Here is a 126252-nt window from a genome sequence, read left to right as displayed (position 1 = left end):
TTTCTAGACCCTTATCCAGCCTAGCCAGAAACATCACCTAGACTGGCACATCACGCTCTGAGGATTTTCTTCCCATTCATAAAAACAGCACAGTTCCTAGCTGGGAAGAGAGTCAAAAGTAGCAGTTTTTTCAGACTACTTAGGTTTGTCTGTCAGCTTGTGCCAAGAAAAATCTCACTTCGGCATAAACAGCCACAGCGCCCCAGGAAGAGAGAGGAAACAGCGGAATGCCAAGTAGTCCAGACAGAGTTTGGTACAGACAAATCACGCCACGTTCCCCTGAGAACTGAGCGTTAAGGATCCAGTCTAGTTTTAAAGTGTCATACCCAAGGACACTACACCTCTGCAAGAGAAAGGCTGCCCAGCCCCACACAAGACCCTGAGCACAAAGTAAAGACCAATTCTGTAAGGGCAAAGTATAGCCAGGAACCAACATACGCAAACATTCCCTTCCAAACTTCCCAGTTCTGTGCGGCGGACGGCTTAGCTATGCCAAAATACTTCTGAAGTACAAGACGAGTTCATTCATGGAAGCTCTTGCTACTTGATTCCCCCATTTATCCTCTAGGACCAGGCTGGTGTGGCAGCCCTCTGCCGACACGCCACTTCTCCTCAGAAGAAAAATTATCGGACTGAAGTGGAAGAGTTGACATCATACCTGATGGCTCCAAACTACACAGGGATTAGCAGCCTTGGCTTATCCCCCAAAAAGCTTACACAGGAAAACAGGCAGGATGTAAAGAACCAAGGTTAATTTCAAGAAAAATTAGTAGTCGCTTCTTATGGAGATAGATGTGCTGCTCTTGTTGGCCAATGCCATAAACTTGCCCTGATAGCTTTGCACCAAATATAAGATGCCTATGAATTGAGATCAAACCAATCAAGGTTAAAACACTGGCAGGACAGCGATACAGGGAGAAACTGGCAGAACAAGAGAGAAAAGGATCTCCTGGAAACTACATCTGCTACTGGGGTATGGTACGAATTATCTTTTAATTTTTTTTTTTCCCCTATGACTGATGGAAAAACCTTGGATTAAAACACCATTCTGCCTGTAATACAGCTCCATTGAATATAATAAACATTAAAAAAACCCTAATCCTTACTTGTATGTTGGCAACACCTCCTTCAAAACAATATCATTCTTGCATCAAGCAAAAAAAAAAACCCAAACCAACCAAACCACACACAACAGGTCATGATTATTACTATGGATTCATCAAGAAACTGGCAAGTACAATTTATGTTGCTTTGATTATCAGAAAGTCAGAAGAGAAAAGTGAAAAGGAAACTTTCCTTTCAGGAGAGAAAAATAATCTAGTCTGTGTACTTTAATTATTTGTACTATGTGCAAGTAGTTTTAGCGGTAACATGTTGAAGGATGCATTCATTTGAGTGCACACACTGATGAATTTGTTTTTCCTAATGCCTTGAAATCACCAAGTCTTTGGGACACGATGGCAAAAGCTATGGTGCAGCAAATTCAGAGGACTGAGAAGGAAGGAGAAATGCATGAGCTCTGCTTAACAGGGAAAAAAGTTTTCACATACGTTTAGGTTTATTCTTTGGGTGGTCCAAAACTTTCTTCCTTAAAACCAAAATCCTAGTAGATTCTCGTCAGTGTACACGGCCATAAAACCAGAAATATTTTAATATAAATTTCTAACACGATAGCTGCAAAATAATTTTAGAGAACCAGATGATCCTCTAATCCCACACAGTTCACATCTGCACCAGTAGAAGTTCAAATACTAGTATTAGATCATCTAGACATTTCCAAATATCTTGACATATGGTTTCTATACACACAAAGAGCTGTTATGGTTATTTTGGCTCAGTTTAAAAACAAACTACTGAACCACTGCAACATACTGAAAAAAAGCTTTGAAGTTGGTTTATGTGTAAGAACATATTATAATGTAGAATTATATACATAGGGTTCCCCAGTGACTGTTTGCTTTACACAGGAAAGGTTAAACTGCTTAGAGAAATTGTTTTGTAAGATGCTAGAAAATGAACCACATCCCGTTTTTTATTGTTAGCCATTGCCATTCAGACATCATACTACCCTGCTAAGATAAACATGAACTTGTTTGCACATACCCAGGTGAAATTTTGCACTGAGTAATAATAAACTACAAAGAAATTTCAAAAAAATGCTAATTAGCTTCCACATCCAGCATTCCAGAGCACAGTAAAACACTTCTAAGAAATAGCTGCATTCCCGTTCTTTCAGCATTCTGCAGCATATGGATGAACAGCCAGGCTGAAGGCAGACTTTGACAGATTTAGAGATTTATATACAAGGGGGGGAAAAATGCCGGTTGCCATTGGAAAAGTTCACATAAAACACCAAACTGACAGATTGAACTGGTTGCTGATAATGAACTGATAAAACAGAATGCATCATCTTACAAAGTTGAAACAAAACTTTTTCTTAACTCTTTGCTTATCCTATTTATCAACAACAATTTAATAACAATGTTTTTGCAACATCTACTTTTTCAGTGGCATCTTGAGAGTGTGACAAAGAGTCACTGGCAATAAAAACAATTCTCTCAACACATTTATTAAGGTGGACATGTCAACAAATTCTTAACAGCAAAAAAGAGGGCATTCATGGCTTTTATGCCACCCCTCATACTTCCTATCTTCCATCTTTTGGTTATTAGCAGAAAAACTAATTTCATTTTAGCTTGGCAATAACCTCAGTAATTACAGTTTTCAAAAAACCGCTGTGTCCCTCTCTACTGTTTAATAACCAACCTTAATATAATACTTATCTTACCATAGTTCTAAGCAAGCTTCATCATGATGTGGTTATGCTGCAGTGTTCCCAAATCATCCTGAGAAACCACCTCTAGCCTCAAGGCTTCAACTTCCCAGCAAGCTTTAAAGAAAAAACCAGAAGGAAGAACCCCAACAAACAGAAGGCAAGCAACAGACTGCTCGGTAGACCTGTACGGGGCATTAGCTCCATGCTGCTTTTCCTCCCTTGCCTTTCTGTTACTCTGGTTGAAGTCCTTGTCTACTTGCTCAGCTGTTCAGTTTTGCCCCTACTCACCTCCTCTTCAGAAATACCTTTTTTCCCCTGTATGACATATAAATGTAAGGTGCAAGAGCATATTTTGAGACCTAATAAGGGGTTTTGTTTTCAGAAGCTGGCTTCTGCTTGTGTGCGTAGTCTTCACAACCATTTGTTGCAGAGCAACAAGTAATTACTTGGATTTGACTTTTATGTCAAGTGGCCACAGGCACGTTATTCTTTCAACATTCAACAGCAAAGCAGAAGAAGCCAAAAAAGACAACCTAGAGTTCAACACCTGTTTTTACTCAAACTTCTCCAGAAAACAAACCAAACCAAGCCAAAAACCAAAATATATAACATTGTATTCCTGTTGCATTTAGCACATGCTTGATGTCAGGTTCATAGGTTCAATGACAATAAGTTACAGAATATAAGACGACAGCGTAAGTTGCTCCCTATCTTCTTTTAATCAGAAACTGCCTAGCATTGTGCAAATTTAAGAAGTAGTGCATAGCACTACTGTAACACTTATACAGAAGTGTTATAATAGCAAACCTGAAGATTATTTTTTAAATCTGACGATATTAATATTTAGATATAACTGTGCCAGCAAACTAGCCATACTTTTTTCAGAGGCACACTAAACACAGCATCCAAGCACGCCCATTAACCATGTAATTCAGCTCACACAGCAAGCGGAGAAAACATTCACTGCTAACAGGCTCTCTCCACACTATCACTGTCTACCCATGATGTATAGCATCAATTGCAACAAACAGCTGAGAATTATTACAGGAAGAACTCTGCAAACAAATTCAGTATCTTCTTACAGGTTCACTCAAACTTGTAAGTTGACAGAATTTTTAAAGCACTGACAGAATTTTTAAAGCACTGTAAATGAGAACCCAAGTGTGTTGCCATTCCAAATGCAATGGACAAGCCTTGGTCCCATAAGAAACAGTGACACAAGGATGGAGCGAGTGTCTATCTAGCCCAGGGTCCCATTTTCAGCTGTGGATTGCAAATACCCAAAGACTACATGGATAGCTGGAATCTGGCAAGCATTACCTGTAGGCTAAGCAGCTTTCTGAACCAGAGCAGCATCTAGCATTTTACTTACTCCATTTGTTCAGTTGCTTCCTGAAAATACTGGGCATCTGCAGCATCCTAGGGCAAGGTGCTCCACAGCTCAGTCATGTGCTGAAGAAAAACGGTGAACCTTTTGCTTGTTCGACCCTGCTTCATACTGCGAGAAGAAATGTGAATCTCTTCCCTGCTCACCACAGTACTCTCACTCACATAAGCATCTACCACATCACTGCTTTCTGTGTGTTGTCTCAAATCTTAAGAGCTAGTAATGAGCTAAACAGATTAGCTTCATCTAGGTGTTTGCATTGAGTTTGCCTGTTAGCGTACAGGATCTACAGGAAGGGACACTTCAAACTGAAACAGAGACAACGAGCACCAGAGGGGATGGGAAAAAGGTATAAGAAGCAATACTTGCTGAGGAAGACGCATCTTCCAGTGACTGATGATAGCCAAGAAGGCTCTCTGGCATGCTCAGGATATCAATGAGCATCCTTGAGCCTCAAGGTTTCCTCCAGAAATTTGTCACATTTCACATACTGAAATACTGGGGGGGGGACGACGACAGCAGCAGTTGGCCCTCTCCAGCAAACAATGAATAAAATTAAGAAAAACTAGAGTGTCTGTTTCAGTAACCAACATCCTGTGCTAAGAGGACACTGAAAGGATGCTGGTACATACTGTTTACATCAGAGGCAGATGTAAATAGAAATATCTTTAAACACGCACTGACACTTAAGACAGGTTTTTACTTGCAAATGAAAAATTGGAAAATAACCCAAGAAATCAAGACAACAGACTGTAGTATACACATATAAGAAAAACTTCATGACTCAAAGGACCATCACATACATCAACTCTGAGTAAGTCAAAGGCATGCCATGCACAAACCTTGTTTAAGCAGGGACAGGTCTAATGAGAGCCTTCGCAGAGAAACGATGCCCATTCAGCTTAACTTCACCGGAGCCTTCAGAGCAGTCACAGCTGGACTGTGACCCCACAGAGAGACCCGGGTGAGGCCCCCATGAACCAGCGGAAAGCACCACTGTGAACCTAACACCTTGGTTATTTTACCCCTGGAGCTGAGTAGCACTTACACAATTTATTAGCAATCATACTGAGTGTTTTGCAGTAGTATTTGTTATATGCTTCAAAGCACAAGGAACCCATGACTCAGGAAAATGAGGTAAGAAGTGGACTTTCACAGTTAATATGTGGTAATTTAATGCACAATAATCTTGGTTCATGATCACATATTTTAATTGAACTGAACCTTCAAGACAACTACTATTCCAAGAAATGTGCGTTTTCAGCACAGAAACCAATGGAACTGAGAATTGCCACCAAACTGCAGAATTGGAAAATCCCATTTTCCTCACTGTAGGCGAAAACAGAAAAAAAACTCCAAAACTTGGACTTGTTTTGAGGAATGTGACTATAAAGGAAGAACTAAGAAAAAGAAAAGACTTCAGGCAAAAAGGGTAAGACAAGTCTGCATACCCATTTGGAAAATAAGCTTTAAAGGCAGAAGAGGAGCCAAACCCCCAGACCTGGAAACAGAATTTATAATCCAAACTGGGTTTTGCTAATTTTTTTTATGAAGTTGCTTTTTGTGATGTTATAGAACTTATTTTCAGACTCATCTAGAGGTGTCACTATCCAGCCAAAGTGGAAGTGTGGAACCAATCAAATACACAATCCATCTTTACAACATGCTATATACAAGTTTCCTCAATTATTTACTCAAAAGTAAAAAAAAAAAAAAGAATAATGGACAAATTCAAGTTGCATGAGTAACTTTTTCCTCATTGTGAAGTGAAAACAATCCAGGCTACCTAAGACCACAGAGAACCTCCATCAGATCCTCACAGAAAAATTTTTGATGTTTTGCAGCATTTGGCATGTCTTTCTCCTTTCCTGAATTCTTTACTAGAGTCAACTTTATAGAGTTTCACAGATATACAACTGTTGATGCAGCACGAAGACTAAAGAAAACACTACCAACACAACAAACAAGATATCCAAACAAGAAGCCTTCATATTTGTTTTGGCTTTCCCTATTTGTATAGAAGTGTTCACACACATCTAAGGAAATGCAGAACCTTTCAGCCAAGAATATCTGATGGGAAGCTTTCTTATTCTTTACCTCTTTCATAAAAGCTTGCTTATAAGTTACTGCATTTCACAGTTTTCAGCTTTACTAAAATACTAAAATCATGTCTCCAAGAAACTTAATCATCCGTTCTTATTTAAATAAAATTGTTTTTCCACCAAAGCTTGCCCAGTTGGGGGGGGGGGGGGGGGTATCATTAAAACATAGTACATGTTTCCATATCAAGTTCTCTGCTTTTTACAAATCCATTATTAAATGGTCATGTTGGGGAGGTATGAGCAGAAACAAGTAACTACAGCCACAGTTTTAGGCTGCTGATGTGATACAGATTATAACCTGAAGCATTGCTAGGCTGGTGACATTTTGCTAAGGAACAATGATATGAAGAAGCGCTAAGCTGAAAACTGTATTGATTAAATAAGACAAGGAAAAAAAAAAAGAGAAACAAGGAGGCCCGCAAGGAAACAGCAGAACTTGCATCTTCTTAACTCCTGCAGCTGAGATTTTTAGCCTCATTCAATTACTGTGTTTTCTCTTACCGTGTTTCTTTCCATTTTCTAATTTCTGCTCAAATGATTAAACACTGTAGCTCTTAAAAAGTCATTTTACAACCATTTTCATTACTCTGAAGCAGTGCAAAATTGTATTAAAAAATCAAAACAAGACGAAAAAGCAGAATTAGCCAACAAATGGATTAAGTAAGGAATGCACCTCCCTGATCTTAATTTTATTTTAACTTTAATATCTTGCAAATGATGAGAAAACTATCAGCTTTGGACTTGGCAACGCTGCTGACTGCTGTATTAATATCTGTTACCAACATTAGCACTAAATCCCTCTGTGACCGTGGAACATTTCTAGGCCTGTAACAATATGGTTACAGACTTTAATTTTAGCCTGCAAACGTATGATTAAGTTTAATAAAACTGTGGTCTACCCTGTGACTCGCATCAAAAGTCATCATGAACATTTGTTGCACTAGACCCATAACATGCCCATCTCGCACATGGAAAATTAAGGTAACATTTCACTCTCACAGCACTCCCTTATTGCAAAGCATTGCAATATGGAAGAACATTGTGAGAACGAAGCCATGAGTGTTTATAAAGCACTTGGAGATTCTTGGATAAAAGATATTATAATTAAAAATTAAATTACTTTGAACTAGTGGGAGGCATTTTGCATCTTTCCGTAACAGAGGTCATACCCCGATGCACAGCACCACCACTACAACACTCCCCACTTCCACGGAGCCTGCAGGGACAGAATCCAAGTTAATTCCAAAGTTCCACCCTGCCTGAAGTTACAAAGCTGAAACCATTGCAGCTGAGGAAATTCAGTTTTCTTATTTAACGAAGGCTGAGACACACTAAATCTGAACCTTTCAGCCTTGCTTAGGTTAGGAATCAATACGGTAACCCTTAGTGAGCTTAAAAGTATTGCTACCATAACTTTTTATAATTTCAAACAATGAATACTTGCAGAAAAAAAAAAATATAATGACTAAGCAGTAAGAAAGGTTACCGAGACATTCGAATAAAAAAAACCTGTTAACACCTGTTCACCAGATTTTTATTATCATCTGGCTTTTTTATTGCATGTGAACCAAGCTAAAAAAGCCCAGCAAGCTTTGCTGAAATAATTTTTCATGTATACAGCAGTCATTTCATACAACAGAAGAGCTATATTTCACATTTTAAAGCCCACTACGTTTGAAACTCTACAAACACACTGTAGTGGTCTCCATACTGAAAGAAAAATGGGTATAGGAAAGTACTGACATCAAGAATTTATTGTGCAACAATCCATCCATATATTATCTTCTGTCCTGAAAAGACTACAACTCTGTTTAAAATGAGACTCTTGGTATTGTTGAATATGGGGAGGACAGTGATAACCACAAAAATAAGTTACACACATCAGCTAGTGCGTAATTTGGTAGCATGAAAAGTTATCCCTAACTCGCCTTTATCATTAAAAGAGGCATCTGAAAGATAGTAGCTTCAGTGATCAGTTCAGTGAAGATTACGGGCAACTATGGAAATGAATGTGGAAGTACACTTGTAGAAGCTTGAAGCCAGAGCAACAAGCTGGCAAAACTACAACACCATACCCAGGGAGCGATGGCTACGTATGCCACGCCACATCTAGTTAACTGCATTGCATACCTGGTTATGAAGCATCCTTCAACAGTGGCTGGCTGGTTCAAGCAGTAAGTGTTCTGAAATGTGTTTGACATGGGCAAGCTAGATGCTAAAAATCGGAAAATCCACCCAAGATAGAGGATACTGATTTACCTTAGTCACTGGTAAGACTTGACCATATAAAACTGTGGCAATTCTAACCAGCCTTACACTGGTTACTTTTTTCCCCCACCTCAACTGAACATGCAAGACTTGCAGAACCACCTTCAGCTTTTACACAGCCAAGTTCTGGGCAGCCAGTCTCCTTCCCTGCTTTTTTGGTTAGCTGAAACAAGAAAACTGCCTATCTTTATAATCTCTGTTGACAAGAGAAACCTACCCTGACAAAAGCTAAAGCATTCCTTCCCAACAGCCTTCTAAAGGTTGCATACAACAGGGAAAGCTGGCATGCTGAATAGAGAGCTAAAAAAACCAACCAAAGAAATCGAAACAATGTAAGTTTATTACAATTACATAACATTACATTCAAAGTCTAAAAAAAAAACCCAACAAACAAACAAGGTAAAGAACCAGGTAAGATCTACCAGGTAAAAACCTGGTAGATCTTACAAATAAGATCTTCCTCCTTTTGCCATCTAAATAGGAAAGGCAAGTAGCAAAGGTGTAGCAATTGTTTTATAAATAGGTAAAAGCTCGAACATATTGCCATTTCACAGAATCATAGATAAGTTGGGTTGGAAGGGACCTTGAAAGGACATCATGTCCAACCCCCCTACCATAGGCAGGGGCATCTTTCACTAGGTCAGGTTGCTCAAAAAATTTCGCAGTTTAAACCATTAAATTCTATCCTGGCCTTGACTGGGCCACTCATGCTTTTTCAGAGCATATTATTGCTGCCAGTGGTTGCATAAGAGAATTACTGAGATTTTCAGAAATGCCACCAGAAGTAAAAAAATGTATCCCTCGGAACAAAATGGAAATTCAATTATCCGCAACTTTTCCCAGATACGGTATTTTTCACAAGCAATAACCTGGAATTGTTTAATTTTAAGATGCTCCCTCTAAAACAAAAATTCATGTTTAAAAATTATTATGCATTTGTACAAATTAAATTATCTGTAAATATACAACTCACTTTCTACAATGTCTGGCAGATAAAAACCAGACAAGTAATATAAGGGGCCTGGTGCATTTGGAAAGTTCCTTCAATATTCAGCTAAAAAAATTAAAGAAAAGCTCAGGCTCCAAATAGAGAGTTCTGCTGCGAGTCTAATGCAGGCCCTGTAGCAGCAAGATTATGTGATTATTTCTGGATGCCGCAGTCATGTGGTTGCACAGCAAAGCTTTTGTCGGAAACATGACACAATCCCATTGCACTCAAACTGCCGGCAGCAACTTGCAGTTTTGCATTTTCCTAAAACACACCCACAGTGACAGTATAGAAATACCAGCTTTTCAGTGCTATGGTCTCAACTAGTCAGAGAGTTTATATTCCTCATTGCAGTAAACCTAAAGGCTCATTTCTCTCTTGTTTTTTCTACTGTGTATCACTTCAGATGCACGTCCCCTGGGTCCCACTAAATCACAGAGCGTTAACCTCCACCTCCCCCAAACCACCCCTGCTTGAGGAAGCCTGGCTAAAGTCTGCAGAATAAGGAATTTTAAAAGTTTTGGTTGGTATTTACTCCTACAATATCTTTCCCTCCGGTACAAACAGAATTTACAATAGCCAAACTACATAATACCATAGCAAAGGATGCACAGGAGGTCATTACCTACCCCATATGGTATCTGTTTGGATACCATATTACTCAACCCCTTCAGACAGATATGTTTTTCAGACATTATCATATAGTCTCTCATTGTACCTTCCAGAAAAACACCAGACTTGCAAAAAATACTTCACTCTATTACACCTTAAAGACCAACTCACTTGTTTAGCTTTATTTAAGTACTTCTGCCTCTCAAACTGCCTTAAACTCAGAATATTTACACATTCAGAAACAAGGAAATAGTTAAAGCATGTACAGAATACCAACCGCTAGGTATAAAATTGACAGCTTCTATAAAAACTGACTATAAAATTAAGTATGTTAGATGCTAAACAACAGAATATACATATAATAGAACAGGCTATGGAAATACACATATTTGGCTCCTATCACATGACTCATCACTTGTTTTCCTTTACCTATAAATACTACATACTCACTGCCGGGCACATGGAGTACTAGAAAATACTTGATCTGATTCCCCAATTTCAGGATAATTGGCATTTGGCCATAAAAATCAAATCTTGTAATTCAGTACTTGCATGGTGTATGTTTGCAGCACTTACTTTTCTTTCTGAAAGCTCATAGAAGAAATGCTCAGCAAATAAAACCAATTCCCATCTAACAAAGTTTAGCAAAATGCTATTACATACATATTAAAAGTCACAGAAACCTACAGCCACCACAGGAGTACTCCAGAATACCTGGGAAAGGATTCTGTAATGAAGAAACTCTTATTCCCAGATTCAAATCAACTCATTTAACGACCTTAGGAGTGGGCTTTCTTGTGTCTATGAACACACCTTACTCATTTGCTGGGGCACTTAAAGCAATCAAAGAGCATAGCTGAACCACCAGTCTCTGCAGCCCTCCTAGAAGAAAGCTCCTGTTATTGTGGCTGTAAGTAGCATCCTAACACCCACCAGTAAGGCTCTTGGCTGGAAGTGGAGGCAGAAGCGATTTACAAACCCTAATTCTAACACAGAGTTGATACTCCAGCCTTTGCTAATTCCTGTAACAAACGTGCAAGTTATATTGGCAAAAAACGTCCTTTGCCCTGTTTCTGTTAGCCAGACTGAAGGCCATGGGGCTGTACCAGCACCAGTCTTCCCCTGAAACCCTCCCCAAACTCTAAGTTTCTTTTGCTGATGTTTATTATCACAGCAAGGTGTATGGTTTCCTCACAGCCAACATCCCCAGGACATGAAGGCTTTGCCGGTATACCTGGCTCAACTCTGCACATGCCTGCACGCAGAAGCTCAGAATAGCACACCAGGGGTGAGGCAGAGTTTAATGCACTCAACTACAGCTGAACACATGAGCAGCAATTTGCTTTTTTTCCTTGGGAACACACTAAATGAGCCAAGCTATAACAAGCTCTGCTGTAATTGGTTAATGACTTTAAAGTTCTAAAAAAAAAAACCCAAACCCCACCAACTCAGAAAATAAAAAGCATCTGCATAACAAAAGCTTGAAAAAATACTGTTTTGCACTTTTGGTGTCTACAGGTCTCAGTTTAAAGAAAAAGTGGAGCTATCAAATTCAGACAAGTAACAGCACACAATTGTTAAGCATCCTGCTTGCGGTCAAACAGAACAATTACTAGCTACAACAGGGAATGCTGAGAGCTCACAAGTTATCTGAAGCTTCTGGGAGTTGTGTTAAACAAGGGTGGATATAAGATAAAATGCAGCTCCAAGTCTCAAATTGGACAGCCAAGACCAGTGCCTTGTTGCATCTTTGTACAGCAGCTATAAAACCATTCCATAATTAGAAATTAGAAGCCATTATATAATTAGAAATGCAGCCGTATGGCACAGACATGCACCACCTTTTAAAACCTTCAAAGTTACTAATAAGATGCCTTTTGTGGCATATTTATTTGACCTGTTTACAATAAACAGCAAGAACTAATAAAAATATTTTTAAGACAAAGGCATGAAATTTACAGAAATGTTTTTCCAATAAGCTGAAACAATACTTCTGAGAGAAGAAGAAACAGGTAGGAGAGAGAGCAAACTGCTACATTTTGAGAATGGCCATGTGCATAGACTCATCATTAAATGTAAAGGTTCCTTTACCACTTTTTAGGATGGATTCTTTTCTTAAGCCTATAAAGTTTCAGATACTTTGCAACTGATTCCCACATTATCTTAATTCTTATACCTCCTAGGATTTTTCTCCCACTTTAATTACATAACCAAACTAAACCTTCTTTATATCCAGTTCCTGACTGTTGCTGTTAGTACCTTCCTAAGGTGTCAAATAGGGCTTAGATGTTTACTGTGCAATTCAAAGGCTTTCCACTTAAGAGTAACACATCCAAACCCATTGATACAGCATTCTCAAAACTAGTTTAGAACCAAAATATACATCTGAAGATAGTGTCTCAAGCAGGTCACCATGCAGTCTCAAGTGGAACCCTTCAAGAGAGGGAAAACTAATGCTGACTGATGGCATAAATACCATTTTGAAAGAAAAAGACCAAAAGCAGGTGGGACAATCTTCCTAATTCACAATAAACATTTAAACTGTGTGCTATTAGGATGGGCAAAACAGTCCCCAGTCTGAATAAAAGTGTCACAAGACTCATTTGGGACTATGCTGAAGTATTACCTGTGACTGCAGTACCTAATAAGAGTTTTTTCTTATGAGTTAGTTGTCACTAAAAAAATTCCAGGTCATCATTCACATCCATAAAACAAATGTTGTATTTTGAACACTGCCCTTGACAGTGGATATTTTGTCATGGCTGGCTATTAACATTCCACCCAGCGTCCTAAGGTGCTCTCATTACACACACCTTTAAAAAAAAAATAAATTACAGCATTAATAAACCTGTCAGATATTACAGGTTGCAAAGTGACTTTTCATCAGTATGTAAAAGGTTTTGACAGTAAACAGCAGAAACACAAGAAAAATGTTTACGGTCCAGTTTTGGGCCCCTCAATACAAGAAAGACATTGAGGTGCTGGAGCGTGTTCAGAGAAGGGCAACAAAGCTGGTGAAGGGTCTGGAGCACAGGCCTTATGAGGAGCGGCTGAGGGAACTGGGGTTGTTTAGCCTGGAGAAGAGGAGGCTGAGGGGAGACCTTATCGCTCTCTACAACTACCTGAAAGGAGGCTGTAGTGAGGTGGGTGTTGGTCTCTTCTCCCAAGTAGTTAGCGATAGGACAAGAGGAAATGGGCTCAAGCTGCGTCAGGGAAGGTTTAGATTGGATATTAGGAAAAATTTCTTCATGGAAAGGGTAGTCAAGTATTGGAACCAGAGAGGTGGTGGAGTCACCATCCCTGGAGATGTTCAAAAAACAGGCAGACATGGCACTTTGTGACATGGTTTAGTGGGCATGGTGGTGTTGGGTTGATGGTTGGAATGATGATCTTAGAGGTCCCTTCCAATCTTAATGATTCCTAGTTTTTACTTTCATTATAAATAATCTAGCCACCAAGCCAGGAAACATGAAATTAATTATTCCTCTAGCCTTAATTGGTTTAGTGGTGGACTTGGTAATGTTAGGTTAATGGTTGGACTGGATGATCTTAAAGGTCTTTTCCAACCTAAACGATTCTATGATTCTATTCTATGACTCAATTGATGAGCAGATTTGTTCACTATACTCTCAGCTCTTCCCATGGCTAATCAGAGCCTTTGTAACTGCCCTGTTTGCCAATCAGTAACAGACTGTATAAAACTAAAGCAATAAAGAAAATGTACTGCAGCCTTCCATTTCTGGCTTTCAACAATTTCTCTTGACTCTGCTTCTGCCAGAGTAAATCAGCTATTTAATTCCTGGACTTCACAACTATAGAATTGTATTTACATCTTGTAAATATGCAATTTTAACTTCACTAAGCGTACATCGCTAATTATGCTGATATGTAGCAATATAGCACCATAATTCCCTCAAGTAAAAACTGATGAAGCTGCATCTGGTTCATTTTAAAGGGAACTTGAACAGAGCACTAAAATGCATTGAGCATCCTATTTATCTCAGGAGGTGTTAAGATACTGAGTGATGAAGATGATCTGCATTCTGCATTAAACATTTATCTGACTGTCTAGTAATTTTATTTAGTGTTGAACCTGCTCACCAACTCTAACTTTTAATTTTTCCTGTGTTAAGGCAGAATCCCTGATACATCTCTGTTTGTAGTTTAATGCATCTGCTTACCCATGCAGAAAACAGTTCCACAGTCAGATTACATCAATTTACTCACGACAGTCTAATTAATATCATCCTCCACTGGCAAATTAATACAAAATTCTTTCATTCTGTAAGTCTCACTCTGTAAATACAGATTACACAGACACAATATTCCAAAGACACAAATTTCCAAATTCTCAAACATAGTCTCTCTGATAGTTCATCCATTCAGCTGGGCACAAGAACAGTCTGATAGTGAGTGGCATTAGCTCATTACACAAACCCTTTCTAAAAAACAACAGCAGATACCGCTAGCATCAGCAGCCCATTTTCATAGCTGCTCTGAAAAAACCCCACAGCCACATTTTGGTTTTTTTTCCAAAGAGGTCCTGAACTTAGTTTAAAAGCCCATCTTGCACTTTCAACACGACCCGCCTGATCAGGACTAGGGATGGAGAGCACAGAACAAGCTATCACACATACTGGTTTCTATCACCAGCATCCTAACCAGCTACACGAACCCCTTAAAGATGCTTGAGCATCCTTTACTTTGCAAGTCTCCTGGTAAACCCCTCCTTCAGAGCAGCAGACTAGGTTCTCTTACTTCATAAAACACATCTGGCCTCGCCTTCATCCTCTATCTGCAGTGGCTTTTTGATCTACCCAGTACCAGCTGTCCCATGAAAGAGTTTATGGTGGGTTGACCCCAATCAGCAGCCAAACACCCACCCTGCCTTTTGCCTACTCCCCTTTCCCAGGGGATGGGGTGAAAATAGAAGGAAGGCAAAAAGAGTCATGGATCAAGATAATGACAGTTTAATAAGAAAAGCACAAAGGAATTAATTCACCGCTCCCCATCAGCAGGCAGACGCCCAGTCGCTTCCTGGGAAGTGGGGCCTCAGCACATGTAATGCTCGCTTGTGAAGACAAATGCCGTAACCGCAAACATCCCTCCGCACGCTGCTCCTTTCCCTGCTGAGCAGTGTCATACAGCATGGAATATCCCTTTGGTCAGCTGGGGTCAGTTGTCCCAGCTGTGTCCCCTCCCAACCTCTTGCCAACCTCCAGCCTACTCACAGTTTTTGCTGTGTTACCAGCGCTGTTTTACACCAACGCAAAGCACAGCGCCATATGGGGGGCTATGCAGAAAGTTAGCTTCATCACTCCATCCCCACCAGAGCCAGTACAGAGTTATTACAAGATGTCTCTGAGGTTCCAAGTACCCGTCTAAGACTTGATTCTTCAGTCCCAGGATCCTGACTACAAAATAACTTGCAATCACTTTCCTGAAAAATAGGAGGGGGGATGAGGACCTTTAAAAGGGTCTCCTCATGTTTAAACATGAATTTTCAGAAATTTTTTAACACATTAAATGTGCCTAACTTCCTTCGCTAACAGCCCATGACAGTTTCTTGAAGTCACTTCATGTCCGGCCTACCACAGACCAGAGGACCACAAATAGCAGAGGCAGGCTTGATAGAAAAAGCAGGCTCCGCAACAGTGACATGTGTTTTGTAACGTGTGCATTTTGTTTTGTTGGAGGAGCTGTTGATTGGTTACTTTAAAAAAACCAAAAAGACTATAAAGCAAATTCATCAAAAGATACTTACACATTAGTAGGCAGAAAGCAAAAGAGGAATGCAAGATATTCCTTCGAAAAGTTTTCATTATTCATTCCTTCCAGTCCTATCACTTTTGTGCAAGTCAGTTCAGACAAGTTTGGGATTATATATTGAGTTTTATGCTATTGTCTCCTTGCTTTCTGAAGTCATGAAGCTGGAGACACTTTTTTTTTTTTAATGTTAATGCTCCTCCTCTGGGGAGCAAGGGTACCCCAGATGTGTATTAATCTGGTTGCCAATTTAGGCGCTTCTTGTGCTGCACTCAAAATGCTGAAAAAAGTTTGTATGGGCATTTCTTGCCTGGAGGAAGTATATATTTGACAGAGTCTGGGAGACACATTCAGTCTTACTTGGCTAAGCACAGGTTCCTCTCAAAACATTTTGTTACTCAGATTTAATAACCCTGTGTGCAGTTACTGTCTTGAAGGACTTGTTCAGTAGAAGATATTCACAACTTGTATTCAATACTGAAGCCACGTATTAATGCTTGCTTTGTGAGGGGAGGAATGCAGAGACTCAACCATCTGTAACAGATTCAGAGTTTTGCATATATTTTAAAGAGTCACTTTATTGTGACTGTTTTCATAAGTTAATACAAAAAATTAAACACGAAACTTGGAGGACTTCATGCACCATCTGACATCAGAACTAATGAACATGTTACTACGAATCTGGGAGAGATTCAAATTTAAAGTGAACCAAACTGTTTACTGCCAATATTCAAGTTAAACCACAACAATTACATTAACAATTTTGCAATCAGTTGGCATATAGTTAATTCCCAGGATTTTTAATTAAAGTGGATTGGAAGAGAATTCTTTAATCAAAACTATCAATTATCTGCTACAAAAAACTAACCAACTTCAGGCAGGTTCATTATAATGGACATTAAAGATGAAGTACAAGGTGGGGCTTTTACTTTTTTAGAATGCATCTTTGTACCTTTTGTTTTCTTCCACAGAATTGTGAAACCCTAAGGATGACAAACTATAAGATTATGGGACATCCTTCTAAATAAACTTTGTCAGGATGCTTTTTCATTGTTAAATTCTGCTTAGCTAATGACAACCTATTCTCCACAATTTCTTCCTTGAGCCATTACCATAATAAAACTTGGTGACATTTAGAGCCAAGGAAACCCATCTGCTAACACATGGACAGCTAGCATCTTTGACAGCCTAATTTTCATCAAGGACAGGAGAAGAAATGATCTCTTGCTAACACCACATATATCACAAATGAGATCTGCCTGTGCTTTTCATTATTCTACATGGATTACATTTGGAAAGGAAAACGTACCGCTGCATTAATACATCTCATTGTGCGTCAACATCATTTGTAATTGTACAAGTTTGAAGGCAGAAAGAAGTACATAAGGGAAAGGGATTTCTTCAGGGAAATCAGGAAATGAGTGGAGGATGACTCAAACTGATGAACTCAGATTTGTAACTTTCTTCTGATGTGTAAATTAAAAGAGACAATTCAAATTTAATTCATGTGTCTAAAAATTTGGAAGAGATGAAGCTATACATTTTAGTCCATAACAACAGGTCCCCATTCCTAGCAGGGCCTACTTACAAACTCCAGAAGTACTATACAGCTTATAGGTTGTATAGAAGAGACAAATCTTCACATAACCAATAGCATAGCCCCAGACCTGAGTTTGTATATTGAAAGACAAAAGCTCTGTAAATTCCATAAAGTACTGTAGAGAAAACAGAAACATAAAGAAGTGAAAAAAGGTAGATGTAATGAACGTTTTGTCATACTGTCACCATCAGAGGCTGAGTCCCGTCCCCCCCATCCTGTTTCACCCAGCTCTGGGGTAGGAGCAGCATCAAACTCCCCTTCACATACCCCACATTATCCTGCAACCCCCACAAGCACATCACATGCACTGAAAAAAAAAGATTAAAAATATCACATCTCCCTCCTCAGCTCCCTGTATAGATCATGGGTCTACAAGAACACATGCTCCAAGGAACATGTTAACTGAAAAAATTTATTCTATGTTATCATAGAAATTAGAAAACCACAGTTATGACATAGGAAGCAGGATTTTCTCCCACTTCAGGCATCAACAGCATTGTTACCAGATTTCAATTACAAAAGTATCTGCATCTCATCTCTAAGCCATCAAGTATTCCGTATTTGAGAATACTGACCTAAGTCTTAGGTATAAGAAACAAACACAAATGAAATAAATCATGATCATACAGAAAGAAGCTGATTCAGTGCAAATATGTGATTAACAATTTATTTTGTTTGCAGGCTCCTGTTTTGTTTGTAGTCTCTGCCTAAGTTGTTGCAGAACTTCTGGATCACCCCTTGGTAACCACACTAAGCTTAACCTTGCAATTCAATGCACTGTGCCAAAACTTGCTAGAGGCAAGCTAAAATATTGTGCTGCTTTATAAATCAGTTCTTCATGGGCAACAGTGGCAATAAAAGCCCACTAACAAAACTGCTGTGAGGATAAATGCATTTAAAAAAAACACCCCACCTTTAAATCCCCCTAAGGGATCACACACAATACAAATTCATATTACTCAGTTTAGTTCAACTTGAAGATCATCCTTCATGTCTATTCACACATAAAAAGCTGAATAAAGGATGGCTGGGATCACTTCTGTCTTCTTTTCCTGCAGCCTGCAGTGGACACTAAAGAACACACAGCACATTTACACAAAATCCCTATACTTCCTATCATGGAAAAATATACAAGAGAAAGGGACAACTACAGAAAATAAGATGTATCCAAGCAGCATACTGAGGGAAGAAAAACAAAAACAAGCTGTAACTTCTAATGAAAGCATTTGCTGTTCTCTTGGAGCCCCTGCACTTACATTAGCTTAAATGGTCTGGTCCTTTCAATCTACAGCTTGACAAGAACCTTGCTTTAGTGGCTGACACGCAGCTACAAACCATCCCCAGAATAAAACAAACGTTTCAGAATGGTATATGCCATTAAAGTAAAATAGAAGGATGAGAGATGGAACAGGAAAATATTTCTAAACAATTTAGCACCAAAATTGGCTAAGGGAAATTTTCCGTTCTTTAAGCCACCAACTTTCGAATTGTTATCCCTCCTCTCACATAGCAATTTCTCTAGATGAGCAGAATACAAAAGGTTAAGAAAAAGCTGAATATCAAGCACACCTGTGTTCAACTTACTATCTTGAGAAAGTTTTGGACAGAAAATTAAAAAAAAAAAACACACACTTGGTCCTATTTGGAATTTCTTTTAGCCCAGTAATAACCAGAGTTCTTACTCCTGATTTGAAATTACCCTTATGCCAGTATGGTATAGAACAGTAGACTCAAGCAATTTTTAAACAAATATACTCTAGTCCTGCATTTCCAAAGTTGTAATTACATGAAACACTGACAGCTTTTACAACTGACATGACAGTCAGACTTGATTTATATTGCAAATTTCTTCTAGTAGTTATGGACATGCAAATAATTTTACTTTTTCAATTACATTCATGAATCTGGAATTATGTGAACTAGGCATAGTGAATCTGACAATCGCTTGCACGTTCAAAATGTGAATATTCAACGTTATATCTTACAGACATATTGCAAAGAGCAGCAACATGCTCCTCTCACTGAGTTATGTATTTTCCTGTTTCATAACCTTACATAATTACCAGTTTACTAGAATTTCTATTTATATTTTTCTAAGTGTATTTTTAAACCAGCAAAGGCTGACACTGATTTTTTTGTGCGTGTGTGCTCTCACTGAATAGCATGTCAAATATGCCATTTGAGATTTTAGCTTTTTAGCCTTACAGTTTAAATTATTAGCTTTCAAAAGCCTGCATGTGGATTTATAAGTGCTGTCTGAAGAATTCACTTGAGCAGCTTTAAAATACTCAGGAGACAGCACATCTGTCCATGACAAGCTGCTGAAAACCAGGCAGCAAGCCAAGCACTCCCCAAAGTTCCAGCCCAGCAAAACCACACACTCTTGAACAGCTGGAAACAGTAGAGCAAGAACTGCTTTTAATGTTAAATCAAAGAAATATAAAAGCTTGCAATAAGCATATAGCAGTTGCTCCTTGAAGTTTACCAAAGGAAGGAGACACAGACTAGTTACCATGTCAAAGTACCTCAGCTTATTACTACATTACTGATGAAGATACATTTGTGTCTTTTAAAATTAGGTTTGATTTAAAATATGGGGAGGGCCTCATCGCTTTGCAAAACTACACTGATCCTCCTCTGAGGAGCTCACTATACAAACTCACCAGAGAAGAACAAGACAGAGCAAACCCGTAGAAGAAAAAAGGGCAACACAAGTTAGACTTTAGGACGCTTTTGTCCATTAGGTTCACATCCTGAGCCTTCCCAGAGATTTTAGCTGTCTTTTGGGGGTTTGTTTCGCTCTTAAGGAAACAAGAATAAAAATGATACTACAATGAAAACTACAGAATAGATAGAGTGAAAAAGGCTTATAAGGTCAAATGAAGATAAGCAGAGGGGCAGGGACATGAAACAAAGGAAGGTATAGGAAATTCTGAAAGTGGAATTCTAAAAGGAAATTCTCCTGGTGAAAGCAGAAGAAAAATGAACAAACAACAAAAATAGCCTGCTTTGATTACTTAAAAGAAAGTCTGAGTGTTTCAAGAGAGAATGAAAGTATCACCTCTTTCAATATCAAGAAGAAAACTCAAAAGGCTTTTTCTAGCCATAACAAGTAAAATGTTTTTGAATATGTTGCATTCAAAAATATCTCAAAACATGAATTCTTGAGCTACAAAATAAACCTTGAATAAAATTTTACTGAAACTTACAGTCCCATATTTTCTGTACCTCAAAACAGTGTTCGTCTATCACTTTTTCTTCTATATAATAGTTTTAACTACATTTTTCTTTTCCTGCCCTCTGCCGGAATGCTGCCAAATCATGCAAGATTGAAGTGAAGGAAGAAAAACCAAAACCCAAAAAACCCCCCAAAAGCCCTGCACAATCTTCAATTGCCTTCTCTTTTAACGTGTGATATGATATGTTAGGCTGCACAACAGTCGAGGGATGATACAAGGGAAAGATTTGAGCAAGCTTTCAGGCTACCTGGGGGGGTAGCACAGCACAGTTGGCTCTTCCCTGCACGGCAGCCCCGCGTGCCAGCTGCGCTGGTTGGCATCGCACAAGGTTTGAGAGCGGAACAGGTATCGCAGGCCAGCCAGAGGGGAGTGCAATGCAGAAGCCATCTGCGTGAACCTTATATTCAAATTGTGTGGCGCGGGAAGCCTGCAAAAGATACAAACCCGACTCTGTGGAAGCAGCTCAGTGCCATGAGATCTGGGAAGAGCTGATGATGGGACTGAAGGAGACCCCTGCAAGGCTGGGCTGTGGACAAGTGCAGCTGAACACGTCTGGCAACACTAATTGCAAGAACCACGTAATAAGGTATTTCTCAAATACACGCCCTGACTTCCCATTTATTTCCTGGTGCTTTCAAAGCACTGACAGAGCCCTGTACCGTTACTGCAGGAGGCTGCTACTGCTCTCGCACCATGCTGCAGTAATAGTGTGAAGTGAGGTGTTCAAACTGGAGCTTCCAAAATACAAATGCCTACTGACAGGCAACATGCTCAGGAGGAACCTGCACACAGTAATTACCTTCCCTGTCAGTCTAAAACAAGTCAAGCATAATCTTTCAAAAATTGTACAAGCCTACCAACTTTGTTTGTTCTTTTTTGTTATTGTTACCTTTTATTTTTTAAGATCAGGTGGTATTTAAGAGGTTGCTCCACTGTTGTTCTAATATCCTTCCTTGGTTTTATTTTGGTCATGAAAGGAACGGTTTGATATTGAAAACTTTATATACTCTTGTATTTGTATTTCAGTAAATGGTATAAATAAAATCTAACTAGTTTTCTTTTAAAATATAAAAGGAAAGACTTATCCAAGCTGATTGACAGCTTGGAGGAAAGCAGAACTGCTAGTTTATCACACAGCAGTGATGGGAGGGAATTAAAATGGTGATTTCACATTAAAAATAAGGATCATCTAATTTAACTTGTGGCTGCCATGCAATGAACTACTGGAGAATACTCTTCTGAGTATCATTCACCTTCACAATAAATTATTTTAGTTGGAGTGCCATGGGAAACAATACAGCCTTGAAGTGCCACAGTAAAAATAAAAATAGCATCCATAGCTTCCCCCCTAATATAGCAGATATTGACAGGCTAATTTTTTTTTTCATTAATCTTCACAGGTTTGCACTGAATCTATTTTGTATTTTCTATCGACCTAAGAGAACCAGGCCTATACCGACACTGAGAAACATCATTTAAATCACAACGGGCAGTGTTCAATCCTGCTCAGAGAAAACACAAGTTATCATCATCTTAAAGACTTAATGAAAAGAAACCAGAATTCATACCACAAGCTCCTTTGGCAAGTTAAGATTTAAATGGCACACTTTCCCCTCATGGCAGCTACATGCAATGCTGTGGTGGGTTGACCCTGGCTGATGCCAGGCACCCACCAAAGCCACTCTGTCACTCCCCTCCTCGGCTGGACAGGGGAGAGAAAATGTAACGAAAGGCTCCTGGGTCGAGATAAGGACAGGGAGATCACTCAGCAGTTACTGTCACAGGCAAAACAGTCTCGACTTGGGGAAAATTAGTTTAGTTTATTGTCAAAAGTCAGAGTAGGGTAATTGGAAATAAAACCAAATCTTAAAACACCTTCCTCTCACCCCTCCCTTCTTCCCAGGCTCAACTTCACTCCTGATTTCCCTACCTCCTCCCCAGAAGCGGTGCAGGGGATGGGAATGGGAGTTGCAGTCAGTCCATCACACGCTGTCTCTGCCGCTCCTTCCCCCTCAGGGGAGGACTCCTCACACTCTTCCCCTGCTCCAGCGTGGGGTCCCTCCCACAGCAGACAGTCCTCCATGGACTTCTCCAACGTGGGTCCTTCCCACAGGATACAGTTCTTCATGAACTGCTCCAGCGTGGGTCCCTCCCATGGGGTGCAGCCCTTCAGGAGCAGACTGCTCCAGCGTGGGTCCCACACGGGGTCCCAAGCCCTGCCAGCAAACCTGCTCCAGCCTGGGCTCCTCTCTCCATGGGTCCACAGGTCCTGCCAGGAGCCTGCTCCAGCGTGGGCTTCCCATGGGGTCACAGCCTCCTTCGGGCACATCCCCCTGCTCCGGCGTGGGGCCCTCCCCGGGCGCAGGTGGATCTCTGCTCCCCCTCCATGGGTGCAGGGCACAGCTGCCTCACCATGGGCTTCACCGCGGGCTGCAGGGGAATCTCTGCTGCGGTGCCTGGAGCACCTCCTGCCCTCCTTCTGCACTGACCTTGGGGTCTGCAGGGCTGTTCCTCTCGCATATTCTCACTCCTCTCTCCAGCTGCAGTTGCACAGGTTCCCCCCCATACACACTCTTCTTAAACACATTATCAGAGAGGCCCTACCGCCATCGCTGATGGGCTCAGCCTTGGCCAGCAGCGGGTCCATCTCAGAGCCGGCTGGCATTGGCTCTATCGGACACAGGGGAAGCTTCCAGCAGCTTCTCACAGAAGTCACTCCTATAGCCCCCCTGCTACCAAAACCTTGCCACGCAATACAGATGTGATACTTCAATTGTATCTGTAACGTACAAGTTATGGTTTTCTTCTTTCTTCTACATCTAACTAAAATTACATCAAACATATCTTTATAAGTTGCTTTAGAGGGTTAAAATTAAATTATTCAAACACCATCCCAAAGCCACATGAAATAATTGAAATATTAAACTCCACAAAACCAGTAATTATCACAAATAGTAACTCATTCAAGATCAGAAAAAGGGATTTTTTTTTTTAGAGGAGTCTGCAGTAGGAAGAAGTAAGCAGGTATACAAAATACCTGAAGTCGAATGTTTTTTTCAGGATTGATGGTAGACCCATTTCTACAGGGAAATGTAGGGGACCCATTTCCTACAAAAGGGACCCATTTCCTACAAACCATCATGCTGCTAGTTTTAGAAATTATGTATTAGGTTACAGGGACTGGAGTCAGGAGCAGCTGAAAGAGCAAGCAGAAACCACCAAAAAATATTTGGAAGACAAATTTCTCAGTTAAACACACACAGGTGTACCGCACAGAATAACTAGGGATAAGGATACTCAGAATAAACAGTCTGCAATGTAGACAAAGAGCTAATGCTCAGCTGCCTTGATTTGCTATCTTTCTGTACATTTAGACTTTGAGCAAAATACTGATGGGAGCTTATGACTTGTGTATTTACCCATTACAAGACCTAAATTTTTGTCTTTACATGATGATTAACAACTATCACCTTCTATCATCGTCTCCCAGCCTCCAAAACTTGGTACAAATCAAGATATATTGGTAATACTGCAAAGCAGTTTGCTTTTTCGAAATGGCATTAAACAAAGTGACTCAGACATTGTGTGTGGCTTCTAGGAACTACCATGATGGTAGTATCTTAATACCAGTATTATTCGTATGCTACAAGATGCTACAGAATCTTAGTGTTTCAAAGAAAAAAAGACAAAACAAAATGCAAAACTTCCTAAGTATTTGTAGCTAGACTGGGGGATATGAGACAGGCTAAGATGAAGTTCCTACTCAGTCAGACACCTGAGTTTCACAAGGGTTTTGTGTTTATTTAACAAAAAGGAAATACACAAAAACAACTAAGGTCTCTTACTCAAAAGATCAGCCAGCAACTGCAGCATCCCCTTTGCCCTGGACATCACTCAGGTGATGTTTGATAACTCAGGTTATGAAAAAATGGAATAAATCCCCTCTCCGAGCTAACAGTACTTGTCTCATCTCAGTGCTTGTGCTCATCTCTCACCTCTCCAGGATGCCCTTTTCTCCTGCGACCTATTGTCCACAGGGCTGTTGTACATTGCTCTGAACTTCCTGAATATTTGGAGAGAGGAAGAGCTTTAGGATTTTCACTCATAAGAGGAACAAGATATGCCTAGCATGCTAATTAAGCCCATGAGCAGGTTAGCTACAGCCACGTTTTTCGATTACATAGCAGGAGGGGGAAAAAAAAACCCCAAACCCAAACCAAAACAACCAGGAGTTCCCATCAGGGAGCCACAGGGAGGAAAGCAAACACCACAAGCTGGGTATTACTGTCTGACTGCAGAGAGCTGACCTTTCAATATTAAACAAAACCTCCTACATATGCTGGAGTTAGGTGGGGTATGTGGCTTGGGAAAACAAAGAAAATGAAGGAAATAGCTTATGTGTCTGTTATAGGGAAGAGGGAGGCAGTGGAAAACAGTGCCATGTAATTATACATGGTCACAGTAACCAATTAGGGTATTACTTTGAATGACCATATGAATCTAAACGCAAAGGGAAAAATATTTATTTGGTACAGTCAACTAAAGTACTGAAGCAAGAGAAAAATATGGCAGTAGTCTGCTCAAAGTGTTTTATAACTACGGATGTACAGGAAGGCGGCATCATACCGATGCTCTGCCAAAAGCATTTGCAAAGAGAGAAACACAGATTAGAGGCGAAGTCTGCTCAGAGTCTGAAATGGCACAGCAGAGAGAACTGAGGGAAAAATCAGGATAGTGGGACTATCCAAAGAAAGATGAAGAAACGAGGCAAGCAAGAGCTAACACAGAAAAACACTGCGAGACACTGGACATGTGTTGAACTTGAACTGAAATGCTCAAGATTTTTTCAATAGTGTGAGTTTGTTCACTCATCCTCTTCCCAGGACAGAGAAAGCTCCAGGCAGCAGACAGCTAGAGCAAGGACAGCCGCTTCCTTTCTAGGTCCCAGAGCTCGGGGCAGGCGTGCCAGCACCCAGTCCTCCTGCAGAGCAGGATCTCTCCAGCATTTCGCCTACAATCAAGTATGAAGCAATTTAACTGCATCTTTTCAGCGAATTGAGCTGTTAAATAAATATAAGAGTAAAAAGAAAAAAGCTTTAAGACAAGAGAGGTTTTTTTTTTTTAATACAGTGAAATTTCCTCCTTATAGCTGGGTGTAGTGCAACAACTTTATTTTTAAAATGCCTTCAGGGCTAAACCTCAGAAAAGAGAGATTTGCAGATGAGAATACCACTAGTTCCTTTAAAGGTACATACAAGAAGCTATATAGTATTGGGAGCCACGAACGAAAAAATCACCAAAAGATAAAATTATTTTATATTGGTAGAGAAATTGGACTGTTCAAAAAGACTAACTCTGCCTTACACTACAGATTACCTACCACACTATCTGCTAGCGTTAAGGGAATTTCAGGAATATTTCTGTTATAATACTGATGTTTTCAATTTATCACAACTCTCCAGAGCAAGCTTGCAAATCAATATTTTTTCAGACAGCATCTCTCACAGTAAGCAATCTTGCCTCACCCTCCCAGAAATAAAAGGTTTAAACAGAAGGGGTTCAGTTATGTTAAAGCAAGCGAGGAAAAAAATAACCTTTTCTCACAAAGAAAAATAATTCTTAAAATGTAAAACAATTACAAGCAGTTCTAGCAGTAATAATTCTGAACTCTGAGATGAAGTCTGGCACATTAATATCCACCTCTGGGAAAGCCAAGAGACAAGCAAATTGCTCCACAAACATCTCTAGCTTATTGCTAGCTATGATGATTTTATGACAACTTATTGTAACTGTATGCTTTTAAAAAGCACAGAGCAGAAGCTACTGTGAAGCTGAGCTTTATTTTTACAGTAATATTTACAATATTTTGTAGCTTTCATAGTCACATTGCACCTGCGAAGGAAAACCTGCCCAGCATTTGGACTTTACCAAAACTACCACATTTCAAGGTTCACTTTCAGGGTACTGTTTGTGTTAAAGATTCCAGTTGCCTTACAGATATATTTCTATGAAGTTCAAGCCCTTTAAACAATAACTAGCAGAGGTTATTTTGTCACAATACAAAAATCAAATTATATCAGAATGAGAATGAACTCCTGAATACTTTAAGAGAACTACCTTTAATTGGTAAAGGAATGAAGAAAAGTGGAAGCCTCAACACACTGAGCAAAGGTTTTCAGAAGAGGTGACCTCTATTTTTGAAAGGACTTTATTTCAAATCAAGATGAACACTTACATGTAGATAATAGGATCATTAAGAGAAAGTCAGACATAATATGTTAATATACCTGAATTTTCACAATCCTTTGTAATCTTGCCTATTCACTGGACCAAATGTTTCTTTTCCAGACCCTCTCACAGCTAGTTATAAACAAATGCAAACATAAAAGCAAGTATTCAGAAATCTTCTCATTTCCTGATAAAAGTGACCATTGCCAGTATTCAGAAAGACAAGGACAAGGGAGGAAAAAAGAAAAAAAAAAAAAAAGACTTTCAAGCCATTCAGTATACTGTCTTAGAATTATTCTGAATACTGTTTTATTAAATACTTGCAATGGAGCCATAATTCTATCTTTCTTTTTTCCTAAGGTAATAGTAATATCAGGGACTTCAAAAAGTACTTTGAGTCTGCCAGCTTTAACCAGAGCTGCTTCCTAAAATGAGGATCAATTTTTGTACTTGCCTCTTATTCAAAACACTGCACACATTAAAAAGATAACCATAAAAGCGGTCTCAGTTGTAATGAAAAAGATCATATGGTTCAACACTGTTGTAAAGAGATTGCTATAACTAATTTCAATGTGTATGTTTCACAAAAAGTTCATAGAATTCATCGTAAGATACGAACATGAAATTCCAAGGTCTTTACCTTTTCTTATCAAAGAGCTTTTTCCTATCGAGCAACACACACGATTTTAGCCAGACAAAGTTCTTCCATCAGTCAACCCACAGAGGAGGAGGTTAGATTGCCAGTCTGCTTAGAAGAGTAACTACTGAGCAAGACTGGGTTAAGAGAAGCAGGTTACAGTCTCCGCTCAGCTTTTAGCAAGTCCTTTATCCTTCATTTCAATTTTCCACTGGAGATTAGGTTTATCTTCACCTGTAGATATGAAAGCTCTTGAGAGGAGACATACTGCATAAGTTTTAATCAATAAGATGCAATTTAAAACTTAATTCCTCCAAAGTACATTAAGAAAGCACAAGAAAGGGGATTCAGTTCTTCAAATCTAATTGCATGCATTTGTACTCCAAACTCAAGTCTCAATACACAAAATAGAATTTTATAAAAAGACTGCTGACTTCTCTTACCTAACAAGCAGAGCCTACAAAATCAGACCGCTAAGGAAAGAGAAGAATGAAGAACTACTTCATTCTTCCTTGAAGCACGCACAAAAACAATTAAGCCAGCAGTCTACCATCAATCCTGAAAAAAACATTCGACTTCAGGTATTTTGTATACCTGCTTACTTCTTCCTACTGCAGACTCCTCTAAAAAATGAGGGGTTTTACATATTCATTTCCCTTGAAAAAGAGAAGTTTTCCTTTAAAAAATTAACATTATGAACAGTTTATATCAATAATTTTTTAATCCTCTGACTGCTTAATGCAAAGGCAGAACAAGGCTTCAGTGGTGACATGGAAGCCAAAACCAGAACAAGACACAGAGGAAGGTATAACTGGCACTGAAGCACACCTGACTTTCCTGAGACCTAAAATGCCAAGAAAAGCATGAGATAATACCTGCATGATCTTCTCCCAAGCATCAGAGTTTAAATGTTCGTAAGAGTAATGGTAGAAGGTCAGAAAAATCCTCAGACAAGCTACAGGAAATACAACGTATGTGATTTCTGATCAATCAGATCAAAGTTTAAATACTGTTACAACTATAATGCAAGTCATTTTTATTTTAGAAGTCGTTCCTGGGTGTCCTTATTAACAATTACATTAACTGCAGATGAATGAAAGACAGGAAAAGTACAGGTGTAATCATTATATCACAGCATGTGGATTCCCTTTCAGGCCATACAACTCCTGCATTACCCTCCTATGTCTGCTTGAGATTGAACAAGTTTCTTTATGAACTTGCTGAATACATCCAACAGACAGCTTTAGGATTCTAAAAATGTTATTTTTATTCAATCTGTTGTGTTGTACTTTTTTTGCAGCATTGAAGTATTAGCCAACTTCACAAATTTTTCCAGGGTGGTAGGGGTTTTTTTGGTCACAGCTATGTTGTTTCTTAATATTAAAAAAAACAAAAAAGCATAGGAAGAGCTCAAGTGAGAGAGAAAAAAACCTTTCTGATGATCCAGTGTACTGATGATATCCAAATTTGCAGTATACTAGGGGCTATGTCAGAGTTTCAGTGGAGGTACCTTCATGATTAAAACATTTTTGTCTTCTGTGTCTCAGTCTTACAGAGCACATTTTTCCCCAAACAGCTCCAGCTGATGAAGCTTTATGCTATTCACACTATACAGAAAGCTAAGCAAAAGGTGGACACTGTAACAGTCATGATAAATCCAACACAGAATCTGACAACAAATAATTTTATAGACCATTGTTTTGTACTTAAACCATTCCAAAATTACAATAATCAAAGTACAAATTGCTTATAACAGTCAAAGCTGGACTAAATATATGAAATCCCTGTTCCTCTTGATGCAAAGCTACTTAAAGAAGTTACTTGTAATGTGCATCATTCAAACTTCCAACTTGGTGTTTCTTCAAACATCACATTCCCTGTTCCTAAATGTAGTCTGCTTGTCTGAAATTTTTAACCAAGATACAAAAAAAAAAAAATCAATGTTACATAAAGCACTCTTTCCTGATACTGATGATGCATAATATGAGTCACCACTTCAAAGCCTCCAACACACCACACAAGCCACATTCTTTTAAGTCGCAAATAAACCCTAAAGTGGTTTCTCCTGTCTTGCTTCTAAGGAAGCATCCTCCGTTCCCAACAGCAAATTGTAACTTTGTCAGTCAGGAGAAAATAAGCTCTACAAGTAGAAATGAAAGCTTCTAAACAGTATATACATCTCCTTTAACTCAACATGCAAATATTTCCCAGACCTGTTATTTTTTAAGCTTTTTTAAAAACAGCTAGGAAAAAAAACAAGTCACCAGTGAAATGTCAATATTGTATCTTTGTTAATTTCTTTCTCAGGATTTTTACAGTGCATTTGTGGTGTGGTTCCATGATCTGTAACAGAAATGGGGGGGAAGAAAACCCAAGAAAGTCAGAACATCTGAAAGGTTAGGCACACAAACAAGTTACTGCCCGTGCTCTGGCTTATGGTGACTGCTGGGCACGCTCTTTGCCAGCAGCAAATGCCAGGCAGTCAGAGGTAAGGATTCACTTGACCGAAGACAGTTAATCTAAATAAAATAATTTCACATGATCAGATGTCTAGTAATTTTGGCAACACTGCAATAATCTGTTGGTATTACTTGGCTCTGAAAAGTCTGAAGAGGGGAAACCCTCTTATTTGAATGGGGAAAAAAAAAAAAAAGGAAATGATCATTCCTTCTTGGCCGGTGACAACTTCATCAACAGGAAATTCTCTCTCAAGTTTCAAGCACTCCCAGCCCCTGTCCACATGAGCTGTACACACACCCCGACACCTGATGTTTGCGACTGTCCAGCCAGGCATCTGCTTCAGCTCAGCCAACAAATGCTGCCGGCGTGGGCCGTGAAGAGCCCGGCACTAAGAGGCCACCGCTGCACCAGTCCAGCTAGGAGCCCATCCAGATTCATGTGACTTCTTCAGTGACAACAATTCCTTCCCCTAAACAAAAAATGCTTCCTGGAAATCATGCTGCCTACCTTTCAAAAAACCACTGAACAGTTAATGTGCCAAGATTTTTCATCTTCTCTTTAACTTATCTGCTTAAGCTTCCCCAAAAATATGGATGCCAAAAACATACTGGGAAGAATGCAAGTACTGTAGCATGATGACGTCTGATGGTAGTTGCTCCAAAACTGCTCTAAGTTGAGGAGAAATAAAAAAATTCAACAACTGTATTATATGTACAGCTACAAAAGGTTCGGAAAGGTTTGGAAAAAGTCTTCCAAGTAGACAGTCCCCCTCAAGTATACCTCACAATTTCCAAGTACTACATTGTTATTACAAAACTGCAACAATGTAGTCAAGATATGGGTATAGATAAATGTGTACATCTATATACACACACGTCTATAACCAAATGCACCTGAGGAAGTCACTTTGGATGGCATTTCCAAACAAGAAAATGAAAGGATGCCCAGACCAACTGAAGCAGCACTGCGGATGGAAGAGCAGACAGATGCCATGGATCATCCCAAACCCACAGAACTGAGTGATACAGCACAAACGAGAGATGATGCTCCTCTAGAAGTAAATCTCAACAGAAAACAATGGAACTGCCTTTCCTAGGAAACTATTTCTGTCATCTGTCGCCATGAGAGGGACCAGTGCACACGAAGCGCATCTCTACGTGTAAGGACTCAGAACAGAGAAGCAGCACTAAGCAGCAGAAGGTGCTTACAACTGCCTGAATTTATTCTCCTCCAAGGATCATTTTAGAAGAAAAAGTATATAGTAGCAGTAAAAACATTCAGTCAAATAGATGTTCTAACACATCTTCATCTTTTTTCCTTCTTTAAGAAGAATACTTCCAAATGGAGCAAGGTCACTATTCTTTTGATTTCCAGTGTCACAGTCTATAAAGGTCTTGCCTTTTATCACTGAAGCAAAAGCTAAAAATGCTACCTATGTATTTTGGATCATCTCTGATAAATATTGATAGTGCTATACACTGTAGAAGTAGCTTTATTCTTGTTTCTACTTAGGCTATTTTGAAAATTTCGCAATTGTGTTTCTCAGCTGTGTTCACATGGTTTCTGGTAAGGCCACCCTGAAAGCCATGTGAAATTCTAGGCTATAAAAAAACCATTTCTTCAAGAAAGTACTGTTTTGTGATGAAATACACTGTTAACTAGTGTTAATAGTTTAATTTGTAATTTACAAGTATAAAATTGAAGCATGGCTTCTTGGTCAAATATTGTAATTTTTCACATCCAAGCTTCTATTGCAATTGAGCCAAAACAGTGAAAAACCAGCAAGAGGTGGTATGTGTCAGTAACAGCAGTACTCAAGTACTCACCTTCAGAATGTTGACTGCACTGAATTTTACAGGGAGATCCCCACATTTCTAGCCTTTTGGGTTTCTTTAAACTAAGACTTAAGCAGACATTATATCACCAGAGCACAGGTGGAAACCTAACTGAGATGCCTAACACACCTCTTTGCATTCTAATGTGAATTTATAATTTCAAAATTAGTGAGTAGGAATGTTCCTTAATCTGTTCCTATTTACTTGCTTGGTTTCTTCCTCAACCCCCAAGCCCTTTTTGCTCTGCAACTTCAGTTCCAGCACAGTTCAACTGCAACATCACTAGAGATGTGTGAGGTGCAGGGAAGATAAAAACACAAGGAGGTTAAATAGTCACGATTAACAGGAGACCCTGATACTGCCTTAGGAACAGAAATTCTGAATATGTCTGAAGATATACTAATATCTGAACAAAAAAAACCCCAGAGTTTGTAACTCTCCAACACTTTTCTACATAGCAGAAAGACCAAGTTGTTTGTCTGTCCTGAACAACCACATGAACATTAGCCAATATAGCATCCTAAACTCAAACTTGCCAATGTAAGAGTTCAGCTTCCTTCCACTAGGAAGCAGTGCTAAACCAATGAATAAATGGTTGGGAAGAAGTGACGTAGCTCTAGACTACACTCAATGAAATGGGCAGTACTCATTTCTGTATAGCAATCCAGCAAAATTCATGTCACTTCTCGTTGTGTAAAATGACCAGTGTCGTACAAAGCATTGAACTCAAGTTCCTTGGTATACAAGAAGAAATCTGAGAGATTGCGAACTAATGGTCCTGTACTAATATTCGCTGAAGAATGGGAGACAAGCTCTAGAAGGGGCGGACCTCAGTCTATAGTCCATCAGCATGTAGAATTTGGTACTTCAGATCAAACTGAGAAAGCCATATGTAGATTTAAATAAACTACATACAGCTAGCATATTATGGATTCAAAATTCCAAATTACAGAATTTACCATTATCACACTTTTTAAAAAGTTACACTGTATCAGAAAACCTACTCCAGAACTACACTGTACTACTAATTTACCTTATTCTTAGGCAAAAGAAAGAGGACAACGCAATCAACTCCTATGAACATTACCTACTGGTTTTATTACCTTAGTTCCTGGATGGATCACTTTCTAGAATAAGTGACTAGTTTAGCATTGGCACTAAATTCAGCCTAAATTATTACTGCTCCTAAAACTAGAATAAACTATGGTGAAAACTGACCACTCAGAACAAGTCAATACAACCTTGGTAAAATAAGTAAAAAATTCAGTACATGTTAAAATGAAAATGATACTACATTAACCTCAAGGAGTATCTGCAACCACAGTTAAAATTTACATACCCCATACCACTAACCTTCTCCAGGTTCAGTTCTTTCCTTCTCTCTCTCAAAGATAACGATTTCCCCACACAACTATTTCCCTTTGCCTTCCCTACTTAAAGCCATAATTATTCACAGTGATAAGATGGCCATGAGAAAACAAAGAACATACAATGTTTGGTTGCAGCATACCATTCAATAACTGTCTCAATCCTGCTTTGTCTTGAAATACTAAGTAGGTGTTCTATTTTGCCTTTTGATAAAGTATGAAAAACAGGGTTTTGACTCTAACATGTTAATAAATAATTACAACTAAGTCCTTTGAAAGCCATCACTTTTTTAAAAACAACAGAATACAATACTGAATGTGTCACATCATAACCTAAGACTAAAACACAGTAACACAGGAATAGCAGGGCACACCACACACCACCTCTGCTCTCCACTGTGGTACCAGGGGCTGACAGGAACACATTCTCCAAAGTTGCCGTTTCAAACCTGTATCCATGGAGGGAACAGACCACAAAGTTCAGCAGCTCTCAACTCCTCAAACCATGCAGGTCAACACTGTTTTGGTCTGACTTTGCCAAACACACTCTCCAGCAGACAGTGACATAGCAGCACGAGGAGTGTGGCTGTGGCTGTGACCCGACTCACCGTCTCCCTTCCTGGCTGTAGCTACAAGCATGCAACATGGTGCTCAAGGCACATGACAAACTATCATTTATCATTTTCTTTTTTTGTCATAGGTCTGTAGTTTGCATGTGTTTCTTTTTACAAGTTTCCTTTTTTCTTTTAAAAATTTAAGAAAAGAATGCAAAAAGAGCGGTGTTTTTGGATTACATAGTTTATGGGCACAGATATTCTGCCATTTCTAATCCCACTTAACACAAGAAATCTGCTGAGCAGAACACAGGGCTTGAAGCCAAGGTATCTATATCCTTTTCCTAGTGCTGTCAGTCACTTGCTGAGGAAGCTTCAGCAATTACCTCCATGCCTCTGAATGAAATTCTCGTTCCTTTAATTTTTTTTTTTTACTCCCCCTGGCAATGATTAACATGTTGTCAACAGCTAAATTCAAGAGACTTACAATATTTAGCTAAGCCCATCAGCAAATTCTTCCATAGAACACATCCCATCCAAGCTCTCTCACTCCAGAATGGACCTCTGGTGAGAGTTACAAAGTGTGCTACAGAGTCAGAGCGCACCAGCAATCAGAGGTTTCAACTAGCTGGTGAGACATGATACCTCCTTCTCCTCCACCAACAGAGGAGAGCCAAATCACATCTCAAGTATCCCTGCCAGCACACGCAGAGAGTTTCCCAAAGGCAGGGTCCCTCCCTGGAAAGCACAGCCTTCAGGAGAAGGAACCCTGCGAAGGAACCACAGCCCAGCTGCAACCAAAGGAAGCGGGTCCAGGGAGAAGTTGCACGTCTTGGGCTCATAGGGTTTTGCAGAATGCAGCGAGCACTTCGAACCACACAGTCACACCCACAAAGAGCTTCCTGTATCAAATGACAGCCTTGGTTTGGAGAACAGTTTTTCCACCACATCACTTCTTGCCATGAAGACCAACTTGTACAAATGTGAGAAGAAGAAAAAAAAAAAAGAAATGAGATTATAGTATAAATGGCCAACATAAGGAAGTATGACATCTTTCCCCACACTCCCTTCACATTGAACAAATCTGGAAGTGAGCAGAGTAGTGTAGAAACCCATAAGCATAAATGAAAAGCAGATCTCAAAAACAGCACAACTGAAATACAAGAAATATCTGATAACCAAGCAGTTATTTTCCGAAGTTTGGCCTTCAGAGGACATGTCTAACAGATCACCTAAGCAGGGAGAGTCAAGAGAAAGAAGACAAGTTAGCCAAAGGCATTACATCAGCACATATAAATTAAAGCACATTAAACTCTTGTAAGGATATTCCCTCCAGGAAGATCAACCTGAAAATGAAACGAAGGCCATCTTCTCCTCTGCAAATGGGCATAATGCACTTTCTCTTACGGGCATTAATTTCTCATCTTTAGTTAATTGTATCAACTCCCCTGAATGTGACTGGATAGGCAATCCCTTAGACATACTAAATGGCACAAGAAAAAAGTGAGCTCTAACATCTCATTAAAAACTACCTAATAATTGGCAAAACTGTAGAAGATGTAACAATACAAGATTTGAGGGAGTAGAAGCTTCAGCATTTTTTTCTTCCAGAAAGAACAGCATTAAAATCCTCTGTAAGGGGTAACGCAGCATCCTCCACAAACGCCTGCGAGCAGGACACTGCCTGCTGATAGCTACGCGCAGGCTCTTCCTCCGCTGGCTTTTGTTACACATTATTCAAGAACCGTAACTTCCCTTCCCCCAGAAGCTCCCACCCCACGCCCTTTGCAGCAGTGCACAAATGCAAATGAACAACTGATACAAGCCTTTAGTGCACCATATGGTGCATATTTTTAACAAAAACAGATTTTAAACCAAGTTTAACCGTAGCCTCTTGGAGTATTCACAGGCTTAAGTTTTATAAAACTTACTTGGACTCATTTATTTCCCTTGGGGCAGCAGAATTATGATGATATTTTTCTTTAACTAGTACAGAAGGTTTACCATCTCCTAGACTACTTGATTCAGTATTAACATATCAAAACTACAGCTTGCCTAAGGATAACACAGTTTCCTTGGCACACTCAGCCTTAATAAGCCAACTCGCATTGGTTTCAAAATCAATTTATCCCTGACAGTTCTACACCACCTTTAAATAAAGATAATACAATTTCAGTGAGGTGTCATGCCCTCCCCTTCATATATTTGAAACATATCACACATTTTTAAGAAGTTAAATTCCAATACAGATGACCCAAAACAATCAAATGAAGGCCACGCAGAGGTGCGGATTATCCTGACATTTGAAGTACAGAGCTGAATAAACACACACCCCTAAAAACTTCAAATAATAGATTCCATTAATTGCAGGCAGAACTATAGTTATTTTGTTTTATGCTTTGGTGTACTTCAGAAATCAAACAAAAATTTCACATAGTCTCAGCTGGTGCATTATCCACATGCTTTGATAAACAAGAAAAAATTTACCCAAGTTAGTTCAGTGATGACATTTAAGGGTAAAAACTAAAGTATTTATTAGTTACCTAGTCTATCTGTAAAGAAAAAAATATACCGATCTCACACTACTCCTTGCTCCGTGTAACTCTTGTTACATACGTTACCTTCCAACAGGCACGTAACGGGTCTATTTCTATTCTGCCAATTCCAAGGTTTCTCTTGCAGAGCAAGTCTGTCAAATTTGTCAAACACTGAAAACACAAAACATGCAATAGCAGAAACGTTTGGAAGGTTCAAAACCTTTGCAAGAAAACAATAACATAGTGTCAAAACTTATTTCAGAACTAAAAAATTATTTAAAGCCTTTAAGCTACTGCTGAACAAAGCAAAATATTCTCTTCACAACGTGAAAACAGTAGGTAATAGTTATTGCAAATGAATGATTGTATCTTCCTCCAAAGCTTGATTTTAATTGTTCAGCTGCATTATGTGCTGGTTTGCAGTGCATTACTAATGACAGCAGAAAGTTAGTACTAGTGCTGCCCATAAAGAATGCAGGTTCTCTACAGTTATTTCAAGTATCTTTTGCAAATAGCATTCCTTTGAAGAACCACTCACCGATTCAGTTTTGTGAACCGACTCGCCCCGCGCACGGCCAACCCTCCCAGAGAGGGCTGTGCAGCGCCAGCGCACCTTGCCGTGTGAACGCCACTTCTGCTGCTCACAGTTAAATGAAGCTTGGTTTCCCGACTTATTTTCAGGACACGATTCTCCACAGTCAAATGAGACAAACTCCACACTGAAGCTTTCTTTGCAACTATGAACGGACTTTAAACAGTTACCAACTATATTCTGCCACAGCCAGTGAGAAAAGCTCTAACTCCTCACAGTAGCCACACCATGTATTTTTTTTAATCATGGCTACACTGTAAATACAACAAATTACACATGAGCAACATTAAAAAAGAGCAAGGTAATACTAAAATGATTTGCACAAAAGTACCTATATTAGTTATAATGACAATTTTCCTATTGAGTCCATTTTAAAAGCTTCATCTAAAACAGATTTTACAAAAACACACCTTTGAGCCACCAAACCAAGCATGACAGCAGTCAGGTTTATATTTGAACATTTTATTTGTTTTTTTAAATAAAGAGAACTATTTCCCTCATCATCACTTGAAATCTTATCCTTTCCAGTTTTGACACACTGCCCAGTTTCTCCTCCTCCATAAACAGCCTGAAAGGCATATTTAAGATTTAAAGGCAAAAAGCAGACCCTGTTACAGACCAGTATCCCCTTACACCACCTGAGGACTTGGTCTTTTCCTGATCAAAGACAGTATTTGTTCTTCCATCACTTCCATACTGGAAGGATGACTGCAAGGCAACTGCAGTACAATTAAGGTTTCATTTAGTACGCCAGAAGAGCCTAAGATGGGCAAGAACAGTTAAGTTAGAATTTTCATACTGAATTCCTATCTACAGCTTCAGACACTACATTGAACGGTGTTATTTCAAATAGTAGGATTCAAACTTAAATTTCTTGTCAGTGAATTATCACACTTAACATTTACAAAAAATTTCATCCCTTCTGAAAAACTAAATATGGTTATACAAAGTCAAATTATACTGTGTAGGTAACTAAAGCCATTTGCCTATTTCTAGACAGAAAGACACACCAATACACTGAAACAGTTGTCACGTAAGACACTACAAATTCTTTAGTGAAATTATGTTAGAGCCCATATTTAATATAATATTTGAAATTATTCATAAAAATTTAAGATCCAAAATAGCCCATGGTTTGTTTTGTGAAGCACTTTGCACTCTGGTCCCTTATAACTTTTTACCACATAGTCAATGATTTAACCACAGTCGTCTCATCACAGAGTTACTAACTAAAACAGTAAAGAATACATTGCATCAAAAATCTCTGGCATTTTCCCTTAATTAAAAAAATATTCCATGTTCAAAAAAAATTAATATAACAAGAGACATAACTAGTCAAAATAATCTTCAAACCAGACATATTTACCATAGGTTTCTTGGCAGCCAAGCTACCACAATAAATCCCTCATGAAATTCTGTTTTGTTCATGTATTCCTCAGACTACCAAATGCAAAAAAACCCCACACCTTCAGGATTTAAGAAAATTGTTCAGAACACTGGAAAAAAGTAAATCTCATAGCCACTTCCTTCCACTTCCCAGATTGCCACAGTATTTTGAATTTGATTGATTGCTTTATTTCCCTCCTCCCTCTCTCCTCCCCACATTTTCACTGGGATAATCCCTCCTTTGAAAGCATACAATAACTTAATATAAATAAATTTGAACTTTAACATTTCTCATTCTTTTGCTAATATCATTTCTAAATCTATCATCATCTTATCAACTTTCCTTTATTAACGTAAAAATCAACTTTCCAGATTAAAGTCAAGAAAGAAAATGCACATTTTAAGTAAAATAGTAATTTAGACATTTCCCAAATAAAGATCTGGTAAGTCTTAAAAAGATCTAAAACTATTCTAGAAGTTGGTCAATCACACATGAATCAGTTCTGCTAAGCACAGGCTAAACAGGAGCTCCATTAGGTGCTTTGAAATACAAATTCCCACAAGCTGTTTCATGTGGCATACACAGCTCCTGTATACTGTGCCAAAAATACAGCCCATTACTAAATGGCAACTAATTATAGTCATCTGAATGTGCTCCACAAAGCCCAGAAAGATCATCTGACCTTAAATCCAGAAGAAAATGGAACAGTGAATGAGAATATTGTAATAATTTTCTTTGCCATCAGAAGTAAAATACACATGCCTTTGAATAGCTAGCATATGGGTTTGTTCCCCCCAAAACAAATGCCTAAGCTGAAATTCAAACTATCTGAAGAATAGCAGCTTTAATTATGCTGTGAAAGTTTTCAGTGGTTCTAATTTAATAATATCAAGATTTCTTTTTTTTTGTGCAACATCAACCATCAACAGGGAGAAGCTTTAATTACTAATTAAGCAAGGACAGAGAATACGAAAAAGAACAAAGTCAGAAAGCATCAAGAAAATAAAATTGTGCCCACATATCTCAAACTGATTCTTTTTTTTCTATTGAAAGCTATTCTATGAAAAATTTTCTTATCAGTTTTACTCAGAGGCAGGATTCCCCCCGTTCACTAGTATGTATTTTCGAAAGGCAGGTCTTACTTCTGGGGTTATGTCGCTCAACAGAGACTTTTAGAACACATCAAGGAGAAAAGTCCAAACAACTCACTTGGCCTGGGTTTTTAGTAAACTATCTTGCCAAAAGTGCTTGATCATCATCCCTATACACAAGTTAGTGATTTTGTGTGACTCACCTACAAGTAGCGAAATCTGTTATGAGACCCAGTCTCATAGAAACCAGAATTTCTGGTTTCTAGTCCCACGGACAAATTCACTAGTGTTTAAAACTAGCTTTTAAACTAGCTTTAGCTCTTTGCTAGAGAAAGCAAAAGAGCATAAAAGACTCATGTTGAAGAATGCACTGTGCCTTTTAAAAAAGCTACAAATCCTTTCAACCCCTAAACCCATTACTCTCAACTTATGTGACAACTCTACAGAGAAGCTGTTGATGCCATACCCTCTTGTAGCATTTTCAGCTAGTTTTCAGATCGATGACCACCTGTAGGTGCCAACAGCAACAAAAACCGATTCAGGAATTAGGACAAAACAGTGCATATTTCAATAATAGATGCTTTTGCTTATTACATGTACTCCACATGATACACCTCACTGACCAAGTCACTTCTACTGTATGGCAAGATTGATGCAACCATCATCTATCATCACATTTGCTACAAGTTACACAGTGTCCACATGCTTGGAAATTCCAGGCATACTGTGGTCCCTCAAACATCAGAAAATACGGTGTAATTTTAGTCATTTGTGATCTTGTGTATCTATCTGTAGTGGCAGCAGGTTTTTTTGTTTGGGGGCCCAGTCAGGCCTATAATGAAGCTTTGTAGAGCTTGGTTGTAAGACTCAGGAGCTACCAAACTTCAAATTTATTTCTCCAAAGGAAAACAATGAGGGAGAAAAGAGATTGCAACTGAAGGATTTGGGGCAGTGGAGTGTTGCTGTTTTGGTTTCTTTAATTTCACTATTAAAAACATCATGCAGGATGAGAAAGTAACACACAAACATACATTCTACATAGACTGACCTTGTCAACAGCTGGCCTTTAATGCTGCACATGCATCAGGTCCTTGATACTAACCAGCTATAAAAATATATGCTGCTTATTTAAACAGACAGAAAAAAAACTAGAAAAAAGACATAATTTATGCTTATGAGTACTCTTTATCTCCATCTGCTGCTCAGCTAAACATTTCAGAGAAAAAGAATTCCAGGAAAGATTAGTAGAAATCAGTTTCATCGTAAATTTAGACATTTACAAACCTCAATTTACCCAATTATTTTGTGCACTGTGTGAGCAATGCAGTATACAGATTATCTGTATACTGAAAAAATCCGTATCTAATTCCCTACAGTCTGTGCTACCTGTACAGCACACATAGGTATTCAAGTTTGGCATTAATACTCTATAAACAGACTAATTCAGATCTAAGAGGCAAGCTTTTGCATTTTTCATATGACAAAATGAGGGCTCTACCTTACTATATTGTTAATTCAAGCTGTAAGTCAAGTTTTGTGCTCCATTCTCATAAGACTTGTTGCTTTAGTTCACCAATTCTTTAGAAAAAGCTGCTAGAAATATCAGTTGAAACTCAAACGTTGCTTATGTTCAGAAGAGTGACACAGTGGGGGTACAACGGGCTAATCCAGCCACTTGGCATAATCTGAATTATGCCCAGGGTGGTTACTTTACCCTAAAGGTTTACAAGTTAAATACAAGATTATTGTAAAATATTGGAATCAAGACAATTTCAGGTCATTGTTTTTAGGAAAAGGCCTAAATTGTGCAGGAGGCTTGAGCTGGCCATTTCTAAAAGTGCCTTTTATGTGACATTCATCTACACAGACAAAGATCAAAAAGGTAAGTGCAACAGATTGATAGACCCTTGCTAGCTTTAGCCAAACTGGCACAGGCAATGGACATGAAGATCCTGAGGACTAGAAACCCCAGGAGAAGCCAAGCAAAATCCTGGTAAGTACTTTTAATGCACATCAATTAAACATCCATGCTATAATGTGAGCCATGCTTTCCTTTACGGAAAGGGTGGTCAAGCATTGGAACAGGCTACCCAGAGAGGTGGTGGAGTCACCATCCCTGGAAGTGTTCAAAAAATGGGTAGACGTGGCACTTCAGGACATGGTTTAGTCTAGTCTACCCTTGATTGGTTTAGTGTGGGCTTGGTAGTGTAGGTTAATGGTTGGACTGGACGATCTTAAAGGTCTTTTCCAACCTAGACGATTCTATGATTCTATAATGATCCCTTTCCTCTGCTGAGAATTCAGAGATCCCAATCGAGACCATGCTGAATGGGGCCCGACAACCCTAACTATCTTTCTCAAAGAATTTATTTTGGCTAGTTCCTCGTATTAAGAAGAATCTGTCAAACCTTCTTAATTTAATGATGGAGCAGCTAACCCTGGAAACCATTTCCAGGCATATCAACACCAAGAAAATCACCAGTAGTCACCATCGATTCACCAAGGGGAAGTCATGCTTGACCAACTTGATGAACTCCTACAATGAAGTGACTGGCCTGATCAGCAAGGGGAGAGCAGTGGATATTGTCTGCCTGGACTTCAGTAAGGCCTTTGACACTGTCTCCCATAAGACCCTCATAAACAAGCTGTCAATGTATGGCCTGGATGAGCAGACAGTGAGGTAGCCTGAAAACTGGCTGAGCAACCAGGCCCAGAGGGTGATGATCAGTGGCACAGTCTAGTTGGAGGTCAGTAACTAGCAGTGTACTCCAGGGGTCAATACTGGGTCCAGTGCTGTTTAACGTCTTCATTAATGATCTGGATAATGGGGCAGAGCGTACCCTCAGCAAGTTTGTTAATGACACAAAACTGCGAGGAGTGGCTGATATACTAGGGGGTCATGCTGCCATCCACAGAAAAGGACCTCGGGGTCCTGGTGGACAACAAGTTGAACATAAGCCAACAACGTGTTCTTGCAGCAAAGGCGGCAAATGGTAACCTGGCCTGCATTAGAAAGCATTGCCAGCAGGTCAAGGGAGGTCATACCTCCCCTCTACTCAGCACTGGTGAGGCCACACCTGCAGTTCTGCATCCAGTTCTGGGCTTCTCAGTACAAGAGACACATGGACAAAGTGGAAAGAGTCCAGCAAATGGCCACAAAGATGGTGAAAGAACTGGGGCATCTCTCCTATGAGAGAAGGCTGAGAGAGCTGGGACTCTTCAGTCTGGACTCATCCATGTATACAACTACCTGAAGGGAGGGTGCAAAAAGGACGGAGGAGCCGGGCTCTTTCCAGTGGTGCCTCTGGTCCCGTCACTGGCCAACAGGCACAAACTGAAACACAGGAGGTTCCCTCTGAACATCAGGAAACACTTTTTTTACTGTGAGTGAGCACTGGCACAGGTTGCGCAGAGAGGTTGTGGAGTCTCCATCCTTGGAGATACTCAAAAGCTGTCTGTACGCAGTCCTGGGCAACCAGCTCTAGATGGCTCTGCTTAAGCAGCAGGGTTGGACCAGATGACTTCCGGAGGTCCCTTCCAACCTCAACCATTCTGTGATTCTGTAGTTCAGGTGAGAAACAATACATAGGATCATTACCTTTGTTTTCTGTCTCAAACTTTCTCTGCAGACAAAATTACCAACAGAATTATACTTACCAATACCTGCAAAATTAAATGCCAAAATATATTCTAAGTGTTATGTTTAAAATACAGTTTTCCAATCCTGGAAAGTTATTTTCTTCCAACCATCCAACTAAACCAACAAGTTACCTTAAAACAGATGCAATATTTTCCAGTCCTCAAAAAATAAGCCATAAAAAGTGTGAATTTTCTGAGACAGTAATTGGGTTTCAGCTTGAGGCAGTTGCTACCATTAGCAGCATTCTGGCACCAACAAAAATTCCATTTACAAAAGCTGTATGAAAGCACTCAAACAGAAACCAGTTGCAGCAAATCTTACTAAAAAAGCTCTTCTAACAAATCTTTTCTTTTTATTCTTGGAAGCCACAATACCTTTAAAACAAAGATTCAGGATAGCTGATGCTGTTCTCATGAGATAAGAGGATAAAGTCAGAAGAATAAAACCAGACTAAAATAACATGATCAGTATTGTGAATGTCCTCTAGTGTCTTTCAGGCTTATTTGAATTTTTCTTACAGGAGCGCATGACTTCAGGAAAGGTCAGAAACTGAAGGAATCCTATATAACATATACAAAGTCTTAACTGATTGCTATGATTCATTTCCATTCTCCAACATCTCTAAAATTTAAAATAAAATAATTATTTTATGGGCAAACCCCAAAGGTACCTCTTATGGAGAAAATAATACTACTTCAAATGCTGAGAGCAGATTCCTCAGCTCACTTTCGGAATTCCGAGAGGAGTATTCACAGAAGCTAGGCTTGCAGGAACGTGACTTGCCCTGCTTAGGAGTCAGCAGAGAGAACAGGAGAGAAGAGCTCTTCTAGGTGGCAAGTCACACTATAAACTAACTACAGATGCTACAGACTGTCTCCCACAGAAGTGTCTTTCACTTCCTTGATGTGGGAAGCAGACTAGCTTCACTGGGCTAAAGTTAGCCTTTGAATAGCTTTGCAACACCTCTTCCCTTAGGAAAAGGAGGCAATATCCCTCCCTCCCTGCAAATCTTGTAAAGCCTACATAATTGCAAATACTCTCAGACTGTTTGCAAATAGAAAAGACAGAAAAAGTCAATATAGTTTTGTTCTAAAGCTTTCTAGTTTTATATAATAAGGCTGTTCAAGGTGTGCTCCCTGGCAGCAGCACACAGACATTAAACACGGGACTGGCAGAAGCAGCAGCAACCCTGCCCCAGGCTCTCCTCGCACGTAAACATCTCTAAAGGAACAACTTACAAAAAGTCTGAGTTCTTGTATTCCTTCATCAACTTATGGGTACCTTCTGGAAATCTCTACTGCAATAATTCATAAGAATAAGTACTGCCACTCTGGACTTTGGCTACTTTCATTACAGAAAGCAAGCCATAACTTTCTCTTCAGGGAAAACTTTCTCTTCAGAAACTTTCCTAAAAATAGCCTAAAGCCTATGCAACTTCTCATGAAAAGAAAACCGTTCAGGATGCTGCAAATAGATATTTTAGAAGCCAAAGGAGACCACAAACTAAATCAGCAAAGGCAGCTATATTCAAAGTATCCAGAGTCAAAGCTTCCGAGTAAAAAAGCTATTTTCCCAGAAGAATTTTCCCCACCAAAGCTGATGATTCCTCATGTTCATCATAAAAAAACCACCACACAAATACACCCCACGCACCCACACATAAACCTGGCAAGAAGACTTAGAATGAAACAGAATCAACACTTTTGCAAGGTGTAGGGTCCGATAATCAAGTATCAGTCACTGCATATGGAAAGTTATCTGTCAAAACCTGTCCTTCCTCAATAAAGGATCTGAAAAAAACAATTGGCCTTTTTCTTTTCTGACATTTCTGAAGAGAAAAATATTACTTTTACTGCCTCATTCAATATCTTTGGTTACTTCAGGTGTATTTAGGGTATCTCTCAGATCTTCGTTCATCATCTGCTTTTGGCCTGAGGCAATCTCATTCAATATGGAAGAATGCAAAGGTTTTAATTGTGCTTTTTAAGAAGTTCATGAATCCATAGGCTTGGGAATGTTCATTTATCCAGTATTACAATGGAAGAGTACTAACAAGTTACCTCTACTGAGAAACTTGAAGTCCTGGAAAAGCTGCATTTCTGGTACTGAAATAAACACCTGTCAAATAAAATGTTAAAAACTAAGTATTATTCATATCAGTAGTACCAAACAAAATTTTGCTTAGAATACTTAAGGAACAAGCGAAAGACCACCTCATGGAAGAACAGAGAACACTAGGAGAACCAAGAACAGAAGGAAAAAAAAAAACCTGTTTTACTGAGATGAGGAAGCAAGAAGGATTCAGAGAAGTTTCAAGAGATACAGGGGGAGATACACATAAAGCATAAATTTGTAAGCTTGGAAAGGACAATAAATTAATAAGCTACTGATATTATTTTTTTCCATTAAGGACAGAAGTCAGTTCAGTTCTCTTCTATCACAAGACTGGTCTAATGAAGACAGAAGAACAACCTCTTTACCTCACTAAAACTCTTCACACTGACCCACGTGACTTCCTTATTAACAAACTAAAGGAACACAACCTGGATAAAGTTGCTCTGAGATAAAGACTGTCTAACTTCTTCTGTAACCTTAAAAGTATATGCTATATTGCTGTTAAAATCTGAGCATGTTTCAAGTTCTGCCATAGGCCCAGTTCTATACAACTTTGAAAAATGAAGTGTGGATATAGTCCACTTATATGTGAATTGCATTAAGGCATGAAAAATGCTTTGGAAAGCAGGAAAAGAATTTACATTTAGATAAACTGATTCAATTTCACTGATGAACTTTAATGACTTGCAATCCCATTTCACTGAATCCTCCTCCCCCACTCCTGCATAGCTGGCTGGCTACTATTCACTTCTTGCACAAAACTACAGCTCATCTGGCCTTTCATTGTCAAACTGATTCAATCAGCAAATCTGGAGGGGAAAACAACCAACCCACCCCACGACAAAAAAACCAAACTGCTTTCCAAGAGGCCAGAAGGAATGTGGAAAAGAGGTCAGTTCAGGTCTCCTTACACATCGCTTAACTGTTTTCTTCTAGCGTAAGTCAGCTCAGCAAGGGCTCCAACAAATGCCAAAGTCAAAGCTGGGGAAACAGTGGTCACAGCGCACTGTAAGATTGGGTCAACTGCATCATCACATCAAGTTCACTGTCTTAACAGACACAATCCAAAAAACAAAGATACTCTACAAAATTACTAAGTGGAAAATACTCATGAAGAACAGGTTCTAATGAATGAGGAATGCGAAGAAGGATCAGCTAATTACAACATATCATCAACCAAATGTAAGTCAATGTCATAACACCAACAAAAACAAGATCACATGTAAGCTAACACAGATGTGCATTCTAGTCCATACCACACTCTTGCGGTCTTAGCTGAAGGCCTACCTAGCCAGCTTTATAGAAGATCTGCATCTCACACTAGAGAAGCAGAAAAGAGGTAAGAATAGGAGGTTTCAAAAAAATACAGCCTATAAAAGTATTTAAAAAAACCCAACTCATTTAGAGCAGGGAGGGATAAAAACCCCAAAAGCACACAAAGCAAAACACACAGACACCACCATTCAGCCATGGAAAAAGTTCAGAAATAGATTTCTTTTCTCTGTCTCTTTGGGATTAAGAGAGGAAAAAACTAGATTAATTTCCAGGGAAAAATGTGATTGGTGTTGAGAGTTGGAAATGAACTAATTATGAAGGATGGACAATCTTTAAGAGATGGTGAAAGCCATTTTTGCCAAATTTGAAGACTAGGCCAGCAATGAGCCCTTGTACCAAAGAAGGCCAACAGCATCCTGGGCTGCATTAGGTAGAGAGTTGCCAGTGGGATGTGGGAGGTGATCCTTCCTTTCTAGTCAGCGCTGGTGAGACATCTGGAGTGCTGAGTCCAGTTCTGGACTTCCCAGTACAAGACAGGCATGAACATACTGGAAAGAGTCCATCAAAGGGTCACAAAGAGTCACGCCTTGGAACATTTGCCATACTAGGACAGAGCTGGGACTGTTCAGCCTGTAGAAGAGAAGGCTCAGAATGGACCTTATCAATGCGTATAAATATCTGATGGGAGGGTGGAAAGAAGACTGAGACAGACTTGTCTTAGTGGTACCCAGTGAGAGCAAAAGAGGTAGTGGATACAAACTGAAATATAGAAGGTTCCCTCTGAACATCAGGAAGCACTTTTTGACTGTAAGGGTGACTGAGCACTGACACAGGCTGCCCAGAGAGGTTCTGGAGCCTCCATCCTTGGAGGCATTCAAAACCTGACTAGACATGGTCCTGAGAAACCAGGATGGACTAGACAGTCTCCACATGTCCCTTCCAACCTCATCCTTTCTACAATTTTGTGATTTTTTGCAGAGCTGCAAATCCATCTACGATATACAAAAAGCTACAATATAATAGCATCACCCGAAGCCAGGCAATTCTACACAGACACAGCAGAGAAAATTCCCATGTGCTTCATTAGTTGTCATTAGTTATCAGTACAATATTCTGAACTAATCATTTAAAGATACTGAAGAAACACAAAGAAAGCTTGACATGATCCTGGTATGTACGCAGTGTCATTGATTTAATAAGACATTATAGGAAAAAAAAGATTACTCTTACGTTAAGAACAGCATTCACCTATGAAAACAAATCACAAGTTGTTCATGGCTCAGTTGTGCAGCCTTGAATGCCTTACAACACATTATTCTGCAACCTAGTGTGGCTCCTAAGTTAATGAAGGTCAGGCTGTTCAATAGCAGATTAGAAGAAACCCAGATGTCTGCAAAAAGCCCACAGCATTAGGAATACTCCTGGCCACACGTTTTCCCAACCTGACCTGAACCAAGGGCCCAGCATGACACCAGTGATTAGTCTGTTGCTGAACGTGGAGCTCTCGGATGACTCACAGGTTACCAAATCTCGGAAACTTGTGATCATAAGGCAGTAAACTGGCAGTTCAATAGGGGAATACTTCTTAAGCTTTTCTCCCCAATTTATAAATAGTATTATAATTTGCCTATCATACAGAGCTAGTTCTCACGCAATTCCCATTGGACATGCTATTCTTTACTTTTCAGCCTGAACTACAGTGAACGCACAGCAACTGCTGAGAGTTATTCTTTTCAGGAGGGGTACTATAGCATAATAGACACAAAAGGTCTACAACACGCTAATTAATTATTTTCCCTAAGGATCTACCATTGTACTTTGATGGGCCTGTAGAGCAGTATAAAGCACCTGGATACTTAATTTTCCTTTTTGGATATTCACACCACTAATCTATCACCAGAATTGTACAAAGCTCATTTAAATATTATTATGAGGCTGCAGAGGGTGCTCCAACACTGCTTATAGACAGTTTCTATTCAATCCCCACATTCCTCAGCAAATCACTCATTGATTTTTCAGAAGTAATTAGAATTTGGAAAAAATTCTGAAGGCAGGTTAAGATTAGACTTCCCTGAACACTTTGTTTTACCCAGAGAGAAAGGTGATATGAAGCAATATGATATGGTATCTTTTGCCCCACCAACAGAAGGTGTTTTGAGTGGGGATAACATCTAGGAAAGCAGCACTTCTCCATAACATTGTCTTTTTCCTGCACCCAAGATATGAAATACTTAGTTACTCCACATGGATCTAATGGACTGCGGAATGGGGAAAGCAGGCACATAGATATGGAAACACATACTGCAATATAATCATCCATATTGCTCTGAAGTTGCTTAAGCACATAACCTCCCTAGAAGACACTTCTGCTGCTTTAATAGTAGCTCCTCAAAAATAGCAAAGTTTTTAGCTCTTTTTGTGACCACTCACCACCACTATAAAGCGTTCTCAGCATAGAATACAGTGCCCTGTGCAGGTAGTGCTTTACTCTTGGGAGAGGGCAGGAATCCACAAAATAAAAGAGTACCTCTACTTGTGTACTTGTGTATCCCAGATCTTACTTTTGTATTTAGCACTGCAGAAGTTTTATTTGCAGGCTTTCAAGTAAGCCAAGTGCAGATAAAAAAACCCTTATTTCGGCTAAAGTTAAATTTAACAAGCATTTGTACTTCTCCCCTTTCTTACAGTTTTTTCAGTCTCATTCCAGTAAGCACACAGTGAAGAATGTTACATTATCTGACAATACTACCATTTAAATATATTAATTCTGAGCCAGCTGATGAAAATTAAATAGTGGAAAGGCTTTTAAAGGCTTTGAATTTTTTTTTTTAAATGTTGAAATAGTGTAATTAGCTGATCCTTCACTTCACTGGCTCCAAGCCCCAAATTAGCAAGTTCTAGGTTTGACAATTCATATATTGAACTCAAAACAGAGAACAGATATGCCAAACACACAATAAAGCGTTAACCAAATACCTTCACAATTCTTTTTGAAAAGAACAGCTAGGTCAAAGCATCCAGTAGTTCAAGAATGAAAACCCTGCCCTTTACAAAGCTCACTGTCTTGCCTCAGTATTCCTGCAAGTTTTGCTTCCAGCAAATGCTATCTGTGCCTTTGTCACTACAAGATTACTTGCCTTAACATTTTACACAAGGTCTGCACCTTAACATCATCTAAAAATAACTTTGGGTAAGCCTGCTTTACAGTAAAGAATTGACCCAGAGGTCCAACTCTTAGTCCCATGCGACTTCACCTGTGTTTCAGACCGCTCTCTGCATTACAGGAATTAACATCTTTCATACAAGAGAAAGAGCAATAGAGTAGGTACAATTTGGATTAGGGTTTCATCTTACTAGTATTTATATTATGAATACAACATAAGACACAAGCACTAAAGACACTGCAGATGCAATTCCACAGCTGGTACAAGGCAATATAAAGACCATGCTGCCACCAAAAGAGGAGTTCGTGCTGCCCCCCTCCCTGAGTAAGCTGGCAACTATGGCAACTAACTCTGCAAAATTATATAAAGCAAATAAGTTTCCACCTGTCTTAGAAAGCTGATCCAATGCAAAACACAGCCACATGATCTCCAATACTAACAGCAGGGAGTTAAGACAGGAGCACAGGGCCATAAATTGAAGCACCAGCCGTGCGTTAGCAGCATTCCTGCACTTTCTGTACTGTCTTGGTTGACGTAAAATTCACAAGGGGAAGGCGCAAAGATTCTTGATAGGACTCATATTATGAACACTGGAGAAAAGTGAATGTATCTCCCTTTGCTCCGAAGGGATCACTACTGCGCTAATACATATGACCACATCTTACAGTACTTTGGAGAAGATTTAGGTCATTAGAATAGAGAAGTTGCCTAATAAGCAGTAAAAGAAGGGAGTCAAACAGTATACAGGAACAGAGTTAAGCAACCAGAGTTGAGATATGGCGTAACTATAAAACACTCATATTCTGTCAGAAGAGTTTGCAGTGAACAGGCTCAAAGGTTAAGTTAAAAGTTTTATCAGTAATGATTAATCCGACACTGTAAAACCTATATATAATCACAGATGCCAGCATTTAAGAGACACTTCTAATTCCTATTTTATTATGCAGCATTTATCACGTCATCAACTTTATTTTACACAAACCAAACAAAACGTAACATCTGTAAGCAAAACAGCCCACCTCAACAAAATGGATTTTCTGTACTTTGCACTTAGGACTCATGGACAGCTACTGACTTGGAAGACACGCCCCACCCTCCAAATTACAGAAGCATTTCAGTAGAACAAAACCTTTTTTTCCCCCCCCTCGGAAGCTCTGCATGTCAACATACACCAGTGATTTTACCACAAGGGGGAGATGAGAAAGATAGACAGAACTGACTGGAGGCATGGTTAGTAAGGCATTGGTTTAAACATGACTAATTAACAGCTGAAAATCACCATTACCTATCTCCCATATGTTCTCATTTGTAAGCAAGAGTTGGACAGTGAATCTTAACATATGGCAACAGTAAGTCGCACTCCAATCTTTCAATAGCAAAGTACATACAATCTGGCCCGCTGCCTCAGCTGTAAAATGTTATTGCAGCGTAACCTACAAGAAAAAATAATCTTCTATAAAGCAGTGGACAGGGAGAAATGGCAAGCGAGGAATAAAATGGTTAAGAAACCCCCAAATTAAGCCTTTTGGCTAGTTTGGCTATTGGCTTACATTTAAGGGCACTGAATAACTTCATCTCGCCTTCGTGCCTCAGTCCCCCATCTGAAAGCTAGGAAGAACGACTATTTGTATTCGAAAGATGCACAGATGATACACAAGTTTTGGACCACACACAACACACAGGCACACAGATATATATAGACACAGAGAGAGAGAGAGTGCGAGAGAAATAACTATTAAAAGAGCTGGAACCAACCTCACAGCATTTCATTGGTTGACCTGACTGATAACAAGTGGCTCTGGGCTTAAACAAAAATTGTGCTTAGCTTTCTTACATTAAAACTAATGTTTCCAGGAGAAAGGTTGTCACCTATTAACTCTTCAGGAGCGCTCATAAAGTATTATTTATGACAGTCTTACATGGTTTATCTTTTTTCAAAAAGCATGAATTAGTATCTATCAGGTACACATTTTTTCTAAACTAATCAAAAAGCTTATTAAGCACCAATCAAGTCAGCTGAATTTAAACAATGGACTACTACTGTTTCGTGTAGGGAACAAAAGCAACTAGGCACCTTCAATTCACCTACATTTATTTGTTACTATCAGAACAGTAGATTATATAGATGTGTGTATATATGCATATATAGACACATAGTACATCAAGAAATTAATAGAACATTTCCGATGTAGAATAAAAAAATTATTTTAATTTTTTATACTGAAGAGTATGTCATGGCTTTTTAAAGACGCATTCATTTTTGAAAAAGTTACATTCCAGTTCCATATCTAAAAATACTTTACAATTCAGAGGTATGAGTTATTTTAACATTAACTTATTGGTTTCTTGCTATCAACTATACACAGAGCTGTCTACTAAGAAAGTGCCAAACAAACTCTCAAAGTTCAATAGGAAAAGAAGAAATCAACTGAAAAATAGATACAACCTAAGGCTAACGCTTTCTTAAAGAAACTAGTTGTCAAAGGAAATACTGTGGCCAATTGAGAAAATATACCTTTAAAAATAACTGGACAAAAAAATTAAAGTGTCAAGGAAATATATCCTTTGAAATAAGGACAAATGCCCGATAACAAGCCTCACTTCCTTGCCCCTTCTAGTGAGAGAAGTGGAGGAAAAACGCCTACTGCCTTTCTACTTTAGTACCTGTCTTCCTACTGTCACCATTACTACCAGGTACAATATTTGTCAAGTATCCTGACTGAAATCAATAGGGCAAAAAAATTTGTAGCAAGTCTGCAATTACATACAACCCCCCCAAAAAAATTCTAGAAATGTCTTTGTTAGGGAAACAGAACCCATCACAAACAGAGAATAAAACTTTGGGACACAGAGAGGTATGATATAGCCTAAGCAAAAAAAATGAAAAAACCAAAACTGAACAACATTAAAAAACCCACAAACAAGAACACAAAAAATCAAAAATCAGTCTTACTGAAACTTGAGGACATTTGCTCTGGATATAATTTACCTTCCTCAAATATACTCAATCAACTGTTTAGAAAAAATAATTAGCAAAAGAATTATCAAAATACAGTAAAACTACAATCAACACCCTTCCATAAAATACCTCCAAAACACCCCCATGGTATCTGAAACCAGAGTCTCCAACACAAACACATCAGTTCTGAAGATGATGTTCAATAATCACTTCAATATAAAGAAAATATTAGCCAAATCAACAATTACACCAGCAAACACCTGTCAGTAAACAATATGCACTTTTTAATCATAAGGCACATCAAATAACCTGCCCTCTTCAACTATTTGCTGCTGATCATGACATAACATTCTCATGCTCCATTTCATACAAAAATTGTAAGACAGCTATGAGGTGCACAGGAAGCTCATTCCTTGAAAGAACCCACTGCTACCTGTAGTCTTCAAAACAGACCTCCATACCTGGCCAAACTCACCACCAGAAGCATACATACCAAATAGAAACAGACCTACCAAAAAAAATCAATGCAAAACTTTCTAACACCTCTTTACAACCATCCAATGGAACCCATGCGTACACTTACAAGAACGCAATACATTTCACCCACAGCACCACATGTCCTTACAGGATCTACACTCACATAACCACACCACCACCGTGTTCAAGGATGAACGTGCACCAGTCATCACCAAGGGACACAGAAAAACCTAGTTACCATTTCCAATTCATCTCTTACATCTCAATGAGGACCTGCAAGATTACTTAAAACACAAAGCAAAATAAATCATGCATTCAAGATGAGATTTGTTTGACAGCCCTTTAAATTTTTTCCTACTCCTTACATCATATTAACTCCTCCTTATTCTACAGGGGCTTCCATCCATCTTGCACCATAAAATGGCATCATTTCAAGTGCGTCAAGATATTTTTGTAAGGCTGTCAACTAGATCAGGTATACTGGTCCAGCTTTATAAAAAAACTTCTAAAAACCATTAAATAATACGTTCAGCAGTGCAGGCACTGTACATATACAAATATTGAAAATGAAGTAAAAGCAGGAACTGCTTTGAGAGGATTTGGAGGGTTTTATAGGAAGCATGCTGATATGTTCTCATTTCTATGGTAAGAGCACACAAACTCCAGCAACTGGACTAAGAAAGCAAGGTGAAGTTTCTGCCAGGAGACTGATGCTTACGGAAGGAGAACTGGAGAAGGAGGCACTGATATGAGAGCCCATAGCACTCCTAAAAAAGATTCCTAGATGACAAACACCCAAAAGCCACTTTTAGACAAACATGCAAGACGCCTTTCATGCTCAGCTCCCTTAATGGGAGGAAACAATAACCTCAATAAACTGGGTTTTTGAACATCCGATGAACTTCAGAATGTCAGGAAACATTTCCTACAGTAAAAGGTTTACCAAGGAAGGTGAGAATTAGAAGAATGCAAAGCAAAAATGCAGAACACCCTGAGCATCCGGTTAGTTTAGCTTCAACCACCTATAATTCTCAGAGATCAAAGTGCCAGTCGATGGCAGGAACTAACACATTCCAGCATAAACATCACCTAATTTAAATTAACCTGTGTCCCATTCGAAAATAAAGAGCAGGCATTTTGGAAGACTAGGAGAGTAATCCTCCCTTCTTCCTCCCTCAAACTATTTTTCTTACATTTTTATGTGAAGCATTTTCTTCTACCCTGTTTTCTTCATCTGTCTCCCCTTCAGTGTCCTTTTCCCCATTTGTTCTCCTTTCATTCATTCATTCACCCAGCATGGTGTACATGGAACTGACATGATGCTCACTCATGTTATTCATTCTGAACTGCTATCAAGTATGGATAAAGGCCCTGTGAGAGTAAAGAAAATAAGCTTATGGCCTACAAAGCAGAGCAAGGTAGAGGCAGTCCCTACATGATGCTCTGAGGTCAATTCTCCTTGCCATAGATTGTTACGCACTTCCATAGCCTCACTGCAGAATCCTATTTCCTTTCATAACTCAGTTTCTGTCGATCAGCTTTTCAGGGCATCTTATTCCTAAACAGGATCAAAAGCATTAATACTAGAGGGAGGAGAAGGTGGTGAATTTAGAGGAATTGGAGTAAGAACCACCATCAATGGGATCAGAAAGACCAAGAAGAGTTGCCAGGCTAGAGGCCTGAGGAAGGAATACAAAAAAGTCATTGATCACTGGGGAGAGAAGGGAAATCCTACAGCCTGCAGGGCAGAACACAAATACACAGACAGAATGTGATAAGTCAGACCCACATCATCAAAATAAATAAATAAGAGCAAGACCTTCCAGTTACAGCAGCAAGCTATACTGAGACAGCAAAACTGTATCTTTAAGCTGTCCAAACATTCTATCTCCCTCAAAACTCACTCTTTCCTATATCCTAAACCTAGACCTCTATAAAACGCATTACAACTTTTGTCACTCACCTGTTTTCAAACAGAAGGCAGCTGACTGCCTCAAAGGAAAACCGTGTTCTATTACACTGAGCTATCCATCAGGCCTCGGTTAAGTGCTTTGCTTTAGCTGACTTTTAAGGGTAGCTTGAGTTTACAGGATTGAACAGCTTCAGCTAGCTGGGAATGCAGCAGTTCACTCCCTGAATGCAAGCAGGGAGCATACGGTCACTACACATATATCCCCAGCTTGTAATTTTAGATACAATAAGGAGTTGGAATATTTGGTATTTTCAAGATGAAAACAAAGACTCAGCTGAGAACACACAAGACAGACTCCAATTCAGCAGCACCCTCCAGTAAAATGACCAAGTTCAAGAAACTTGCTCTTTCACGTGCACTATGAAGGTCGGTCAGTCTTCAAACATGAGCCAAACAAACATACTCAGCCTTCAATTTATTTATTTTTAACATTATTATTTAAAAATAGGTTTACTGAATGAATTTAAATGAATACTGCTAGCACAACTGCCATGAAAGTAGATCATCATAACTATTAAAGCAGTTAAATGAAGCATGTCAAAAGTATTTGCACTGTTTATTTTTCAGTTAGTTCAATAAGAAAATATTCTTCTGTGGTCCAACACAGATGGTGTTTTTGGCAGGTTTTTAGAGTTTGTGATTTGGTTTTGGGGTTCTTTTGTTTCGTCATTCTTCTAGATAACCTGGGAAGAATGCACTGTGATCTGCAAAAAGCAATTTTTTCTAAATTCTGGTAAGTACCACCACATGGAAGGAACAAGGGGAACAGAAACTACACATCCAAATCAAGGTTCCAGGAGAAAGAGCCGAAGATAGTCTGCAGGACAAGGGACACATTAGGTCACACCAATGGCTGCTTGAGAAAGTTTATAAAGAAAATGCTTACCTCACTAGAATGAAACTCAGCTTTAAGAACTGAGAAGTCAGTAGTCATTATGGAGACCAGAAGTATAAATGAATTGAAAACTGATTAGATATTTTAAGGAGAAACATTCAAGAGTTATTGAATTATAAGGGTACAATCTGCAGCTCAAACTCCTATGCTGCAGACTACCATAAGTTTAAAAGAAAGCCCAGGGGAAATATTCGGTTTCTGTTCATCTCATCTTTTTCCCCTAGGCATCTGTTACAGGACACTGAGAAAGAGATAACCAACCAGACATCACACCAGACTAGATGGACCTTTGATCTGATATACTATGACTCTGCTCACAGTAATCCACATCAAAAATAATTTTGCCAGGTGTATGTATTTCTCTCTCAGAGTAACTAAGAACAGTGAAGCAATTCTCTTAATAGACAACTGCAGTAGTTACCTACTTCCCTTCTTCAGATACAGGTAAAAATCAAGGCTAAGAAACAATACGACTGCAGGTAATTATCTTCAGTCAGCTGCAAAGCTAGAATAAAACAGCAAAGAATTATTAGTTTCCACACTTGTGTTCAAACCACTAGATGGTGCTTCTAAAATGAAGCAATTCAGTATGCAAAACTAAAACTGAATAATGTATGCTGATTTGTAAGTTGCCTTCCTCAGGATTGTTATCAATAACACTGATAAATGTGGTTCGATAACTGCAGCCTCTGATCAGACAACTAAGCAGATAATTGAGATCAAAGAGCTGATCATGAAAACAGTGAAGATTTCCAAAAACCCAGTAATTGCTGTTTCCCCAAGTAAGAAAAACTCCTCATTCTTCTGTCTTTGAAGGTCATTAGATGTTAATATAAATATGGCATTAAATAACAAGGTTAGTTCACAAACTGCTGTATGGCACTACTGTATGGCACCAGTAAAAAGAAGCTTTATGCTACAAGTTATTCGTAGCATAAAATATTTACCTCTTCTTTCAAGTAGTTTTCTTGAAGACATTTTTCCCTAACTGCTTTCTACCTATCACTCTGTAAAAATCATCCTTCCTTTTTCATTCACTCCCCCAAAGCTAGTCGCAATAGTTGCTTGGCTACTCCAGCAGCTTCATCCTTTTTCATTTCTGACCATTTCCATCCATCAAAACATCGCTTAAAATAATCCTCCCTCTTCCTGCGCCTCATTCTGCTGACCCAACTTTAAAAATGCTCTTTGCAGTATGTTAAGCACATAGTCAACTGTGTAATTTTTACTATCTTCCATTCTTCTAAAGTTCAAACTTCTATTAATCTTTAAAGACCCCTTCCACTTTTTCTACTTACAACCAATTTTCTCCTACAAAAATTCCTACTGACATGTTTCCTCTTCCTTAAAAAAAAAATGTTTTGACTATTTCCTGTTGTATTTCCCATCTTTTACTTCTCTGAGCCAGCTCTGCCACTAAGCAACCCTGACAATAGTGCTGAGAAAGATTACTTTACATGCAGCTTTTAATGTTCAACATTCACCTAGGACGTCTTAAACACTTCTCCTTGTGCAAAGTAATGTAGAAACTCCTAAAGGTCATTTGACTTTTTTTTTTTTTTGCGATTGGCTCTCACTTTTCTACTTTGGGGGTTGCTACTGATCCCCTAGGAACACGCTCTCTTCCTCTTACTTGCATAGGATTTTCTTCCAAGATAGCCATTTACTATCTCTTGTCTTAAAGCCTTTTTTTAAATGAGCATACCTATCTTTTGTTCAAAGTCCTTTAAACAACTACTGTTACCAACTATTATTACTAGCTATGGCTTACTTCCATAAAGTGTAGCTTAGAAAGAAGACCCTTAAAAAAGTTAAGAGAAAGGCACTATGCACAAACACAGAAACAAGCCTTCTCCAAGCAGCAGCCATTCCGCTTATCCCTAAATGTTATTTCTTATCAGAGAGCACCATTGCAGAAACTTGTTAACAGGAAGCAAGAACGTCTTGTCTTGAAGATGGATCTGCTAATCCAGCTGCAGAAAGTAACGATCAGATTAAAAAAAGAAACCAATGGGAAGTATTTCAACACAGACACCCAGGAAGACAGCAAGTACAATCCTCAGCACCTCCAAGTGCTCCAAGGGGAGAAGATGCATAACCTCTGAAGCATGTGAAAGAGGTTGCTGAGTACCTACTTGTCAGTAAGTGTTCACTCCTAGCTAGCTCCTCGGGGCCATTTCCGTAAACCTACCTTCACATCTCCCTGGGGGTTACGCAGCCTTTTATGTAAAACAGACACTTAAGAGCACAGCTGTACCTTGGTCAATCTTAGATGAGAGGGGTGTTAACAAAAAAATCATACAAAACCTCCAGGCTTACGCAAGCCTCGTGAGCATCATTTCCTCATGAGCATCATCTAACCGGCACAAAGCATTCACAAAGCACTATCTTTACTACCAATGACTATGAATTTTGTGTGAATTACAGAATGTAAGAAATTCTTCAACATTTACCACAAGAAGTTTGCATTCTTTTACTCTGTAAAAGAAACTAGAGGCAAAAAATTAGGTTAGTAAACACACAACTGAAATAAATACCAAAAAAAGAAGGTAAGGTCTCACGGAAAAACATATTCCTTGGCTTTTGTTCCCCAGGTAAAAACTGATTCAGATTCACAGATGTAAACACAAGCAGTACTTTTTTTTTTTAAAATAAAATATGAAAAATAAACATACACTGAAGATGTTTCAGTCTGTTATGCTAAGCAGATTAAAAACATCTTGAAGTTGTGGTTAGACACACACTTTTTTCCTTCCCCTGTCAAACACTAGATAGTTCTTACAAAATATCAATAAACTTGAGCTCAATTAAAAAGAGCTACCCCGGTGAGCTAGTTACCCATGCTTTTTTTCAAGCTAGCCTCGAGATTTCAGCAGCAACATTCACAGAAATTACCCTGAAAATTACCTATCAAAAGCATTTCAAAACTCTGCAAAACCAAGTCCAGCTCCATATTTTTGCTGGATGCTCAGATCCGCCTGGGAACAGGTTCTGACCTGACACCTGTGGAATGCTCCAGCAGCAGAAGGTACAAGATAAGAAATTCCCTGAAGTGACAGGAAATATTTCTATTGTATCTGTGCACACAAATACTTTGATTTAGAAGGAATCATCCTTTGTCTCAGAAAGGTGGCAGCGCCTGGAAAGCCTGCAGTGTCCTGAGGAGGTCAGAGTAACTATTGTTCCACCAGCGTGCTGCAATTCAAGAACACTACTGCTTCAAATCGCTCCTCTGCGTTTTCTCCTGGTTCAAAAGCAAACACCAACCCCGCTCCAAAAACTTAACGCATTGAATCTGCGGTCCCCAAAAGGAAAACACATCTTACAGAAAACATCTCAAAAATTAAGTAACAATGGTTGGTGGCACAGGAGGCCAGAAACAAAATCTCATCTCTGCTCCGTCTCTAATACACCAGTTAAGTCTGCCTCCTACCAGCTCTGCAGATCAAGTCACTGCTATTTATTTCATTCTCTGGTTACCTCTACCATCGGCATTTGATCCAGGTTATTAAAGTCTGGTATATCAGCATACCTGAAGAGTAGGGCTGGGCAGGAAGAGCACTGACTGTACAAGGATCCAGAAAAGCGGTGCTGTTCTGGTGACATGCTCACGACATTAGTCAAGAATTTCCACTTCCTACACCCACATTTTCTCTCCCATCCTTGGTACGTTCAGAGATGCGGCAGTTACGGAGTAAATATCTCTGCCTGGATGCAGGTCCCTGCATCTTACAGTAACTTGATGATTATCCTGACAGTTCTGTAATTCCATCTTGTTAAGCAATATCTGTTCTACTCCATTTGCTCGCCTCCCCCATTTACAAAGACTAAGCTGAATTAATTTACATATTTTGGGGTTGGGTTTTTTAGGAAGAATTATGAAATAGTTCCCCTGGGATTAAGCTAAGCCATATATTCAGGTTTCTGAACAAGCTGTACTGCGAGTTTGCTGCACTCTGATGTCATCCCCACTGCCTTCAAAAGTATCTCTGAGCAGCAATCGAAGCCGTAGGCCAAATGCCCAGTACCATCAAAATCTGCTCCATGCAGAAGTCCTATTATATGATAACAGGATCTGGAATACTTCAGAAGAAGCATGCCCCATCACTGGTAGGAGCAAAATCTAACTGATAAAATGTACCTGGCATCCATAGTACCTAACAGAGGATTATAACTAAGCAACCAAAGTCACTAGTGGTGCTAGCCCCCACCAGAATAAATATTAAAAAAAGTAATCTTCAAAATACATGATATTCAAAACAATTTCAAAATAGACTGTGGAACCCACTAACCTTACGGGAAGGAATCCTAAGGATTCCCGGACAAAATAGGAAAGCAAGTAGTATAACCAGGAAAGTTAAAGTCTCTAAACACAAGCTCCTCCATCTTACTTTCTACCAAAAAAGTGCTATTCAAACATCCATGTTTTTAATTATATTATCCACACCAATTCAATAGGCACATCAGAAGAAATGCTCGTTTCTGAAGGAACACACGCTACTACAGTTAGCCAGTAGCCCATACTGAATACAAGTACAAAAATGATGTAGTAAGCTACTAAAACTAACAAGAACTACTCGCAAAGAAAGTATAAATATACAACAAAAAGGACATGGTGCTGGTTTTAAACTAACAGCAATAGATGTTACTGATTTATGAGGCCCAGTGTCGTGCGACAGGCTTGGAAAGTTCCTTTACCACAGAACAATCTCACAGAAATATAAGCACTCACTGTTTGATACAGACCTTGGATGCTGAACATGCAGTATACAACAAAGGAACAGTATGTTAATAAGTAAGTTTTATCATAAAAGGTTGAAATCTCCATTAAAAAGAAAATTAACACAAAATGTAATTAGTTTTAATAAAAAAATAGTGACAAACGCTGGATTTGCAACAATTTCTTCTGCATTCAGGATTACCAATATTTCCTTTTGTTCATTAACTGTTTCTCTGTTAGTTGTTCCTTGGCATAAAACATAAATAACAAGTTCATTAAAAGCTACCTGTAATCTGTTACTGTATTTTCAGTTACTTAATCTCTAAATTATTTTCCTTTCAGTTATTAGCAGCAATGTGAGTCAAGTACGTATACTTCAACAGTAGTCACCAGGGTTATGACTATAAAGTCCATAAAGTCAGCACAATCTGAACTTTTATTTCGCAGTATCACCTCAACTCTTTTTTTTTTTTTTTTTTTTTTAAAACCCCAGCATATTGGCTGTAATTCGGGCAAAAGGACGGTGTGCACGGAAGGTTTAGAAAAACGAGGCTTAACGCTATTACTGAAATGAAAATGTAAGGGAAAAAAATGGGTGAAAAATTAAATCAACTGCTTCATAGAGTGAGTGAGTACACTGCCTGCTGCGACGCCTGGACAGAGGAGGATGCTGCGGACGTTCAGAAGGAGCGATGCCCTTCATACGCGGTCTGAACACCACCAGCGAGGCACGGCCGCTCTCCAGACGGTTCCTATTTAACTCGTGCCAGAAGATGATAATTTCATTACAAAGCAAGCTACGATTCTTTGGATTCCTTCCAGGAATTTCAAAGCGAGAAGGGCAGAAAATACACACCTACCGAGCGCCATTCAGCACATTTTTTTTTTTTCTTTTTTCTTTTTTTAAGTTAAAAAGTTCTCAGGCGGCCGCAGCGAGCCCTAAGAGCGGACGCGGAGCCCCCGAGCCGCCCGCCGCGGGCTCCAGGCCCCAGGCAAGCCGCGGAGCCCGGCCGAGGGGCACTGCCCGCGGCGGGGGCTGGGGCTGGGGCTGAGCCGCCTCCGCGCCGCGGGGCCCGCCGGCCGCTCCCCGGCCCCTGGGGCGGCCCCGGCTGCCGGCGGGCCCGGGGAGAGCCCGGGGAGAGCCCGCTGCCCCGGCCGCGCTCCCGCCGCACCCGCTCTGCTTTGTCATCTCCCCCGCGGGCCGCCCGCCCCGCACAGCCCCGCACCACGGCCCCGCCGCTCCCGCCCGCCGAACCGCGGCCAGCGGGACCCCGCCGCCGGCGAGCGGACCCAGCCCCGCTCCGCGCCGCCACCGCCGCCGCGGCGGCTGCCGGCTGAGGCACCGGCGCCAAGCGACCCACGGCCGCCGGCGCCGCGTCCCCCCGCCGCGCCTCAGCTTCCCGACCGCGGGCTGAGGGTGACCGGGGGCGGAGCGAGGCCAGGTGCCGCCGGGCCGCCCGGCGGCTCCTCACAACTTGCCTTGGGTTTGTAGAGCCACTTTCTGAACCTGTTCATCATAACCGCGGCCGCTGCCACCCCGCCGCCGCTCTGCCGCTGCCACCGGGGCTGCCGGCTCCCCGCCCGCGCCGCTCGGGGGACCGGGGCGAGCCCTGCCCCTCGCCGGGAGGCTCCGCCGGGTCGCCGCCGCCGCCGCCGCTCCTCCTCCTCCTCCTGCGGGCGGAGGCCGCCAGCCGCTGCGGAGCGCGGGCGCTGCCCTCAGCGCAGGGACCGCCCGGCGGCACGGAGCGCTCCGCGCCTGGCTGACAGCCCCCAAAACATTGCGCGGCCGGCAGCGGCGCCCCGCGGCGCATGCGCGGGGGCAGGCCCACGCGCTCCCTCCCCGCCGCCTCCCGCGCCCGCCACCAATGGGGAGGCGGCCTGGCACGGCTCCCCGCCCCCGCGCCGCCGGCTGGCCCCGCCCACCCCGTGGCTCGCTTGCGTAACACGCGGAGGGGGCCCGGAGACTACGCGCCCCAGCATGCCACGCCCCGCAGCCGCCGGCGCGGCGCGGCGCGCCCTGGCCCGGGGCATGCCGGGACTTGTAGTCTTCTCCGCGGACTACGCTGAGCGCGCCCGCTGCAGGACAGCAAAGCCCCTACCCGCGGCAGTCGGCCCTACCCGACTGCGCGGCAATCGGCGGGCTGGTTTCTAGCCGCCCGCGAACACAAAAATCGAGGCGGAGCGGAACGAGTTGCTTGGCAACGGCGGCAAACAATCGCCGCCATCTTTCCCCCCGGCCGGGTAGTTCTTTGCCCGCCATCGGGCCGTTCCGCAACACGAGGGCGGGCGCGCGGGAGAACTACAGCTCCCAGCAGCCCCTGCGCCCCGCGGCAACGGCGCCGGGCCGGGCCGGGCCGAGCTCGCCGGCGGCCGCAGCGGGGTCCCTGCGGCTGGAGGGTCCCGCCGCGCCGAGGGAGGGGCGCCGGGCTCGGCGGGGACACGGCCGGCCGGCCGGGCTGGCGGGGCAGCCAGGTACGGGACCGGGCAGCGCCGGGCCGAGGGGCGCCCGTGGGGGCAGGCGCCGCTGCGCGCTCGCGCATCTTCCTCAGGCGGCGGCGGCCGCCCGGGGCCCGGGGCCGGGGGTGTCGCACCCCCGCGGCCGCAGGGGCGCCGCTCGGCAGCGAGGGAGCTGTAGCCCGATGCCGCCCCTTCGAAAACAAAACCGGGTAAAAAGGTTGGTGTGTGCGGCACGCAGAAAGCGGCTGCTGCCCTGGGCAGCATTCCAGCTGCGGCGCTCGTCTGTTGGCGCCCGCAACGGTAGAAAAGCTCGGTGGGGCCTATGCTGTCCTGGAGACAGGACTGTTGGGCTTTCATTAACTGAGTTTTCATTAACTGTTGTGATTTTGGGCAAGTAGCCAGCCTTGGTGTCCTTTGGCTTCCCTGTCTGGTGAGTACAGTCCAACTTCCTTGCAGAAGGTTTTGTACGCTGAATATTTCATTGTAAAGCTCCACGAGGTATTTCCACCAAAAAAAAAAAAAAAAAAAACAAACCCCAACTGTGTCAAAGAAAATAATTGTAGTAGGTATGCAAAACATTGAAATGCATGCAAACTAAAAATGAACATAAGATCCAGGCTGTAGCTGCTCAGGGTGAACGTTTGCCATCGGATGTGTTGCTGCCTTCAGGGAGGACTCTGCTGAAAGAGGACCTGTGCCCAGAACTGCCCTCTGCTACGCTCAGGTGACGGACAGCGATGCAGAAAAGTCCAGAGTAAATGAGAATGGCAGGATGTAACCATTGGGACAATTGTACCCTGTATTCAGTGGCTCTTTTTCTAGCACACAGCTGAGAGAAACACCTATTCCATTTTGAGCAGCAGCTGCTTGATCTGACCGAATTTTGCAGGGGGGCTTAGTTCAGCCTTCTCTTTGAGAAGGACAGGTTTCATCAGGGGAAATGGAACTGCAGCCTTTCTAGGCCAGGAACATAGGAGCAAATATAAAACCCGAAAGAATCTTTCAGGTCATTGAAACCAGTCCCTACGATTGTGGCCAGTCTTATCCTATGAAATTGCTTTCAAAATATCTCCAAGCTCCATTGTAAAATAAGGCTAAGTCAGGTTCTTACCTGCTTTAACTGAAATTCTACATCTGGTAATGGAAGAAAATTTCTACCATTTTGTATACAGTATAAATTTACATCATTTTTATATATAGCCGTTAGAATATTCTCCTAAATGGCTGTGTGGAATTAAAGGTGCATGTCGTAACACAAAGTGTTTTATTCCTCGTGTGTGTGTTTTAAAACGTTGATGTTAATAATAGCAGTTTGTTTAAATACAATCACAAGTGAAGTTCTTTGTATTAAGAACCTCTATATGTCCAAAGTTCTCAAGTCGTTACTATGTCTTAGTTTTCATATTCCAGTTTTTCGGTTTTAATGATTGTTATTTGGAGGGGAGGGGTGAATATCAGCATGTACAGAGCATGAGAGCTCAAACTCATTTCTACTATGCCAGAAGAAAAGACGTTTGTCACTGGGAGAGCTGTTGGAGCCTGAATTATGATTCAGCCTGAATGAGTACAGAGGTATTTCTCTCTCCCTTATCCAAAATCCCTTGTGAGTGTGAGAACCTTGGCAGGTACAGAGAAACAAATAGTGTTTCTCAGAGGATTGGAGAAACAGTGATTCCTCCTGTGACAAAGAGACACAGTAACACCTCTTTTTTTTTATTTGCAATCCCTAGTCATGGTCCAGCCCTGTCTTGCTGGACTGTTTCTTTTTTTTAATTGGCCATTTTGTCTTGATCGTACCAGGTAACTAAATGCCTATATTGAACATAATCACAGACAAACTCTTTTTTTCAGCGGTTTGAGATTAGTAATTAAAAGTGCTGTTTAGGCAATTGTTCTTGAGTATGATAGTGCTGAAAGGCAGGGTACAAAAACACTGTATCTGGAAATGTTATGATATCCTTTTAAAGCAAGAAATGAATTATCTTTACCACAGCGGGAATGAATCATCTTGATCAAGCATTCTTTTCTAACATAAGAATATGATGATATGTGAAATACAAGAACAATTTTCAAAAATGTATTTTTATTCTCACCAGGGAAAATTACTTCTGTGCTCGTATTTTCCCATTGCTAAACCAGATTAACGACTTTCAGCCCTGATCGTTACTATCATTGGTCTTTCATACACAACAACATGTGCATGTGTATAAGCAAATGAATTATAGTTCTTGTCATGTGAACATTAAAGTCTAGTTCTGCGAACTCTCATGCATATGAGTAAGACATCATTCGAGACAGATGTAATCCAGTAATTTCACAAACAAAGCATCAAGCATGAAAAGTACCCAACTGCTGTGCCTTCAGAAACCTTGACAGTGGCCTAGACTACTGATGTGTTGTCATCACTGCCCAGCTTGCTGACCAACACTGTCTCATTGCTTCCTGGTAATTCCTCTCTGTTCCTGTTCTTTTGTTGTTTTGGAAAAATAGACTGTTAGTAGCAACACGTGATAAGACTAAAGGCTAAAATTTTGCTTCCATTTGCATCTCACTGGGAAGAGCAATGTATTAAATAGGACCCGGATAGCACACATGCAAAAATTCGTGCTTTTCTCTAGTATTACCTTTAATTATATTTCGTCAAATAACCTGATACAGAAACCATTTCGGGTATCATCGTAAGGATCTTTTGAGACATTTGCAGAATAAGAAATATATAATTATGGCTTGTATTTTATTAACGTTTGTACTGTATTCGCATTTCTCCTGTTAGCTGCTCTGAGTAACTGTGATTTTGAAAGCTTGACCTAAATGTTCTCTTCTACATTACTGCAGTATATCTTCTCTATGAGCCTATCAACATACATTATGCTACAACTGAAGGAGGCATGAAAAATTAATGATTTACTATATTTATAGGATTCTCCATGGTGAAGATGGTCAGCAATGGAAAACATATTGCAATAATAGTCCAACAGCTTAACAAATTTAACCCTGAAAATCAGAGCGTGGAGGATTTCTTCAATGAATCAGCTAAGATGTTGCAGGTATATAAAGTTCCAGTTCATCTTACATAGCTTACTGTGTTTTACTAGCTGATTTTTAACATAAAGATAATCTGTTTTCTAACATGTTGTTGTAACTTCCATAGATTTTTCTTACAGTGACATTTTTCATTTATGAATAAAGTCCAAATTTCTTATGGTTATCACCAGAAAACAAGGAAGTAAAGATCAGAGACATTGAATAACTGCTTGGGTAGCCACAAAAGACAGGGAAAGCAACAGCTTCCTAATATGGATCTGACAATGATAGGAAAAGCTTCTCTTCCACTCCTGACTAGGCTGTTTTGTAGTTTCCTATCTCTTTTCCTCCTTCCAAATGGAAGTTTCTGTCAGCAGCACCCATTTTGCATACACGAATACAGTTCAGAAGCTGACTCACAGGATCAGGTGTTCTTGCTCTGAGGACATAAGTGAACATCAGAACGGTGAGATAAAGGGCAAGTGACAGTTAATCAACTACCTGATTTTTATCTAATACTGCAAGTAGCCAGTCCAAGAATTGCCAATATGCAGCTATACTGGCTGAAGCAGTCCTCATCCTTTCCTGACTATAGTCTGTCACCTCTTCCCATCTCTTTGTCCTCGGTGCCACCCTGACTTGTGCTGATGCAGCTACTGGATTGAATCAGCTTTAGAATATCACTAAGGGAAGACACTTCGGTGCATGCCATGTGTTAGCAAACTACATTGTCAGAGCCCTGATTCCACACTGCCATGTAGCTCAAGTGCTCATTTCCACTTCTGACAATAAGGTCTAAAATGCTGCTATTCCAGTTAGATAGTCTTGTACATTGATTTTGCATAAACACAAATGACTGCAAGAATATAAAACTATGGAGGTGTGATATGAAAATCAGAGGCTGAGGCAGTGGATCCATACACATCTCTTGGGTGTTTGCTTTCTTAAACAGTTTCCAGTCAGGCTCCTAGTTTCTGCCACTGCCCTCCTGCCTTGTAGTAGTGGCATAACTCTTTGTGCATTCGTATGCTGAATTATACCAGGGAACTGATCCACTTTCAAAATAATCATTTTTCACTGGGCAGAGAGCACGTAAATTCAGCTGCCACTGCTGCCAAAATAAATGCTTGTAAAAATTAATATTCAGATCATTGTTCGTCTCAGCCCAGGAAAGGTGATACAAAGGCAAAAGAAGCAGTAACTCCATTAGAGAAACATGAATCTTAAGTTTCATAATAAACCCTTTCAAAAGGGGAAGAACAGGAAGGATAGCTGATGCCAAAGATAAGGCAGAAATCTTTCTCTGGGATAGTTTCAGTTCATTTACTACATAATATTTTTGCTGTGAATTTATCCATAAAAGTAAAAAGTAAGATCTATGTTTATATAAAATTTGGCTCTGTTTCAGCACCAAGTGAGTGATTTATAATTCATCATGGAAAATTCACTTCTTTCTTTTGTATTTCATAATAGGCATATGATCCTAAAATACTGTAGCTTTTTTGTATACATGATTTCCAGGCTTGGCCACTTACCAATTAGCCTATATTAACTGACCCATGCAGAAACTTCCTTCAGTTTGCATCCTGATTAATGCCATCACTTTAAATCACAGACTAAATTCAAGCCTGTATGTCTCATGCTAGCAGCATGACAAATAGCAAACCTAGCGTTGTGTACTACTGACCAGACAAAAATCAGGAGGGTCAGATTCCAAGAGCACAAATCTAAATAATTGCAAGACACAGCTCTCTTTATTTATTTACTTAGGTATGCAATGTATCAGACTTGACTTTTCTACAAGTTACTATCTTCTACTCCATGAGACTTTTCTAATTGGTTAATTAGTTTTTCATCCCTTAAAAGTACAATCAGGTTCCAGTCATTATCAGCACTGTACGGTTCATTCATATTATGTATCTTTATTGTATTTGGATGTTTTATAGCCTTTATAATGGCTATAATTATAGCCTTCTAATATGATTCCTGAGGTGTCTTGTTTAGTTCTTTGATAAGCTGTTGATAACCTACATAACATATGCCTGTTAGCCTATTGTCCAGCTGTTTGTGGTTGTTCCTGGTGAAACCAACAATTTGGGGCTAGATTATTTCTCTCAAAATAAAAAGACAGCACGCACAGGTCATTCCAGAATATGTTTGAGGGAGTTCAGCACCCCAGTAGTGTCTCTGCCAGGCTGCGGGAGCCATTACAGATGCCAGTCAAGTGCAAGATTCTGGAGATAAGTAACTCTGACAGCCACACATTCTCACCTGAACTGCAAGGAGCAGATAGCAAAGCACATTTTGCAGAGCAAAGCCTCTGTCAGAATGAAGTAGGTTTCAAACAGCAATATAAATGCTTGTAGGAGCTGATCGCAAGTAAATAAAATTACTTGTTTGGAAGTCTAATAAATGAAACAAGGAGATGGGCACCCTTGGCTGATCAGAAATGGGGGATGACATCAGTAAAGAATAAGAGGTAACAGGTGGAATGGAATTGAGTTGTGAAGCATCTTGATAGCAAAGACAGGCAGCTTTCATTTTATGTGCTAGAATCAACCGTGAGATGCTAAGTGGAGTAAGTGGGTCAAAACAATGGAATAGAATCATAGAATCATCAAATCGTTTAGGTTGGAAAAGACCTTTAAGATCATCCAGTCCAACCATTAACCTAACACTACCAAGTCCACCACTAAACCAATTAAGGCTAGAGGAATAATTAATTTCATGTTTCCTGGCTTGGTGGCTGGATCATTTTTTAATGAAAGTAAAACTAGGAATCATTAACGTTGAAAAGGACCTCTAAGATCATCAGTCCAACCACCAACCCAACACCACCATGCCCACTAAACTATGTCCCAAAATTTCTTGAACATCTCCAGGGATGGTGACTCCACCACCTCTCTGGGCAGCCTGTTCCAATGCTTGACCACTCTTTCAGTAAAGAAATTTTTCCTAATATCCAACCTAAACCTCCCCTGGCACAGCTTGAGCCCATTTCCTCTCATCCCATCGCTTGTTACTTGGGAGAAGAGACCAACCCCCACCTCGCTACAACCTCCTTTCAGGTAGTTGTAGAGAGCGATAAGGTCTCCCCTCAGCCTCCTCTTCTCCAGGCTAAACAGCCCCAGTTCCCTCAGCCGCTCCTCATAAGGCCTGTGCTCCAGACCCTTCACCAGCCTTGTTGCCCTTCTCTGAACACGCTCCAGCACGTCAATGCCTTTCTTGTACTGAGGGGCCCAAAACTGGACACAGTATTCCAGGTGCGGCCTCACCAGCGCCGAGTACAGGGGGACAATCACCTCCCTGCTCCTGCTGGCCACACTATTCCTGATACAAGCCAGGATGCCGTTGGCCTTCTTGGCCACCTGGGCACACTGCTGGCTCATGTTCAGCCGGCTGCCTACCAACACCCCCAGGTCCTTTTCAGCCAGGCAGCTTTCCAGCCACTCTTCCCCAAGCCTGTAGTGTTGCAAGGGGTTGTTGTGACCCAAGTGCAGGACCCAGCACTTGGCCTTGTTGAACCTCGTTGAACCTCATACATACAATTGGCCTCGGGCCATCAATCCAGCCTGTCCAGACTCCTCTGCAGAGCCTTCCTCCCCTTGAACAGATTGACACTCCCACCCAGTCTGGTGGTCATCTGCAAACTTACTGAGGGTACAACTCAATCCCCTCATCCAGATCATTGATAAAGATATTAAACAAGACTTGTCCCAAAACTGAGCCCTGGAGAACACTGCCTGTGACCAGTCACCAACTGGATTTAACTCCATTCACCACAACTCTCTGGGCTCGGCCACCCAGCCAGTTTTTTACCCAGCGAAGAGTACGCCTGCCTAGGCCATGAGCCGCCAGCTTCCCTAGGAGAATGCTGTGGGAGACGGTGTCAAAGGCTTTACTGAAGTCCAGGTAGATGGACTAGCAGAACAATCTTAATGATTTGCTAGAGAAAGATTGGATTAGTTAAACCCAGGAAAGAGATATTTATTACAATAAAATAGAATATGTTGAGACACTACCTTAGATTTTTAGCCATGAAGTGATAGGTAAATACTGCTTGAAACCTGCTGTTCGAAAAGAGTGAAGAAGACGTGCACATAGAGTAGCTGTGATATCCTGGAAAGTAGTCTATGTGAAAAACAACCTCTGAAGTTATGGGCTTGACTGACAGGCAGGGCGGCAAATAGTACGACTCACTGAGGAAAGAAGTAGCATGAGAGCACTGAAGTTTTGTTTTAGCATTGTTGAAATTAAGCTGACAGCAACAAGGAAATGTCACAGAGAGAGGCCAGCATTTTAGACTGTAGTTTAGGGTTCTTATTTGTGTACACGATAAATGTGAATATGTTATGAAAGGAAGTCGGATTTAGTTCTAAGGGAGTGAGTCTGGAAGGCACAATCTGTCTTGATCAAAATATCCCTGTCAACCATCTACCAGGGGCATAAGACCATTCTTGTTGGAACCCTTACAAATTAAAGCAGTAAAAGTGTCTGGTGAAGGGAGGCACAGGAAAAGAAGTGAAAGTGGGCAAGCAAATATATGTTAAAATTAAGGACTTTACAATATCAAAATCTAAAAAAAGAAAGATGTATAAAATCCAAAAGGTCGAAGCTGTAGGGTGAAAATATACCAGCCACTGTGAATAACTTGCTTTGTAAATGAGAGCAAAAAGTAACTGGTAGATTTCAGTATTAGATCTCTTACTAAGTATAGAATCGGTCTTTGTTGAATATTCTGCTCAAAATCCAACACAACATTTCCATTGGTTTCACTGTGCTGCTGCGAGGGTGACACAGTCCAGAGGTTTGTGTAATAACTCTTCAGCAAGATTTTGTTCTTAATCTCTAGATGCTCTAACCTTACTTACACGTAAGGTTAGATAAATAATTAAAACAAAAGCCAAAATATGTGATTGTGTGAAATAATAATAGTATATTTTGCTCTTTCATAAAGACTGTGTAGAAATTTTTATATTTTGGCAGTTCACAATGGTTGGAAAATGGCTGTACTGTAGAGGTTTGGAATACTCTGCTAGCCAAATATTGGGCAGATGGAAGAGAAAGATAAACTGGGTTCTGTTCTAAGCTCCATCATCTTTCTATCCCTGTCCTTTCTCTTACTCACCCTCAAACTTACTTGCCCAGGTCTCTTCATTTAACCTGTCCCAGTTCCATCTCTTCAAGTTGTTGATTCCAGTGCTATTGTCACTGTCCAGCAAGTCCTGCTCGCCTCTTTGGTTTTGTTCTGCTCACTTCCAAGTTCTTGCACATTCAGTTCCAGTCTCTACCGTACCTAAATTGAATCAGCAATGTCTCTCTCTTCAAACGGAAGCCCATGAGAGGCAGATGTCACAGAGAAGATAGGCGAGACAGACCCTCTTCTATCAGTTTGAGCTCCCAGACTGACCCAGCATGGCTTGTCGCAGTCTCATCCTGCACTGTAGTGAAAGCTGTGCTTGCCCTGGGCTGGGGATGGTAAGGGCACACAGAATCTTCAGGGAAGCTTACTGCTACAGTATAAATTCACAGAAAACACATGCAAATGGGTATTTTTTGCTTGGCAAAATGTGTGGGGATTTTTGTAAGAAAACCAAAAGGCCAAATTTGTAAAGCACTGCTTGACCCCTGTGTGCCTCTTTGAAAATACATCCCTAGGTGTTTCCCTGCATTTGATTTGGAACTATTTACTATTTCCAAATAGCTAGTTAAAAACCTGAATATTTGACAACATGCTATCAAATATCAGTTCCTTGTATCAGACCATGTGAGCTGCTCTCCTCTTGTTCCTTTTGAATAGCATGGGAGGGTATCCATTAACTTCAACAGGAGCAGAAGCAACCTCTTGATTATTATTATTATTATTTTTATTTCTTAATGCATCTTTATAATTTTATTTAAATATCAGTGTTCCCATCTGAACATATTATTTCATTGTAGGAAATCTTGTCTCAAGCTTTGAAATAGAAATCTGTTTGGAAAACATTTGGGTGTACAGTCTGCTTCCAAGTATATTCCAGAGCGACTGCCCAAAGTCAGAATCATTACTCTGTATGTATATTGGTGGAAATGAGATAAGTAGTTGGCCATCGTTATTTATAGAGAAATGATGGCAGTAGATACTGCTATCAAGAGTTGCGTTTTTCTAGCTGTATGTGGGATTTAGCTTTACACAGTCCATTTACAGTAACAGTGGCCACACATCTAATCTCTGTGCACTGCTTTGAAAAAGCACCCATCTTTCCCTGGATTTTTGCAATTGAGGTAGATCAAGCAGATAACTTATCCAATAGCCATTGGGATACATTTTTTCTTTTTCACTTATTGCACTTTGCAACCACTCAGTATTTCAAGGTAAAAATAGGGAATCAGAAAATTAGTACTAAAGGAATAGAAAGTGAATTTTAAAGAGCAGAGGTAAACCATTACTTGGACAGTAGTTCAGGTCTGTGAACCACTGTATGTATAAAGATGGAATCTTCTTTTGATGTGATGGAAATGTATAAATAAATTGCCGAGTGTCAGGTAGTTAATAGCATTCAAAACCAAGGTGTCAAGAGAGAACATAATCTCTACAAGGCCACTGAGGAAGCAAGAGAGAAAGACATGTTCCAGTCTCAGTTCCTATCTTCCAACTCCTAGTTCTTCTTCCAACTTCTATATACAAGTGGAGTTAGGGAAACTCACTGATTATTAGCCTCCTGTTTTTAGAGAAATGCAAATGAAATATCGTAAGGATTTTTAATTCTTGAATAGTGGGAGATAAATAACATGGTTTCCTCTAATTAGAATGTTATGATCAAAATTAGCCTAGACGAGATTCTGTGTTAAACTCAGAAATGTTGTACATTTTATTTCTGCAACATGTGAATTTGACATCATAAAAAGAATTTCTATTTGTTGTTCTCAGTGAATGATCAGACTTGGTTTTCTTCCAAGAAGAAAATTACACTTTGACTTGTAATTCAGTTATTTACAATCTTCATGTTTATTGTATTGTAAGTTATGATGTTTATAACATAATATTGGACTTGTTTTTCACTAAAATATTTTCAATAAGAACATAGGTTCATTAGTAATATGATGGGTGATTCCTAGTTGCAACAAACAAGCCTTCACCTTCAATCATGAAGAATCATATTATGTCTCTCAAACCTCTTAAAAACAAATAATAAGTGCAAATAAAGGCTTTTGCTTCAATGTTGTGACTTGGTTGCTATTAAAACAGAATTAAATTTGAATTATCCTAACACATTAACTTAAAATAATTCTTTAAGTCTATCTCAGTTGTTTAAATTATTAGTATTCAAATTCAAATTTACATCTCTATTTCTATTGTTCTTCATTTGAATGCCAGACTTCTCCTTGTTTATCTTCCTAAATGCTTTTTACTACTCCTTTCATCAGACTGATGCCCTCCAGATAATATCTTTGTTCTTGTGTACTAAACCCCCTTCTTTTTATTAAGTATTATTCAATTAGATCTATCAAAAATGATCCATATCCAGAGTGATCCTTCATCCAGTGTATATTGTACATAAGGATATCATTTCATCAGACCATTTATAGAACTGAACTGTTCTATACTGGACTGTACAAAACTATAGTTTTGTACCTAACTGAAGCATCCCAGGCATTTTTTCTTCCTTGTGACTGTTAGAATAAAGCTTTTGCTATGATAACAAGAGACAGATTTCAACACAGAAGTTACCATGCAATGTTTGTGCCTTTCTCTGTGCAAATAACTCAGTTTATTTTCAGTGGAATTATTTGCTTCAGTTAGAGTTGCAGGATCAGACCGTCATATTGACCTTTATAAATCCCATCTACTGAAAAGCTTGCTTCTGTAAAATCAGAAGTGCCACCCCAAATTCACTGTTATACTCCTTCATCCCTCTCATGTTGATGGCAAGATGAACCTGTTTATGAGCTTTCCATTTCGCAAGAACATGGTGTAATTTGGCATAATTCTTCATAGTTCTCATTTTTGTTGGTTCAGCTGTGTGTCTCGCACATGCCCACTCAACTGTGAGTAAAATCCCCAAATGTCAAAAGTCATAGATTTAATTTTAAATATGAAAATAATGTAATACAAGATTATTTTTATATATGTGGTGAAAAAGAAATCCTACTACATTATACAAATCTAATTTGTGTTATTAGTTACTGACATAAATGCAGATTAGGATCTTTCTAAGGTAAAGATGGAATCTGATTTTTCTGCAATGTCCTGCTCATGTGATTTAGTATTAAGTACAAGGGAAAATAACATTAACCTCTTCAAGATGGTCAGCATTATCACATGAAGACGAAAATGCTAACTTCTGACTGCAACATAGACTGTAAGTAGTAGAAGCAGGACGTTCTCCTGCTTATATTCTAAGATCCCAGGGTTTTCTTCTCCCATTGAAATTACTGGAAGCATTTTCACTGACTTCAGAGGGAAAGAGGATTGGGTTCTGGTGACTGATTCAAAACCCAGTGAAGTCAACAGGAATATTTTCTTTGATTTCCACAGTGTTTTGATTAGACCCTTGCAGAAGACTAGCACTGATATCTGAAGCACTATAAATTAATCGGACTGCATCTGCAAAATGTGCATATTCTGCCTAGAAGTAGACAAGTTCAGTACATAGTATTATTCAGTTCTCTCAGGAGGTGAAAGCTATTTCATCTTTTAATCAAATATTATCTTCTTTCTAAAATGCTTGTTTCACCTTAAACTAAATCCTTGTCCTGAGAAAGGGGGTTGGGCTAGATGACCTCTAAAGGTCCCTTCCAACCCAAAGCATTCTAAGCATTCTATGAAGTCTCAAACAGGTCATGGCTGGTGTTCCTTTCATTCCTTCTCTCCAGAAACAAGAGCTTTTCTTTCACTCCTTACCCATCCTTTTCTGATCTCTCTGGCCCTTAAACAGGTCTTATTGTAACCATCTTTATTACCCTACACCTACAGTGGCAAAGTTTGCTTTTTGCAGCTACTTCTCCATTTAATTCTTGTACTAACACATGTTGAAAGTTGTTTCTGTACAAAGTCCTATAATTAAGCTTTCTTACACAGTCTGTTCTCTCCTTGAAGGAACTTGACTTGTTCCCAGCTACAGCTAAGTATCAGGGAGCAAGGAAAATATGTCCATGGAAGCAGGCTAAGGGCATTAGGGATTTCTCAAAAGGGGGTGATAACGCCAATCAGCACATATTCAGACAAGTGGCATCTTTTTCATAGGATCATTCAGGATAATTTCAGACAGGATAATTCTTTTACAACTTGAACACTTGGGAATCAGAAAAAGCTGAAATTCAATGCCATAGAGAGAACACTTTCAGATATTTGTGTTGGAATGACATTGTGAACACATATACCTGTATTTTACTTATATCCAGTGCAGCCATTGGTCAACACAGTAATATATAGGCTTCCAAGCATTAAAAATATAGGACCATCCAGTATTCATCTACCATAAACTTACATTTTACACAACAATACAAAAAATTTAATAAGAGAGAGAGGTTGTTTCCTGAGTGTAGAATAGGCATATTGTTCAAGATCTGTTTTGTCTTCTGATAAATTTCGATATTCGGTGCAACAGAAGATGATAGCTGAATGTGTTACTTTCACCGGTAAATTATCTGGCCTTCCTCATGCTGAAGGACTCACCCAGCATACTTGAAAACATAGCTAACTGCTAGTTGTTTCAGAGAAATACATGAAGTAAAGTATACTTGAAAAGGTAGGAAGATGGTCTGATGGACAGAACAAAGGCTCACAAATTAGCATTTATTAATTCTTTTCTTGTTGCCTCCAATGACTTAGTGTGTCGCCTGGGGCAAATCTCTTATCTGCTCCATACTGTAGTTCCTGCATTTGCAAAATAGCATTAGCCAAAAGGAATCTCATTAACTGCAATTAATGTTAGTAAAGTGTTTTGAGAACCTCATACAAAAGGTTCTATAAATGTACAGTCTGTCATCATATTGTACTCTTTCAGGATCATTTGATCCACTTCTGAAATACATCCCACTGACATAAAATACAACACAAAGCCACACAGAAAGAATGCACTTAGGAATTAGTGCCAGAGGTGACACCTACCTGACATACTACTTTCCCAAAGCAATTATGATTTCAGATATACAGATAAACTGTAAATAGCCTTGATGAAATTTGTTGAGGACACAATGCACCTTCTATGCAGAGAGTATCCTAACTGTTTTAAAACATTGGCTCAGGTTTTGTTTCACTAGATTATCAGCAAGGCTTAACCGACAACTGGCTCACCTTTGAGATTTCTTATCCAAGTACTGATCCTGCCCAGTCTTGTTTAGTTTATTAGGAGTTCTGATGAGATCACTTCCTTAGATGACACAGCTGCAGGCTGCTTAACTATTCTCAATTTTTATATGTAGAAGCGGAACACTTAGTACCATTTGTAACTAAAAGCAGATTCAATTGGTAATACTTCATGACAAGAATTTTTGGCCTGTGGTCCACAGAATTACCAATCAGTACTGATGTTCTGGGACACAGTTGTCCCCAGGCTGCACCTCCTGTCACCTTGTTGCTTAGCTTGAGGCCATGTAGTGGTTAGGTACTTTCTTGCTCAAGGAGTAAGCAAGAGTAAGCACGTATTTCTGCGTTTGTCCTAACAACTAACTTCTGACTTGTTAACTCAGAACAGTAAAAGAAGTAGAGTAAATGTAAATAATACGATTGCATTTTTGTGCTGTAGTCTGAACTGTATAGGAGATATGATTTGGGCACTGGTGTCATCTTGTTATCTGTTTATCTACTTCTGGTCATCTCTCCAAAGTACATTTGAAAAGCACTGGTTTGTTTTAGCACTTTATACATGTATGATATAGCAAAGTACTCAGAAGGTGAACGCAAAGATTCTAATCAAATAAAGATCTTGGAAACAATTTATATTCTAGCTTTCTAGCAGAGACAGTTGTGAGCGTTTTTGTTGGGCTTGCTTCCAAAGGGCTTGTCCAGTTTTACTATGGACTTTCTGTTCATCAGCATCATTCACCTTTTGTGGTGAATTCTCAGATATCTCATATCAAATATGGGATATGTATTTGAACATTTGGTGGGGGATTAGATTTCTGGATTTTCCTTGTCAGTTTTATGAAAGAACTTCTATAAATCTTCATCCAGAAAAGGTATATTTAGAATGGACTGTGTGCCTCACAAGAATTCTCAGTTCTTAGCAAGATGGAGTCCGGCCTTCCCAGAAAATTAATTTTTATTGCATATTTTCAGATGCGTTCAGTCTCTTTCCTCTACTCTTCCATTTGTGTCCATCCTCCACCTAAGCCCAACAGTATCTCCTGTTTTCCCTTACCCTTCTTTTCACTCCTTTCTCTGTGCTCCTTTGCCACCTCACTCTTAGTTGGCTCCATTTTCCCAAATGCATTCCCCTTTATCTTTCTCCCATCTCAACTGCAACCTGTTGGTTCTTCTTCCTCTGGAACCCTGATTAAGAATGTAGGTGATATCCTGCGTATCCGCGCTCAGTCTCTAGAGCTGCCCAGCAGACTTTGTGAAGCTTCCATGTCTCCATGTAATGATTAGATTGGTTACACTCTGTTTCTTCTTACCCAACATATCTGGGTCACAGAATATATTCAGAGTCACATCTGATTACTGCAGTTATAGAAATAAAATTTTTCTATCATTTTAACTATTATTAGCCTTAAGGACCTAAAAACCTCAAACTGACCTTGATTCTGTTTCTGTATGTGCATCATTAGTAATATTGTCTATTACAGTCCTGCCAGAGAGGTAGTCAGATGTATTAGTGTAATCCCAATGGCAGTAAAGAAATTAAAAGGATGTATGTAGGTGTAATTTTGCCTGCATACATGTGTGTGTGTAGAAGCATATGTAAACTTATATATGTATATGGAGGCACTATTTTTTTCTAGTGATGATGCACAAATTGGAAGAAATGAAACCTGGCTTTTGAGCAGGAGTAAGTAAAAAAGAATTATGCTTACTCTGAATGACAACCTGAGAAAATACACTTGGAATGCTTCTGCATCATTTTCTACATTTAAAAATTAGAACTGTAATTTTAAAGTTTTGCCTTGTATTTACTGAGTCTCAAAATCCTATATAGTGTCATGCATCAGGAGACTCACATAGTTCCTTCCAGCAGCCTCTAATAATACTGTTAAACTAGAAATGAGTCACATTAGGGAAATAAAGCGATCAAGATGCTAGCAGATAGCCTACTAGACAAGGTAACTTCTGATCTGATATACTATTGCAGTTCAATTGTTCCCATATCTCAGAGCTGTGGGAGAGGTCATATATCACATGTGGACTACCTGTTTTCAGAAGATGCACTTAGCTTTTTTCTTGGCTTCTTGGTTAACCTGCTTAAGTCGAAGAATCATTATTGTTTGTCATTTTGTCACAGTGTGGCTGTCCTTTTTCAGTTCATGTAATAAAAAACTCTTCGGGGCCTCAGATTTTATTGCGATGTTTTAAAGGTGGTTCTCACTCGAAGTTTCTCTCATGTAATAACAGATATTCCATAGGTAATTTATTATGAGTGAAACTCTCTGTAAAGTTCAGGAACATTCAAACTTTTTAAAGGAATTATGAGGTAGGATCCAAATGGTGTGCAGTGGGCATCTGGCCCTCCTTTTTCTGTTCTCTTGAGGTATTGCATGAACATTGCGAGTGACCGAGAGCACAGCTGGATAAGAAACGCAGTCTGCTGCATTAACAAGAATCCTGGCACTCACATGTTTAGTTTAAAATAGTCATATTCTCCAATATTAGGTTACAGTATCAGTTGAGTCTTTTCCATAATCCCTGTCCAGCTTCTCCCCTCGATTTAGTCTCCCCAGGTAGCACAGACTTCACCTACAGAGAACAGGTTTCCTACGGGAAAAGCAAACTCTTACTGAAACTCTTATACTGTTGAGTAAGTTAATCATTGCTTATAGCTGAGAGACTTCAAATTTTCTTTGCAATAACTGTTGACATTCACATATCAAGGCCTTTTAACTAAATGAGTATGTCAGCAGATGAACTGAAAGTTTAACTATGGGGAAGTTTACATTTTACTTAACAAGGACCATTAATTTGTTAGGACTGCCCATATTTGATAGTATTAGAAGTGCATCAGCCCTACCAAAGGCACTGCTGTTCGTTTTTCATGTTTTCCAATTACTTCAAAAGGATTGTACTTCTTTTTGTACACAATTAACATTTTCTTTCCAGAATACATTAATCACTGTTAATTTTGTATCTCTGTAGACTCTTAATGTGACAGAAGAAAAATTTGTGTTGGATACACTAGCTGGATGCATAGAATATAAACCTTTATTGGACGTAGTAGTCAATGCCTTTTTTGTTCGGGATGGGAGATACTGCCTGATTTCTGAGCGTAATCTCTATGTAGGTAAGTTTTCTTTAAAATACCAAATATGTTTACCACAAAACTTTAAAAAATATTATTTTACTAATGTAAGCCTTAATATTATATTACATCTGAAGCACTGTCATTGTGCCCAGTGCAGCATGAAATACAGGAACTTTTCCAATGGCCTTATGATGTAAAACCTAAATCCTGAAATTGTTATTTAGTCTGGACTCTCACAGGCTTTAACTGGAATTTTACCTTAAGAAAGTTCTGCAGAATGTGCCTTCAGATTAGGTCCCATGCAGATGGAAAAAAGGATTGGTGAATGGAAGAAGTATCTTGGAAGTTTAGCCATCACTTTAAAAAATGTTCTTCAGTGATTTCCCTTTATTCTCTTCTATGCAACCTAGTACCTATGCCATTCAGATATGAAATTGTATAACAAAGCTCTGTCTGCTGAGGAACACAGCATGTCTCAAAGTATGAGCATATGATTGTCTCTACCCATACATGGGTTTCTTCATTACTGACCATCACAATGACATAAATAGACTTCTGTCTGTCTCCATGAGTGAGGTCAATTATTTTCCTTTTATTAGGTACTTGGTTAGAATGTGTTACAATGCAACTACATCTGATAGTGTCAGCTAGTTAATCAGAGTAGTTACTACTCCCAAAGTTATTTCAGGCATTGAGAAGTACATTAAAAAGTAACTTAAAAAATATTTTATGCTATGCATTTAATACACATATACTGAGGTTGATTTATTAAGTCCCTAATTAAGTTGGAATCACAAATCGCACTGGCATTGGTTCTCTAAGTCAGATATGTTCTGAAGCTTTGTGGGTACTTTGAAAAGACTAGGCAATTTAATTGAAAGTGGTTGAAAAAATCAAAAAAATATATCTAAGTATATCTACATTTTATGGTTTAAAAGCTATTAAATTTTTATGGCAATTCTGGTTGCTTCTGTCACAATCTGGAAAGGTATAGAAATCTAAATCAAATAACGAACGAAAGGGAACCTAAACTGTCAAGGATTAAATTAATAGTATATTGAGTTTATTCTAAATGGTAATGCTTCATTGTCTCCATTTCTCCAAAGCCATGTTTTTCAGTGTCTGGGGCACATATATTATACCTTTAAGCTGAGTGTTGCTATAATTGGATTGTCAGGACTGGTCCACTCAAAAGCCTCCATTAATCATAGGCAGAGGGTAGGCCTCGGAAAATTTTCCTTTATCAACAAGTTGAGAGTCTAAGGTCATTGGCTTACATTTTTTTAAGCTGCTTGTGATTCCCTTTGCCAAGCTGCATTGACACTTAAATGATAAAAGCTGCTTATAAAGGCTGTTGCTATGTGTGAGCAGATCTGAATTTAATAAAGCTTGTAGGAGATAAATGTATATTCTACTAAGACTGCTTAAATATTTTGCTATGCTAAAGCACAAGATTGAAGCCTAACAATAACACTGAGTTGGCTGCAGCACATGGGTCAGAATTTACTGATTTTATCATTACTGTTTGGTGGCAGCTAAAATACTGCAGTGCAAGTGAAGCCTGATTGATCAAAGTGAAAGCTGATACAGAAGCTCATGAACTTTACAGGTCTGCAAAAAGCTCACAGCACTGACTCTGCCTTTTCCTGTATCAAACTGCATACTTGCAGGAGTATCCCGTAGAGGGTGGGGCAAGAATCAGATTTGGATTTCCTAGAGAATTTCACAATTTAAAAACTTGGGTTTATTCTAATTCAGAATAAAAACAGAGATTACAACACTCTCTGCAAAATGGTCACTTGCAAAAAAAAAAAAAAAGAAAATAAATACTAGAAATATGAGATTTTTTGTATAAAACCTTTGTTCTGTATAATAATCTATGATTTTGGAACAGAAGAATAAAAGCTATGCTCTCTGAAAACATTAAAAACAGAGTATGTTGAAAAATTAACTATCAAAACTTTCTTTTATGTCTTCTTCACATTACCTTTTCTCAGAATAAGCTTGCTTACACTGAAAATTTTGGTTACACTGAAAGAGAGCTGTTTCCAACAATGTAATATGGTCAGAAACTTTTCAGTCATGTCTCTCAGGAGCCATCTGACTCCTGTTCTCCCTGCCTTGTTGCCAGACTAACAGAGAATTTCACAGACAGAATATGCAGATATTTATTGTATAAGCTGGTTCTACTACCCAAAGAAACAGGCTGCCCTTTTTCTCATCACTGGCCACTCATTCTCACCCCTATGTCATACCTTCTCTTGAGTTAGAACTTGTCTTTAGCAGCCATCCAGTGAACTGATCGAGAAAGTGCTTCAGGTTAAAATTCACAGTCTGGTTTAACTTGGCTGTGTGGGTGACTGTATTTGCCCAAGAGAAGAAACACCAGGAAGTAAAAGGAGGGGGTGGGAACAAGCAATAGCCGTTGACAGAGCTGCTTATTTTAGTGCTGATGTTGGCATAACAAAATGACTGTGAAATCATGGCAAGATCTTACCTTCAGCCTTACGGGATTCCAAACGCTGCTATGGTAGGTCTCCCAGTTCTGCAAACAGGTATTTGCAGGCACCAAAAGGACCCCTTTGAATGATTTCAGATAGCTACAACTGCTTTACATGTTTTGTGTAAGTGGCCAGATCCTCAGCTTTTAGAAGTTCCATGAAATTGTGTGGATTTGTACTAGCTTGGATCTGACTCATGAAAGATAATTAATCTGTATGAACCACAGTATAGAGTCATGATGCTAATAATGAACACAGGATTAACATTGTAGTATAACTTCATATTACAATTTCTCATTGTCAAGCATTATATTGCCCAGTTAGATAAACAATATTAAATACTATTTAAAATTAAAGTAAGAGTCTAAATCTCAGAGTATGCTGAGTATAGGATATAGGTTTATTAGAATTTCCTGCTGCATTTTAAATGTATGTATCTTTCGATAGTTGTTTGTTATCTGGCTACTTTTCAACTAGAAGAGGTTGGTCTTCAGCACTTCAGCAGAATTGTGAAATCTCTGAACACTGCAAAAATGCAAAAGGTAATGAAAGTACAAAACATTTTTTGAAAAATAATTAATGATCTCTTAATTGTATTTCATTAACCAGATGGCTTTTCTTAACTTTCAGGATAATTTATATTGAGAAATTAGTGTTACTTTCTGTTTAAATTCAGAAATTAAATTAGTATTTTGTCGTCGCAAGAACCTTCAATTTCTATACTTACACAATGACTATCTCATATTCAGTCAAAGATCAAGTTAAAATGTATTTTATATAATCTGAGAAGGTAGAATAATCAGACGATTTACAGTTCATGTGATTTACAGTTGTCCCTGTTGCATACTCATACTTGCATGTGCATACTTGGATACTCACTCTTGGCTCTGCTCACATTCTTTGACTTTAGGCAGGAGATTTTTCCATATCTGTTGAAACTTGCAGTTCCTGCTGATTAGTGTTCTTTTTTCCCTGAACAATCCACTACCACTTTGATTATCAAGCCTATTGTCTTTCCATTGTTTTTTCTCCTTCCCAAAAAACAATTGCTCATTCAAGCTGGTGAAGGGTCTGGAGCACAGGCCTTATGAGGAGCGGCTGAGGGAACTGGGGTTGTTTAGCCTGGAGAAGAGAAGGCTGAGGGGAGACCTTATCGCTCTCTACAACTACCTGAAAGGAGGTTGTAGTGAGGTGGGGGTTGGTCTCTTCTCCCAAGTAACAAGCGATGGGATGAGAGGAAATGGGCTCAAGCTGTGCCAGGGGAGGTTTAGGTTGGATATTAGGAAAAATTTCTTCACAGAAAGGGTAGTCAAGCATTGGAACAGGCTGCCCAGAGAGGTGGTGGAGTCACCATCCGTGGAAGTGTTCAAAAAATGGGTAGATGTGGCACTTGGGGACATGGTCTAGTCTAGTCTACCCTTGATTGGTTTAGTGTGGACTTGGTAGTGTAGGTTAATGGTTGGACTGGATGACCCTAAAGGTCTTTTCCAACCTAAACGATTCTATGGTTCTATGATTCTATTTGGAGCTATGCATGTACCAATTACCCCATTACAACATACGCACAATTGACCAAACCATTGCTGCCAAATGGAAAGCATGACAACAAAGTTGTTCTTGCCTTTTCCTTTCTGGAGTCACAAATTTGGGTTTCGCTCCATAACTTGTTTGGTAATTTTCATTAAATTTGTAGAAATATAAGTATCTTCTGCTTCTCTTTGAAAATGGTTGAAAGTGCTGATTGTCTTAAAAGCTATGTTGTAAAGAGAGGGAGAGGGATAAACTGAGCAGCAATACTTTCTCGTAAGCCCTGTTTTCTCAGGTAAAGGCTAAAAATTAACTTACTGGTGACACAGCATATGTAAACTTTGATCATCCAAGATGTTTCAAAGCATAGTCCAAACACAGCATTTGAATAATAAATGTGGAATTCAAGAGAGGCAAATTTTAGTAATTCATACACAAAGGGCTAAGGTTTATCCTTATACTGATTACTTTGAATGTTCATGTGGATGCCAGTGTCTCTTTAATGAGTACAGTTGCTTTGTAATATGTAGGGAGAGAGTAGGCTAGGTTGTCTGCATAACGTTTTTAGAAACACTCTACTCACTTTGTTTTGGTGGGCTTACTGTGGAATGTTTTTTATTAATTCCACTCAGAGACAAAAATCATATATTTCATTAGCTGTTAGAAAGAACAGAGAAGTGGCTGGAAGAATTATCATAATCTGGTAGACAGACAAATCACTCTGTCTAAAATGCTCTCCCAGCCCCTTCTTTGGTAAATGTCTTAGACACAAGCCACTAGATTGGATGCATCTTGAGCTCATTCAGCTAGCAACACAATTGTCCCACTTCATGCCAGTTATCTCTTGTTGATTACATTCACCTAGCTTTATATGGCTTAAGTGTCAGTGCCCTGATGTTCTATTTCAGATAATATCTCCTTCCTTGTCTGGAATAACTCTTTTCTGATAGGGAAGTGCTGCATTATGCAATGGTCTGCACCTGCTACTTTTTTTTCTGTAGATGTAACTTTGTTTGCTTAAGTGTCTTATCAGATCCTCATCACCATGGCACCTAGGTTTTCTTCTCTTGCATTAGAAGAGCTTCTTTGTCTCCAAAGTGATGCTAGATTATATTAATGCACCTGCAGCAGAGGATTTAGAAGCAACATTTGGTCCCCCCAGCAACAGAGACAAAACCAGAAGCAGCAAGGAAAAAAAAAGCAGAAGGCATATCTGCAGCCTTAGCAACAGAAGTTGTCAGAAATTTGGAGTTCTCCTTCAGGATGCTGACCTGTAGATTTTGCCTGATGACTATTGTCTCTGAGTTCAGTTGAGATGCAGAAAAATTATTCACATATACCTACTTAGAATAGATTTACTTTAATTAAAAAGTAAATTTTTCTGCACATCACAGGCTGAATGGAATTTTCTTAATCATGCAGATAAACCTTACTCAGATGTATAGTCTTCATGAAAATAAATGGACTATTTAGTTGAATGAGATCGACTTGTGTGAGTAGACCTTTCTCTTAAAGGACTGCATGATGGAGTCCATTCAAATCAAAGTCACAGTGTTTCCCTATGATTGATGCGTTCAAATATTTTCATTTAGGCAGAATATCCAGGCAGAATAATAATGCTACCTCACTAACACACGTTCATCTGCTTGAACAGAAAATCATAAAATCTCATTCTGTAATGTTAACAGTACATGCAAAAATTCTTTATGGTTGTATAATTACAGAGCCATAAGATAAAACCCAATTTTGTAACTTTAGTGTGATTGTTCTTCTAAGAACTTAGCTATGCATTGCTAGCTCAAGCCTATTTTTCTGTTCTATTATTCATGCATGTTGTTCTTTTATATTTTTTGTAAAATTTAAAGGTTTATATGTTAGAGAAAATACACCATTGAAATAAAAAGTTGAAGTAAACAGCTTTATAATTTCATAATTGCCTTGTAAAAAATGCAAAACAACTAGTGTTTTCTTTCTAGCATTCAAGAACCTGTTTTGTTCTGTTTCTGTTCTGATTGCTTCTAACAGCAGTGAAGTCCTTTATAAAGAAATTCTGAGATCTGCAAAGGAAAATCACTATGTACAAACTGGGTATTGTAATTGCTATTATGATGAGGTAGGAATGGTAGGATAAGATCAGCCTCATGGTGGACTTAAGGACAAAAAAAGTCCAAGTTGGATCAGACAATGGCAGAAGGACCTGAGACCATGCTAGGACCTTTTTCTCTACACCTTTACCCCAGGATTCTCAAAATAGAGTTGCCCATTACAATTTCTTCATTGGAAAGCCTTCTTAAGAGCTTCTTGCCTTCCTCTTCATTTCTCTGTTGCAGTTGAAAGGTACAACCCTACAGGTGATTGAGCGGGCATAGCTGAAGAACTAAACTGCAATAAGAGGCAAAGAATCAGCAGATGAAGAGAGGAGTGGACAGGAACTTCCTTGATTGCATTTGCTGCTACAGCAAATAGTTGTTGGTGTGTACAGCCAAAATAATAGCATTCTCAGGTAGTGGCTGATCTGTATGGAGAAACAGAACCTGCTGTTCCTTGCAGTTACTTCCTTAACTCAAGAGTCAAGAGCTCATGTTGTGAATGTAAGGATTTCAGCTCTGCAAATGACTATGTGGATGTAAAGATGATACCAGATGAGGAAACTTCCCATTTTTTATTTGCTTTTTAGAAATCTATACAATCCCACTGTGTAAAAATATGTTAAGAATATTAGCAGGGCACATTCAAATTCTCAAAAGCAAGGTATTAATTTAGCCCGCCTGTAAAAATGCATTACAAAACAGTCTTTAATTATACACACTTGTCCTACTACAGCCAGAGTACATTAAAATAGTAAAAAATGGGTACAATTCGTTTCTGGTGTTAATCCACCACTTCTAGAAGGGATATGAATCTCAGTTATCATGCTCTGTGAGTAGAGAAACTCTCAGAACACTCAAGACAGAAGAGTAAGCAGAATAATGCTGTTACCAAAATGACTGTCCAGTAACTTCTCTAAGGACATTGGTAGTGGTAACATCCAAACAGAAATCTGTGAGAAATTCAAGCCTCATTCTGCTGCTATAAAAGCAACAACTGCTGATATTGGGGTTGCCACCTGTGTCACGTGGCCAAAGACAAAAGAGAAATATAAGAGATATTTCCTAGCAATTCAGTTCTCAAAATGCAAAAGTTTCTGTTGTTAAGAAATGAAATGTGCTATGGCTTCATGGGTCTTACTTTGCCGACATTCGCCATCTGTGATATGGATTATCAAAACCAAGAGTGTGGACTTTGGCCCAGGCAGACTCTGGTCAGGAATGATGTCTGGTAATCCTGCATTGCCATTTGCAATCCCTGCATTGCCTGGATAACCATTCCAGGGCTGCATTCAAAGCCTTCTGTAGCATGATGCATACTGGGGCATATCCTTCTTGTAGCATTTCTCTGGGGATTGTGACTAAAACAGTAGTAAAGTATACATCACAGTATTGATATCTGATTACACAGTTACCATTCTCTGTACCTCATAGCAGTACATCATAACATTTATCAATGACATTTGCCTTAATAAAGTGTGAAATATTAATAACCAGTACATAACTGGTGTTGCAGTAGGAGGCCTCAAGGGGTAATAGCCAGCTGTTAAATACAACAGCTAGAAATCACTGTGTGCCTTTATTATACTTTCATCTGCCTTGAAGAAGTAGTTAGGTTGCAAGTACTTTGTAAAAGATAGCTACAGCAAATATTTAGAAAACCTAGATGGAGAAGATCAGTCAGGGAGAGCTCAAACAACAGCTCAGAGGCTTAGTTTCACGTGGTAATGTAGTAGACAACTCATTGCAGCCTCTGAGGATGGACTAGGCTATAAAAGAGGAATACTGAGGACACAGAGAGGGAGGAGGAGTTCAGCTTAATGAAAACTAGTGAAAGAAAACTGGAGGATTTACAAATCACCACCTGCAGTATTTCTGCATCAACTTCTTCTGTGAGCTCTCTGAATACCTAGAAATTTTAAACTAGCTTCACCCTTCAGGGTCTGCCTCATTGTAAGTGTATCAGCTCATGTCAATCCACCCCTGTATACACACTTGCTTACATGGGTTTAAAAACACATTTTTTATAAACCTTGTGTATAGTCAGGGCCTTCCATAAGGTAAGAAGAGTACTTTGGCAGGGAACATGTTCTCTGGGTCTATAATCATATATACAGCTGAGATACCTGGATCTAAAATTTTGTTACGGTAACTGGTAGTAGTGTATATACAGTGCATCAGTGCTGTTGGAGAGTATGAACTCTGTCTGGACTTCTAGCATTTTATTTATACATTGAATAAGTATGAATTACTACGCTAGGTGAAAAATGTAATCCAGCGTGCGTGCACTACAGAGAAGGATTCTCCATAAGGAGAATGAATGAGTTTCTAGACCAATAGGATGAAATGCATCCCTTAGCATATACTTGGCAAACTCCACTGAATCTGGAAGCACCAAAAAAACCAACTTCTTCACAATTCAAAACTTAGTTTATAGTCATGCTTTTAGGGTTGAAATATCTTCTTTTGGATAGTGTGTTGATATGCCAGCATCTGCAGTTTTGTGGAAGAGCAGTAGTTTCTAGACAAGAATGGGAATCCAAGGGGGTAGTATTCATTTAGTCCTTCAGTTGTTGATCAGCAAAATTTTGTTTGTTGTGCTTTAGTATCTGTTAGTGTTGCACAAAATAGGGCTGAAAGGTATGGGGCTGTCCTATCAGAACTAAGAAGAACCTACAAATATCGAGCACCTATGATTATAATTACAGGGTAAAATACAAGCAAGTTTTTCAGCAGTGTTTGGAGTAAAAGCACCTATCTTCTTGTAGTCTTATATACACCATACCTTCAGTATTCATATTTAAAAGAAATCACTTATTATTAGTTTCTTAGGTTCTTCTTCAATGCCTTGTATTTGAACACATGGATAAAAGATGAATGGAGTCAGTTCTACGATTCACTGTATGTAAAAGAGAACTGGATTGATCCACTGCTAAGGTAAGCAGTACTTAAATAGCCTGTCACCACCTCAAAGTTCAAATGCTGGGGAAAGCTTCCCCTGAAAGTTCAGTTTGCTGTTCAAGTGTTTCTCCTCTTAAAGTCACTCGGAACCCTTCTTGTCTTTGTGAGACTATAGTAATCCCTTTTACTTACCCAGAGGCAAGGTTCTCTCACAGAAAAGTCCTTTCACAGCTGTGGTACTTTTGTTTCTTACTGCCCCTGAATAGATCAAACATCATATTCCGGAAAAAAAAAAAAAAAAAAAAAAAAAAAAGAAGGTTCAAATTATCCCATAGAGTTAGAGTCATGCCTTATAAGTCACTTCAACATCTGTATGACATTAAGCATTTGAAAAAAGACATTTGACTTCCCTGACAGACTTGTTTACGCCGATGGTTGTAAAATCCCTTCTGAGCAAATCAGATAAGCATGTAAACAAGTCTTTTACAATTATTATTAATTTACACAATTGCAGCATCATTTAACAGTTTAAATGCTCTGAGGTGCCAGCTGTGTCCACACATTGGTTAGGTGGTGATACAGTAGTAGCATGAGTACCCTTGCCAAACTGGAACATTTTCATGTAGAGAAACAGTAGCTCTGCAGCCTAGTGTGTCACTTTTTCACTCTCATTTTTACCCAGGACAGATAAATTAGAGCTAGCATTGGTACACCAATGTGGCTGCAATCATACATTCTCCTCACTGCAGTATAGATTAACCCAGATGATGGCAAACAGCGTTAGACAAAAATAGGTTACAAACAATGTCAGCTGAAAAAGAGTTTGCATCTTGTTCTAACTGTCATATCAAAGTCAGTAGAATTAATCCTTTCATATTATGTAGATTATGCCAAATCAGCAAATGTATAGTATAGATTTGGCTTGCAATACTCCAAATTCCACTGAGTTCTACAGGAACTGCAGAAATCAGAATTTGACTCAATATATTCCAGTGTAGTAATTCTAATAATAATGTATGCTTACAATAGTATAAAGATACAGATAGAGATGTATAGATAGAGATATACACACATATCAGCTTTAGCTGGTCCTGCAAGGAGCAGGGAGTTGGACTCGATGGTCTGGGTCCCTTCCAACTTGAGATATTCTATGATTCTATATCCACACACTTTTTATATGTACATATGCATGCAGGCAGACGCTTAATCTGTTGCTTGTTTCATTAACACTAAGCCTATTGGAGCTGTCCTTCACAGTCAACTACATTCAATGTAACGAACATGTGTTTTGCCTAGAAGTATTAAATATAAGTTGTACAAGAATGTTAAAGACCATATTTGGTTACTGGCTTTGAAACTTCCTTCAAGGGGCTCAGGATGCATTGATCAGTTCAATCGGTTCAGTAGCTTAAATTCTTTTAAAAATGTCTTTGTATTCCTCTTTCTAATGTCAATGAGGTTAATATAAAGAGTCCTATTTATTTTAATGGAGCTGCATTACTTGCAGAAGTTACTTGCAAGCCTCATCCCATAATGACAGTACTAGCTAAGGTAACAGTCACATAAACAAGTTACTATAAATTTGCATTGTCAGTTGCTTTTAAAGTTGTGGGAAGGCTCCATTGCATGTGTAATACTTAAGGATAGAACACATACAGAGGAGGAATAACTGACATGAAGCTGTCACCTTAATTAGTCCTGTGATAACTTGTTTGTGTCTTACCTTGAATTCTGCACCTTTCTGTCATTCCTTGGAAGAAGTCTGAACCTTCATACACGCCAAAATCCAAACACAGAGAAACCAAAATCATCTTGACTGCCCCACAGGGTTCACTGAGGGTTCATCTGCTAATTCACCAAACTCCTTACATCTTTCAGGTTTTTTATTAGAACTGCCTGTGCTATGAGATTGATTTATGTGTGCTCTGTCAGTTGGTAAAAGTGGCAATACTCAGACCACTCTTCATAGTCTCTTCATCTAAGTGTGTTAAGTCTGCACTTAGCTTATGACAGCTGATCTTCTGATTCATAGTCTGGTCCTGCTGCAAAACAAACTGGTGACAGCGTTGCTTATTCCGTAAAAACTGTGGCTATTTCACCACTAGTAGTCTGAGTGGACTAGCATCTATCAAGAGGTGAAGTAACCCAGTCCAACTAAATCATGAGTATAAATTCATAGGTCAATATTATTAAAATTGAATGGCTGGAAGCATTACAGAATTTGCACCAATGCCAACTTCATATACTGCATGGAAGTTTGTATGAAAGAAAAAAATGAAATAACAATTGAAAAATCTGTTTTTATTTGAAGATGGCAGCCAAAAGTACAGCAACTGATTGAACAGCTCACAGATACATTAAGTAGTCGTACTACCACCGTCAAGAGTTCAACGGTCACTCAGCCAAAGGAATTTAATTTGACTGTACCCAAACCACGTGCCACTCCTGTACCTCTGCCAATACCACTACTGGAAAAAAGGCCACCTGTGAGTTTTTTTATGCTTTGAGAGATACTAAGGTTTATGTATGCTTGTGCACAAAATCATAGTAAGGGAGTTAATAGTCTCTTTAAAAATAATTGTAGAAAATCTACTACCTTTTACAGATCAACAAGGATTTTTGTAATATTCTGTGTTATTGAAGGTCAGATTTCTAAAAAGAACCCAAACTAATTCTTTTCATTTCAGTGAATGTTGTGTAAGCAAATTGTAAGCCAAACAAAGGAAAGGGAACAGGTTGGTTCCTGTAGTTGTTTTGTGACTTTTGGAGGTAGAACTATACAATGGGTACGAATTGATGACAGCGTTGATACAAGTGTTTCTGGTATTCCTTGGATTTGTAAGATGTTTGCTTGGGATAATGCACTGAAGCAGGTAAGAAAGAACATTCAAATGAAAATTTTTTATAAACTTAGGTTTTTTGTAGATGAACTCTCATCAAAATAAACGGCAAAGCAATTTCAATGGAGGTGAGATGGACTCTAGGCTTGCAGCTCCTCCTTGAGGGTGGAATTTATTCCTTTCTATTTGTATTAATGCCTAATCTCTAAAGGTTTTTCAGTTTAAATTTATTGCTGATGTATAAATGAGACTAGATTTATCTTTGAAATGCTCAGCTTTTAGTTTACTCATTGCCTAAGATTGTGATTCATTTACACTGGTACATATCAGAGACACACAACTGGTTTTAAGTTAGCTCACTGGGGTAAGGCAAACACGATTTGGGACCAAGCTGCTGTGACTAACTTAATAAAGACTCCAAAATCATCTATACTTAAATGCTGTGGGAAGTGAGCTTCAAAGTCATAGTTTTGGGCATTATCTGCCACCTTGTATTAGCACTTCAGGTTTTAAATAATACATGTGTTGAATGCTCTCAGAAACCATTCACATCTTAGGATGGCAGAGCAATTTAATGGTAGCATGTTATACAGTTAATGGGATTTTACATTGAAACAGCTTAATACCAGGCTCTGAAAAACTGCATTTAATAACTACTTAATCAGTATAGGAATGAGTCATATTGCTGTCATTTTAGTACCTTTATGCTGTGCAGCCCCTCTTAGAATAAATTTGCTTTAATGCAGATGCATTTACTGAAGTTCATTTGTGGTGTTAGGATTTTACTAAATTTGGTTTACATTCTGGCCAAGTCTGCAAATTTAAAAGCTTGTGTGAGTCTAAAACCATTAGCATAGTAGTGACATATGTTGTGTTTGCTTCTGTACCTATCTCAGCAAATTAGGCTTCACTTCAATTTGCCATCTTGTTGCCAGTATCACCATTTTAGATCCTGAAATGAACAGGCTGAAAAGACAGCCCAGATGGCAAGAAAGAGTTGGTAAAGTGAGAGCAGGCTATAGTTTTGGCTACTGTATGGTGGAGAGTTGTATGTAATTGAGAGGAATGCACAGAAATAAAGCTCCTCCAGATTACATCCCATAATCTGCTGCAGAAATGTTCTCATCCATTTTCTCACAAAGCTGTTAGTTTTATGAGACATCCATCTTTTCTCATGGTTCTCATGCATCTGTCAAAGAACTTGTCATGTGGCCTGTTAGCAGGGACTATCGTAGTAACAAGTACAGGCGTAGTTACTGCTCGACTTTGAAACAGCTGTATGAATTCACACAGAGGTGTCTGGATTTTGAGCAATGACTACTAATAAATTATTGCATCCCTATGGTGAAATTTGTTCGTTCTGATTAATAGGATTATTATTTTGGGTATTTCTTTCTGCTAGGTTGCATTATATTCTATAGTAGAGATAAAACGCAAGGTAAGGTGAGATGTATCACATACATTGAGTCAGGAGCTGGAATGGCACTGCTGTCCTGCACACTGAATACATACACATACTTCCTTCACAGGAGAGGACTGGAGATGTGGCTTATGGCAGAAGGCAGGGTGGTTGTCTTACTCAGTGATCTATATTGAGATGGGACTCTCCACTGACCTTGGAAAGTTTCGTTGGAGTAACATAGGCCTAGAAGGTTAGGATAATCATTCATCATCATAAACATTCATCAGAAATGAGGGACACTAAGTGAAAGGGAAAACACTTTCATTTTGAAATTTAATAATGAAACATTTCACTCTAAATACTTGGTCTAAAGATTATAAATTCTTCTCTCCGCTGTCCTTTGCACACAAGCACATGGATGCACACACAAGCATGCACATATGCATACACACATTCATAAATGCAATTCTACAAATTAAAATGAGTGCTTTAGCTTGAAGTTTGCAAAGGAAAAAAATGGAGACAGGTGCTTAAACCTGATAACATGCAAAATGATTTGGACACATTTAACTTCCTTGGATATCTCAGTCTTGAGTTACAAATAAAATCCATTCTTTTACTATCACCACTGTACTAGAATAATAATGTTATGCAATTATTTTATTTTTAGATTTTCTATAAACCAATAATGTAGTTAAAAAAAAAAAGGCCACACTCAGATGTTATTGTAACATCATTCAGACAAATTTAGTGTATTTTCTAGACATTTTCCGTATTATTTCAGCTGTGCTTCATGAGTGGAATTGCTTGATTGTTTAAAATAATTAAATGGGTGAATTAATTTGGCCAATACAGAGGATTTTGTTTGCAAATATATAGACCCAACAATATATTTATCTTTATGATCTTGTTATGTATAAAAATAGGAGCTCAATACAATAGCATTGCATTAACTTGCCCATGTCCATCTTACGACAGTAACTTTAAAAAAATAGAAGAGTGATGACTACCAAAGTTCAAGTGATTATTCATTTTGTTCTTCCTTAAACTTCTTGTGGTACCTACTCCCTAAATAAACCTCTGGTAAAAGGATATCCAGAAAACACAGGTGAGCCTGACTGCTGGCTGGAGAGGAAAAGTAAGGTTGGTGTCTCTTACCCGCAGCCCCCTTTTTTTCACATTAGAATTAAGTAGGTACAGTTTGGCCTTTTTGATCTCCCTGTCGCTGGAATTTACAATTTACTTATAGTGACTTATTCATCCTCTTCCGGCAACTGGGTAATTGCTGTATTGTCTATCTGTCTGTCTGATTGGTACTCATCACCATGGTATCTAAGGGCTAAATTACAAGGCTGAGATCATTTTTGCAACAGAGCTGATTGAAAAGTCTCCCTCTTAAATTACTTGGAATAAGCATAGCAGTTTCTGAGGAGAGATTTTCAGCTTACACTGGCAGATGAGTACAGTTTTGCAGGTAAAGCACATGACTAGGAAGAAGAATGAAACAAACTGATAGTCACTGCCTGTGCAACCCTTTGCAAATCCTCTGGGCTTTAATTTCTCCATTCATAAAAGCATAATAAAAATTCTTAGATACTGCTGGGAAATCCTTCGACTTCTGCTTCACTTAAAAAGCTCACAAAAATACTTGAGCAGTCTCACCAGTGCATTTAATTGCTAGCTGCTTATGTTTGTGCAGTTGTTTTGCCTGTAGATAATGATGTCAAATAGCAAAGGCAGGGGAAAGTACATCAGATTCATGAGTTTTCAAAGCATAGCTCTTTATATAGTCCAATAAAGCTAGATGGGATCCCCGTGTTCCCTAAACTGACCTCCAGCACAATACAGAGTATAGATTTTTCCCATTAATTCTTGAATTAATTCTGTACCTTCTAATTGAGCTAGAACATTTTTAGCAAGATAAATATTTAAGCAGATGTCCAGTAAACTGGCAGACTATCTCACCCACGTAGGAAGGAGTCATCCAGTCTTTTTTCAGAGTTTGCTTCTGGGCAAAATTTATTGCTCAAGCAAATATTCACATCCCTCTGATTTTTCAGCCTCACTCAAAAGCTTACAGTCCCTAGTCTCCTCTTGATCCATATGACAGCCACACTATAAATCTTTGCTGGTCATTTTATCTGTAGCACTTTCTGACATGTGAGTGCTTTCCCAAATCTTTGACTAATGCTAGGAGGGCCCTCTCAGTCCTCTACCTCCAAATATTCCATCTAGACCTCCAGTGGTATTCCCTTACAAGGACACTAGGGCAGCCATAGTAGCCCAGAGCAAAGGCCCATTTTGGCCAGTGTATTTTCTCCAGCAGTGGCCAAACACAGATGTCTAGGAAGACTACAGGGACAGGACAAAGCATAGCTGCCACTTTCTCCAGCTGCCTTCTCAGACTCCCACCATTTCAGTTCAAAGACTTCCTTAGTTACAATGAAGTTCCTGGCTATTTAGTAAACTTCAAAGGATTTCTCTTCCCTAAACTTCTTTGCAGCCTTTGTAACTTGTTGCTACTACCACACATGGTGCCAAAGAGCTCCACAGCTTAACTTTATTCAGCTGCCCTATCTGGCTCTCAGTGCTGTGAAGATGAAGCTTATGAGATGGCAAACAGAACTTTTCCCCTTTTGGCAACTTCTTTTTCCCCTCGATAGGGCCTATAGGATTTATTATTTCTAAAGACTTTCTTGTACTAGTTTCAGATTTCTCTTTCTTTCTGGTCTTTTGTCCAGGGGTTATATTACTTTGGACAGGACTGAAGAGCCTGGGTGGTCCCAGCTAATTGGAATCTGTCCATGTCTTCTACACTGGCACTAATAGAAAAGAATCAATAGTTAAAAAATAACTGCAGCCGTTCTACGGTAAAAGTTGGTGGGGTTTTTTTTTCCTGCAAAAATGTGTCACTTGGAATGTTTTATACCCCATACTGTGGAGATTATTGCCTTTTAATATAGGTTCCTCGAAGCACCTACAAACCTCCAAAGGAGAAAAAGCAACTAGAAGAAATCAAAACAAAAAATCGCCGAAAAGCAGAAGTAAGTGTATGATGTTCTTGTTCTAGTCTTTCCTTTCTTCTGAAGTTCACAAGTCTTAGAACTTTATCTGAAACATATTTGCTTTTGCACCTAATAGCTCCGGACTCTTTCTCTGGAGTCATGAAGTTTGTATCCTCTGTTCTGTTCTATCATCTTTTTTCCATCTTCCTTATTTTATTATTAATTGTCTGAGACATGGTCCACCTTTTATTCACTGTACAAGTACTATGAGAGAAATTATGCAAGTAGTCATGTAAGGTAGCAAAAACATGATTACTTTCTTCTCTTCACAAGCTTGAAATAGTGTGATGGCTCTTATACTCCCACAGGACATGTGGATATTTAAGGTATTCACTTAATAATTAAGGCTTCAAAATACAAAATATGCTCAGTATTTTTGTTTGTTTTCTATAGTAACTGATAAAGAACCACATGTCATCACCCACTGTTTTAAAATACCAGCAGACTCTGACTTCTTTTTTGTACAGACTCCATACTCTTTCCTTTAGCAGGCTGAGAGAGTGGGAAGTCATCATGATTTGTAAAAAAGCAGGGTACCCAGTCTGTGTGTTAAAAGAGGAGGAGAAGGGAGAGCCTGGAAAAACAAAGATTAACAGATCTAGTTATTTGATCCAAACTTTGATATGAATCCTATTCAATGAGTTAGCTCCTATCATAGCTAAAGCAGATTGTTGTCGTCTTCTCCTTGGAAGGGAATTAATTAAATGTCAGCTTCCACTTCCCTTCTTCCTCCCCACACTGCAATCACCATACCCAATCGAATAGCAGTATAAGCTTGATAAAAGGCATGCTATTTGACTCCTTTTTATCTGCACTCTCCCACCCCCATTCTGAAAATGCCTTACTCTAGCTTTCACTAGCCAGTACAAGTCCATTTATCACTGTTCTGGGCTCTCCTCATGTCCTTGTGAAAGGGGCATTGGATTCTGTTCCTAAACTATTGTAAATGCTTTAACGTGTGATAAATTCTAGGGGGATAAGCTTTGCATTCCTTTTGCTGGCCCATCACATTACCTATGCTTGGTATTTCATTATAAAACAATACATTATTTTTTATCCTTTTATTATTTCCATATTGTGGAGAAAGCACACACCTATTTGTCTGTGTGCTTATTTGTACGTACAAACTTCCTAGAAAAACTGGGGAGGAAAGGCAAGATATCACAGTGCCTGTATTGTCAAAAATCTATGACAACTACAAAATCACGTAACTACCTGCCACATTCTTCAGTGGAGAAAATGCATGAATACAAGGAACAAAGGAAAACCACCACAGAAGTTATAGCTGCAATAACAGCAGTTTTTGTCACCTCTGGAATGTTATAAAAGGCATCCAAAGCATTTACAAAGGTCAGTTCCCTAGACTGTTTGCTAAACAAGCTGAAATGTTCAGTCCTAAAAGAAATATGCATTAAAAATGCTATTTGTTTCATAGCATTTTTGCAGCAGCTATAGCTGTCACTCTAAGTACCATGTGTGAGCATCTGTAAGAAGGAGTGAGAACCCTGAAAGCCATACTCTAGCCAGTTATGGAAGCACTGATGTTAAGGACAGCTGCTGTCCAGAAAGCCATTAGAAAATCTAGTCTGTGTTTCACAGCTTTGATTAGAGTTTACAACCAAAAGAAATATCCAAATACTAGAAATGTGGCTGCCTGTACTTCCCCCTTTAAAATGACAGATGGAGTTGACTGTTAGGGGTGTGCCTAGTGGAGCAGCCCCTGGTGCTCAGATCCCCTGGTCATAGTCTTCTAATTTAACTCAAAACCAAAGCCGTTGTTGTTAGCTATGTGGAAACACTTACTACCTATGGTACTGATGTGCCATAGATAAGCATGAGGCTTTTAAGTTGAATTCTGGATGAGCAACAGGTTTCATATGGGCACACCTATCAAAGGCCTGATGCCCTAGGCAAAGGATACAACCAGAGAGAACTACGTAGAAAACCAAGACTTGCCTACTTCAAGACTAATCAGGAACAAAAATTTGTACAAATACTAAGTCAAGCTTTCATTCATTGGAAACAAATTAATATACTGGTCTGGGCTGCAAGGCTTTTCAAGACAGAAAATTCTTATTAGAGAACTTAAATGTACCATAATCTTTAAGCTATTGCTTTAATTTTAGGATCTGCTCCTGAAAGCAAATGCTAACCAGTTCAGGTGTGCAACCATGAAGCCTGAAAAGGGAGAGGTATGCTACAAAATACTTCATTCCCTAAAAATCCCCCAGTATGAAGATGAAAAATGACTGGAGTATTTAAAGATATCTCAAAGTATTTGAAAATTTTTGTTTATTTAGGGGTTAGAAATTATGTGCTATAGCTGTACTGTCATTTCACACCCATATACTAACATTTGCCTCTTTGCATGTGTCGTGCACAACCACCTTTTCTTATACTTCTGGTGCTGCTTTATTATTCTCCTAATTTTGAGACAAGCAGCCTTCCTGTGATATTACTCCAACAAGACTCTCAACTGGCAATATTTCTCTAAACCCACATATTATTTTTCCATTAACTTTTATGCCACAGAGCAGCCAAGCTGAGGGAATAACGGTCCCATTCATACAGAATTCTTGCTCTGGTTGATTCCCAGTTCACAATTATGTCACCAAACTATGTATGTAATATATTCATTTCAGCATCACATCTGCATATTCTGTTCCTTGTGTTCATCCCCATGATACCAGACACTTTCACATCAGTATCTATAGCTAACACCATAAAATTAAATTAATAACCACCACTAGAATTCTACCACTATTTAATAATTTCATGAAGTGTGCTTTGACAACCTATTTTGTCTTCCCAATATCTATTTCAGTTAAGAGCTGAATATATTAATGTATATAGGTAATATTTCACAGTCAAACAAAACATCACTGTTACTTTGTTTAGCATTATTTTAGTCAACAAATTTTAGTCAATATTTGGACCTACCTTTGTATGGTCATTTGATATGAAATATTCCCACTAAACTGGGTGTACATAGCAAGTTTTTGTGGATAAAACAATTCCGAAATACATTCCCTATGATCATGTTTGTTACTCTAGATGAATATTCAAGAGTGATTTTTGGTAAATACCTAATATTTTTTGCTGAGTACTTGCAAATCTGTCTCTGAAATGAAATAATGTATTTTTGGTTTGAACTGCAGAACACACATGACAGTATGAAGAGTAATCCAGCATTCCGGGCTCAAAAGATCCAAAGCAAGGTGAGTAACCTTTAAGGCACTGTTGTCAGATGTACTTGAAAACTTTGGAGTAAAAAACACACATGCAGATTCTGTGGTGATGCAAACTACTGGAATCCATGTTTGCACACCAAGTTCTGTGGCCAGGAGAATGGGATGGATTGGGTCTATGGCTCATAAATTTTGGCCTATGCACCATTAAGAATCCACAAAGAAATGGGCAGGGAGCAACGAGAGTGTGGCCACTCCAGGAGGGATGAGAAACAAGGAGCCAAAGGTAATGAAAGCACAGGCGGTGCCCTCACCAACCAGGCCACAGTATCTGAACATGACAAGGCTGGCGGCAGTGACAGGTTCTGCTGACAGCCAGTCGTCCTTAGCCAAAGCAAGGCAACCAGTCAGGTCTGGGGTCCACCCCAGAAGTCCGGTCGGGAGACAAGGCTACAACAGCAACCCAGGTCCATGAGAGCAGGAGGCAGAACTGGAGAGACAACCAGGAGCAGAATTACCTGAAGCATAATGGGAAAGGACTGAAGCCCATGTCTGAGCGTAAGTGGGGCTCCTGGACCAGTGAGCAGAGGGTGTGAGTGGCCGTGCTAGGTGAGGCTGGGCAGGGCAATTAAGACCTGTTGGTTCCCTGGGGGCCCTGGCTGGTAAGTTGTGTGCAGTTGCACAATGTAACCAGAATGCCTTAACAGTGTTTTCAGTTCCAAAGGGAGAAGTTTTTATGTAAAATGGTAAGGGTTGAGAACAGTCCACAGGAAAAAAAAGAATTGTGAACCCATGGTTTAAGAACTCGGCAGAGGGACAGAAGAATCTTGCGTCTGTAAATCACTGTTTCAAAGTGAGATCCTGAAGAATGCTGAACAATCATTCCAGCTAATGACTGTCTGAGACACAATATACAATCAGTCTGGATGTTTGTCTTGTTTCCTTTAGACACATACTGAGGTCATAAAATCCGCTATACTGATTGCTTCTCTGCTAGGATTTCCAAGGATCAGAAAACTGTAAACATGGAAAATGGGCTGTTCAGCCTTAACGGTATAACACATGAATACTCACATTCTTATTTCTGCAATAACTGTACTACAGATAATCTTCAGTCTTACATCATTCAAACTGTCACCTTTCATTTGTTTCAAGTTCATATGCAGAATAATTTCATGTGGAAGCTGTGCTTGTATTGTGACCTCAAATACCTTGTGAGCAGGTCTACCTACTCTTTAAAACTAGGTATAAAACTAGGTATTAAAACTACAGCTCATATACACTTTGGAAAGACTGATTCCCTGCTTGGAGAACTGGGCATCTGGCAACCATTTCTAAAGCATATCTGGCATTTATCACATACTGAAATTATCTTTAATAATAGTATCACCTATTTAGTCTGCTTGCTTACAATCCAGCAGCATTTAAATTACAGGAAAGTAGTAAGATCCCAGTTCCTTCTGCACTCAAAAGAGGGGGAAAAGACAAAACAGGAAACATTTACACATTTACATAGTTAACCCAAACACGGCTGACCTGTAATTACATGGGCTTAGTTCAAGACTATGTATATTCCACTTCCTTTTCTGATAATTTAAAATACTGAAATCTTAGGACTAATGTGAGTCAAACCATCTGCCTAAATTGCGTAAAGAAAAATATGGATCTGGCATTTTATGGCATTGACCAGGGCCACTTCTAACACCTGCTAGTATCTCCTCTAGGGCACAATCAGTTTTATCTCGTCTAAACACATTTGCGTTAAGGCTGGTTAGGTGATACTCAGGATGCTGCTATAACTTTCAAGCTGAGATAGGCATATTGTTAATGACTTTTAAAATACTTTCTATTCCTGTTGCCTTCCTGCCTGTGCAACTCTGAGTAGACAAATCCTAAGAGGAAGGTTTATCCAAGATTTATAAATAAGATTATAATCTGTCCTCAAATTAATGAAATTATATAATGTTTTAACCAACTAGTATTTTCCTTTCCTCTTTTTAGAACACCCACAGTATGTTAAATACATTTTTTTTCATTTCAGGCATATTTATTATGTGCAGCAGCAATTATTGTTCATTGCTGTTACAAAGTATCTATTTGTCCCTTTCACTGGAAGAATGAGACAGTACAAATGCATCATCAGTCTGTCTCCATCTGCCTCTTGCTCATATCAGGCCTTGCTCTTTACATATTTATTGGTTTTGGTGAGCTACTGTGTGTTCATTAGGTAGAAGTAGTGAACACAATGTTTTTCCACAAGAATTAGTGTGTTCTGTGATTTTCCCAATTATTTCCATGTTCTCATCTTGAAAAAAGGGAAGATATCTCACAACAGAAAGAGAACGAGTAAAATTCAAAACTTCTTGATACCACATGACATGGAAGAATCTATTTAGTTATTTTACTTATACCTGTCTGCATATATCTTGGAAGTCCTAGTTATTTTGACTATAGGGGCTGTCACATTTCTGTTTCATTGTCAGACAGTCTTATTTATGTTTAATAAACTGGGAAGCTGAAGTTAAAGGTATTTCCATAATCATTCTTAGTTTAGTTCTCTGTCCAAATTATAGTTAGTAAATACAGAACATGAAATCTGTATACACAGGTAATTGCCAAAAATATGAATATTTCTACATGTGGCAGAGAAAATGTCTACTCTAAGCCAGTATAGTGTATAAAATACAGGCTGGAGCGGGAATGTTCGTATAATGCAGAAGACTTTGAGAAGGGTTGAAAAGTAGACCAAAAAGAAGGAAGGACATCATTAAGCATTAAGAAGAGTAAGTATAGTGAGTCAAACAAAAGAAATAAAATACATTGTTTTGAGTTCTTTTCCTAAATAAAAGTTATCATCATTTTGTCAGGAAACAGATAGGTAATTAATTTTTGTCCATTAAAATGTGCCATCTGTGTGGAAAGCACAGTAATTCTACTTAGTGAATTTCTAGGTGATAGCATATGTTTGTTATCCTCAACCTACATAATATCAATTATAAAACAACCTTTTCCCAGTTAGTTTATGTATTTCAGGAGACTGCAGTACACATTTGTGCATACAATATTTGCAGTATATAGGTTGAGTGATTCTGTACATCTGTTTCTCAGCCACTCATTGAGATGATAATTTGGAATTTAAATACACGTTTGGATTCTGAACACAGAACTTGTCTGGATTTAGGTCAAATGTGTCATGACTAAGCTTTGTTTTCTGCAGGAATGATCCCAGTTCTTATCCCACCAGCACTGCTTTGCCTCGGTTCAGATCAGGGCTACTACATGTGCCTGCAAAGGTGATATATTTTTTCTGAATAGCCTACTTGTGCAGGGCACATTTTTAACTGGCAGAGAGGTTGTTCCCTTCCTCCCTCAGTATTTAGAGGCTGTCTGGGAGTTAGCCCTAATGCAATACTTTGAAGAACTGCAAAGCAGCCACAGGATCTAATCCAAGTTACACCAAAAGTCACTGAGAACTGTACTTCACTTCTACTATCTAGAAAATATACGTGGCAATTGGTGATGCCAGTTGTCTTGGAAATATTTTGAAGTTAAAATAGTGATTATTTGTAAAACACTTTAGGCACCTTCCTATGAAAGGTACTGCTTATGTTTTACTTTAATGGTTTTGGCTAACTTACTGTCTTTCAGAGAAGCAGTTTATTTTCTTTGTCCAAAGCAGATGGAATCCCTGCACACTATGTATATGAGCACTGAAAAAAATGAAAGGAAGTGAACACATTCTATGGGATTTGACATGGTCCAAGAGTCATTACAAATTTATAATCCACTTGGGGGACTTTGCTGATTTCTTAAGCAGCTTGAGTGTTTATGAACAGCATGCAATTTCATTGTGAATGTCTGATCAATGCTAGATGAATGCTTTAAGCAAAATTTATGCTGTCTTAGGTCGATTTATTTAACCCATTGGAATGTTTTTATACTCTGTTTTATGGTTTACATTACTAACTATAGTATATACATTCCCTTTCCTGACAGATTGACAATATACCTATTAAATTAAATGCTGCAGCTATTTTAAGAGAGGGTGCCCTCTATCAGCGGAAAATGGAACAGGAGCTCAAGAGGTATAATTGTGCTGCTTTCTCAGATTACTTTTCACATCCCTGGTTACAGAATAATTAACCACATTAAAAATAATTAAGTAAACTCCAGGTAAACTAAAATAGTGGATCTGTTGTAAGGCATTAGGAAGCTATTCTATAAATATGGTTGACAAATAAAGAGAAAAGTGGACTGGAATGAAAGTCTACATTAAAGTCATTGTTTTACTGTAGATGCACACTGTATGACAGTGTGATTGTGTTCTGATTTAGCACTCTGGCTAGTGTCCAGTCACAAAGTCCAATAAGGGTCACTTGTCATATTTCTTCCGATTCGACAGAATAAATGATGACCCAAATACACATCTATTTCTGTGTCCTCTATAAAAGATGCGTATATATTAAGCCAAATCATTTCATATGCCTCCATTTTCTTCAATGGTTTGTGGTCAACTACATGCCAAATTTGGTACTTGAACTTGTTTATATGTATATAAAAATACCTGTCCGTTTCTATCACAGCAAGATATGGAGGACTGAGAGTGTGCTGCTCAAGGCAAGATGAGCCAGGAGCTGAGGGTGACAGCAAGGCATGTAGGGGCAATGTCCTCACTGACAGCAGCACAGTTCCATAGTACCCTGGCAAGGCAGCGGAGCAGATCCAGTGACAGACAGCAGAGTCAGCAAACAGTCCAGGGATTGCTAGATGAGTCCGTAGTGACAAGTCAGGGCTGAGGTCAAACCAGGAAGCCAAGTCAACAAGGCAGGGTCAACAAGGTACTGCCTTGCAGGCATACCTACAGTGCAGCTTAGGCAAGGACAGAGGCTGTTAGCATCAGCCTAAATGTGGCTCCCAGGAGGAAACTCTACACACGCAACAAGACTTCTCATAGCTCTTCCTCACACAGCTCTTCACTCCAGTCTGATCCAATGTTATACAGTTGCACTGCAACAGAGCTGACTTCGAACACAAGCAACTAAATCCTAGCAGGGGTGGGGAATAAGAGGTTGCAGGTCCTTTTAGTGCATTTAGGGCTCTAAGGAATCCTGACATGAGGATTCCTCTGCATAAGGAATCCTTACTAAGCAGCATAGGTTTTCAGCAGACATTAACTAGGGAGAGGGTGACTCTGAATGGCCACTGCAGGTTGTATTCTATAACTAGAATTACAGAACATTTTCACTAATAATTTTAAAAAGATAAAACCTATATCATGTCATCTTGATTTAGTATTATTTCTAATCCGTCTGACTTCGCAGGCTAAGCACTAAACATTGTTAATCCCGGAATGACTGCCTAAGGTTGGATTTGGTCTTTGGACCTAGCAAATTTTGCTATATGGATCAGGATTTTAGCAGTTAGATATTACACATCACTCAGCTTCTGTTACCAGCTATGTAGGTATATTGAGGTTCTTTTATATTACGTATGATACTGTTCACTCTATCTGACAGAATTTTGTTCCACTCAGCAAAGGAATAGATTTTCCCTGTAACTTAACACTACTTGATATTGAGTTTTAATCTTCAGCCGCATTTAACACACAACAGATACATATATATATGCATTGGGGAGCAGCAGTAAGGCACAATTCACTGCATTTTTGTGTCTGTGCCCTAATTCTTGGCTCATTCAATCTTCTGCTGCAGGACTTTGATGGGCCTGCCCCAGAGCTTTGCTATGCTTTTCTTTCTCAGCTGAGCACAAAAAATAAGAATGTGGTTCTGCTTAATAGCTGAATATTTCTTTGCCTCATTGCAGCAATATTATTTAATTGACAAAATACAAAACAGAAATAGAATTAAGCAGAGAAGTTTTTAGTTCTCTGTGTTAAAGTGGCCAAGAAGATTGTCAAAGAGAAAAGGTATTTATTCTACCTGTAAGCGACATAATCCTCTGACAAAATGTACATACCTTCAGCCTGATTCTCCTTGCTCCTTAGGAGAATCCATATGTAGCTAAAGTTTGCCCTTTCTCGGGGCTTTGTTTTACTGAAAACATTTGGGTCAATGCCCTCGTGCACTGTCTTCCAGCCTGGCTTTCCCAGACTTTCCAAATAGTAGGAACACCTCTTACACTTGAGTTAAAATACATCTGTCAAATGACTTTGTGATGACAACCTTTTTTCTCTGCAGAGATCAAACACCTTATATCACAACAAACTACTAGAAATGTTTTATGAACCAAGGCAGGGCTACAGAGCCAGATCCCTAGAATTGTGTACTCTTTCTTCTCTCTTGCAGAATTGAAAATTTGCTACGAGGGGCTGGAGACCCATCTGAATTCTTGGAATGGCAGAAACAGATGCGTGGAAAAGATTTGGAAGAGCAGCTGACTGAAATAGAGTGTAGGAGGCTTCAAGGGAAACTGAGTCATGAAGAAGCAGTTCTAGCCCATCAGAATGTAATTCAAGAAAATAAGAAGAAAGCTGATCTAATGAGAGAAGAGGTAATATATACAGCATTGCTCAAATTTTGATTACGTTCAATCAGTGCAAAACATAGCACAGATGATACCTACTATAAGAAGGTGTAAAAGTTCTATACAGTGTCTTTACTCATTGGAGTCTGCAAATAATGGAAAAATACTGCTATAACTTCCAGACACAGCAATGCTTATACAGTGAAGTACTTTTTACAAGTGTTTGATTTGATTGCTAACACTTATGAAGTAAACTGAATAAAACAGAATGTTAAAGCATTCTCCCCTATATTTATGTCATTGTGCATATCCTTTTTGAACAGATACTGAGATACTAAGCACCATTTGCAATGAAATCACCAATATATGACTAATTTCATTATCTTGTTAAAATGAAAGCCACAAACATGAAAGAATTTGTTTCTTAAACTGATACAATTCAATTTATTTCATATTATCTGATATGCCTAGATCTCTCTTAGGGGAAGATTCAGGCAGAGAACTGTCTTTGGATCTCTATATATGGAAAACTGAATATTTATTCCAAGAAGTATTTTCACACAGTTTCCAATCTGGCAAATCACAGTTTCCCAAAAACATTGCTAGATCTTTTAATATTTTTCCCAAACTCATATTACATTTTTCCACTGCTTTTCCTATAAACTAAACAAGTGATCAAGAAATAACTAATACTACACATTTTAAATTTTTCATAGTCACTATCACAGGCTTTTCTTTTCTATTAGCCAAGTTTGCTGCTATGCCCCATAGGCCAGCCAGTACTTTTCTCTTGGCTACCTCTCACAGATGTCTCTGCAGTGTCTCAGCAACTTAAAATGCAACCAGAAATGTACAAGATTTTCATAAAGGCCATGCTGCAAAGGGGAAACTTGCTTAATGAGTTCCTTCTCTGTCCTTTAAAAAAATCTTGCAACCTTTTTTGGCATTGAGTCTTCATGCTTATTTTGACAGTCTGCAGCAAGAACTTAAAGTGAACCGTACTATGTACAACTGAGCACAGCGTGATAGCTCACACTCATTCCAAAATTATTGTAATTATTATATTCACCTCACTTTCAGAGCATAAGTGTTTTATTTGTTAACAGAAATGTGCAAATATGTAAAGATTTGGGGATGTGCAACTCAGACATGCTCTAACCTGACCAATTCCAGGCAGCTCCCTTTGCTTGCCAACAGATGCCAGCACAGCACTTCATCAATATGGAGATCTCCAGAAGTACCGAGCACCAATTCCCCATTCACCAACAGCTGTCACGCTGATGCTCCTCCTTCTGTTAAAGCTCTAGTCTTCCATCTAAAACAGAAAGTACAATAAGGAATGTAGTCTGGGAAAAATCCAGTTTCCTGCTTCCTGTCATTTCCTCTGAGAAAGAAAGGAACATGATAGCCAAAAGTGGACTTTCTGTATGTTACAGAGATATGACTTAGGCCCAAGAAGATCCTGCAGGCACATAATCAGCTGTGTATTAGATTGGCACTCTTCTTGGTATCTCACAACCGGATCCAGAGGTGGCTTTTTTTGTCTGCTTTTAGAAACATGTGGGAGGAATCCTGGAAAATGGCAGTGCAAATGTTATGGAGGGCTGTTGTGGGTAAATAAAACATAGAGAGGGCAGCTTAAACCTGGGTCTCTATGTTGTCCCCAGCCAATGTCCTTTGCTACTTTTGTGGGTGATGTAATACTTTGAATCCATTTGTCCTTGCACTGTTTCAATGATTTGAGACACAGATCACCAGTTATCAGGAATTTTATTCACCCGTTTGTTTGGGATTTAGAAAGCAGAGCTGATGCACCGGTATGCAGAGAAACGTCTACAGGAACAGAAAGAAATGAGAGAGCTGGTGGAGCAAGTCGTGGAAGGACACAAGAATGCAAAGCAAGCAAAAATAAAGCTCCAGAAATACAAACAGCGGATAGGTATTTATATATTGCCAGAAAAATGAGAGATGATGCCAACTGTCCCCAAATTACTTTATCTTATTTTAGTGGGCCAATTACAATTTTTACACAACGGAAAAGGAAGTTGAGGGAAAGATCCAGGCTATACATTTCCATGAATGCATGAATATAAATTCTGGGAATAAGTTGGTAATGGGTAGATCAGAAATTCTAAGCTTCTGGTCATGGGAATTACTCTTTGATTAAAAGGGAGAAATACAGCACTAATATTCTGCAACTAGCTTCCCTTCCACCTAAAAGTAGCATATGTGAATGACTGTACTTCTTGTCAAACCAAGTTATGAAGCTGAGATTCTTGTGATTCATATCATTAAGAGAGGATTTGCCTAGCAACCACTGTGAAATAATCATGGCTCAAGATTATTGTCTTCTCCAGAGAAGACAGTCCAGAGAAGAAGACTGTAGCTAAGGAAAGAAAATCCATCTCCTAGAAGGACAGTATCACAAGGGAGAAGGATGTACCACCTCCAAGACAGACCAGTTGTTACGATGAAGGGAAATAAGGTCACTCATCCTCCATTATTCTTGAAGAAAATTATTCAGTTAATGCATTAGCTAATGAAGGCCAGGGAGAAGGCTGTTCTGACTGGCATGGCTGTACGTATTCCAATGCAATGCCATGTTAACATCTACTGTATGAAAAGGCTACCTCAAGTTGAGTGTATTTTGGTGAGCAGACTTTTCTCTGCTTGTGTATCTCCATACTTGTATCAGTAAGGGTTGAGGCGGGACAGAGGGTGTTAACCACTCTGAAATGGCCTAGCAAAGCCTACCAGCCTTTGCAATTCAATGATTTCTATCATATATATAGCTTGAAAAACTATGAACATTTGCTATTGTATGATATCCTTATATTAAATAATGAAACAGTATGCACTAATTAGAACAGAAATTACAAAGCAGTAATTCAAAGTGTCTGCTTTATGTATATATACAGTATGTTTATGTGTTGAGTAGAATGATAGATAGTGGAGGTGGGAAGTACTCATTTGTTTATCTAATCTTTCCTCCCACCAATGCCAGACTGTTCCCTCAAGGACCTTTAGATCAGTATTATTAACGTTATTCACAAATGCATATGAATTTTCCTCCAGATGGACTACTTGTTAAAATATGCAGCCAGCTAACAGAGATTAGTTCTTTTCTTTCAGTTCGGGAAGTTTGTGAAGAAAATCGAGAACTTCTTCGGCAAGCTTTAGAAGAAGAGGAGGAGAAGCTAAGGAAAAGATATGAACTAATTCAAGAAATACGAGCTATTGAGTCTTTACCAAGCCTCAGACACAAGTTTGTTGATTTAACTGAGGTAAGCTCAAAAAGAAAAACTACTGGTTTTACATAAATGTATATTGTATATGTTTCACACATTCAGAGGAATTGTGTACTGTATGCAGATATATTGCAGTCTGGAGGCATAGCATTAAGTATAATGACCCCATGACACAAAGGTTAGATCTGAACTGGAACTTTCACAAAGTTTATAAAATGAAAAATTCACCAGGAAGAATATTCTGATGGTAAGTGAAATCTTAGTCCCCTTGAACTTTCTTTGAATTTTGCCAATAGGATGGATCTGGGTTTCCCGATCTCTTTCAAAAAGAGACTGGCAAGTGATTACAACATGTTCTATCCATCTTCACAAATTCACAGATTTGTCAGTCCTGGGTGAGAACTGAATGAACGCAAAGTTTGGACTGAGGTACAGTTGTTCGTATTGCAGTGGTGATTGCCATGGTAATTAGCAAAATTAATTTCCTTTGCTTTCAAAACTGTCAACATTTAGGTATATGAAAGAGACTGTCAAGAGAACCCAAAACCTGCTGAGCTGTTATGCATGTACTGTGCAAATAACCTGTGTGTGTGTGTGGTTAAGTCTACAGTAAATGTATCCCAAACTTCTTGGGTTTACTATTGATGCACAACAACTGAGATTGCCTGAGACTGGGCTTTGCAATGCCCACTTTTGCAGATTTCCAGACTTAGGCAGCATCCGGAAATCTGTTATCTTGCCACTAAATCAGAGGCAGAGTAGCTGAAAGTACTCTTCCGTTTGTCTTATCCACACTGAAAGAATAACAACATAGAATAATATAAAACTGCAGTATCAATTTTAAATACAATCCTTTTGATTTTTTTCTTTCATGAATATGCAAATGAAGATCACAAATTAGAAAACATCCATGGCTAGTCTGCAGAAATCATACAGAAGGAACAGGTCTTCCTTCAATGGGGCTGTTGGAACAGTCAATCTGATGCTTTCGTTTTATCTCTTGCTCCTCTGAATAGAACTGAGCCATTAATTGATTCCAAAGCTACTTACTATCTTTGCAACCGCCAGGTAAATCCCCCATCTCACTTATCAGATTTTAGAACATATTTAATCTTAAAGTGTGAAATAAGTGAACAAGAATAAATTCAGCTCCCCAGATGTCCCATCCTCTTTTACTCTCTTTGGTTTCCTTTATGGCTGTCACCATCATTTCTCCACTTCTTTTCCAGCCAAAGGCGGCAATTCTCTTTATTTCAAATCCAGACTCACTCCACTCATTTGTGGAGAAATACTACTGAATCACAAAGGAAAAAGCAGGGAAAAAAGCGAAGAGTACAAAGAATTATTGTACACCACAGACACTGTAAACTGTCTGCATGGAAATGCCAAGAGGTACTCCAACCTATAGGTCTTTTACTGCTTCAGATAGAGTTGCACATGGTGTCAACCTTAAACAGAGCCCTTAGCTGGTCTCAGTGCACATTTGTTACCCAGATGATTCAGTCACAAGATGTAGGCTGCAAAGACAGAACAGTATGATGTAGTCGGATGTGGAAATGTCATTACTTCTTCAATCACAACAACTTCTGTAAAATGGTGCAGGCTCTCATTCAGGAAAATGAAGGTGACTGGAATGTCAGTACTTTCTTATTTTTGAACCTACTTCATTTCATTGCCACTTACAGTGGCTGTCAACCCCTCACATAGAGCTTCCACTGAAATACTGTTTGTTTCTAAGTACAGAATATGGCTTTAAATACATTTTCCCATCTAGCTCATCTCAAAAGACATAGCAGAAAAACACAGGTTTCAAGTCATATATGAAAAATTCATTAAGAATTCAAGCTTATCCTATGTGTAAGGTTACTAAAGTGTAAGGTTGCTGAAAATGGAGTGGCCATACAGGTCATATTGCAAGTACAAGAGAATGGACCTGAATATGTGTTAGAGGGATAAGGAATTGGCTGGATGGCCACATCGAAAGAGGTAAGTCAATGGCTTAATGTCCAAGTGGAAACCAGTAATGAGTTGTATCCCTCAAGGGTCTATACTGGGACCAATACTATTTACTATCTTCCCTAATGACATAGATAGTGGGATTAAGTGAACCCTCAGCAAGTTTGTGGATGGCACCAAGCTGGGTGGTGCAGTTCATCCACTTGAGGAAAGGGACCTTGACAGGCTTGAGGAGTGTGCCCATGTGAACATCATGAAGTTCAGCAAGGCCAAGAGCAAGGTCCTGCACCTGGGTCAGGGCAATCCCCAATATCAGTAGAGACTGGGGGATGAATTGACTGAGAATGCCCTGTAGCGAAGGACTTGGGGGTATTGGTAGATGAAAACTTCGGTGTGAGCTGGCAATGCATGCTTGCAGCCCTGAAAGCCGATCATATCCTGGGCTGCACGCTTCTTTTTAAGCGTGACCAGCAGGTCGAGGGAGGTGATACTCCCCCTCTACTCTGCTCTTGTGAGTCCCCACCTGGAGTATTGCATCCAGTTCTGGGGTCCCCAGCACAGGAAAGACATGGACCTGTTGGAGTGGGTCCAGAGGAGGCCACAAAAATGATCCGAGGGCTGGAGCACCTCTCCTATGAAGAAAGGCTGAGAGAGTTCGGATTGTTCAGCCTGGAGAAGAGAAGGCTGCAGGGAGACCTTATCGCAGCCTTTCAGTATATAAAGGGGCTTATAAGAAAGACAAAGATGTTTTACCAAGGCCTGTAGTGACAGGGCAAGGGGCAAGGAGCAATGGTTTGAAACCAAAAGAGGGTAGATTTAGTTTGGACGTAAGGCAGAAATTTTTTGCAAGGAGGTGATGAACCACTGGAACAGATTGCTCAGAGAAGTTGTGGATCCCCCCCTCCCTGGAAGTGTTCAAGGCCAGGTTGGATGGGGCTTTGAGCAACCTGATATAGTGAAAGATGTCCCTGCCCATGGCAGGGGCGTTGGACTAGATGATTTTTAAAGGTCTCTTCCAACCCAAATCGTTCTGATTCTATATCTCAGCTTCACAGTTCCCTTATACTCACTGTTACGATAGCACTCTGAGTGAATTAGCATACTTTTGGTGATAGCTTGCCCTGTTTTTTTCTTTCTACAAAAGGCTTTTTCAGACTTAGTGAAATTAAGTATGTGTCCATAAAATTCTCATTCATTCTTGTAAAGTACCCTGTTCTTCCCTTGATGGCACTTAAGCGGCTTGAACACCAGCATTATCTACTGCATGAGTACAGGACTTCTCATATTTTAGGAACCACTTCACTGTCTTCACTGAATATTTTTGAAATGCAGACACTCAAAATATGCAGCCTCTACCATTCTATGTTTCTATTCAGTTCTCTTTCCCAGACCTTTTCAGTGTCTGCTTGCCATGCTCAAACACTACCACTGGTATATATGCCCTGTTGTAAAACGTTTTCCTTTCACTTCCTGTGAATACAACTTGACAGTCATTGACTAGTTTAAATTAGAGGCAAGGGATTATAGCACTTGCTATTTGCAAATGCACTCTAAATTTAAATCTGAGAAGGAGATAAATAATCATTTACTGTTTCAGTAACCTATGGTAGTACATATTTTTCAAAGAGATGCAAAAATAAAGGCTGCTTAATATTGAACTCTTTTATCAATCTTCTACTGATGCTGCTGGTCACTATTGTTTAGCTCATGTTTGGTACACAGGAGGAGCATGAAAGCAGAAACCACTGAGGCAAAATCGAAGAGTCAGATTTTAGGTGAATAAACAGTGATGATCTCCTCTTACTGACTCAACTTTTGGAGCTTTAGAAAGAGAAGCTATGGGGACCAAATCTGCAGGAGATTGGAAACTCTTGGAATTCTTGGAAATCTTGGAGGAGTCCCCAGGGATGGCCACCCAAGACACGTTCTCCTTCACTGATGAGCTTATATCATTAGATTCTCCAGACTGACTCAATAATAATCCCTATTAAGCACCAATGTTGTAGCAGCAGAGAGCTAAGCCTGGTTATTTGTTGTACTCGGTTTTGTGGTTTTATTGCCCCTGCCCCACCTTACTGTTTTCTTCATCTCTCTTGGCCTTCCCCCTGTTTCATGGACCCACTGCTCTGAACAGCCAGAGAATGGTCACTGGAGGACAAATACCTGACTAGGCTGCTTAGATGGCATCCCAGACCAGAGAAGAGGGGCTGGACCCAGGTCAATTCTTGCAACCAAACTGACAATCTGAGCATCTATCTATGACAGAGCATCCTCCTCTTTTCCTGGTTTTTTTTTTCCTTCCCCTTCATGTTCTGTTTTGTGAAATGCTCAAAAGCAGAAAGACAACTACTATTCTGTCAACAATTTGCTCAGTCTTTAATACAAGGGCTTTTTTCTCCTGCTAAAAAGGATTGCTTGAAATAATGAAGGCTCTTTAACGGAATAATTAAAAGGATTTTAGTGAGTTTTACTTACATATGTTTATCATTACCACTTAATTTCAGTCTGAGAAGTACAATTTGGAAGACTGATTGTTCTTTTGGATTTCACCCCCACCCCACCCCCGTCACTATGGAACTCAGTAGAGCAAGGTCTTTGTGATTAAAATCCTACCCAGTGTTCCACTCTTAATGTTATACAACTGTATAGCAAGGGTCAGGTTAGCATCTTGACTTCCTGCACCCATATATTCCATTATAACATGCCATGGTACAAGATACACACCAAAAATGTGTACCAAAACTGTGTTGAGATAGACAGAAGAATATTAGTTGGTGTGAAATGGATTACATTTTGCAAAGAAAGCTACACAGAAGCTCAGTATTTGTGTGGGTTTATGCAAGTTTTCCATATATGCAGATGTATATAGTGTAGACATAAGGAAAGAAAGAGTATATGTAAGAGCAAGGGCTGAAAACCTAAAGTGTTTACAAATCTGGTTAGAAACGATCTGTCTTCGTATGCAAACTAAGGTGCAGAAGTCTCTCATTACATCTCAGAATCAGGCTCATTATCACTCTCATTAAGAAGTGGATTTTGAAAAGCCTTCATTAAACATTCAGGTTTGAATGTTTTAACTTTGGCCATTAAGATCTGAATTTCCTGGGTACAAAGCATTGTTTAGCCCTAGTCTTTTCAGATAAAAATAGCAGATGCCATCATAGATCAAATCCATAATCTGGAAATAGATAAATACAAAAAAATGCATATTTTTTAGTGTAAAGTCTGTTCTGGTTTTGCAAACTAAAAAATACACAGTTTTACACATTTAAAAACTGCAAAAGTCTTATTAAAACTAAAAGATAAGTCAACTAAATTTTCCTGGACAGTAAATACATTGTATTTATGATTAATCTACTGTGTATTTCAATGCTTTTTCATGAAATGTTTTATGAGCCTTGTGTTTTTACACATACGAAAGGTAAGCTCTATACCTTAAAACCAGCTTGTAAATAACATTTTAGAATCATAGAATCATAGAATCGTTTAGGTTGGAAAAGACCTTTAGGGCCAACCCTATCTTTCTTGAAGTCAAAATATATTCAGCATGATTTGGAACACAATCAAAATATTCTGGTTTTACTCATTTACTCTCCCCTTGGTATTTACAGTGTTATTTAAACCTATATTTCATGTTCTCTAGACTGGTGGCCATGGTTTAATTTGTGAAATGTCAATAGTGGAACTACGTGAACGCCTCGCTCTACTCAGAGAAGCACAGAAGGCAGCAGAGGAAGAGAAGAGAGACCAGATAATTCATGAAAAACAAGCTAAGGAACAACTTCTTCTAGACAAACTGGACCAGATTTCCCTGTGCAGAGCAGAACTTGGACGAGCAGCTGCTTTAAAGTCAGTATAAACCAGCATGTGACATTTAAGACATTGGAACTTTGTTAATATTTTGCTAGCCCCTTGAGGAGAAAAACAAGTAGACGGCAAAATACTGCCCTTTTATAAATCAGTGTGACTTTTGTCAAGGATTACACCGGGGCCAGAATTTCCTTTTTATTGAAAATAATTTGCATCAGATTTAACAAGTCTTTTTCATCATTTTGAATTTATCGTTGAAGACACTCTGTAAGCTAGTGTTGACAGTATTGCCCCAGGACTCAGAGCCAATATTACATATTGAGAAAGAAGTTCTGCCTTTCTTCTGTTCCTTTTCAGCTAATCAGAACTAATTTGATTTTATTAGAATCATTCTAGCTTGCTACTTAAAGCAGTTTCTCATTTTCATTAAACCAATAATTACGGCTGTAGTTTGCTTCCTTGAACTTCATTTGTTGTGTGAAAAGGCAGGCCTTATTTTAGAAGTTAAAATATTTTAGGAAGGAGATTTTCTGATAACAACAATAAGTTAGAAATCATATATATTATAGCAGTAGATCAAAGAGAAGAATCTTTGCTTACAGGCTCTCTGATCAAATTTTGTATTCATTATTCATATTTATTATTCATTATCATATTTATTATTCATTGTCATAAAGGATCCATAACCATCACAGATGTTTCACATATGCAGAAGACAGGTCCCTTCCACAGAGAGTTTAAAATCTAAGTTAATGTTATTTACAAATAAAGCTGAGCAGGAAGAAAGCCTGTGTAAAAGTGTAAAATATGGCACACCTCTTGATCTTATGCCATTTTTACTGCATCCTGACTATTTGCCATTGTTTTCTCACAAGTTGTCTTTCACCTTTTCCCTTATGTGAGTTTGAGAGGTTAGTCCTTGTCTTGCCATATTTATTTTGCAAACAGACGTTCAGGCTGACATTCTGAAGACATATTCTATCAGGCTAAAAACACATCTTTAGATTCTATGTATCTTAGATTTGTGTTTATTGCTGAGATACCAAAGGTGGCTTCTTAAGAGTTAAATTCATGTAATTGATTTATCGTCCAGTTCTAAATCTCAATTACAGAAGGCAGTATTGATGTATGCATTTAACTAGTTTTCACTAGTCCCAGCTCTAATTTGGTTTGTTGATGATAGTTCATCTCCAAAGACTGGGGGTTTACTGTGTTAGCACTTAAGAAGATAGTTTAATGAATCAATAACTGCAGCTGCAGTGGATTGACTGCATAGATCAGTGACCCTCTCTTCTATGGCATATATCGAGAACAGATTTTAAGACTAAAGAACCTGAAATGGAGTTGGAGCTGGAAATACACTCTCATCGCTAAACATTCCCTGTTGTGAAAGCCTGTGGGAGCAACTCAAGTCACCACTTTCCACTAGAGATGCAAACTAGGCATTAAGAACTTGTATACTACATAAAACCTGCTTCACTAGTAACTACTTAAAGAATCATTTGTTATGCTAGATGTGCAGTCTGTGAATTTTGTATAGTGCTGGGTTTCTTTAAAATAGACTCTTTAGCTTAATTTAGATCTAAAACTGTTCTGATTCTGAAATAAGCTATGCTTGAATGAGAAGCTAACTTTGATTCACTTTTTGTCCTGACATTTGAAATGTTTTTTAGAACAGACCAGCATGCCAAAGATGGTAGAATGCAAATTAAATTAAACACTTAATTTGCAAGCTTCTACTCAGACTCATGATAAGTAATACAGTAATTTTAATGGAGCCCTGTTTGCTCTCCAAATAAAGAAAATATAAAGTTTCATTATAGATGTTATAAGACATTTCCTTTCATGGCTCCCAGGCAATCTATGTACATAACTTGGGAGTATCTACTATAAAGAGGCATCATCAAAGTATACCAGAAATATTGTTCTTTGGGAGTTTATTTAATGCATTTTCATCTAGAATGCAAATCCGTGGTGTTATTTCTATTAATATAGAAGTATGACGTGCTGGCCTATTTACAAATGCTAGACACTTTGCTGCAGCTTTTATTTCTCTCTAAACAAACTATCGACTTTGTGTGTTAAACCTGATTTACAAATTTTGAATCCTGAAATATCTATCAAGTCAATGTGAGTGATTAATTGCTTGGCTTGTATTATTGATATGCTACACAGGAGATGTAAAAAGCAAATTTTTATGTTTACAAAATTAATTCATAATTATAGCAATAGAACAGCAAATCTTACCAATGCTCTTCATAAGATAGCCTTATGCATCAATAGGAAATTACATGTTGTATCTTAAATGGCATTATGTTGAAGGCTACTGCTAATTGGCTAAAGTATGGCAGCTAAGCTTTGCTAAACAAATGTGCTTTAGTTAGTGTCAGCTGGAGTTTAATTGGGTCCCTACCAAGCAGGTTCCTTTCAATGTCATTTACAAACAGACATACATCAACACAAAAGCAGCACATTGAGCAAGCATATAATGAGCCATATTAAACAAAATAGGAAATGGAACATGAAAAATTACAGAAACATCAGCCTTTAATAGACTGCAAGCCATGACATCCATCACAGCAGTGGCTTTCTGGGTGCTTGCAGAACACTTCAGAATCAATTCAGTATATACGCAGGACGTCCCTTTAATTGTTAGAATTTCACACAGTTTGAAAGTCAGCACTGGCATATGACATGGACAAACATTTGAGTTCTCAGCTTTCGAACATGAGCACCAAAACATTTATGAGCATTTGAATACGTGCTAATGTACTAAAGTTACGTGCCTGTATGCTTCAGGTACAATTCCCTTTCATTTCAGTGAGGCTGTATCTATTACTCGAAGTAGTTTAATGCACTAAGAATCAAGCAACAGATCAAACCATTTGGTGCTGAGGCTCCCTCCATCCACATTATCTGTGGTTTGGGGGGGGTTACTTTGGGCTGGATTTATTCTGGTCTTGGGACTGCATGTTCTCCCCATTCATGTGGTTTAAAGCTGTCCAGAGGAAAGTTCTCTCACAGAACTTCACCTACTCAATTCCTCACTTCTCTGCAAGCCCATCCAGTGAAGACCACACTATCCTTTTGTTTGTCTCACGTAGGTGGCAGCAGCACATCCACATCCCCACCAGCCACCGCCACATATGTAAGGTACAGAGAAGCCAGCCTTATTTATGTTTTTGCTCATGTTCCTGCCTTGTTTATTTTCCTGCTCATTTTCAAGTGACACGATGATACCTGCTGCCCGAGCTTCCTCCCCTCTCCAAGTCAGGGCAACATCCAGATGAAGGTAGCAGCTGCTGTTCCAGGGTGACACTCTGAACTGACACTAATCCTCCTTGACTTCCTTGATATATGAGGAAGAAGAATCAGAAAATAGTTACGGGGAACAAGATGCACAGACTCCCACCAACACAAAAGTTTACTACATCTCCATCTCGCACGGTGGTGATGGTGTAGCGTGATGCTGGGGTCTTGGCACTGGATTCCAAACGATGGTGTGTTTGCCAAGGTGGCAAAGCACTCCTGTACCTTCCTGCCACTGCCAGTGCTCAAACCCCTCCTTGACAAGGCGTGCTGACCACTCACTGGTGTAACACCTCTCTCTTGGCCTGAACTGGGGAGGGGTGGAAACTGTGAGGGCAGCTGTGGCAGGAGGACAAGGGGGAAGGCTGGTCATGAGGCGGGAGAGAAGACCAAGCAGAAGGGAGGGTTATGGATGGGCGACTGTGACGGTCCTTTCCAAGTTGAACAAGCTGCCCAAAGCAGGTGTTCCCTGGAGTGTCCAGGTCTGACTTAGGGGGTCAAAGGCCTTCTGGGTGAGGAGGGGAGAATGGACCTCGATCCTCAAAAACCTGGGAGACACCCTGGCAGCACAATCCTGTGGTGCAGCACACAACTGAGGGCAGGGGCAGACAGCACATGGAGGTGGAAAGATGTAACAGGGGAACATGGGCCATGCTATCCCTGTATGTGGCTGTTGCTTCAAATCTTCAAAACCATAGCCTAAAATAATGAAAAAAGCTGAATAATTAGCAATGTAAGGGACTTTGGTTTGGTACTTCATAATATCTGTGATTTCATGAATTTCACAAATTTCATAAATACTTAGAGTTCTGTATGTGTTTGCAATAAGGAAGTAAGATTCAGTTTCTCAGTCCCTACTGCTGGTAATGAGTTCTGCACTAGCACTGAAACAGAAGGAGGAAATTTATCAGCAATGATGGATTGGAAATTTAAATATGTGAAGTGAGGCTGTAAAGAAGACAGAGCCAGGCTCTTCTCAGTGGTGAGCAATGAGAGGACAAGAGGTACAAGAGGAAACACAGGAGGTTCCCTCTGAACATCAGGAAATACTTTCTTACTGTGAGGGTGACCGAGCACTGGCACAGGTTGCCCACAGAGGCTGTGGAGTCTCCATCCTTGGAGATACTCAAAAGCCGTCTGGACACGGTCCTGGGCAACCGGCTCTAGGTGGCCCTGCTTGAGCATGTGGGGGTGGACAAAATGACCTTCAGAGGTCTCTTCCAACCTCAACCATTCCATGATTCTGTGAATGAACTTTGATTATACAGCTTCATAATCTTTATTTCAAATGAGGACAACACTGTTATGAATAACAATCACTTCCACACCTAAAATCAGGTGCTTAATAAGTAAATTGTTTTGGAATGGAGTCAGATTTTGAGTGCTTAAATCCCTCACATTAGTACAAAATAGTAATCAATCTAATAGTGCAGTGTTATTAAATGTCAAAATAATGATGCCCTTAACAGTGAACTGTTAACAGTTCAATACATTCATTTTCCTCAGTGCAGTAACTAAGAATTATATAGTGCAGGACAGAAAAAAGGCAAGGTACTGTGAAGTACAGACAGCCCTAGTCACTGAGACTGAGAGTATGAGAAAATAAAAAAAATTGTTTATTGCACTATAAGGCAATCCTACTTCTGCTTTTAAAAATATATTTGTGTTTATTGCACAAGACTCCATTTTGTAAAGTGAGCTTAGAAATACAGTCCTAGCTGCTTAAGTTGATATTTTGGTGCCTAGAATGGTCAAGGAGCTATTTTTACTCCATCTTCACATTCAAGCATCTCATTTCATTCCTTACCACTAAAAGGTACTTCCTGACAAGGTCACTAAGCAAAAACTAGAGTTTGTTAAACCATTTCAAATACATACAGACTTCAAAAATATTACAAATTTTTTCAAAGTCTTTGGCAGGGAAATATTTTTTTAATTATGGCAGACTCACAAAAGGGACGCAAGACTCTTGTCTGAGACCAAAAGAAAAGAAAGTTAACAAATTTGCTTTTGGACCAAAGATTTGACATTACAGTTTAGGAACTAGTACGATTCTTAAAGATTGGTTTTCATTCAAGGTGCTCATTCAATGCCAGTAGCTGGTAAATAAACTTAATAGTAAAATTAAAATTATTTCTGCATTTTTTTTCATAAATTATCACATAATTTTCTGTTGAATCTGGAGAGGATTTTTCTAACTATGTACTACCCCATTCTGACTGGCTGTTACCTGACTTCGTTAGGAAATACATGATATGGGGTGACAGAGATCATATGAGATTTTTCTGTCTTGAGTCCTGAAAGTTCGCAACTGACCATCACAGAAAAACAGAATTTTAAAATTTCTCTTTTCATTCCTTCCCCTCTTTGAGTTTCTGTTATAATGTGGTATGGCATCTGAAAATCTATGGGATTGGCAGCTTTTTGGAATAGTGTAGATGACTGGCACATGACTTCATGTAGAAGAGGACTGCATGTTAGTCTGAGGATAAGCAACTATTTACAATGTTAATTCAGAAGCAGCTGCTGCTCCTTCATGATGTTAAACCTCTTGCCATATTTCCTGCAATTGTATTTACAAGAATCTGGATTTGCATGTAATGAAAGGGTTTGTGGCTTATTCCCACTGACAATATTTGATCATCAAGTGTTTACATAAAACCTTATTGTTATATTCCCCTATATCCCTTGGAATGCAATGCCTTGTTACAATGCAAATAGACATAATCCACGTTCTCAATTAATTAGATTAGATCTCTTTAATTAGATTAAATGATAGTACATAATTTTTAGATTTATAGAATAGTGTTAAAAATTCATCTCAGCATAGCAGAGTATGTCACAGTACTAAAGAGGATAAGGAAGTGTTATCCTAACAGATAGCATGACACAAACAGCAGAGAGGTTCGGGAAGTGTCTCAGGAAAGCAACTGGAAATGAGAAGCCAAGCTAAACTGTGCCTCTTATTTAGAGTTGAGAGTCACATTTCAGAATGTAACACGGGTCAAATCGCCCCTTCATCCAGCTCCTGAGGATTTTGGGAACTGTAGTCCAGAATGGCTGCTCTGAAGAATACCTGCTGTTACAGGGAGGTTTCTATCAGCAAAGATGACACTAACAAAGCAGACAAAAGCCATCTCTCCCAAGATGAAATTAGTGTTTGGATCCCTGGAATCTTGATACAGGCACTTTTTAAGGCAAATTGGTGGTTTTAGCATCAGAGGGAACTTCTTCCGTCTTCCCCTTCCTCCAGCTCCTTGAGAAGAGTGTGCCTTATACTGAAAACACTATGGTATAAGACCCAAGAGACAAGGGAAGAGTTCTGTTGTAAAACATTTCCAAGGGGCAGCCTGTCTGTGAAATTAGTCCTGCCACCAACAGAGTACAGTTGCAGGTTCGGCTGAACAATGCCCCAGTGCACCCTGCACTTGCTCATTTGGAGTCTTAATCTGGTTTCCAGTAAAAGCAATTGTAATGTTGTACTGCCGCAATGTAACGGGACCATTTACAAAACTACCCTTGCCAACTGAGAGACGGCATCAGGTCCCACCTGATTGTAAATTATATAGTTAGTATATTCTTTGGTAGATCTGACACTTACTTCAGCTCTGAATTTGGCCAGAGAATCACAGCTGCTCATGACATAATATTAATACTACAGCTTGATCATACTGAGCCAAATTCAAGGGCAATATTGAATAAAAGAGAAAGTTGGATGTTAAGTGAATCCCTATGCAAGGTGGTGTAACCTACATGAAGAAGTTGTGAGTAAATTGTGCCATTTGGGTGAAAGTAAGCAAATGAAATGTAAACTCCAGAGGACAGAAAAGTAGCTACAATAGAAGTAAAAAGGGGGAAGACTATGTGATAACCTATCTCTTATGCCTTACTTTTATGCTGCACATGGTGCTATCAATTTATGCTCACCTAGACCCGCTAACCTTAATTAATAATACATCACCATCCCATAGATTCTGAATCTGGGCATTGAGATTACACAGAAAAGAATATCTTTCATTTGCCAAGGACTACAGCAATCGAGATGAATACTAATGATCATATAAGGAAAACTCCATAGTTCTCACAAGCAAAAAGCTGCAGTATTATCACAGGTTTTGCACATGCTTTTTCTGAAGAATGTCATGTCAGGCTTGAAATACTTCAGATATTGTCATCATGGCATCCTGTGGGAAGAAATTATTCTATACTGTTTAGTAATGCTGTTCTGTAAACAACAAGAAGCAAGTTGTGAATACCACATTTATTGAGCTATGTGATTTAAACCTGTTTTGAGCCTAGCTGGTTCCCAGAAGCAAGAGAAAATTCATTATTATCAAGATAATATATGCTCAGATGGATTTGTTCTGTGGGTTGATATTATTTTACCTTCTCATCGCTTCTTTTTGATTTTGCAGGCAAGAAGAAAAGAAAAGAAAGTCCCAGTCTGGTGAAAGGCCTGTGAAAGATGAACGCATTTTAAACCTGCAGAAAAAGATTGTAGAAAAAACAACGGAGCGTAAAAAGCAAGCAGGACTCTTAAAGATTACCCCCCAGAAAACCAGCATCGCGTCAAGGAAGGTCTGGGAGTTAGATAAGGAGAGAAGCTCTGCCATAGACCTGCTGTTCGCAGAGCTTTGCTCAGCTGCCAGCACTGGCGGGGGGCAGAGGCAGATGATGCCATACATGCCCGGCAATAACAACTCCCTGCTTCCTCCATAGGCACGAATTTCCAAACCATGGCCTTGACCTCGCCTTCTTGTCACACATTCTGCTACCTCAGAGCAGGGCTCATCCATACGACACTCAGCTTCCCACTTTTATTGCCACACGCTCTCATCCCATAGAAACAGCACCTTACCCCGTGTCTCTAACTCTTGTCTTTCCCAGCTTCCTATCACACACATCCCATTGCACCAAACCGGGATGCTCGCCCCCTCTCTCACCCAAGGCATGTTCCAGTTCATCATTCCCATAGTTTTCACTTCGCCTTTCCTCAGCCCGGTCCCACAACATCGGATGGAAGCACAGTAGCCCTGTAGGCTTTATGCTGGTTCACACTGGTTGTGTTTCCTTGGCAAGTGTCTAAAGACGAGCGGCAAGGACCTGCTGCTCCTGCTGCCGCCTCTGCCACTGCCTCATGCATGCCTAACGTTTAGAAGCGGTTCGCATACCAGCAATAGCACATGTACCACAGCATATGGAACGCTGCAGTGAACAGTCATGATGGGATCACTTTTTAAAAGCTCTACTAGCCCAATGTAAAATTAGAACTAAATCTCCCAATCTGTTAAAATAATAGCTCTTTACCTGTTTTGGGAGAAAGTTAGATGAAGCTGAATTCAGTGAAGAGGAAAACTGTATTTTTCAAGTGTGTATAGTTTAAAAATCAAAATAGCGCAATCTTTCAGGGTATCAATGTTTGCTGCCTTCAGAATTGCCATTTCAGGCAAGCAAAACATGTAGGTGCTTATGTAGACAACTAGGTCTATCTCTTTTAGCAAAGAAAACATTGGAGACCTATTTGAGGAAAGCATTTCCTACATTGGGATGGCTTTCTGAACTGAGGTTTTGAACACATGCTTAAACACTTTGCTAAATGGAGTCCAGAGTAAAGTAGAAGCAATAAATGCAGACTTCAAAGGAAAGCAGGCATATAATTACGAATGTGAGACATTTTTTAAAATAAAGAGAAATTATAAATTCACAGCTAGAATTTTTGACTACCTGATGTGGGTCTGTGTGAGTGCTCTGGTGTCATATGAATGAGCAAAAAAGCCAGGGTTTGAAAGTTGTTTTGATGATAGATTTTGTCTTGTTCTTGAGCTTAACTTTACACAGTGAGTCTCTAAAGATGTCACAGTGCTTTTGTTTATGTTCTGCTCAAATGTAAAAAAAGACATCACTAAAGACATTTTCTTACATCTGTTTAAAAAAAAGAAAAAAAAAATGGAAAAAAATCAAGGTTACTATAAATTATTTAGCTGTTTTGGTGTATCTTCCATCAGTGCTGTTCAGCTCTGCATGAACCTATCCAAATGCTACTACAGGGAAGTGGCTTGATTCTGGTCAGATATGTTCAGCTGCATTTTTATTCTAGTTGAACTGCCTGTTGCTGAAAATAGTGTTAGTGTGACTATAGGAGAAAATCCTCCCTTAGTTATAATGCAATAGGTATCTGGCATTCAGTTTGTACTGCTACCTTTTAGGTTCCTCAATAAGTAACCCCTTGTATTAAAGTTCCAAGTCCAGATTGTGGCTTCAGTTACATTTCTGATGGCCCTTTCAGCCCAATGGGTTGTGCTGATTTAAGTTAAGGTAACATTTGTTTATAAATTACTATTACATTCTTAATAAAACAGAATTTGTATCGCAATTTGGAAAACTAACCATAACAAAAATTACCATTAATGAAAAAAATGTATTTTTCTACCATTTTAAGCAAAGAATCAGATGAAAAAGTAGCAGTTTTCTGTTTGTTCTGAGCTTTTTTGGGAATGCTCCCATGTGAACCCAGCTTTTGAATCAGCAAACCAGTAGAGTCTGATAGAATGTGTGCAACTCTTCATTTATGGCTTCAAGAATAAACTGTTGCAAAGAAAGAACATAAGGTAGCAGCATTGGAGCAACCATCCAGATGTAGTTTTATCTTGATTTAACATTTTGTGCAGTGTTGCAGCTGTGTTTAACTCATCTTAAACTCGGCAACCCACTCAAGTTACCATTCTATTCATCACGCCCAGTTTGATGTTGACAGGTTTCCCAATCATGTTAGCAAATGAACTGTGTCGCCAGCCAGCCAGATTATCAAATAGAAGTTCAGTTATCCTTTAAAGAGAACCACTATAGTCTCTGCAGTCTGATCATCTGTGTGTCTTTTCTGCAGGATTCTTTGCAATGGAACCATTGGAAAGAACTGGAAGCAAGTCGGGAACGACAGTTCAGGATCCTTCAGCGTGGCTTCATGGCCAGAGAAACAGCTCAGAAAATGGCTGCCTATGAGGCAGCAAGAAGTGGAGCCACAGTCTGTATCTTGCGCTCTGAAGTAAAATAAAATACATTTGGAACAAATTCAGGCCTGCTGGAAATCTCCCAGTGTGTCTATTTACTACAAGGTTGAATTTTAATCTTTATTTCACCTTTACAGTGTGATTAGAAAAATTTGGGTCATACAGCGAAAATAGAATAAAAACGTGTTAATTTTTTTGTAATGGACTTTTATTTTTAAGCTATAATGATGCTTTTTTTTCCTGTCAGAATCAAAAACTTTAAGAAACCAAAACCTTACCATCAGAGCTCCTACAGCAGAATGGCAAATATCTGGGTAAGAGTGTTGAGATCTGTATTTCTGTTATCATTGTATACTATGCCATAGTTTGCTATGCTTCTCTTCCAAAAGAATAAAAATGAGGGCAAAAACCAAGAAACATTTGTTTATATATACATCTTTTCAGAAGGCATGGTCAGCCAAAGTTCCTGAAACATCTTCTTATGTGGCAGTAACTGCGTGTAAGAGGATCACCAGTGTCAACACTGGCATTAGAGGATGAGGAGAAAACTGTTTAGAAGGTTTAGATGATGTGATAGCCTCCAGGAGCCAAGTCTAGATTCAGTGACCCAGACAGACCATCCCTCTATTTGCAGGTGTGAATCTCTTCAGTCTTTAAACAGTGGCAGGAGAACATAACTTGATCTCTTTTAGGGAGCTGCTTCCAGAAAAAGTCAAAATTCTGTTACTCACCTAGAAGATAATTTGCCCTCTATGACAATTTCTATACTGTGTAAAACAGCCTTGAAATCACAAGACTTACTCTAGGCACAAAGCCAAGGAGGATATAAATCTGAATTAAAATCTGCACAACAGTAAGACTATGTAATGTATTTCTATTTTAACTCAATGCCAGTTACTAAGTGTTTAATTATGGCTATTGCAAATATTTAAATTGAAGGAGACCGTCACTGACATTAGTCAGGCATCTGCTTTTAACGCTCTCACTTTTTACTGAAGGAACCCTAAAGGAATTCTTTTGTTGCCACCTAGCTGTGAAGATCACTTCCACAAGTTGATAAAATGTACTTTATTTTTCATTCAGAATAAATGCTAGGGTAATGCTAGGGTAGCCCCTGAAAGTAATGTAGGACTCATGCTCAGTAGGAAGAGTTAAGGAACATAGGAGAGTGAAAAGAAGGACTACAGAGAAGAGGGAACTATGACACTATGTCTAGTAGGGGATTGTAATAGCTTAAAAAGAAAAACCCTTGGTGGCAGGGAGTTTATCTTCCTTTGTGGTTGTTCAGCATTCTGTTGCATTGTATTCCAGAACAACAAAGCCAAGTGATGACTGTAACACCTCAGTTTTCCAGCATCCAGCAATTAACAGGGCTGCCAGTCATGGTCTGGGATATTACATAGCTGAATAGTTCCTCTTAAACCC

The 126252-nt window shown here is 39.3% G+C and overlaps 1 protein-coding gene across 1 annotated transcript; it reads left to right on the top strand.

Moving 5' to 3' along the window:
* The first annotated feature begins 65528 nt into the window (after positions 1–65528).
* CFAP99 (cilia and flagella associated protein 99) lies at positions 65529–124871 on the top strand. Its single transcript, XM_075709658.1, has 16 exons — positions 65529–65545; positions 66020–66147; positions 79398–79542; positions 82452–82546; positions 88443–88555; positions 90831–91005; positions 95725–95805; positions 97953–98018; positions 98985–99044; positions 103011–103099; positions 105320–105524; positions 107295–107436; positions 108630–108781; positions 114345–114550; positions 122236–122398; positions 124704–124871. The coding sequence occupies exons 2-16, from the start codon at positions 66028–66030 to the stop codon at positions 124869–124871; spliced, it is 1980 nt and encodes a 659-aa protein (XP_075565773.1). The 5' UTR covers positions 65529–65545; positions 66020–66027.
* Positions 124872–126252: the final 1381 nt, after the last annotated feature.

Source organism: Pelecanus crispus, chromosome 4 (genome assembly GCF_030463565.1).
Source record: "Pelecanus crispus isolate bPelCri1 chromosome 4, bPelCri1.pri, whole genome shotgun sequence".
Taxonomy (NCBI): Eukaryota; Metazoa; Chordata; class Aves; order Pelecaniformes; family Pelecanidae; genus Pelecanus; species Pelecanus crispus.
Note: the sequence above shows the minus strand (reverse complement) of the source record. Positions and strands in the feature narration are given on the sequence as shown.

Bases quoted from the DNA above. Each gene is read 5' to 3' on its own strand.
- CFAP99 (XM_075709658.1), top strand. From the start codon at position 66,028: ATGGTGAAGATGGTCAGCAATGGAAAACATATTGCAATAATAGTCCAA. The intron at 95,806-97,952 runs GTAAGTGTATGA...CTTTAATTTTAG, and splicing joins AAAATCGCCGAAAAGCAGAA to GATCTGCTCCTGAAAGCAAA. The intron at 98,019-98,984 runs GTATGCTACAAA...TTTGAACTGCAG, and splicing joins TGAAGCCTGAAAAGGGAGAG to AACACACATGACAGTATGAA.